This window comes from Arabidopsis lyrata, assembly GCF_000004255.2.
Source record: "Arabidopsis lyrata subsp. lyrata unplaced genomic scaffold ARALYscaffold_6, whole genome shotgun sequence".
Classification (NCBI taxonomy): domain Eukaryota; kingdom Viridiplantae; phylum Streptophyta; class Magnoliopsida; order Brassicales; family Brassicaceae; genus Arabidopsis; species Arabidopsis lyrata.
The window spans coordinates 1585423-1716197 of NW_003302550.1; the positions used below are offsets into that span (position 1 = coordinate 1585423).

General features: G+C 36.7%; 28 protein-coding genes, 2 long non-coding RNA genes and 1 pseudogene across 36 annotated transcripts in view; 17 read left to right on the top strand and 14 right to left on the bottom strand.

Annotated features, from left to right (window-relative positions):
- Nucleotides 1–3901: 3901 nt before the first annotated feature.
- On the bottom strand, nucleotides 3902–6742 carry LOC9309230. The gene is made up of 11 exons (XM_021023521.1): nucleotides 6554–6742; nucleotides 6158–6452; nucleotides 5962–6045; nucleotides 5722–5826; nucleotides 5507–5632; nucleotides 5318–5392; nucleotides 5117–5221; nucleotides 4927–5028; nucleotides 4699–4791; nucleotides 4553–4594; nucleotides 3902–4452 (listed from the first exon to the last, which is right to left on the bottom strand). The coding sequence occupies exons 2-11, from the start codon at nucleotides 6261–6263 to the stop codon at nucleotides 4091–4093; spliced, it is 1200 nt and encodes a 399-aa protein (XP_020879180.1). The 5' UTR covers nucleotides 6264–6452; nucleotides 6554–6742; the 3' UTR covers nucleotides 3902–4090.
- Nucleotides 6743–11621: 4879 nt separating this feature from the next.
- LOC110227165 lies at nucleotides 11622–12360 on the bottom strand. Its single transcript, XR_002330942.1, has 2 exons — nucleotides 12088–12360; nucleotides 11622–11991 (listed from the first exon to the last, which is right to left on the bottom strand). It is a non-coding gene; the product is annotated as an uncharacterized LOC110227165 (long non-coding RNA).
- Nucleotides 12361–14137: 1777 nt separating this feature from the next.
- On the top strand, nucleotides 14138–18255 carry LOC9309231 (annotated as a pseudogene).
- Nucleotides 18256–18425: 170 nt separating this feature from the next.
- On the bottom strand, nucleotides 18426–21550 carry LOC9307180. Its single transcript, XM_021020637.1, has 7 exons — nucleotides 20957–21550; nucleotides 20388–20879; nucleotides 20135–20290; nucleotides 19971–20030; nucleotides 19817–19861; nucleotides 19299–19729; nucleotides 18426–19146 (listed from the first exon to the last, which is right to left on the bottom strand). Exons 2-7 carry the CDS (start codon nucleotides 20848–20850, stop codon nucleotides 18541–18543), a joined length of 1761 nt encoding a protein of 586 aa, XP_020876296.1. The 5' UTR covers nucleotides 20851–20879; nucleotides 20957–21550; the 3' UTR covers nucleotides 18426–18540.
- Nucleotides 21551–23547: 1997 nt separating this feature from the next.
- LOC9309232 lies at nucleotides 23548–26299 on the bottom strand. The gene is made up of 7 exons (XM_002873118.2): nucleotides 26067–26299; nucleotides 25452–25943; nucleotides 25213–25365; nucleotides 25060–25119; nucleotides 24906–24950; nucleotides 24410–24840; nucleotides 23548–24333 (listed from the first exon to the last, which is right to left on the bottom strand). The coding sequence occupies exons 1-7, from the start codon at nucleotides 26278–26280 to the stop codon at nucleotides 23719–23721; spliced, it is 2010 nt and encodes a 669-aa protein (XP_002873164.1). The 5' UTR covers nucleotides 26281–26299; the 3' UTR covers nucleotides 23548–23718.
- A 218-nt stretch (nucleotides 26300–26517) lies between these two features.
- LOC9309233 (probable aspartyl aminopeptidase) lies at nucleotides 26518–29770 on the bottom strand. Its single transcript, XM_021023015.1, has 9 exons — nucleotides 29438–29770; nucleotides 29219–29354; nucleotides 28773–29045; nucleotides 28516–28657; nucleotides 28001–28240; nucleotides 27675–27807; nucleotides 27348–27529; nucleotides 27022–27134; nucleotides 26518–26918 (listed from the first exon to the last, which is right to left on the bottom strand). Exons 1-9 carry the CDS (start codon nucleotides 29685–29687, stop codon nucleotides 26810–26812), a joined length of 1578 nt encoding a protein of 525 aa, XP_020878674.1. The 5' UTR covers nucleotides 29688–29770; the 3' UTR covers nucleotides 26518–26809.
- A 1051-nt stretch (nucleotides 29771–30821) lies between these two features.
- Nucleotides 30822–34092, top strand: LOC9309234 (probable disease resistance protein At5g04720). Its single transcript, XM_021022345.1, has 5 exons — nucleotides 30822–31650; nucleotides 31889–32262; nucleotides 32344–32699; nucleotides 32788–32993; nucleotides 33089–34092. Exons 1-5 carry the CDS (start codon nucleotides 30969–30971, stop codon nucleotides 33916–33918), a joined length of 2448 nt encoding a protein of 815 aa, XP_020878004.1. The 5' UTR covers nucleotides 30822–30968; the 3' UTR covers nucleotides 33919–34092.
- A 231-nt stretch (nucleotides 34093–34323) lies between these two features.
- On the bottom strand, nucleotides 34324–37424 carry LOC9307181. Its single transcript, XM_021023656.1, has 5 exons — nucleotides 36860–37424; nucleotides 36079–36240; nucleotides 35923–35967; nucleotides 35788–35829; nucleotides 34324–35369 (listed from the first exon to the last, which is right to left on the bottom strand). The coding sequence occupies exons 1-5, from the start codon at nucleotides 37422–37424 to the stop codon at nucleotides 34324–34326; spliced, it is 1860 nt and encodes a 619-aa protein (XP_020879315.1).
- A 1875-nt stretch (nucleotides 37425–39299) lies between these two features.
- On the bottom strand, nucleotides 39300–42300 carry LOC9309235 (ACT domain-containing protein ACR12). Its single transcript, XM_002873121.2, has 10 exons — nucleotides 42031–42300; nucleotides 41512–41575; nucleotides 41117–41239; nucleotides 40836–40930; nucleotides 40365–40449; nucleotides 40197–40256; nucleotides 39978–40033; nucleotides 39769–39874; nucleotides 39617–39685; nucleotides 39300–39528 (listed from the first exon to the last, which is right to left on the bottom strand). The coding sequence occupies exons 1-10, from the start codon at nucleotides 42213–42215 to the stop codon at nucleotides 39466–39468; spliced, it is 906 nt and encodes a 301-aa protein (XP_002873167.1). The 5' UTR covers nucleotides 42216–42300; the 3' UTR covers nucleotides 39300–39465.
- A 726-nt stretch (nucleotides 42301–43026) lies between these two features.
- LOC9309236 lies at nucleotides 43027–44333 on the top strand. Its single transcript, XM_021022894.1, has 3 exons — nucleotides 43027–43281; nucleotides 43889–43969; nucleotides 44145–44333. Exons 1-3 carry the CDS (start codon nucleotides 43102–43104, stop codon nucleotides 44166–44168), a joined length of 285 nt encoding a protein of 94 aa, XP_020878553.1. The 5' UTR covers nucleotides 43027–43101; the 3' UTR covers nucleotides 44169–44333.
- Nucleotides 44314–45554, bottom strand: LOC9307182 (transcription factor DIVARICATA). Its single transcript, XM_002873122.2, has 2 exons — nucleotides 44988–45554; nucleotides 44314–44861 (listed from the first exon to the last, which is right to left on the bottom strand). The coding sequence occupies exons 1-2, from the start codon at nucleotides 45296–45298 to the stop codon at nucleotides 44531–44533; spliced, it is 642 nt and encodes a 213-aa protein (XP_002873168.1). The 5' UTR covers nucleotides 45299–45554; the 3' UTR covers nucleotides 44314–44530.
- A 4586-nt stretch (nucleotides 45555–50140) lies between these two features.
- LOC9309237 (cationic amino acid transporter 6, chloroplastic) lies at nucleotides 50141–53688 on the top strand. Of its 2 annotated transcripts, XM_021020281.1 has the most exons (5): nucleotides 50141–50361; nucleotides 50392–50653; nucleotides 50765–51333; nucleotides 51450–51681; nucleotides 52958–53563. In XM_021020281.1, exons 1-5 carry the CDS (start codon nucleotides 50221–50223, stop codon nucleotides 53503–53505), a joined length of 1752 nt encoding a protein of 583 aa, XP_020875940.1. In that variant the 5' UTR covers nucleotides 50141–50220; the 3' UTR covers nucleotides 53506–53563. The 2 variants fall into 2 exon arrangements, with proteins under 2 accessions (XP_020875940.1, XP_020875939.1); XM_021020280.1 differs by having other exon boundaries at nucleotides 50141–50653; nucleotides 52958–53688.
- A 127-nt stretch (nucleotides 53689–53815) lies between these two features.
- LOC9307183 (pentatricopeptide repeat-containing protein At5g04780) lies at nucleotides 53816–57836 on the top strand. The gene has a single exon (XM_002871067.2). The coding sequence runs from the start codon at nucleotides 55873–55875 to the stop codon at nucleotides 57784–57786; it is 1914 nt and encodes a 637-aa protein (XP_002871113.1). The 5' UTR covers nucleotides 53816–55872; the 3' UTR covers nucleotides 57787–57836.
- A 137-nt stretch (nucleotides 57837–57973) lies between these two features.
- Nucleotides 57974–59174, top strand: LOC9307184 (40S ribosomal protein S17-4). Of its 2 annotated transcripts, none has more exons than XM_021020392.1 (2): nucleotides 57974–58057; nucleotides 58554–59174. In XM_021020392.1, exon 2 carries the CDS (start codon nucleotides 58580–58582, stop codon nucleotides 58994–58996), a length of 417 nt encoding a protein of 138 aa, XP_020876051.1. In that variant the 5' UTR covers nucleotides 57974–58057; nucleotides 58554–58579; the 3' UTR covers nucleotides 58997–59174. The 2 variants fall into 2 exon arrangements, with proteins under 2 accessions (XP_020876051.1, XP_020876052.1); XM_021020393.1 differs by having other exon boundaries at nucleotides 58046–58119.
- Nucleotides 59175–59372: 198 nt separating this feature from the next.
- On the top strand, nucleotides 59373–63298 carry LOC9307185 (pentatricopeptide repeat-containing protein At5g04810, chloroplastic). The gene is made up of 10 exons (XM_021020262.1): nucleotides 59373–60344; nucleotides 60452–60579; nucleotides 60769–60909; nucleotides 61004–61090; nucleotides 61166–61319; nucleotides 61406–61465; nucleotides 61545–61973; nucleotides 62058–62353; nucleotides 62430–62559; nucleotides 62648–63298. The coding sequence occupies exons 1-10, from the start codon at nucleotides 59424–59426 to the stop codon at nucleotides 63152–63154; spliced, it is 2853 nt and encodes a 950-aa protein (XP_020875921.1). The 5' UTR covers nucleotides 59373–59423; the 3' UTR covers nucleotides 63155–63298.
- A 7121-nt stretch (nucleotides 63299–70419) lies between these two features.
- On the top strand, nucleotides 70420–71700 carry LOC9309238 (transcription repressor OFP13). The gene has a single exon (XM_002871070.2). The coding sequence runs from the start codon at nucleotides 70749–70751 to the stop codon at nucleotides 71517–71519; it is 771 nt and encodes a 256-aa protein (XP_002871116.1). The 5' UTR covers nucleotides 70420–70748; the 3' UTR covers nucleotides 71520–71700.
- Nucleotides 71701–73070: 1370 nt separating this feature from the next.
- On the bottom strand, nucleotides 73071–74909 carry LOC9307187. Its single transcript, XM_021020381.1, has 7 exons — nucleotides 74756–74909; nucleotides 74525–74621; nucleotides 74006–74089; nucleotides 73875–73914; nucleotides 73710–73778; nucleotides 73516–73625; nucleotides 73071–73412 (listed from the first exon to the last, which is right to left on the bottom strand). The coding sequence occupies exons 1-7, from the start codon at nucleotides 74784–74786 to the stop codon at nucleotides 73274–73276; spliced, it is 570 nt and encodes a 189-aa protein (XP_020876040.1). The 5' UTR covers nucleotides 74787–74909; the 3' UTR covers nucleotides 73071–73273.
- A 1914-nt stretch (nucleotides 74910–76823) lies between these two features.
- Nucleotides 76824–79537, top strand: LOC9309239 (basic leucine zipper 2). Its single transcript, XM_021020356.1, has 5 exons — nucleotides 76824–77231; nucleotides 77674–78231; nucleotides 78603–78678; nucleotides 78904–79030; nucleotides 79126–79537. Exons 2-5 carry the CDS (start codon nucleotides 77708–77710, stop codon nucleotides 79308–79310), a joined length of 912 nt encoding a protein of 303 aa, XP_020876015.1. The 5' UTR covers nucleotides 76824–77231; nucleotides 77674–77707; the 3' UTR covers nucleotides 79311–79537.
- A 119-nt stretch (nucleotides 79538–79656) lies between these two features.
- Nucleotides 79657–81030, top strand: LOC9307188 (protein transport Sec1b). 2 transcript variants are annotated; one of them, XM_021020400.1, is made up of 3 exons: nucleotides 79657–80122; nucleotides 80543–80639; nucleotides 80758–81030. In XM_021020400.1, the coding sequence occupies exons 1-3, from the start codon at nucleotides 80076–80078 to the stop codon at nucleotides 80905–80907; spliced, it is 294 nt and encodes a 97-aa protein (XP_020876059.1). In that variant the 5' UTR covers nucleotides 79657–80075; the 3' UTR covers nucleotides 80908–81030. The 2 variants fall into 2 exon arrangements, with proteins under 2 accessions (XP_020876059.1, XP_020876058.1); XM_021020399.1 differs by lacking the exon at nucleotides 79657–80122 and adding an exon at nucleotides 80332–80458.
- Nucleotides 81031–84085: 3055 nt separating this feature from the next.
- Nucleotides 84086–85997, bottom strand: LOC9307189 (charged multivesicular body protein 5). 2 transcript variants are annotated; one of them, XM_021020373.1, is made up of 7 exons: nucleotides 85812–85997; nucleotides 85494–85645; nucleotides 85332–85425; nucleotides 85154–85225; nucleotides 85013–85073; nucleotides 84727–84881; nucleotides 84086–84391 (listed from the first exon to the last, which is right to left on the bottom strand). In XM_021020373.1, the coding sequence occupies exons 1-7, from the start codon at nucleotides 85878–85880 to the stop codon at nucleotides 84338–84340; spliced, it is 657 nt and encodes a 218-aa protein (XP_020876032.1). In that variant the 5' UTR covers nucleotides 85881–85997; the 3' UTR covers nucleotides 84086–84337. The 2 variants fall into 2 exon arrangements, with proteins under 2 accessions (XP_020876032.1, XP_002873171.1); XM_002873125.2 differs by having other exon boundaries at nucleotides 84962–85073; nucleotides 85812–85932.
- Nucleotides 85998–86469: 472 nt separating this feature from the next.
- LOC9309240 lies at nucleotides 86470–89593 on the bottom strand. The gene is made up of 4 exons (XM_021020272.1): nucleotides 88961–89593; nucleotides 88629–88784; nucleotides 87852–88538; nucleotides 86470–87769 (listed from the first exon to the last, which is right to left on the bottom strand). Exons 1-4 carry the CDS (start codon nucleotides 89327–89329, stop codon nucleotides 86657–86659), a joined length of 2325 nt encoding a protein of 774 aa, XP_020875931.1. The 5' UTR covers nucleotides 89330–89593; the 3' UTR covers nucleotides 86470–86656.
- A 2751-nt stretch (nucleotides 89594–92344) lies between these two features.
- On the top strand, nucleotides 92345–92968 carry LOC110227113. The gene is made up of 3 exons (XR_002330916.1): nucleotides 92345–92462; nucleotides 92553–92729; nucleotides 92855–92968. It is a non-coding gene; the product is annotated as an uncharacterized LOC110227113 (long non-coding RNA).
- Nucleotides 92969–94420: 1452 nt separating this feature from the next.
- On the bottom strand, nucleotides 94421–98299 carry LOC9309241 (calcium-dependent protein kinase 1). Its single transcript, XM_002873127.2, has 7 exons — nucleotides 96762–98299; nucleotides 96501–96644; nucleotides 96253–96405; nucleotides 95973–96088; nucleotides 95650–95817; nucleotides 95213–95437; nucleotides 94421–94787 (listed from the first exon to the last, which is right to left on the bottom strand). The coding sequence occupies exons 1-7, from the start codon at nucleotides 97672–97674 to the stop codon at nucleotides 94674–94676; spliced, it is 1833 nt and encodes a 610-aa protein (XP_002873173.1). The 5' UTR covers nucleotides 97675–98299; the 3' UTR covers nucleotides 94421–94673.
- Nucleotides 98300–99758: 1459 nt separating this feature from the next.
- Nucleotides 99759–104288, top strand: LOC9309243 (beta-glucosidase BoGH3B). Of its 3 annotated transcripts, none has more exons than XM_021020276.1 (13): nucleotides 99759–99884; nucleotides 99989–100197; nucleotides 100612–100857; nucleotides 101303–101507; nucleotides 101608–101698; nucleotides 101789–101934; nucleotides 102015–102258; nucleotides 102465–102569; nucleotides 102657–102839; nucleotides 102919–103120; nucleotides 103273–103765; nucleotides 103860–103946; nucleotides 104054–104288. In XM_021020276.1, exons 3-13 carry the CDS (start codon nucleotides 100632–100634, stop codon nucleotides 104076–104078), a joined length of 2007 nt encoding a protein of 668 aa, XP_020875935.1. In that variant the 5' UTR covers nucleotides 99759–99884; nucleotides 99989–100197; nucleotides 100612–100631; the 3' UTR covers nucleotides 104079–104288. The 3 variants fall into 3 exon arrangements, with proteins under 3 accessions (XP_020875935.1, XP_020875936.1, XP_020875937.1); XM_021020277.1 differs by having other exon boundaries at nucleotides 100147–100197; XM_021020278.1 differs by lacking the exons at nucleotides 99759–99884; nucleotides 99989–100197 and adding an exon at nucleotides 100318–100509.
- Nucleotides 104289–104370: 82 nt separating this feature from the next.
- LOC9307190 (protein RESTRICTED TEV MOVEMENT 2) lies at nucleotides 104371–106012 on the top strand. Its single transcript, XM_021020339.1, has 2 exons — nucleotides 104371–104824; nucleotides 104895–106012. The coding sequence occupies exons 1-2, from the start codon at nucleotides 104707–104709 to the stop codon at nucleotides 105926–105928; spliced, it is 1152 nt and encodes a 383-aa protein (XP_020875998.1). The 5' UTR covers nucleotides 104371–104706; the 3' UTR covers nucleotides 105929–106012.
- A 121-nt stretch (nucleotides 106013–106133) lies between these two features.
- LOC9307191 (DExH-box ATP-dependent RNA helicase DExH3) lies at nucleotides 106134–112298 on the top strand. The gene is made up of 19 exons (XM_021020252.1): nucleotides 106134–106666; nucleotides 106846–107000; nucleotides 107090–107177; nucleotides 107269–107502; nucleotides 107590–107685; nucleotides 107768–107956; nucleotides 108089–108248; nucleotides 108335–108465; nucleotides 108573–108743; nucleotides 108900–109172; nucleotides 109314–109508; nucleotides 109733–109936; nucleotides 110086–110155; nucleotides 110262–110410; nucleotides 110609–110917; nucleotides 111002–111061; nucleotides 111157–111309; nucleotides 111403–111513; nucleotides 111595–112298. Exons 1-19 carry the CDS (start codon nucleotides 106406–106408, stop codon nucleotides 112060–112062), a joined length of 3477 nt encoding a protein of 1158 aa, XP_020875911.1. The 5' UTR covers nucleotides 106134–106405; the 3' UTR covers nucleotides 112063–112298.
- A 35-nt stretch (nucleotides 112299–112333) lies between these two features.
- Nucleotides 112334–114917, top strand: LOC9307192 (chlorophyll(ide) b reductase NOL, chloroplastic). Its single transcript, XM_021020346.1, has 13 exons — nucleotides 112334–112651; nucleotides 112769–112837; nucleotides 112943–113001; nucleotides 113104–113190; nucleotides 113325–113392; nucleotides 113481–113529; nucleotides 113606–113691; nucleotides 113793–113850; nucleotides 113939–113989; nucleotides 114186–114236; nucleotides 114312–114353; nucleotides 114453–114563; nucleotides 114674–114917. Exons 1-13 carry the CDS (start codon nucleotides 112384–112386, stop codon nucleotides 114719–114721), a joined length of 1047 nt encoding a protein of 348 aa, XP_020876005.1. The 5' UTR covers nucleotides 112334–112383; the 3' UTR covers nucleotides 114722–114917.
- Nucleotides 114918–115006: 89 nt separating this feature from the next.
- Nucleotides 115007–116489, top strand: LOC9307193. The gene is made up of 4 exons (XM_002871077.2): nucleotides 115007–115398; nucleotides 115648–115741; nucleotides 115834–115938; nucleotides 116019–116489. Exons 1-4 carry the CDS (start codon nucleotides 115199–115201, stop codon nucleotides 116286–116288), a joined length of 669 nt encoding a protein of 222 aa, XP_002871123.1. The 5' UTR covers nucleotides 115007–115198; the 3' UTR covers nucleotides 116289–116489.
- A 1498-nt stretch (nucleotides 116490–117987) lies between these two features.
- LOC9307194 (vacuolar protein sorting-associated protein 36) lies at nucleotides 117988–120663 on the bottom strand. Its single transcript, XM_021020326.1, has 8 exons — nucleotides 119837–120663; nucleotides 119406–119609; nucleotides 119066–119159; nucleotides 118914–118971; nucleotides 118744–118813; nucleotides 118484–118619; nucleotides 118307–118391; nucleotides 117988–118215 (listed from the first exon to the last, which is right to left on the bottom strand). Exons 1-8 carry the CDS (start codon nucleotides 120449–120451, stop codon nucleotides 118167–118169), a joined length of 1311 nt encoding a protein of 436 aa, XP_020875985.1. The 5' UTR covers nucleotides 120452–120663; the 3' UTR covers nucleotides 117988–118166.
- A 3621-nt stretch (nucleotides 120664–124284) lies between these two features.
- LOC9309244 (phospholipid-transporting ATPase 1) lies at nucleotides 124285–129532 on the top strand. Its single transcript, XM_002871078.2, has 7 exons — nucleotides 124285–126714; nucleotides 126810–127116; nucleotides 127226–127886; nucleotides 127974–128097; nucleotides 128206–128425; nucleotides 128506–128964; nucleotides 129063–129532. The coding sequence occupies exons 1-7, from the start codon at nucleotides 125220–125222 to the stop codon at nucleotides 129280–129282; spliced, it is 3486 nt and encodes a 1161-aa protein (XP_002871124.1). The 5' UTR covers nucleotides 124285–125219; the 3' UTR covers nucleotides 129283–129532.
- A 78-nt stretch (nucleotides 129533–129610) lies between these two features.
- Nucleotides 129611–130775, bottom strand: part of LOC9307195 (histone-lysine N-methyltransferase, H3 lysine-9 specific SUVH1) — a 2784-nt gene continuing 1619 nt past the window's right edge. Inside the window, exons 1-2 of the mRNA XM_021020279.1 lie at nucleotides 129964–130775; nucleotides 129611–129888 (exon numbers count right to left, since the gene is read on the bottom strand). The exon at nucleotides 129964–130775 is cut by the window's right edge and continues 1619 nt beyond it. Coding sequence (XP_020875938.1) covers nucleotides 130025–130775 — 751 coding nt within the window. The 3' untranslated portion in view covers nucleotides 129611–129888; nucleotides 129964–130024. The remainder of the gene's footprint in view (nucleotides 129889–129963) is intronic.

Consider the following 130775-nt stretch of genomic DNA (forward strand, 5'->3'; position numbering starts at 1 on the left):
CCGCCATGAATTCAGCTTCACATGAAGAGAGTGCCACAACTTGTTGTTTTTGAGAGCACCATGTAATTGGGCATTCATTAAGATAAAACACATGACCTGCGGTGCTTTTTCCGTCATCAACATCCACATTATGGCTACTATCACTATAGCCAATCAATCCCGACTCTGCTCCTCGCTTGAAATAAAGACCATGAGACAGGGTTCCTTTAATGTACTTCAAGATCTGCTTTAATGCCGTTCCATGCGACTCCTTTGGCTCTTGCAAATAACGACTTAAAATGCCAACAGGAAATGAGAGGTCAGGCCGTGTGTGAATTAAGTACCTAAGGCACCCAATGTTTCTTCTGTAATCTTGTTCATTGACCTGTTTCTCTCTTTGTGCTTTAGAAAGTTCCAAACCTGCAGCCATTGGTGTTTGACTAGCGTTACACTCACTCATCCCGGCTTCTTCGAGAATCTTCTTAGCGTATCTCTCTTGTTTTAACACGATCCCATCTTCTCCCTGGATCACCTCAATGCCAAGGTAATACGTGAGCTTTCCTAAGTCACTCATCTCAAATTTTCCCGCCATTTCTCTTTTGAAAGCAAATATCAACTCCAAGTTAGAACCCGTGACCAACAAGTCATCGACATAAACTGCTACTACAAGAAGACTCTTCTTCTCTTGTTTTCTGTAAAGAGAGGGTTCTTTGGAACACTTTTCAAAGTTTAACTCCTTGAGGATTTTGTTTAGCTTGGTGTTCCAAGCCCTAGGTGCTTGCCTTAATCCATAAAGAGCCTTATGTAGCTTATAGACCTTTCTCTCACTTCCTTTGGTTTCAAAGCCTTCGGGTTGAGTAACATACACATTTTCTTTCAATTCTCCGTGGAGGAATGCGGTTTTGACGTCTAAGTGGTGTACTTCCCATCCGTTTGAGGCAGCTAACGCAATGATGAAACGTATTGTTTCGATTCGTGCTACTGGGGCAAACACTTCCTCAAAATCAATTCCATGTTTTTGCACGTATCCTTTAGCCACTAGTCTCGCCTTGTGTTTGTTTATGCTTCCGTCAGCGTTACGTTTTAGTTTAAAAACCCACTTCAAACCAATGGGTTTGCTTCCAAGAGGAAGGTCAACAAGACTCCAAGTGTTATTCTTTGTTATTGACATGATCTCTTCTTCACATGCATTCTTCCACTCTTGTGACTTGTTTGCTTCTTTGAAGTCCCACGGTTCTCCATTGATCGTAAGCAGCAGTTGATCTCCTTCTAGTTCCGCTAATAACACGTAATCACTTAGATAAGCTGGCTTTGTGATTTGCCTTTCTGATCTCCTCAACAATGGCGCCGGAGGTGCTTGCTCTGTTTCAATATACTCGGGTTCAACAGTCCTTTCTTCATCTTCCTCTTCATCGGAGTGATTCTCACTTCCTCCGTTCTCCTCTATTTCTTTATCATCTCCAATATCATCAATCCCATGATTACCAAAATCTCCTAGAGTGAGAGTAAAGGATTCTTGACTCGATATCTCCGAGTTGCTCCACTTCCAACCTTTATTTTCGTCAAAGATGACATCTCGACTTACTATGATTCTTCGAGCTGTCGGATCAAGAAGGCGGTATGCTTTTGAACCGGGTTCTGTCCCGAGGTGAACAAGTGCTCTAGACCTATCATCAAGCTTCCTTAAGTGTGGTCCATCGATTTTGGCATATCCTACACATCCAAATACTCTTAGATGCTCTAGGTTTGGCTTCTTCTTTTTAAACGCTTCATATGGAGTTTGATCAACCAAAGCTCTTGTCCCTACTCTGTTTATGAGATAAGTTGAGTGTCTCACAGCTTCTCCCCATAGATAATTAGGCATGTTCATGTGTTTCAAGATGCTTCTAGTCATTTCTAACAAGGTCCTGTTTCTTCTTTCAACCACTCCGTTTTGTTGAGGGCTGTATGGTGCGGTTAGATGCCTATTTATGCCTTCTTTCTCACAAAAATCTTGGAATTCATGGGACAAGAATTCTCCTCCTCTGTCTGTTCTAAGCGTTTTGAGCTTGCCACCACTCTCTTGTTCAACTAACTTCTTAAAGGCCTTGAATTTCTCAAATGTCTCACTTTTCTCTTTTAACAATATAGTCCACATGTAACGGGAGTGGTCATCGATTAAGACAAATACATACCTCTTCTTGGCAGCCGTTGGAGGTGATATAGGTCCACATAGGTCAGCGTGTACTAGCTCAAGACTTTGTGATGCCCGATACAGAGCAGTCTTTGGAAATGTTTTCCTTGTTTGCTTTCCAAGCAAACATGATGAGCAAATTCCTTTTTCCTTCGGAGCTGCTGGTATTCCCAAGACCAGTTCCTTTTCCACCATTGTTTTAAGAGTTTCAAGGTTAACATGTCCAAGACGAGCATGCCATTTATTTGAATCACTCGACTCTATAAGCTGTAGACAATTTGTTTCTTCTACTTCCAAGTTCACTTTGTACAGCCTGTTTCTTGATCGTGTCGCCTTTACTAACAGTTTCCCATCGCGGTCAAGCAAAGTTAGGTAATCTCTTTTCATTCTTACATCACATCCAGCTTCAGTGGCTTGTCCTAAGCTTATGATATTACTTTTTAGGTCAGGTATATAGTATACATCAGCTAGAACTTTTCTTTCTCCGGTTTTACTCATGAACAAAATGGATCCCTTTCCTTTTATATCAATACGCGAGTCATCCCCGAACCTTACCTTTCCTGTGATCTTCTCATCTAACTTGTAGAACCATTCACGATTTCCCGTCATATGATTACTAGCTCCATTGTCAAGATACCAAGCCTTTTCAGAACATGTCTCAAAATCTTTGGGCATCATATTCTTCTCATTTAAGAAAACTACTTCATGCATCATAAGAGTTTCTGCTTCTTGAGTATCGTCTTCTTCTGTCTCTTGAATCTTGATCAATTTTAAAAGTCGATCCGGACAATTTGAGGCATAATGCCCTGTTTTGTCACATCTATAACAAGTTACCTTGGACTTGTCTCTTTGTTGATAGGCAAAATCTCTGTTTTGGTAACCAAATCTCCCTCTGCCTCTTCCGAATCGACCACGGCCTCTTCCTCTACCTCCATCTTGTGAATCCGAGCTAGCATACAGGAGCTTGCTTTGGTCTTCTTGCGAATCTTCTTCATCACACACACGATCTTCATACGTTTTAAGCCTTCCTACAATGTCTTCAAAGGTTGTGTTTTTGAGATCAAGAACTTGCTCTAGGGCTGCAACTATGTGAATATATTTCCTCCTAGGTAAGCTCTTGAGAAACTTCTTGACAACCTTAGTTTCTTCGATGTTTTCACCTAAGGATGCTGCTTTTGTAGATATCTCGGAGATTCTTCCTGCAAAATCATCAATGGTATCACTCTCATTCATCTTTAATCTATCAAATTCGTTCATAAGTGTTTGTAGTCTTGCTTCTTTGACTCGCTCAGCCCCAAGATTCCTAGCTTTTATTCCGTCCCAGACACCTTTTGCGGTTTCATGTTCTCCAACTTGTAGAATCATTGACTCCGGTATAGACTGGAACAACAAGGCACGGGCCATATCGTTCTTTTCTATGTCACTGGAACCAGGATCAATTGTTTCCCACGCCTTATGCACTCGGAGAGTAGCCTTCATCCTCATACACCAAACCGTGTAGTTAGAGGTGTTTAACATTGGACATTGTATTGATGTAGTGCCTCCTTCTTTAGGTTTGTTAATCGTCGTGGCTAACTCACTCATGTCTTGGTCTCGGATAATCTTCGTTTGTCTAGGGTTTGAGAAACAAAGCAAACCTGCTCTGCTACCAAATCTAGTTTAAAAAGAGTTAAGAACACAAAGATTTAAGAATAACTTTCTTATTGATATGCTTTAGAAAACTAACTCAAAAAACTAAAGCTCACAAGAATCTCTCAAACTCAAATCTCTCTCTCAACTCATAAGCTATACCACAAGCTCGGTATATGCTTATATAGACTCGAGACTTAGACCTAATCCTAACTCGATTATGACTCTCGTGAATCTTCTAGATAACTCCTAAAAGATCTTAACTTTATCTTATTAAACCGATATCTTGCGGTTCAAGTAAATTCCGGTTTAGCCTTCAAGCTTAAACCAACAGGGCAACATCCCATCTTTATTCATGGGGGTTTCGGAATAGGCAGGTTTCTTCTCAAGCAGCGCCTTCGTTATTTCCAGGTTCCCGTTTGCAATAACCATGTATAGGAGTTTCCAGTCGAGCTTAACTTTGTCAGTATCATCCATTCTATCTAACATCGCCTTCACAATCTCTTCGTGCCCACAGCTACAAGCTCTGTGAATTAGCGTTTCTGTCGCACTAATCCTTTCAGTAATCAAAAATTGGCCGTTGCTTAAAAAGTTACGCACGGCGTCGGCCTCACCGCCGCTTATGGCTTTACTAAAATGCTCGAACTTAGAGAAGGCGTCATTGTTTCTCGCTGCAATGAGAAAAATAAGGAAAATGAAAGTGTTAAGTACTCAGATTCCTTACCTTTTTTTCTTCAAATTTTGACAATGAACTTGGGAGCAAGAGTCTACCTTGTAGGCGAGCGGAGTTAGCGATCATGTGTTTCACCTCATCTACATCCGGACAAAAGAACGAAAAGCAGAGCGATTAGAAATTCATTTAATTCTTCAGTATTCAACAAACAAATATATATATATATATGAGATCAAGAATTTACCTTCGGGTTCAAGCACGGGGTCCGTTGCGTGTAATATCTCTTTCAGCATTTGATCCAAGTGGGAGGCCTCGAAGCATGGGATATTCAGTTGATCTACATCCAGAAAAAGAGCGATAAATTAAGTCCTTTCTCAAAAATGTAAGATCAGGCTGACCTAAGAAGAAATCTATTTGTTTCTTGTTTTCCCTGCAGCGACTAATACTCTTAATTTTGTTTTTCAACATTTACCTTCTAGTTTTTTGAACTCCAAGAGGACGGCCTCAATCCTTGGTTTTACTGGTAAGATTTCTTCTTCGATCCCTTGGTTGGCGAGTCGGCCTTTAATTTCATCTACATCCGGAAAAAAAAGAAGGGAAGAGCCATAAGTAACTCATTCATTTCTCAAAATTTAACTATGAAAATGGGATCAAGAACTTACCTACTAGAGATTTGTACTTAGGAAAGAGATTAAGGATGCTCCTTCGGTTTGCTGCTATTAATTGTTGGTGTTCCTTTATCTCGGAGAATTTGTCAAGCAGGGCATCTACGTCCAGTAAACACAAAAAGGTTATAAGTAGTACACAGAAAATTTCATTTTTCAAAATTTTAATGAATAATGAAAATTGGATCAAGAATGTACTTTGGCTTTTCTCCATAACCTTGAAGTAACCCTCCTTCATATCCGTTTTTTTTTCTTCGCTCTCATGGGAGGCATCTACACACACGGAAAAGAAACCAAAGAAAAAAGAAGAGCGATTAGTACTCATTTCGTTGCCAAAATAAACAAAAAAGAATATGTTTTTTTTTTTTTTTTTCTTCAAGATTTTACCTTCTGGAAGATTTTTGAATTCATCACCCATCACCTTCTCAATTTCATGTTGTCTTACTAAGCATTTTTGAAGCTCTTGTTGATCGCTCAGATGGGGGGCAAGTGCGAATCGGCGAACCAATTGATCTACATCCCGAAAAGAAGGGAAGAGCGATAAGTAACTCATTTCATTCGTCAAAATTTAACTATATTTGAAAATGGCATCAAGAACTTACCTAGTTTACGTCTGTTACCAACAGATGTATCTTTCATAAGGCATTTTCTTTCCCAGTCAAGTTCTTCATGTTGTTTCACCTGGGACTTTTTGCGAAACAGTTTGCCTACAGCCGGGGAAAAAAAAGTGATAAGTAGTACTCCATTTTTTTTTTCCCCCAAAATTAACAATGAAAATGGGATCAAGAATGTACCTTGTATAGGGTGTTCAAAAAAAAAAAAAAAAAAAAAAAAGAATGTACCTTGTATAGATTCAGTTTTACTGACGAGAATCTCGACAGTCATCTTTTCTGGCCAGACCTCTTCAGTCTCTTCATTCACGTCATCTACAACCGAGGAAACAAAACAAAAATACACACACAGAAAAAAGAAGATCCTTAAGTACTCTTTCGTTTTCAAACTGTAACAATGAACAAATTAAAGGGGTCAAGAATTTACCTTGAGAGGCTACTGATGAGGCCGTGTCTTCTGATGAGTCCTCTTCAGTCTCTTCATTCAGTGCATTTACACCCGGAAAAGAAACAAGAAAAAGAAGAAGATCCATAAGCACTCGTTTCGTTTTCACAAGTTAACAATGAACAAATTAAAGGGGTCAAGAATTTACCTTGAGAAGCTACGGCTTCGTCGTCATTGTTGTTAATCTCTGACGCTGATGAGACCGTGTCTTCGTTCGAGAGCTCCTTAAGAGACATATCTTCTGATGAGTCCTCTTCAGTCTCTTGATTCCGTGCACCTACACCCGGGAAAATAAACAAGAAAAAGAAGAAGATCCATAAAGCACTCGTTTCGTTTCAGAAGTTAACAATGAACAAACTAAAGGGGTCAAGAATTTACCTTGAGAAGCTACGGCTTCGTCGTCATTGTTGTTAATCTCTGACGCTGATGAGACCGTGGCTTCGTTCGAGAGCTCCTTAAGAGACATATCTTCTGATGTGTAATGATTCTCTATCACTTTTGATGTGTTATGGTTCTGTATCTCTTCAGATGTGTATACTGCATCTCTTTTATAGTCGATTTCCTACTCTCTCCCTTTTCATTTGCTTCTCCATCAATTAATCCACGGGCTTTAAGTTATCCACTTCGGGTCTATTTTGTTGTTGTCATGTCATTTTCTTCCTGTACGAATATTCTCCTCGATTCAGTAACGAGAACTCATGTCAATGTGGAGTCGATTGAAAATATGTGTTTTGAAAATGTAAGTTTCTTAATTTAAAAATTTATAACTCTTTTATTTCGTCACTTTTTAATTATCACGGTGCAAGATTTTTTGAATTATATTTTTACTTTTTTCTTTTTGTTGCGTGTCTGAATTTCTTTCATAGTTACTACTGAGAGAGTACGTGATATATTTCTTATGTTCCTTTTAAAAATATATTTTGGTTTAATAATAATTAAATTCGCATTCAGTGGAACACACGTGATCTCACACACAACAGCTTAATTCTTCATATACTAATATTGTGAATAGAAAAAGAAAAAGAAAAAAAAGAAGAAGAAGGAGAACGGGATTAAAATGAGTGACTTTGACCTGTTTTCCAAATTCCCTGACCTAAAACGCTTGAACACGACCTAAGCTGTAAACCCTAATGCAGGATTCTTTATGACTCTCTTGCATCATCATCATCTCTTGTCTAATGTTTCTGCGTACTCAATGCAGTACAAGTTTTTAGAAACTAAAATTTGCTAAGAAAGTAATTCTATGCGTATCCGAGTTTTTTTTCACAAATGCTACTTAACGTACATGGAGTCAGGGAGAAGAACAGTAATTTCTTAAGTTCTTTGTCAAAGAAAAAAAGAGTTTCTTAATAATAATTAAATTGTTAATTCGCGTTCAGTGGAAACACACATTAAGTCACAAACAACAACATATCCTAGTATTCTTTATTATGACTTCACATGTGTAATGTCTCTTGACTTTCGTGAGACCCTTTCTATTTATAGCCGATTATCTGCTCACCCTTTCCCATACGCTTAAGTTATTCCCTTTTTGTCATTTTGCTGTTTCATGTCATTTTCAAACTCCACTAATATCCATTAGCATTCAGTGGAAACACATTATTTCACACACAAACAACTTATTAATTCTTCATACTGACATTGTGAATTAGAAAAAAAAAAGTGATTGTAAGAATATCTATAACAAAGAAAAGAAAGTGGTTGTGACTTGTGAGTGTTTACAAATTGAGAATTAGACTTAATTGAAAATAAAATGCTTGACTTTTCCAAATACATGAAAACCCCAAACATAAAAAGTTAAAAACGCCTGAAAGTCCAATTGCATCATTTTTTCTCATGTGCAATGTTTCTGCTCTCCCACTTCCCATACGCTTCATGTAATTAATTTTTTCATCTATTTTGCTGTTTCATGTCATTTTCTAATTACACCACTAATATCCTCCTCGATTGGACTTGTGGTCCTTACAATTAATTTTCATCTTGACTATATTTTCCAATCTTACTTGCTATGAATAGCAAAACCTTTGATCAAACTTATCACGAATTAAATTCCTCATTAGTAATATTACATTGCACTGATTTATTCGATTGGTTTGGTATAATTAAAATTGATGTGCACAACAACATCCTGGTTTAACCTAGCTACCTTCGTTGTTAAGAAACGAAATGGAATAACCTAGAGTTGATTAAGAAACCATCAAATATAAATGTCAAGATCACATCACAACAACATCCCTCTTTCTAGTCTTTTTCGATGAATGCCCCCTATAACGAAAAAAAAAGAGTGAAACTGTCAAGAATCTCCATGACATAAGAAGAGCAACGGGACCTACAAAAGCTATAATTCTGAAAGGTTTGTAGCTACTAGCTAGTAACAAATCTGACATCCTTAATTAGTTTCATCCAAAGGGACCCTCACTTTTTTTTTCTTTTAAATTATAAAACATTCATATTCGATCTTTTTCATATGTTTTGCCAGGAGGAAAAAAAAAAAGGTTACTCAATTTAATAATTATTTTATTGAGTCAAATTAATTTATTAATCAAGTACACGTTTCTTAAAGTTAAAACCTTGCTAAGAGAGTAGCTTTTGATGTGTAATGATTATGCATCTTGTGTGATGAAAAAGAAAAGAAAAGATTATGCATCTTGTGAGTTGCGTGACTCTACACGAATATTCTCCTCAATACACTAATGATGACTCGTGTCAATGTGCAAAAATGTGAAGATAATACGTGTCTTGAATTAAGTTATTCAATTTAATACTCCTGTTTTCTTTCGTCACTTTTTAATTATCACAGAATACGTTCTTTCCGAAATTCAAATTTGCTACGAATTTTTTTTTTGGGGTCGTATCTGAGTTTCTTTTCATAAATGCTACATGGTCTAGAATACATGGAGAAGAACTACAATTACCTACCTACTTAAGTTCTTTTGAAAAATCTGAAAGAAGAATTCACAACGGGTTTCAAAATGATTGCGAAAGTGTTTACAAATTGAGTATTAGAAGAAAACATTAAAGAAAAGAAAATGCTTGACTTTGACCTGTTTTACAAAAACATGAGAAGACCTAATCCTAAAACGCTTGAACCGAACCGACATAAGCTAGTAGAAACCCAAATGCCAGACCTAATTAAACCAGTCAGGATGTTGCATCTACTCAGAGAAATAATCTTTAATATGCCAAATGCATTGGGACAAAACAGTATGCATGCTTTAATGCATCATTGTTTCGAAGATTTCAGTAAATATTATCTTCTTTTCCTTTTTTCTTAATATAAATTTCAGTAACTATTCGTTGTATCATTCCTATTCGTAATTTCGTTGTACATCAAAGATAATTGATTGGTTTGTGGCGTTGGGTTAACTTAAGTACGGTTTTTTTTGTTTAACCATGCTGTTCAAATTAGACTAAGTAGTACGCAATTATTACTTCCTCTCCCTGTTCTAAAAATCCCCGCCTAGCCCCGATTACTCCCCGCTTAATCGCTAGGCCCACCCTATCCGCCTCGATTAATGACTAATCCCCTAAAAAATCAGTAACCCGATTATTCTCCGCCTAATCCGATTACTTTCCGCCTAATCTTATATACCCCGATTATTTTTTAGATTGCAAGTATAAAAAAACTTTTTATTTTTGTTATTCAATCATTTGAATGGAGAGTTTGTGATGTTTTACAATAACTTGTGTTCAAATTTTAATAAAAATCATAAATTTGTAATAAAAATCATAAATTTTTACAAAATTGGATTAATATATTTTAAAAATATTAAAATAACTCTAAAACTAATCTCCGATTAATCCTCGATTTTAATCCGATTTTCCGATTAATCGCTAGGCCCATGCCGAGCGCCCGACTAGCGCCTAGCGATTTTTCAAACAAGGCTTCCTCTGTTCCTGAAAGTTTGATGTTTTGGTTTTTCTCCTTGTCCTGAAAGTTTGATTTTGTAGAATTTATTTAATGTTTTATTTTATTTAAATTAATTAATGATAAAAAGTGGAGTTGAGTAACTCCTACTTTGCATGTGTTAGTAACACAACACACTATCCGACATTTCAATAATGAGATGTTTTAATTAAATAATACATAATTTTTTTTCTTAATTTATATGCAAATCTTAAAACATCAAATTTTCAAGTATAGAGAAAGTATTATTTTGACCACATTTTATTAAGATAGTACTATATTATTTGACCCATTTGCCATCTGGAATACAAAACCCTACCTGATAGTTAAAACAACAAGTTTCCTCGTGATTGCGACGGACGGTTCAAAACAAAACAAAAATGATTGAGACGGATCTCTTACTAACCCCACCCACCCCCAAAATACCACTTTAGTCCCTCATCTTTGTAGACAATCGTACTTTAAACCAATGTGAAAGGATATCTGATCCAATAGTTTCTTGTCTGTTGCTCCTTGTATTTTTCTAAGGGTGAGTTACCCTTTGCCACACTTTCTTCAAGTTTACTAACAAAACACACACTTTTTGTGTTTTCCAATCTTTTTACACTGTTGATTTTAAATCAATACGAAAATGACCCTGAAACTAGATGTTAGGTGTAAAAGAAAACGTTTACATACAAACATATTTACATGATTCTTTTTTTTTCTCCTTCATCGTAACTTCTCTTTCTCCCTCTCTCTCTCTCTTTTTTTTTTCTCTCATTATCTCTTTATTAGCATTTTAATTACTTAAAATCACATATCTTATCATTTTTTTATACAATAAATTAAGATTTAGTTTTTCATACATTTTAAGATCCATTTTACTATATTTTAAGTGAATAATTATATTACATATTATCCATTTCTGATTGAACATTTGTTAGTTATTAAATGGATATCCATAGATACTTTGAACAAACATACTACACCAATATTTTTAACTATCGATCATCCAAGCATATCCGCTATACTCTGACCACATAGATGACTAAGGATTCGGTTTTTCGATAGACTATACATCTGCCAAACTCTGAACAAGTATGTTGTTCATATTTTACTATTAGATATGTTTTTATTTGTTTATCTGACCATCCGACACTGAACACATGGTAAAAGTTAATATATACAAGTATTTATATACAATGTCTACGGACATTTGAACATATGAACTCATTTTTTGCAAAAAAGCCACACATGCAAACCATAAACTCAAAACCCAAAATTATTAAACTTAAATTCACACCATTTTAACAAAATTTGTGTAATTATCCATTTTTGATTGAACATTTGTTAGTTATTAAATGGATATCAATAGATAAGTACAAATAGATCGATTAAAAATAGTTATTTGAGTCAATGGTCGATTTTAACTATATTATGCAAAGGTTGTGACCATTTTACATGAGTTTCTTTGTTACCATCATCTATTGTTAATTCTTTCATTGTTATTTATTTGTCATCCATATCAACAAATCCATATGTTCATATACATGGTAATTTGCATTAATCTTAGGGTTCACCTTGTGCCATATCGATAACATCAAAGTAGTAAACTTCAAACAAATGAGGCAAATAAGTGATGAACATTATCACAGAACTATGACCAAGATCTCCAAGCACATAATAGTTTTATGTAAACAAAACCATTAATCTATAGTTTAATCTGAGAAAATGACATAGAAATAAGGGGATGCACTTCAGTCTCTTCTTTGAACGATGCACTCTTCTCCACACCCTTACGATTGCTCTCATCTTCTTCAACAGCTTTGACTTCTTCTTCTTCCACAACAGATTTCACAGTAGTCCCCTAACACTAATTAACTTTCTTTTAGTTGAGATCTAAAAGAAACAAGCTTACTTCTTCTTCCTGATTGATTCATAGAGATCTATAAATCAAAAACGTAATTCTTGCTAAACCCTAACGATTAAACGAACTCAAACAACAAAACAAAAGGAATCTTACTCAATTTCTTGTCTCAACTAACCAAACTAATTCCATCATCGAGAAGAGGAATTGATCCAATAAGCTATGGAGAGATGGAGAGAGGAAGGCGGTACAAATCATGGAAGGAGAGAGAGAGAGAGAGAGAGATCCTTTATTTTGCTATGGATCGTCAGAATCAAGGAGGAAGAAGAAGAAAGAGAAGTAGATGAAAGTAACGAAGAAGAGGAGGATTGGGTTTAGATAGTATGCTTAGTTAGAGGGTATAAATGACTTAACACACATAAAAAAGATGTGAAAACTTAAAAGTGTGTCTAAGTGAAAGAGAACTTGAAAAAGTGGGTCTAAGGGTAAATATCTCTTTTTCTAATTAAAGATTTTATTTGACTCCCAAATATTTAGATTTGCTCACAAGTCAAATAAGTAGTCAGTCACAAGCCACGAGTTACGAATCTTTATTTTTTGGAAATTATTATGAGATTCTCGCTCTGTTTTAAAATTATATCCGTGGGAAGAAAATTAATATAAATATAATATGTTTCGTAGTCAACATTGTAATTTGTAAATAATGAGATGCGTTGTTTTTTTACCCATGAAAAGAAATATAGCTAATCGAGTCCGAAAAATTACTCTTTGTAAACAAATTAATAGTACTACTTGAACGGAAATACATTTGACGTAAAAACATTTTTATAGGTAATCATGCAGTTACATATCTTTTGAGATTGTAACATTTTGTTTGACATAGATAGAAATTGTTCATATACCAAAACAAAGAATTTTTTGTTAAGACTTTTCTTATCATCATTAATTACTTTGATAGAAATTAGATGTACAATTGGTCAGCGTTTGTATTATTATATAGGTTTTTTTTTTAATTTTAAATACTTTCTATTTCACGACAAAAAAAAAACTTTCTATTTCACGACAAAAAAAAAACTTTCTATTTCTTGCGGCATATATATGGTGCAATAGTAGTAGAGGAGGTTTTTCAAAGGAAAAGTACACGTCTGAGAATCAAGAGTTAAGATGTCAGTTCTGAAAACAAATGACTAAATTCATTTGTTGTATCCAATGTTCAAGAAAGCGCTAAGCGCTAAGTGGGCGGTGACCCAGCGCCTATCACCTAGAACGCCTAATCGGGGCCTAGGCGATTTTTAGGCGGTTTAGACGTTTATAACATAAAACATTATAAGTATGATATTATATATAAAAGTTATAGAAAAAATCTAGAAAAAAACTAGAAATACGAAATCATAAACAAAAATTAGATAAATCATTTATTTATATTCATACTAAATAATATATGAATATTTATAACTATTTATATATAAATAAATTTATTCAAAAATCAATAAAATACATTAAACAAGGTCTATGTAATTTTAGGCGGTCAAGGCGGTTATCTAGGCATCGCATAAGAGCCTAGCGCCTAGTCAGGGCCTAGGCGACCGCCTAGACCGCTTTTTAGAACACTGGTTGTATCTAGCTCTTACTCGTAAACATTACTTTTTGCTTTAACAAATAAAAGAGAAAAAAAAAACATTATGGAAAAAAATTGGAACGTTTTTTTTTTTTTTTTTTTTTATCGTAGAAAAGCAACATATAATTCGAGTGGCAGGAGGAAGCCTCTCGTAAATTCAAAAGAAAAAAAAAAAAGTACGGCGTATGAGCATGTAAATTTTGGTTTTAACTTTATAGTAACTATTAATTTAGTAAAGCCGAAAAAGTAATAATGAAGCTCACCCAAAAAAATGATAACACAAAAGATTTCGTTTTTTCTAAAGGCCCAAATCACTATTCCCTCCAAATCTCCATTCTCTAGAGAGAGACCTCTACTCCAATTGTTAAATCCAGCAGGTGGGATCTCTACTAATTGACCACCAGATCTGAAGCACACTATATTAGAGTATGGTTTTATATGGTTTAGTAAAATTGATTTCTGTTATCGTAAACCGGAGTAAACCGAATCTTATATAAAATTGATTTCTGTTATTGTAAACCGGAGTAAACCGAATCTTATATAAATTTGTTCTTCGTCTCTGTAACAAACTTTTTGTTCTCTAACACACTAGACTAAATAAATTTTGTGGCTTTCCTTTGTTCGTTGGTATTAATTGAGTCGCCATTGAAGAACACGATGATGTTTCTGGAGGGTTTTCTTCGATTCCCAGAGTTTGTTGAATTGATTCGGTCCGTTTGCTTATACCTTTTCGATTTCTGGGGTTTTAGATCGGAGGCGATGAATTGGATGAAAGAGAGGAGTTGAGAGTAAAATTCAACCTGTTACCTAAATTCAGGTAATTTACTGTTACTTCATTCCATTGTTTTGTTATTTTTTATTCATTCGATTTACTGTTATTAGTCGAGCCAATTTCATTCAATTGTTCATCGTTTTATGATTCCATACTCGTTCCCTTTATATAGTATGATGGTTTCAATTTAGTTTGAAGTTTAGTAAAGGCATACAATAGAACCTAAACCCTGATTCGTTTTTTACCTGTGTTAATTTTAGGATATATAAAACCCTTGAAATGTAATTTTGTACATTTCTTGCTACATCTATAACACTGGTCATGCTTCTAAAAAGCCAATGTAATGCCTCAGGTTGGTGAAGTTCCAGGGAGTTCGGTTAAAGAATGGAGTGATAGTAAGAGTCAACTGTTGGCTGAAGAGGTCTTCTTCTTCCAGTAATAATCCAGCTTTGCTTAAGATATGCGTAGCACATAAAGGACCTGAATGCGGATGCCGTTTTCCAGCTGCTTGAACGCTGATGATATCATCGGTTTTCTCCTCCAGAAGACGCCATAAATCTAGTTCGATGGGTGTACATCCAGAGTCTGGGAGTTCCAATGTTCCTGTTGTAGAAAGAGATCCAATGAAGCTCTGGAAAGAAATGAAACAGAACGGGTTTCTCTCTAATCCGCACGGTGGGGTTTCACCGGCATCAAGCAGCTGTCTCGTCTCATCTTCTCTTCGAGGGATATGGACGCAAAAGCTAGAATAATGATGGCGCTCGAAGAAGACAATGATAGAGATTGCAATGGCGAGCAAAGTTGACAGGTTCACTAGCCTAGCTGCTCATTGTAGACTGCTTAATGAAATTGAACCCTGGAGTTATTAACCATGTGAGAAACGAAAAGCTGCTAGACTAGCTGCTCCTAGTAGACTGCTTAATGGAATTGAACCCTGGAGTTATTAGCCATATGAGAAACGAAAAGCAAGTACTTCCATTATCGAAAAAACATTGTCAACTCTGGACGAGATTCTGGAAACTTCTATCACCTCCCCATGAGGCATAGTAATACTGCAGTTGGGGGGGTTCCAAGAGGAACTTGGATGCTGTGAACACCGATGCCTCCAGATCTGATTCTTACCCAAGGATTTTCAAGTATTCCATGCCAGACTGTAACTACTCTATGCACTACTACGATGAGAACAATAGAGTTTGCTCGGATGGTGAGTTCAGTGATGAAAACAATACATTTGTGTCGAGGTTTCAGGCGGCAGATTACTTCTCAGAAAATGCCAGTTCCTCGTCGAGGAGGATGCATCAGATCTTTACAGTGCTAGTCTTCTCACTGTTAAAGGTATGTCTACTTGAACTCAGTGCTCAGTCTGCATGGTTTTATCATACGTGGCTTAGATGGATCTTCTTCTTTTGTTTGCAGCCGCTACCATAGCTTCTCAATGGTTGGAATTGCAGGACATAAAAGGCCGTGTTTCCGGTAACCAAAACTCATGATTGTCTACATGACCAGATGGATGGCTCTGTTTAACCAACTCGAACACAATTCTATTACAAGAAGAGTCACAACTGGTAATATAGATAAGATATCTTTACCACACACCTTGCCTTTTTTTTATTGGCGTATCATATGGAGTTTGTAAACTCTGAAAATGCAGGAAAGCTGGTTAAACCAAGTGAGAGATCTGCAATCACACTGTGATAAAAGACTAGATTTTTCTCATTACTAAGAGAACCTTGCAACATTTTGAATGATAGTGCAAGTTAAACAACTACATTTTCTGGATAATCCGTTTAACAAAAACAATCTAATCACACATATAGCGTGCCTTACTTTCATTATCTAGGCCTGTCACTGAGATGCTAAAGTCTCACTCCCCTTGTATCAGCCATTTTCTAAATGCTTGGGTCTTATGCATATTTCAGAATAGCGTGGGTACTGCTGATGAATTCTTTTTGGCTGCAAATCTTGAATCTTCTGGCTCACCTCCAAAAAGGTCCCCGCCATTTCTCACCCTCTCCCATTGTAACAAATCCAGAGTGGTGCTAGTCACCAACTGAGCCACCATTAATGCGATCAGAATCTATTGATTCACCACAAGCTAAAGAGTTGACTGTTGATGACATTGAAGATTTTGAGGACGATGATGATCTTGAGGAAGTTGGTAATTTCAGGATCTCAAGGCGAACTGCCGATGATGCGGCTGATCTTGTGCCAAAGCTGCCCCTCCTTTGCGACTGGTAAAAAGATTGGAAAATGCATATCTTTAAGAAGTAAATTTGATAAATAAATACTGTTGTTATTGTTATTCCATTGGATAATCTCATAGACTTGTTCAGATCACACGTGCATTTGTAGACTTGGTGATTTATCATATATGGACAGGGCACTTTAGCTCGAGAAACAAAGGAGTACTTCTAAAATTATCATTACTTATACCATCCAGTATCCAGAGCTTACTACGACTGGACCATAAGTAGTACACCCATATGAAAAATCAAGAATCTGCTGATTTATTAAGAAAGTTGCAATGTATTTCTGTTTCAGGTATTACAGATGATGATCTCTGTGAAACTGCATTTGAAATCCTGTTGGGTGGCGCTGGAGCTTCAGGGTATACAGAATATTGACTTGCTTACTTTTTACTTTCTTTGTTCAGTTGAGGTGTGCTTTTAATTTCAGTCAGAGTACTGATAGCATTCTCATATGTTTTCAACATGTATTATGTCATCGTATAAAGGTCTCATAGCACCATCAAAAGAGAAAAAAAAAAGGAGAAGAGCAGGTCTAGGCTGAAGAGGAAGCTTGGTCGCAAAAGTGAGAGTGTTTCTCAGTCTCGGAGTTCATCAGGATTGGTTGCCCTTTTAGAAATGATGAGGGGCCGAATGGAGGTCACTCCCTCTCTCTATCTCTCTCGCTGTTACTTTCTTATCTCTATTGGTTGAGGCATATATGGTTTGTTCAGGCCATGGATTTTACATATTTATTACTCTATTGTGGAGTTGTTCTTATATAAGTATCATGTCAAGATGCCCTCAATTTTGTATGCCAACTGTCTCTGCTCATTGATTTTTTAGCATTCGTTCGGACATTTTTCGCTGGGTTCCTCAGTTTACTCTTTCCATATGTCAATGCATTGTATTATGTTTTTGGTGTTGTTGTCTACACTACCATATGAATCACAGTTAACCCACTTCATGTAATTTTTGTGTAAATGACAATCAATAATTTGGGCGCATACAGATTTCTGAGGCCATGGACATCAGAACAAGACAGGGGTTGCTTGATGCCCTAGCGGGGAAAGTTGGCAAAAGAATGGACAGCCTCCTGGTGCCTTAAGAATTGCTACGTTGCGTGTCTCGTACCGAGTTCTCTGACAAGAAAGTGTACTTACGATGGAAGAAAAGGCAGGTAAAGACCACTTTTCACATCTGGGTGTAATATTGACCGCTTTTTTCATTTAGTATTTTGGTCCTATCATCTATAAACGTTTGGTATCTCAGTCAAACATGTTAGCAGAGAGGCTCATTAACAATCCAGTTGTTGGGTGTGGAGAATCAGGTCGTAGGGCAACTGACCTGAAGAGTCTTCTGCTAAGGATTGAAGGATCAGTGGTATTGTTTCTACTTTATTATGTTTATGTGATTTATTGATGGTGTAGACGTCAGATACTGAGAGTGGTATTTTATAGGTTTTTTCTTTAAGGGTGTGGCATTATAATATTCAAAGGCTCGTGGAGATTTGAAGTCTGCCAGTGGGCTTATGGCTATCATTTGAATGTATGAAAAATTGCAGTGGGCTCAGTCTCGGAGTTCATCAGGATTGGTTGTCAAAATATTATTGAATACATGTTCCTTAAAAACCTTGCAGCGTAGCCTATTAGTAACATTTTGTCCGAATTACATAAAATGAAATTCCATGCTGAATCATTTTTTTGAAACGTTTTCTTAATCAGCTAAATCTCTAACCAAAATAATTAACGTTCATAAAATAATCACTGTTTGCATCAGAATACCTAAATATGCACCCATATATATTCCTGAAATTAAGTTCTCCGGTAAAAAAATTGGAATTTTTGTTTTCCACAAATGATATGGGGAATTCAATATAAATGATCAAAACCAAGTTCGGCAAATATTAATTAAAATAATTATTTTTCTTCACGAAAGTATAAAACTAGTTTTTTTAAGGTATGTTAATTATAGTCTATTTTGTTTAATGCCTTTCAACCAACCCAACATTTCATGTTTCTGCCGAAGATTCCTTTGCCGTAAGTCGAAAAGATCATTTCTTTGAGGAGAGGATACTGAAGCAGAACAAACAGCAGCGCCGGTAAACAAGCGAGAAGGATCGTCGGAGCAACGATCCATTTCTCTTTATCCATCATCGTGAATAGGGCCGACGAGAAGGCAATAAGCATTGCCCCGATTGAAACGAACAGTATGGAGAGTCCGGCGATCATCTTTGCCGGTAGCGAGAACAAGAAATCATCGAAGGAGTACCTTGCGGTGTGTATCCCGAGGAAAATGAGGACGGAGGTGCAAGCTGCGAAGCAGGAGATCAGATCGGAGACGACGAATGTGGTGAAAGCACGATCACGTAGGTGAAAGGGTTTGCCGTGTGAGTTGTAGTTGGGGACGGTGAAGACGGCCGCGAAGGTGACCGTGAATATGAGAGTCGCGACTAAGCTGCACGACATCGCCGTGTATTTCATACATTTCTCAGCTTCTTGCCGCAATGTTTGGTGCTCCTTTGTGAATATCTCGATTGGTGTTTGTCCACTTGTGTTTACTCTCTGCTTCTCCATCTCTGGTACAATTTTCTCCACTTCCTGTGTAATCAAAGCCACATTTTTATACGCACCTATGTTTTACCATGCATTAAGTTTCTTATTGTGTCTGGATTATGCATATTATAAGGTGTTTAGTTAATTTGGCATGTTCCATTAAATGCATGGTTGAGACTGAGAGAAACAGAACGAACCTTGAACCATTGTAACTCACGTTGCATCTTCAAAGCTGCGCCAGTAACGGTAGAGAGCTTGCAAGGAGGAGAAAGATAGCCGGCGAGATGAAGCATACCATTGCCATCACAGTCCCTTTCCGCAAGCAACAAGTACTTCCTATCGTCCAGACCGTAGAGTAGACTAAACACTTTTTCTTGTCTCAACTCGACGGCCAAGAGAAACAGAGTTCTACTCAAGCTCGTTTTCGTGGACCATAGAAGCTCGGAGTTGTTCTTGATCATCTCCACCAAGAAATCCACATTCCCATACCTCACTGCAAAGAGTAAGGCCTCACCCACTGTCTCGGAACGTTCCTTTAATCCCATGGCCCGTGTTTCTTCTGATATTACCAATAAAAGCTTCTTGGCTTGTAGATGCATAACCTTCAGTTGGTACACTTCATCTATTCCTGAAACATACCTCAATTCAGATTTCTTATAAGAAATAATAACATGTAAATATCAAACAACCTTTGCAGACGAAAATCTATACTTACCAGTCCATTTGGAGAGACACTTAAGCAGCTTCCTCATCAGGGTAGCTGGACAGAGAGAGAGAGAACAAAAAACAAAAACAAATCTAAACGTTTCTCACTTTCTTTAGAGGAATATGGAGACTTTTTATCAAGTTATTCATATCTAAGAACTTACTTTGCTGATCTTTTTTCGGATAAAACCAACCTGGATTAGCCTGAAGCTTTACTTGTATACCTAGCAATTGAGAACAGCACGTTAATAAGTTTTTCTGAATCAAACTAAAAGGCATAAAAGTTGGAGTCATCTTTGTAATAAAGAGGTCTTGGATTAGTACGGACAATCGTATATAATGCGTTCCAATGGTCCGAGACGGCAGCCGCTGGGAAAAAGGTCCGGTTTTGAAGCTAAAACGATGATGGGAGTCGACTCTATCTGCAAGTGTTTTGTGACGGCAAGGTAGCGTGTCTTTGCGCAAAGAAAACACAACGCAATGTCTATTTTATGAACAAGCAGATTCAGAATAGATCAATGATTCCGTTTTTAGTTATCCAGCTAAAACATGTTTTGCTTGAAATTCAAGAAACCACTTACCGATCATTTTGTAGTAGATGGCGTTGATAATGAGCAAGGTACCGTGGTACCCATCCTCATCAAGTAACAGAGAACGCATAGTTTTCATGTAAAAGTACCGAGCCATCTCTTTATGCCCGTTCTCAATTGCAACCACGGCTGGAAGCTGTCCATTCATGCCCGGCATCTTTAGCAGCCCAAAGTTCTTGCCAAGCAAGTATTTGGCAATCTCCATGTTTCCGGTGACTGCTACAACAGTGAGAGGTGTGTGGTATGAAGTGTTATGGCTCATCTTGGGAAGCATTTGTTCAGGTTTCATGCGACGAAGAAGCACTTTAACAATCTCGGGTCTTCCATATGCGCAAGCTTTCAACAGTGGTGTCTCGTAAGGGTTTATCCATTCGTCCACTGCGCCTGGACTTCGGTTCAAGAAATCTTTCACATCCTCTACATTCCCTTGGCTTATTCCTTTACTTAATTGCATATAATCATAGTATACATCTGTAACCTTCTCTGCATCCATAACAAGAACTTTATTATATCATGTGAAAAACTAAATTTTCTTCATAAGTCGTATTAATGGATCTTACCGTGAAGTTTGATGGACGGAATCTGGGAATTGATGAGATCATTCGTAACTTCTTTTACATGTGAATAACTGTCGCCTAGGCCGCCACGAGGAACCTTAATTGTGTTGATGAAATTGAAAGGGTTCTTCCAAACTGTTTTCCTGAAAGCTGCATCTAAGTGATGATTAGAACTCAAAGCCGTTATCAAACTTTTAGGGCCAATCCTGATAACATTTGTAAAGTTTCCGAACCGTTCTATTTCCGGTCTTTTGGTTGCGTTAGGTGGTCTTATTCTTTAGCAAATACTAGGGTTTCCCTTGCTTGTGTCTCAAGAAAGCGAGCTAGCCTAGAACGACTTGGTTGTGTTTTTACCGTGATAAGTCTAACATGCTTTATTCTAGAAAGTTACAACTAAATTTTAAATCTAAACATGGATAAACAAGTTATAAAATACATCCCAAAAATATTCAAATTCTTTTTTTGATCTTATGCTAATATAATCTCTAGTTATACAACCAAAAGCATGATGGAAATCAAATCGTCGTACCTGAAGAATCCATAATACAACAAAAATATGGATTTTGGGATATGATGTTTTAAATCAAATTCTAAAAAAATTTGATCTGTAGTGATGCAAATGAGAAAAAAAAAGTTTTAAGCTAAAGTTGATTTATGACCCTAATCTTCTATTTATATATAATTCAATCCCTCATTTTTTCTTCTATTATTGTTTGTTCTCATCTCTAAAATCTTTAATGTTATGACACATGTAACGTTTCCGATTTATGCCTCTCTCATTGTGATTTACACAGCCTTATTAATCTCTCACTTTATAAGTATTTATTTCCATAAAATCTAATACACATGGAAACGAATATTCGAAAATTAATTACAAATCTTTTCTAAAAATCATCAACTTGACACATGTAACGTTTTCCTAATTATGCCCCTCTCATTGTGACTTAGCCTTATGACGACTCTCTCAATTTACTTATATTAAATTAATGGTTTATTTTTATTGAATGCAGAAATTGATTTACTATCTAAATTTACAATTGGTTACCCTTTCCATATAATCTGATTCACAATTTAATATGTTTTAAATTAAATATAAAATAGGCCATTATCCAACCAAAACATATCATAATAATTTATAGCTTTATATAAGTTTAAACATATTAACAAAAAAAGAAGAAGATAAATTAATAAAAAATAAAACAAAATCTGCTAACTTTGAAATATAATACATAATACATAACTTATGATATCATACATGTATAATTATAAAATAAGGTGAAATGTGTAACACGAAATTATATATACATGATATCAAAAGAAACCTTATCCAACTACAATGCCATATCATCAACATTTTCTCTTCCAAAAGAAAAAAAAAATCATAGTAAATAATCATCATATCTATCCTACCAAAATAAGCACTCTCCAACTAGAGTGGCACATCATCAACTAGAGAAATAGTAGTTTAAACTATATTTACTAGTTATATATTTATAAAAAAATCCACAAATAAAAGTAATATAAATAAAATCACATTAAACCTTTATAACGTTTCCAAATTCCAGAAACATTTGAAAAAAAACACAAAAAAAGCTAAGCATTGCACTTTTGTTTGCGAGATCATTCATCAAACTCACTTGTTGTAACAAGTAAAAAAAATATGAACACACAAGTAGCTAAAACTACAAATTTGATATTGTGAAACAATTACCAAATTGAGGAACTAAAGAAAACAAAGAAAAAAAATTCAAATTGGTGTACACATATCAATAGTATAAACTATGAATTAAACTTACAAAGATCATGCTTTGACAATTTTCTTCATACAATTACAAATCAAAGCCAAAACATAAGAATTAATGAAAATGCTTTTTTACAACAAATTAAAATTATTTTAAGCACAAGAGAGTTTATGATGTCAAAAAATTAAAGATAATAATTAGTTTGTCAAAGGATATTCTAATTACTTTTGATATAATTATATTGATTTTACATAATTAATGTCGTTAGATTGGAAAAAGAAAATTGATTCTTTGCTGAAGATCATCGCGGTGCTCAAGTCTAACGCCACAACTCTGCATCTTTGAACCCGCTGCACCTCTCTTCTCCCTCGCTGGCAAAGCTCTCAACTTACATCATAGACTCATAGAGTCATAGTTGCTTCTTTCACTAATCTTATTGCCCCTTTGTCCTTTTCTCTTCTATCCTTCTATCTCTTTGCCTCGTACGTCTAGTAGTATGGTACGGTAGTGGTTGGGACTTAATTTATTTAAATCCCATCTTTCTAACAATGTTCATCTCACCTTCTTTTTGTTATATATGGTGCTTACAAACTGGTTCATAATTAGTTTCTTACTTGCTCCATCAGTGATGATATCTTCTACACATATCTAAACACTGTTGGCTTGGAAGCGTAGAGTCTGGTGACATGGCATCACCTTTATAGGGTTTTCAGTTACCAGCCAAAACCAAAACCATTATTCAGAAGAAAGAATTATGCTCACTTAAAGAGAGATTTTTAGAAAGGCTGATATGGACTCATTGAAAGGGTTTTTTTTTTTTTTTTTAATATATAATTTGCATCAAAAAGCTCCTTTTATTAGTAGTAGATGTAATATATTGTAGGTATATGGTAGATAGATGTTTCATATGTGATGATATTTGGTGGACCGGTCCAAGAGTTTGTTTGTACATTCAGAAAAACATCATTATTTTTATTCTATTAAAGAGTTTCCGAGTTAGGCCCAAAAGATCAATGTCTCAAGTTAAGCCCAACATTTCATATTTCTGTTGAAGATTCCTTTGCCGTAAGTTGAAAAGATCATTTCCTTGAGGAGAGGATACTGAAGTAGAACAAACAACAGCGCCGGTAAACAAGCAAAAAGGATCGTCGGAGCAACGATCCATTTCCCTTCTTTACCCATCATCGTGAATAGCGCCGACGAGAATGCTATAAGCATCGCCGCAATTGAAACGAACAGTATCGAAAGTCCGGCAATCATCTTTGTCGGCAGAAAGACCAAGAAATCGTCGAAGGAGTATCTTGCGGTTAGTATCCCGAGGAAGATGAGGACGGAGGTGCAAGAGGCGAAGCAAGAGATCAAATCTGAGACGATGAATATGATGAATCGCCGATCATCTAGGTGAAAGGGTTTACCTTTTGAATTGTCGTCAGTGCCACCAGGGACGGTGAAGACCGCCGCAAAGGTGACCGTAACAATGAGAGCTGCGACTAAGCTGCAAGACATAGCCGTGTCTTTCATCCATTTCTCGGCTTCTTGTCGCAGTCCTTGGTGTTCCTTTGTGAATATCTCGATCGGTGTTTGCTCTTCTGTGTTTACTCTCTCCTTCTCAATCTCCGGTGCGATTCTCTCCACTTCCTTCATTAATCAAGGCCAAAAAATTAACACCTCTGTTTCCTCTGTTTTAGCTATGCATGAGAGAAACAGAGCAAACCTTGAACCATTGTAACTCGCGTTGCAACTGCAAAGGTGCGCCAACGACACTAGAGAGCTTGGAAGGAGGAGAAGGAAAGCCGGCGAGATGAAGCACACCATTGCCGTCACAGTCCTTGTCGGCGAGTAACAAGTACTTCCTGTCGTCCAGACCGTAGAGGAGACTAAACACCTTCTCTTGTCTGAACTCGACCGCCAAGAGAAACAGAGTACTGCTCGAGCTTGTTCTCGTGGACCATAGAAGCTCAGAGTTGTTCTTGATCATCTCCACCAAGAAATCCACATTCCCATATCTCACTGCAAAGAGTAAAGCCTCATCCACTGTCTCGGAACGTTCCTTCAAGCCCAAGGCCAGTGTTTCTTCTGATATTCCTCGTAGAAGCTTCTTGGCTTGTAGATGCATGACCTTAAGTCGGTACACTTCATCTATTCCTGAAAACATCACTCGATTCAGATTAAAAGTGCATGTGAATCCTATTGAATAGCCTAATACTTACCGGTCCATTTGGAGAGGCCTTTCAACAGTCTCCCCATCAGAGTATCTGGAAAAAATCGAAACTTTCTCACTTTCTTCAGAGGAATATATATATATATATATATATATATATATATAGACTTCTTATGAACTTTTATGTATACGGAAGAACTTACTCTGATGATCTCTGTTTAAACGAGAAGGCTGTGGAAGAGTTGGCAGCTTTACTTGTATCCCTAGCAAGTGAGAGAAGGACAAATTATTTAATTCAAAAGAGAATGAAAAAATGATTGATCTTTGTAATGAAGAGGTCTTAGATTAGTACGGACAAGAGTAGATGAAACGTGTCAATGGTCCGTGATAGCAGCCACCAGGAAAAAGATCTGGCTTTGAAGCCAAGACAATGATGGGAATCGACTCGATTTGCAAGTGTTTTGTGACGGCTAAGCGTCTGCTCATGTTGAACAGATCCAACGCGATGTCTAGTTATATAAAAAAAACAAATCAAGAAATAATCATCAAAACCGCCAAAAAATATGGTTTGCTTGATATCCAAGAAACCGCTTACCAAGCATTTTATAGAAGATGGCATTGAGAAAGAGCAAAGAACCGTGATACCCATCTTGGTCAAGTAACACTTGAACCGGAGTTCTGGAGTAAAGATAGCGAGCCATCTCCATCTGTGTATTCTCAACCGCAACCACAACCGGAATTTGTCCATTGATTCCAGGAATCTCTAGCAGCTTAGGGTTCTTGGCGACTAAGGCTTCAGCAATCTCCATGTTTCCACTAACCGCAACAACAGTGAGAGGCGTGTGGTAGGAAGCGTTTTGGCTCATCTTGGGAAGCATTTGTTCAGGTGTCATACGCCGCAGAAGCTCTTTAACAATCTCGGGTTTCCCACACGCGCAAGCCTTTAACAATGGCGTCTCATAAAGGTTTATCCATTCGTCCACTGAGTCCGGATGATGGTTCAAGAAGTCCTTCACGACTTCTAAACGACCTTGGCTTATTCCTTGACTTAATTGTATATACTCATAATATACGTTCGTATTCTTTCCTACATCAACAACAAGATACATTTATATACCCTAGTACCCTTACTTTCGAAATTGAGACTTTGATCTATCTCCTTGTAACTTATAGGCGATTGATTAGTTGAGAATGAAATAAGAACTCTTACCGCGGAGCCGAGATGCGGAAAGAGCTGATTCGATGAACGGAATCTGGATATTGACGGGATCATTTGGAACTTCTTCTTCTTCAGGAACTTCTTTTATAGGAGAAATACTGTCGCCTAGGCCAGCATGAGGAACCTTTGTATTAGCGAATTTGAAAGGGCTCCTCCGAAATGTTTCCTTCAAAGTTGCGCATAAGTAATTAGAACTCATTGCCATATCAAATTTTCTTGGACCAAACCTAACAAAATATGAAAAAAGACATAACGGTAATCGGATATATATAAAAAGCTCATGTGTATATGTTGTTGTCCGTAAGTATATGCAAGGCATAACGGTAACATACAATTACAATCTTTGGTGTTTTTCTATCCTATTCTTTGATTGGTCTTACATAAGAATATATCCTTTGCTTGGTTACTCATTATTTTATTTGGATTGCTTTTCTGTTGGAAATAAAATTAAAGGCTCTTCTGTATATGAAAAAATATAAAAATTCGACAAATTAAAAAGAATCGTATTTGTCAAGATAACAATAGGCAGTGTTACAAACCGGAACCTTAACCTTGAAGATTATATTCCAATTTTCCTAAACAAGAGAATCAAATTTTAGGTTCTGTTCTTGTTGTGAGACTGAGGACCAGCCACGAACAGAAGTAACTAGCTGAACATTCTCACCATGTCTTAAGATCTTTGAGCATGGACGAAGCGCGGGATTTTGTTGCCTCGAGATTAATATCCAGGGGAGTTAATCATCCACAACGAGCTTCTTGTCTACGCTTGAGAAAGATCGATAAAACGCCTTGAAATGTCTGTACGCGATGTCTATATCGTCTGTTCCACAAATCTCTCTCACACTGTCTCACAGGTAACAAGTTCCAAAAACCAGAAGCTGAGTCTAAGTATTTTGATTTGGAAACATGAGAAAGAGTTGTTAAAAAATGGCAGTAGTTAACATACCTATGCATAGAAAGCTGAGCTATGCCACAATCAACGGTTCGGATCCCCACTCCTGAAGCCAATATAGGTCCTATTGTTGAGCCACATCCCATATCATTTCTCACCACAAACTCCTGCACAGGTAGCAAAAATCTAATTGTCTGTATACCATTCTCAAATATGGGTTGATTAGTGTGGAGCAGCTAGATGATCTATTGTGTGTAAATCCTAAGAACCACAGACAAACCGCTTTCAACATCTCAACAGAAGGCTGCTGAAGACAGCGATGTAAACTTTTCCCTAAATGTTGTTTACTATTGGACTTAACACTAAGAAGAACACCCAACCTGAATTGGAAGATCATGGAGCTTTGCTACTTCTTTGAAAAGAAAAGAAGTGATTCCACTGGTTGCATAGCGTTGGTTTGCGTTATGTTTGATAACCAGACCCTTGTGTAGTTGAGGACGGTGGTTCTCTTCATGCTTGTCTGCAAAGTTTGGGTGCACTCCATGAGCCATGTCTGCAGACACTGCAACCACAAGAACCCATACACAAATTTCAGTAGAAACTAGAAACTAAGAGATAGAAAAACATCCAAATTTTGTAACCACTGTCTTACAAAATTTCCAGAGACTACATTAGCATAAATAACTGGAAAAGTAGAATATGTGTACCAAGAAAAGATTTCCGGATAGCACGGTCAAATGTACACTCAGTGACCTGCTTATTGCCTAGGGAACTTACAATCCGTCTCATTGCTTGAAACATAGTGGGCGCCCCTGCACCTTGACATGAATCTGAACCAACCTATTGAAACAAAACATTTTTAAGAAGAATTTATTGAAACAAAACGTTTCAAGCACATCATCACCTTAAAGCAAAAAGGTTATGGAAGGTTAAATGCAAGTCCTCTTTATTCAACAATTTTCAGGACTCTAATACTGCTAATAAGTTCCTCGATTTGAAGCAGCCTAACAAATATCTTATAGGAAAAGGGTACCTCCTCGTTGTCAAATAAAGCTATCATCCGGATATCATGTTCAGTCGACAGGCTTTCCGATGATTCACATGAATCAATGAGAGCTCTCAAAGCACAGAAACTTGATGCAAGATTATCTAGTCTTCCAGAGAATATGAATTCATTGTTTGCTCCTCCTAGGCAGCTAGGTTGGGTGTCACAGATATTTAACTCAAGACTCACTATATCCTCGACCTTACAGTCCAGGTCATCTGACAAAATCTGCAACACGATCAGGAAGCTTTGAGATAATTTGCGGATTTTACAGTTATACTACACACATCAGAAATTCCGAGAAACTAAATGAGATAAACATTTAGCAACACTAATGGATGATGATGATAGGAACTAAAAATACTGGTACTGATATAAAAAAAATTTAGCATCACAAACTCCAAATTTCTCATTTCGATTCTCATGATCTAATATCTTAGAAACTTGGTGCATGTTAACGATGCATAGGAATGACTCTAGTGACTAACCTAATTTTGTCATACCTGCATGAGTAATGGATGATGGGCATCTTTGGAGGATACATTTTTGTCCTTGGACTCTGCTGAGGATTCATCTGGCTTCGTTGCCAGTAGCGGAACAAGTTGGGTCTCCAAATTCGGTTTAAATCCATCACTGTTCACTGTGCTAAACAATACAAGAAGAACAAAACAGCATGAATGAGCTTCAAAACACACCTCCACCTGATAGCAAATGAATTAGTCTAAAACTCAACTAGAAAAACCTCATAAAAGAAATTTACCTATCAAGATGAATGGCCAAAGTGGGCACTCTTAGTAATGGCCTCTTCACTTTGACAAGCCTGTGAACAAACGAGCCATCGCTGGCTCTCACAATTGCTCGCCCCGCAACACTCAAGTCTCGATCAAACCATGTGTGCCACAAACCACCTCCATAAGTCTGAACATTCACCATGAGATAGCCAAACTTAGATGAAGCAGACTTGGGCTTAAGTTTAAGACACGGGCTATCGGTGTGAGCAGCTATGGCATGAAAACCATTACCAGGAACATACCTACAAAATGAGGAACAAATGTAGGTTCCCTGAACCCAAAAATTAAGGAATAAAAAAAAAAGCCCTTCAGTTATCAAAGCATGACCTAGTTCCAGGATTCATTAATCTACTAATGAAGATCATAGCAAAACCGATCTTATACCATGGAGACATAATTGAATCGGAAAACTCACTTTTCGCCGACAGCAAAAGCAACCAAACAGGACATGTTTCGTGTAAAGAAGTAACGGCCACCAGGTTTCAGCTTCCAGTCCTCGTTTTCACTGAGGAGATCAAACCCAGCAGCCAAAAGCTGTCTCTTCGCCTCAGCTGCAAGCAAAAACAAAAAAAAAGATCAATGAGAGTCGTCACTTCACTTGAATACCGAAAAAGAAAACAACTTTTCAATTTACCAGTGGCGTGAAACTGGGTCCAGGATTCATTAAGATAATCCAGAAGATCCCCGACAATCGACGCATTAGAATCACTCCCCAGCGATCTCGAATCACCCAGAGAGGAGGAGGAGCAGAGGATTGGAGAGAAGGAGCGAAAGGGAGAGCGAAGGAGATAAGTAGGAAAAGAAATAGATTGAGAGAGGAATAATGAAGGATTGAATTTGGAGGGAAGAGAATGGGTTAGTGGAAGACGAGCTATGGCCGCCATTAAACTGTCTCCGGGATTGTGAAGATGATGAGAAAGGTCCTGTTAGCTAAACTCTGATTTCGACTATTACCGTCCGCCGCAGTTATTTTTCTTTATTTCCTTTTCTTTACCTTTCACCGTTTCACCTTTTTCACAAAAGTTTTTTTTTTTTTTTTTCTCGTTGGCTTTTGTTTTGATATGTAATTATTTATTAATGTAAATATAATTCTTATGTTACACTTTGATATTTTTTTACAATTTAATTTTCTCTGTTTTTCTTCAGGGTTGGCTGATTTTATAGCCATAAACTAGTTGCATTCTCAGCTTTTCCCCCAACCTTTTTGCCCCTGAAAATTCCACCATAAACTTAGATAATTCTCACAATTGCAACATGTACTTTTAGATTCATCCTTAAAACTACGCATTCAATTGAACCGGCCAATAAACCGGTACCACATAACCCGGTTTGATTTAATTCAAATTTAACCAAATTTAAACCCGATTTTGACCCGAATCTTCTTCTTCTTCACCCGATTTATTTTTTCTTCTTCTCTCCGGCAAGCAGCACCAATCGACGACATCGCCAATTGAGTAACCTAATGACCGCCACTCAGGCTGCTTATGGAACAGGTTACTCAATTGGCGTTGTCGTCGATTGGTGCTGCTCGCCGGAGAGAAGAAGAAAAAAAATTCTGATCAAAATTGGGTGAAGAGGAAGAAGATTCGAGTCAAAATCAGGTTTAAATTTGGTTAAATTTGAATTAAATCAAACCGGGTTATGTGGTACCGGTTTATTGGCCGGTTCAATTGGAGGCGTAGTTTTAAAGATGAATCCGAAAGTACATGTTGCAATTGTGAGAATTATCTAAGTTTATGGTGGAATTTTCAGAAGCAAAAAGGTTTGGGAGAAAAACTGAGAATGCAACTAGTTTATGGTTATAAAATCAGCCAACCCTTTTCTTCATCAAAAATTTTCATTAACTTTATCACAAAAAAAAAATCATCGGATAATCCATTTTCTTTTTTTTGACAGCTGGATAATCCATTTTCGCAAAATACCACAAATAATAGAACATGATAGGCCTCGATTTGCCCAAAGGCCCAAAACCAAAAGTCTTTCTTTATTTGGGTCTTCGTAGACTTTAAAGACCAACAGGTAACTGCAACGAAGCTTCGTTAATGGGTTCCACATCGTCTCCTACTTGTTTTGTTTTCTTTCTTTATTAATAAGTAGCTTGTTACTTCACTCCTCCTTGCTTTTTCTTCTCTCCACTCATCTCTCTCTTTCTCATCGGCGTTCCGATGGCAGATATCATCGGCGGCGAAGTTGTGACGGAGCTCGTAAAGCAGCTCTATGCGGTATCTCAAAAAGCCCTCAGATGCAGAGGCATCGCCAAAAATCTCGCCACCATGATCGAGGGTCTTCAACCTACGATCAAGGAGATTCAATATAGCGGCGTCGAGCTCAGCCCTCATCGCCAGGCTCAATTGCGTATGTTCTCAGAAACCTTAGACAAGTGTAGGAAGCTCACCGAGAAAGTTCTCAAATCCAGCCGTTGGAACATGGTTCGACAGGTCATCCATGTTAGGAAAATGGAGAGTCTCCAGAGTAAAGTCTCTAGCTTTCTTAACGGTCAATTGTTAGTCCATGTTCTTGCTGATGTCCATCATGTTCGAGTCGATACGGAAGTTGGGTTCGATCGGATTGATAGGAAGTTTGATTGCTTGAGTGAGAAGCTTGGTTCTATGAAAATCAGGGGAAGTGAATCCATGCGGGAGGCCTTGAAGATGGAGGAGGCTACCATGGAGATGGTGATGACTGATGGTGCTGATTTGGGAGGAAATTTGGATTTGGGAAAGAGCAAGGTGAAGGAGATGTTGTTTAAATCCAATGATGATGAAAGACTTATTGGTATCTCAGGGATGAGTGGTTCAGGGAAAACCACTCTTGCCAAAGAGCTTGCGCGGGACGAAGAAGTTCGAGGTAATAAATTATGGCTCTGATTCAATATCGTTTGTTAATTTGGTTGGTACATCTTTGTGGATCTATTGCAGTAGGTTGTGGTGTTTCTTAATGGTGTGTTTTGTTAGTTTATTTGATGATCATGCTTCTATGTATGTATGTTTGTTTGATTATGTCTTGTTCATCAAAGGTGAACTATTGTTGTGTTATGTAGTTGAGTTCTTGATGCTGAAATTGCTTTCATTTACTGCTTTTACAGGGCACTTTGGTAACAAGGTTTTGTTTCTGACTGTGTCACAATCTCCCAATCTTGAGGAGCTTAGAGCCCATATATGGGGATCTCTTACTAGTTATGAGGCTGGGGCTGGTGCCACTCTTCCGGAATCTATTGGTGAAACCCGGAAGCTAGTGATCCTTGATGATGTTTGGACAAGGGAATCTCTAGACCAGCTCATGTTCGATAATATTCCTGGAACCACAACTCTTGTGGTCTCACGGTCTAAACTCGCAGATTCTAGAGCCACTTATGATGTAGAGTTACTCAATGAACATGAAGCAACGTCTCTGTTCTGTGTCTCTGCTTTCAACCAGAAATCAGTGCCTTCAGGATTCAGCAAAAGTTTGGTCAAGCAGGTAATGGGTCTGCTACAAGTTATACATGCATAGTAGTAATGTTCTTTTGCTTTCAGTACTCATATTGACTTTATTTGGTAGGTTGTTGGGGAGTGTAAAGGTCTACCTTTGGCTCTGAAAGTCATCGGTGCTTCATTGAAAGAACGACCTGAAAAATATTGGGAAGGTGCAGTGGAGAGGCTATCAAGAGGTGAACCTGCTGATGAAACTCATGAAAGTAGAGTTTTTGCTCAAATCGAAGCAACTCTAGAAAATCTTGACCCTAAAACCAGAGAGTGTTTCTTGATTCTGGGTGCTTTCCCTGAAGACAGGAAGATCCCTCTTGATGTTCTCATCAACGTGTTAGTCGAGTTGCATGATCTCGAGGATGCAACTTCTTTTGCTGTTATTGTTGATTTAGCAAGCAGAAATCTCCTTACTCTCGTGAAAGATCCAAGGTACGGTTGGTTCTTTATGATCTCATCTCTTGTAGACACTTCTACGGTTTTAAACGTTCTTAGCTAATTTACCATCGATAATTTTCAGGTTTGGCCATATGTACACTAGCTACTATGATATATTTGTGACGCAGCACGATGTTCTAAGAGATGTGGCACTTCGTCTTAGCAACCGTGGGAAAGTAAATAACAGAGAGCGGTTATTGATGCCAAAAAGAGAGTCAATACTTCCAAGAGAATGGGAGAGAAACAATGATGAGGCATACAAAGCCAGAGTAGTTTCCATTCACACAGGTAAGAATTTGTTACCCAACCATCTTCTAATGAATTAATTCGGTTTGTCACTAGAACATAAAGTTTTGATATGGATTTCTGTTTAAATTTTACAGGAGAAATGACTGAGATGGATTGGTTTGACATGGAACTCCCTAAGGCTGAAGTTTTGATACTACACTTTTCTTCTGAAAAGTATGTGTTGCCTCCTTTCATTGCTAAGATGGGCAAGCTTAGGGCGCTCGTGATCATCAACAATGGTATGTCTCCAGCACGTCTACATGACTTCTCCATCTTTACCAATTTGGCCAAACTCAAGAGTCTCTGGCTTGAGAGGGTTCATGTCCCTGAACTCTCTAGCAGTACAGTGCCATTGCAAAACCTCCACAAGCTGTCTCTCATCTTCTGCAAGATCAACACTAGTCTTGATCAGACAGAAGTAGACATTGCCCAAATCTTCCCAAAATTGTCTGATCTCACAATAGATCATTGCGATGATCTTGTGGAACTACCTTCGACCATCTGTGGCATCACCTCTCTCAACTCCATCAGCATAACAAATTGTCCCCGCATCAAAGAATTGCCTAAGTATCTCAGTAAGCTAAAATTCCTTCAGCTTCTGAGGCTATACGCTTGCCCTGAGCTGCAATCTCTGCCAGTAGAACTCTGTGAGCTGCCAAGATTAAAGTACCTTGACATCTCTCAATGTGCCAGCCTGAGTTCTCTTCCGGAAAAGATAGGAAAGGTTAAGACACTTGAGAAAATCGACATGAGGGAATGCAGCTTATCAAGCATACCAAGCTCTGCGGTTTCATTGACTTCTCTACGCCATGTAATATGCGATAGAGAGGCTTTGTGGATGTGGGAAAAGGTCGAGAAGGCCGTTACAGGACTTCGCGTTGAAGCTGCGGAAAAATCTTTCAGCGTGGATTGGCTCGACGAGTAGGTTCTTGATTCTCCCTCCCATAGAAGTGTGTTTATATAAGTAATTAATTGCTAATCTGTAGCAAGTGTTGTATAACATTATATTTTATCAGCACACTCAAGAGTTCTTCTACAGAAATTTATCTATCGATTCAGAGAACTATAAAATTTCTATAAAAGAATCAGTTTTATGTTAGTATCATTCCAGGGTTAAATCTCTTGAGCCCACGTCCATAATTGATTAATGATTTTATTTCAAGAAAATGAAAGCGTGGGTGCCAAGACACCTTTGCCATTTATTGTGTACAACTCCACACAAACATGGGACAAATAATAACAAAGAAGTATCCGTTGAGACACAAACATTACATTGTCTATAGGCGACCACGGCTTACTGATTTTGGCCAGATCCTTGTGTAATATCTACTCATGGTAGCCAATTCTTTGTATCGCGGTAGAAGAGTCGTTTGCCATAGGTGGAAGAAATCATCTCCTTGAGAAGAGGATATTGCAACATCAAGAAGAGAATCGAAGGGAAGCTGGCGAGTGGCTTGAGTGGGACTACAAGCGTTGGCCTGTGCCGCATTGACGCGGAAAGGGACGTGATAAATGAAACAAGCATTGAGGCAATAGAGATAAACAGAATTGATTGACCCAATATCATCTTTCTAGGAAGTGATACAATGAAGTCATCAAAAGAGTACCTTGAGGTCAGAATGTTGAGGAATATGAGCACAGAGATGCAGGAGGCGAAGAAGGCGAGAGTGTTTGTGAAGATGAACCCCGTGAAATGTAAGTCATGAAGAAGGATAGGTGCACCCGAAGTTTGATCAGTACCTCCAGGAACAGTGAATATGGCTTGAAAAGTGACAGTTGCAATGAGAGCTGCCACGAAGCTACAAGCAGTGGCAGTGTATTTCATCCATTCTTCTCCTTCTTTTCGTAAAGTTTCGTGAGAATCTTCGAATATTTGTCGCGGGGTCTTCTTCTTGTTGTTTTTTTGCACTACTTCACGTTCTGATACCAAGCTTTTTACTTCCTTAAACCATTGAGTCTCTCTTTGCATCTTGAGAGCAGCTCCAGAAATCTTAGAAAGTTGGTCGGGAGTAGAGAGATGAGCGGCGATATGGAGAATGTTGTTGTTTTTATTGTCGTAAGATCTAAGCAGCGTGACCTTTCTATCATCTAAACCATGTATGAGGTTAAAGATCTTATCTTTCTTGAATTCAACGGCCAGCTGAAAGAGGTTTCGGCCAGAGTCAGCTTTCCAGATCCAAAGAAGTTGAGGGTTACATTTGATTATCTCAATGAAAAATTCCTTGTTCCCATTCTTCACCGCTTCAAGTAGTGCTCCATAGACCATCTCTTTCCAACTATTGTCCTTGACCATGCCTGGTAGTTCTGTGCACATTTTTTTTAGCAAGTTTTGAGCTTGAGAATGTCTTTCTTTTAGATCATATGTTTGCATGATACCTATGCCAAATAAAAAATAGGAGATGTTACAAGATCGACACTAGAAGTAATATTAGAGGGTTGGGGAATATATCTGAAGTGTACACCATCGTAGAGAAATTTTTCATTCTTTTTCCTTAGTAGTTGAGAATTTATGTCCCAATCCATACTAATAATTAGAGTTCATATATTGTTATGAATTCCACACTAAAAATTAGAAGAAAAAAAAACTAAGAAAGACGTTGTATTATCATCCAAAATAGACCTGATGAAGGAAAGACATTTCAGTTACTAAAAAAACATAGGTCCACCTATTCATTGATACTGGTTTTGAATTGAAATAAACCTGTGAATTAAATTATAAGTGTGCGAACTCTATTGTAGCATAAAATTCTCAACTTTGGATAAAAACTGAAAAAAGTTCGACCTACATACGTACCAAACCATTTGGGACGACGTTGTATTATCATCGAAAATAGACCTGATGAAGGAATTCATTTCAGTGACTATATATATACATCAAAACAAATAAAAATTTTGGGATAAAATCCAGAAATTGATGTGCATGGCGTACGTTGGCATCGGTTTGGTTTCGAGTCCTCAAAATCCAACTCTATACCTACCAATGGAATATGTATATGAACAATAAAGTTCAAGAAGGTTGAAAACTGAAAAAAAAAGAAAAACAAGAATAGCTAGTAATGGATTGCAAAGATATATAAATACATACAAGAGTAGATGAAGCGTCGCCAAAATCCAAGATTGGAGTGGGCCGAGTGGCTATGAAACAAGTCAGGTTTCAAAGCTAAGAACTTAAGTGGAGTTGATCTTTGACTTGCGTGTTTAGTCACGGCCACAGACGGTACATTTATGATGATGTCCAACGCAATGTCTAACAGCCCATGAAACCAAGCTATTATGTCCACTTATGTATACTAATCAACTATATTTATTTTAGCATAAAGCATGGCCGAAAATTTTGTAATCTAACAACTATACAACATATGACCACAACTACCACGAAACAAAATCATGAGTTTTGGTCACATAAGCAACTGAAAGTTAGTGGAGTAGCCTATCTCGCCCAACAAATGTTCATGGATATTCATTTAAAAACCCAATTTTTCAGTAAAAAGAGTCATTCTTTTTTTTTATAGATATAAAAATGAGGCATTATATTCATCCATTTACGTTCCTTACATATCAGATTAGATTCCTAACATTTCCGGTTCACATTTCAGTTGTCCTACAGCACCAGTTGAGATTCTTAGGTGAAAACTACTAATAAAAAAAACACATGAGAGAAAATGAGAAAGGGTTCTCCAATGAGATACCGTAAGAAACCCATATGCCCATTTGTCTCTCATAGATTGGTCTAATTTATCATTTTGAATTAAAGTTAAGTATAAAATTCAGTTGTATTTAAATATTAGTATTTTTTTTGTTAAGAAACTCAATCCCTTTTTTATGGATGGAAATGCTCTTACATATCAAGTACTCAAAAGACTTACCTAGAAATCCATAAAATATGGCATCCAGAAGGAGACAGGTAGCCCAATATCCTTGTTTATCCTTCAAAATAGGAAGAAGTATATTCTGATTGTTGAAATAAAGGTTGCCAGTGACCTTTCCATGGCCTGCATTAGATGCCCGCACAACCGGTATTGCTAGCCCATAGGAAACTGAATTATCTTGAGCAAGCAGCTGGTTGGGATAGAGTTCACACAGGTCCCTAACCATCTTCAAATTGCCACTCCCAGCAGCAATATCGAGCGCTAAACTTTGACAATAAATGTCATTTGCCATTTGGCCACGACTCGTCATTTCGTGCAATAGTAGCTTCTTGACGATCTCGGCCAACTGACGGCGACTACATGCGTTTTGCAATGGTGTCTCAAATGGGTCGATCCAGGCAGTAGTTGTGTCTCTCTGCAGGTTCGAGAACTTTACTTTAACGTGTTCCAAATCATCGTCGCTAATGTTTTGTGATAATGATAAATATTCACAAATTTCACCTAAATCTGCAACCCCACATGAAGAAAGAAAATAAGATAACCAATTAGATATAAATTGCATCTATAAACAAATTACATCTAAATCTTTTGTGCCGTATCTGGATGCATCTACGTTAAGCAGCCGGATATATACAAATATAAACAAACCGAACCTAACTTAGAAAACAAGTTATATGAACTACGTACAATATGTAGACCGTTGGCAGTTACCAAAATCAAGTCAGATCCGGAAGCGAAGTAACTTAATGTGGACAAACATGCGATGTGTTTACACACAGAATTGCCCCTAGTGATAAGTAGTAACGAAACGATAAAAAGAAAAGCTGTTATTACTAAAAGAGAACCTGACACTCCTTGTGAAGAACCTGGCACATTTCCTGAAGACCCGGCCACTCCTTGTGAAGAACTTAGCACATTTCCTGAAGAACTTGCCATTTCTTATGAATCTGATGGGAAAATTGGAGTTGTACTGTCAATTTTCTTCTCAAAATAAATCTTTTTGTAATTTGCGATTATATGAAATGTTGGCACAGTGAGATTGGTTTCAAATAGACTTTTTTCGTTTAAAGTTAATTATATACGCAATTAACTTTCACATCATCACATTCACTTACTCTTTCATACGTCATCGCATTATATTTAACAGTTTTTTTTATTTTTGTTTTGAGTTCTCCCCAACTAGGTCATGACTCATGTTCATATCAGTATGATCCTTTTGCAAGTTTAATTTGTTTGACTCTATTTATTTTCTTCTTTTGTTTTAATTCCCTAAAAGGTCAACGATAATGTGGTACTCTCTCTGTTTATAAAAGATTGATTTTCTAGAGATTTCACATATCTTAAGAAACAATCATTGTACAATTATTTATTTTTATTAAACATTTTCTAATAACCTATGAACCAATAGTAATATAAAATAGTTAATCATTACGTTTTGAAATCTACGATTTATTAATATTAATTAATTAAAATTTAAAAAAAATTATAAAATCAATCTTTGTGGAACAAACTCAAAAACTAAAACATCAAACTTGAAGGAATAGAGGGAGTATATGTTTAACGATTTTTTTTACGTAACATAATATAAAGTCTGTAATTAGAAATATCGCATGTTGTACATTTTTTTAGTTTAAGAAGTTATTATATATTTTATATGTGACGTTTGTGTTTAGTTCCTTTTGGAGAATCCATCAAACTAGTTGACATTTTTTATTCCTTGTGAAATTTAAATAATTTTCCGAGATACATATTGAAATTTCTTTTTTCCTTTATTGAAGCAGTCACAAAGAAAATAGAATTAGTCATCAAAACAATAAAAATACTTAAGCGAAGTTTTTTTTTTTGTTTAATATATTATCACTTTTGGGACGACAAAAGTAAAGTGACCTTTGGGAAAACAAAACTAGAATCAGTCATCAAAACAATTATATATATATATATATATATATATATATAAAGGAGTTTTGCCGAATAATTATGATGGATCCCACGTCGAAATGTTAACGACACATAAGGTAATTACTAATTATACATGAATCAGTTCACTCGTTAATTAGTCTAATTGAAAGTTCATAATTTTAAAATGATCATAAAAGATAGTCCAAGTAGGATTCATTGTTGGTTCGAGAGTAAGATTCGCTTGAAATAGAGCGATAATTAAGAGTCGTTATTTCGAAAAAGCATGTTGAATCCCACATTTAAAATTTATATGAGATTAATAGTCATATACTCATATATTAAGAAGAACCAATTTAAGAAAAATTCACTATTGTGGTCAGTGAGGGCCCCTTATCCTAGATCTAGGCTTACTCAGTCCCCAATTCGGAAAGAGAGGTTATTTTTATTAAAATACCAAACTAGAGCTTGTTGTTAAGGGAGGTTTCAGATTTGTAAAAATTGAGTCTTTTACGAACTTTCTTAACGGACCCAAATCAAAAGTGTCAAGAACCCATTTATTTTTTAGCCACAGTGGTTCAATTATAGTATCACGAATTTCCCACATAATCTTCCAAACAAAAGACTTGAAAGTTTCGTAGCACAGATACATGATTTTGCTTTAAAGGATAAAGAGCAGTTTTGTTTTAGAGCAAACAAAAGCTCATTTAGTAGCTGTCAATGTCAGTTTCAGGCCTTCTCAGGAAGTAACGCAGACAGTTCACCAAAACCTGCAGGAGATAAGTTGATTCTTTTTATACCTCTCTCTCTCTCTCTTTTAAGGTTCAAAGGACAAAGTAACTGAAACAAAAAACTCACCTGTGACAAAGATCTGTTTAGTGCTTGCCCTTGGTAGCTTACGTGAAACTTGTCTTTCGCAACCAGTCCCTGAGAGCGACGATGGAAACGTTATTATTATAATGCATAATAATGGAATCACACTCTCTGTAGGTTTTGGGAGTTTTGATTACTTCTGTGTCTATCTCTGCGGATTCCACGTCTATGTTGATATCAGCCATCACTTTGATCATCTCTACGACAAGACCTGGCCTGTCCGCTGTCTCTATGACAAGCAGGCTAGAGAAAACAGGAAACCAGCGAGAATTATGTAAACTATTTCAACAGGGCTATTCTTTAAATATGACATTGTGGTGTCATTATTCTAATAAATGGTGAATACCTCCTCTTTGGTCCATCTTCTTTCACAAGTATATGAGTTGCGATATCGACATCAATCTGTACCAAATGAATCCAAAGCAGAATTAAGACATCAGTAATGTAAAGCTAGCCTTTAACAACTGCAAGCTTCTTTAGAAAACTCGATTAAGCCATTAGAAAAGACTTTGCATAAAACACAGGACACAAAAGTAAATCATCCAACAAGCAGAGTAAACATTACCTTATTTTCTGGAGCCTTTATTCCAAAAGTCTCACCCATTGCAAGTTGCTCACTGCATTCCTGCAAAACAACCAAAGGCAATGTTCAAAAAAACACAACAGCTGCAAGCAGGCCTCTTTGAATGTGAATGTGATTAAGGGAAAGAGATAAAGAAAACTGTAAGCAGACCGGATGGTATTTCAAGAGATTGTTGATGATTGTTAAGCGGATTTGTTCCAGCAAGTCAGGATCTTCCACTTTCCGACCAGTGTCACTGGTGTGAAAAAGAGAATTTAATTCAGGCATCTGTGACAACTGACAATGCAGGTAGCTGAAGATGATATTTGCACACAACACCAATAATTCTCGAAACCAGAAAGTATTTTTTGATCAGATTCACTTGTCTCAAGCTAATTATCTAGTTTAGAAAGAATTCTCCAGAGAAATGTTATAGCCCAATGCCAATCATGAACTTCATAGGGCAACTGCAGAATTCTATAATAGCATAATTTGAGATAAGGCCATAAGGGAAGATCATAACTATCAGCACTAAGTAGATTGAGACAAAATTGTGCATCCTATTGAACAAGTGAGAAGTCAATAAGTGATAGAAAATCATCTAAAGCAAAGAGAGACCACGGAAAGAACGGCATTTCTTACCGTTTTGTTATAGAAAATTTGGTCTGCTTAACATCTCCTTCAGTTGAGACAGTTCCTTTTATTACATCCAATCCCAAATCTTTCAGCGACCTCATCTGCCAAACACAATTAATAATTCATAAGCCGAAGACAAGGCAAGTTTCCATGATATAACAAAAATGAGGTGATAATCTGATAGTAAAAATGCTACAAATCTAGCTCCAGTAGATCAAGAAGAGCTAAAGTTTTTTCACATCGATAAGATAGAACATAAAACCAAGACAGGAAATAGAACCCCTTACTGTGTCAATGAGAGCCCCAAGACGATTTCCAAAACTGAGTTGTACAATAGTAGCTTCAGGGTCAGCATCCTGGTCTATCATAACCATTGGCATTGGAACAACATCGTCATCGTCTTCCGATTTCTGCGATCAAATTTTCCAGCAAATGTCATCTCAAAGCACACGTGAACACAAAACTCATACGCAGACCGTTTCCCTATTAGACATGAGAAAATCAAATCACATATCAAATAGTTTACACATGAACACATAACCATATACTCCCTACATTTTTACTTGCTGAGCTTCTGAGAGCGCACATATATGCAAGTCCATGGTAGTCAAATCAATAGATCCGAGAAACATCAATAGTTTAAATGCGACGAAACAAAAAAAGACTGAAACAAGTTACTGACCGGATAAGATGGAGTAGCGGCCGAATCAATGCTGTTAATTGAAGCATATACACGGTTTTTTATACTGCATACCAAAACAAACAAGCACATAAAGATATATCAGCAACCTCAGATAAATCATCGATTCAAGATTTTACAATCGGTCCAAAGAGAAACCAAATTACCAAGCGACTTATTGCAATTATCTCAAGAAACTGTTAAGAACTTCAATCTGTAATTCGAAATTTAATCTCCCTTTGCTTTGTCAAATCTCCTAAGTTCAAGATTCATAACGACAAACTCAACAACTCCAAACGAGAATCTAGTATAAGTTTCGTTTGCCAAATCGTTCGAGCACATACAGAGCAAAGATTATAGTCGAATCAAGCTAATAGTAGCTGAACATAAAAGACGAAGCAAAGATTACTCAAATCGAGTAATCAGAAGGAGCAAGAAGACTATAAATCTCCAGCTAAAAACGAATCAACGGAAAGATCTAAGAGCGAGACACGACGTATACGAAATAGGCAAGAGCTTAACCTCTTCGTCAAGAGAGACATTACACCTCCGACGAACTTCCGGCGATCATCGAACAAAGCAGGCGATAGATCTGGAGAAGCAATTTGAGCGGGAAAACGAGTCTGCCTACTGATCGCAGAAGAAGGACGCGAAGTAATCGAAGAAGAAAACTGAGTAACAGAGAAGATAGAACTCGAGAACGCCATTGAAGTTTGAAACAAGACTATTTTTTTCTTCTTTCTTTCTCCTTCGAAGTCAGAGAGAACACCGATATCTATAAAATGGCGAAAAAATTGGCGTTTAGTGATAACAAAAAGATGATGGAGTGCTGAATCTGCTGATGTGATGTCTGACGTCACTATCGAGATGCTCCACCTATACATCTACTAAGCTTTTTTTTAATTTTTTCTTATATGTTTTCTACATGTAATTAATTGAATATTTGCAAATTGTTATAGATTAATGTGATAGTGAGACGAATTTAGACGCAGTTATTTGGTTGCTGACGTTCACTTCTACGCTGCAATTTACTTAATATCTTCTCTTTTGTATTCTTTTCTCCTCCAAGCCAATCGGACTTGTTTGCAGATTCTTATAATACATATATTTAAAGCAATTAAACCTGCTAATGAATTTAAAAGAGTATTTTGTTTTGTCTCTAATAAAAAGTTTGAAGTAAAAGAAAATCTCTTATACCAATTATTGGCGTGAGATTGTTATAAACAAAAACTATTAGTCGTTGACCAAAGAAAAGAAAAAGGAAATTCTAAAAAAGTGTTAAGAAAAAGGAAATTCTAAAAATAGCACAATCTCGAAGATGAGGCTGGGCAAGGCTCTCTCCTTATTGGGCTGTATAGCCCACTGGGCCATTCAACAAAATAATAAGTCTTTGCTAACAGATTTACGCGGGTGCAATGTTCTAGCGGGTTCTTTTAAGAATCGATAACCCGAACCCGAACCCGAACCCAAAGCTGTTACTGAATCTGGAGCTGCTCCGAACCTGCCTAACTGCCTCGTTCACAATCACTCCAAATACATTTTCTACCCAAAAAAAAAAAACGAATTCGAGAAATCTCACTGATTAGAGCAAAGATGTCGTTGGCTCGTTCTGCGATCACAAAGCTAAGGCTGGCTCGATCCCTGTGGGAGACTCAGATTGGAGCATCGCGTTCGGTGGAATCGACTCGAGGATCGGCGATTCGGTGTTTCAGCGACGACAAAGGTCGTGTGCTCAGCGAAGAGGAACGCGCGAAAGAGAGCATGTACATCAAGGTTCTTCTTCACCTTCGACTTTTTATGTCCCTTGACTTCTCTTTGGATGCTACAAGAGTTCATTTATGCGCTGTTGCTTATTTGATCTCAGGAGATCAATCAAATTATATGAAATATCGTTTGGGAATTGGCGTTAGAATTGATTTTAAAGATTATTAGATACAATGAAAAGATCCAATGCCTATCCTCATCATAACAGTTGGATCCAATTGATGTCTATCATAACAAATGGTCAAATAGTGTGTGGATGAGTTTTTCAAGGCGTATTAGTTCATACAGAGGGAAAGAATTGAAAAAATGTTGTCTGTGTGAATCTGTGATCCAGCTTACGCTTTACCAAAAGTATTTGTTGAAGAAAGGGGAAGAACTTTGTGTTGTTAAGCAATCTCTATAGCTTGTTGTGTTCCTTTCTGATTTGAGGTTGAGCTCGTAGTAACAGTTGCAGACAATTCTATAGCTGGTTGCGTCTCACTTGCATTACTTAGGCTCAGAAGAATTGGCTGTGACTATTAAAATTGATGTATTTTGGGACACAATTCTAGTTTATGAAGCTATTTGTCTTCTAGTACAAAACTCACTTTTAAGAAGCCGATCTATTTTGTTGTAGAAAATGGAGAAGGAGATACTGGAGAAGAAGAAGAAACTAGAGAAACATAAGCCAGATAATGAGAAAGGAAGTGCCGACAAGGTAAACTTTCATCATACCATCAACTTCTTCCACTCGTCTTTTTAATTCAAGTGTTCAGTTTTACAACATGTCTTGTAGTCAGAAGGGCATTTCTAGACCTGAATTTGGCTTTAATTTCAATACAAATGAAGATCTAGCTACTTCATTGATTGTTTGCTTTCACTCTCTTGTGCAGAAACCTGATGCAAGCAAGCCATGAGTTCATGGCTCACAGATCGGGTCATAAGGCAAGAAGTAGTGAAAAATAATAATGCCTTTTGACCTTTGTCACTCTCTTGGTATGAGATTTTGTACTTTCTGATGTGTGTTTGTGTGTTGTAACTTGTAAGAAATCAAGTTTAAAATAATCGAAAAAAACCCTCCATATGCATTGATTCAAAATACCAAAATGGTTACCAAACATATTTGTGTTTACAAAAAGCTTTCCTATACATTATTTTTATTCTTTCATCACCATCATCATCTGTATAAGAAAATACCCAATCCTATTTTTTTCGTATTCACATAAAATGAGTAAAACCCCTATTAAACTAAAACCATCCCAATATTTCTTCCATTTCTTCACATCCGAAACCCGAAATCCTCAAAATGACCAGGAGTAGTCAATTGCTGACCAAACTCAGACAGAATCTGTTGCTGCGGTTGTGCCTGAACAGGACTCTCATGCTGTCCAGTCCAGTCCATGGTAGACCCAGGCATAGCTAAAGTAGTATCAACCGTAGTGATATCATGGATGCTCGACCTTTTCCTCTCCTTCTTCACCGAGTTCTGTCTCAGAAAATACTTCTGTGCGTGACTAGCGACCTGCGTCGGCGTCCTCGTCACAACCACGTTCCTCGAGATACTCCTCCAATCTCCCTTACCATATCTCTTCAACCCAATCAGAAACAATCTGCATCAATAAGATTCATATCAAACAATGTAATTAATCACCTAAATTTAGCAAAATTGTATTTGATTTCCTAAATTCTCTAACCAACCAAAACCCTAATTTGGAATGATTGATAAAGAAACGTACTTGTGTTCGTTCTCTGTCCAAGGAGTTCCTCTTTTGCGTTCACTCTCACCATGTTTAGACCCAAACGAGATCTGACCAGCCGAGTCCCAACCCGCCGCCGAGTCATCCATGTAATCGGGGACATCAACTCGACCAGAATCAATCTCGAAAACATCATGAACCAAGGCCTCGTAATGCTCCCTAACTTCACCAGCAGATTTATGAAGCTGATCAGCGATTCTCTCCCACCGATTAGGAGATCCTTCAGGAAAAAGAACCAAAGCTTGCTCAAACATCTTATCCTCCGACCTCGTCCACTGACTTGACGCCATAATCCAAGGATTTTAGTTGTTGTTGATGGTTAAGAAGACTCGAGTATAAAACAAAAAAAAATCTGAAATTTGTTGGATGGTGGAAGAAACTGTTAGGATAATTTATACGGATTCTTTGGTTTTTATTCTTGGGAAAGTTTTTTATATATGGGAAATAAAGAGCTGGAAATATAAAAATAAAAGGAAGGAAGAAGCAGCTCAGAGACCAACTTCAACACGGTTTCTCTGCAATTGGGATGTATTTTGTTTCTCTCTTTCTCTATTTTTTTTTCTTAAATTTAATTTTAGCGTTACACCTGACCTGACTTACTGAAATTTTGCTTCCAGTTTGTTACAGTTTCTCCTTTTTTATTTTTTTTTATTTTATAATAAGTAAATGCCACTTTATTTTCCTAATCAAATGGGAACACGTAGCTATTTTAAAAAAACAACCGCCTAAAAATACGAAAAGCAATCTAGAAAGACTTCTTTTTAGGTTTCACATTCTCGAATCAATCACAACGCAACACTGTCTACGTCTCCTTGTCACTATTTTTGTCCAAATCTCTCACTTCACTTTCTTAATTATGGTTATCTGTGATTTTCCATCTGTTTTTAATTTTCATTTTAATAACCTTATTTGTTGTTATTTTTTCAGATATTTTTTGGCCAAGGACAATTCTCGTGATGAACAAATAAAATTTTCTAGTGATGGTCCAACATTTGACCTGTTAAATTATCTACCGCAAAGTTTGACTAATTTTTGACAGTTGGGTCATTAATGTTAAGTCAAAATTTAATCCTCAACTGTTTTAATTGTAAGTGTATACTACTATTGACCATTAAAAGCTCCAATACTCACGACTATAATCAATTGAGTATATATACTATTCATAGCACTTCCATGCCTTGGTTAAACGAGTTTACTTAGGTTTCGATTTAGAGAAAACATAGCATATGCATAGTAAAATAATAATACTAGTCATGGTATCGTTACATTACTACTTGTGTTAGCATTTCTTTGTTTCTCAGCCAAAACGGTGGAAAGTGGAATATGTGAGTGTTTGATTTTCGAACGTGTTAAAGCGTTATAAGATGGTCCGATTTATAATAGTAGTAATTTATTAAATACTCCTGTAGAAAAAGATAACACTTAAATTTTGTCTCATCTTATCGGAATTGTATTTTATTAAACTATGTTCTCAACGACCTTCAACAAATTTAACTATAAGAAAACAAAGGAACTTCAACTAATTTTTTTAGTACTTTTTACTCGCTACTTGTTTCTTTCTTCACACGTAGTTTAGTTTACTTGTTTTTTAAAATGGTTTACACACTTTTACTAAATTAATTGGATTGCACAAATAAAGTGGATACGTTACCAAGTCGACGAAGACGCCTACACCGACTCTTCACCAGTATTGAGCCACGTGTCTTCTGCCAATTGTTTCCCATGGATACTTTTTGGCATCTGACTGGTGCATCTAGATGACGTGGCCTCTTGCTTAATCTTCACGTGGCTTTCCAAGTAAAATCTACTAAGTTCTTGCTATTTTAAGCTTTTTGTCTGCTACCATATGTTTTAAGTTTTGATATTATCTTCAAAGTACGGGAAAATAATAGATATAAAAATAAAAAATAAACGAATGGTGAGTTTTAAAAAAAATGGGGTGGTATATATTGAAGACAAAAGGTAGGTATGAAATTCTTGGATAGGGAAAAATACATAGAAACGAAAGTAGGAGGAGGATAAAATTGGTGAGGTAAATTACTAAATTTTTCAAGCAATAGCTTTGACAAAAAAGGTACAGTAAAATAGGAAGAAAAGGATTTTTAATACTGGAAATTTTACTAATTTAAATGGGCTTATGAATGGGCTGACCAAATAGTTAATGGGAGTTTTAGATTATGTAAAAGATAATGGGCTTTTTAGGACTCTAGATGGAATTTGATAATGGTCTCATGATCCAACTAGAAGCAGCTCACGTAACTATAAATTATCGTAATTTAGTAGGGTGTCTCACTCATAAACATTTTATAACATATTTATTAAGGGTTCTAAAAAGTAAAAATACTACATTTCTTGAATACACAATGTTTTTTGGTGAGGAAGGGGTAATTATAAGGTATCTTCAAAAAATTATGTATGAAATCGGATCCTAATATCTTGCTTGAAAATCAATATATTTGAAACAAAAAAAAAAAACATTTTACGGAACAGATCTATATCGGATCGGCTCTCGAATCCCGGATATTTTGCCACAGATTTTATATAACTTCAAGTATATGGAGGAGGGGATTATAAATTAAATGCATGTACAATATGACAAGGAATTTTGTTTTTTCAATTTAAAAAAAAAAACAAATACAATAGGAAAACAGAGATGGGCAGGTCTGGTACAGGGCGTGTGAGACGTGGTCGGATTGAGGCAACCTGAATTTTGCATCTTATCTAAAAGTCAGATTTGACCATCCCACTCACTGTTTAAACCACTCCACATTATCTTATTGTTGTTATTTCATTATTCACCCAAAAATGTAGACGTATTGGTGACCATACAAGTCCTAATTTATTCTTGTCGAATTTAATTTACATATATGTGTGTTGTTGATACGAATATGTGTCAAGGTTGGTTGACAATCATCTAAATACCTTTATTTGTGAACAAAAGAGAGGCTTAAAGAGTGTTCTATTGAAGTAGATATTTAATATTATTTGTTTGGATAAGGTAATGTTAATTTAATGCAATGCGCGTCCAACCGAAAAAAAGAAGATCAATGCACCGTGTATCCAGTTATGGGTGTGATTGGGAGCGATATAAATTTTTCATTACGTCTACAAATCATTCTACAACATTTTTACCTAATCAAGTTTTAAGGTTGTAGATGAGTCATGTTAGAATTAAGCTTACACTGAGTGCTAGTGTAAAAATAGTGTTGATTATGGACTATATACATTATTTTAGTTGGTGGTATTGTGGATCTTGATTTCAGTAAACAGCTTCGAAGGCTCCAAGTTCTATCCATGGAAATAAAATCAGTCAGTCCATTGATGCTTCTTCATCTAAAAGCGTCGAGTCATTGTTTTAAAATGCCAATTTGTATATATATGGAGAACACTCAGGATCATGAGACAAACATGTTGCATTGCCCTTATCACAAAGAAAAGATCACTCGTCTTTTTTTTCAACAACTCACTCATGCATATTACCACTAACACACACTTTCATATAACACGGCATTAACACTAAAACAAATGACTATAAGTTACAAATTCTACAAATTAAATATACTCGTTTACAATCTTATATATACCTAAGACCATTGTCGTAAAACATTTGCGTTTGTACTATTCTCTAACTACTAAAATGTTCCAGTCCTAATTTCAAAATGATTAAATGCAGAGACAAAATCATTTTAATATGACCTTAATTACATGCAAATATGCGAGGATATTTTCCTAGTAATGCCAAGTTGCCAACTAAAAAGGATAAAAATTGTCGAAAAGAACCAACTAATTACGAAAACTCATTTCCTCAAATTCTGGTCACGCTTCGCTTTAAAAATTAAAACCCGTGTGCTTATCCATTGAAAACAAAACAACATCCCACGTGTCACCTTCTTTGCCACACGTGTGAATCATAGCCGTTAGAGGTAACGTCGTTACCGTGCCTTACGATATACGAAAGTTAACGCCGTTTGTTTAGTTTTTCTCTTTTTAACGTCCGTGACGGTTTCATAACCTCGGGAACAAAGGAAGAGCTTTCGAAGCAGAGAGTCGTTACGTTTCAAACAACCGTTCGTACTTCGTAGTCATAGTCACAAGTTACTTTTTTTGGTGAGCGTCATAGTCACAAGTTATTTAATTTGTACTACTAATTCCCTATCATCAACTAGAAGGAAGGCAATTACAGAATTTAGCCTATAAATAACATCGATTTTAGACCCTCATTTTAAGGAATTTTTTTTAAAAAATGAGGGAATCGTTATCCTCCAACACAAAAATGAACCTTTTTATTTACAAAATGACCTCTACACTTTTATATGTTTTTATTTTACATCTAAACAAAAATATTTTTCTTAATAAAAGACTTAATAAAAAATTACGTACAAAAATATTTGTTAGTTAATTAAAATTCTAAAAATACAATAATGACATTAATAAAATAGAAAATAAAATGACAGGACCAACAGTCAAATTTAAAATTGGTGAATTTTATTTTGGGTCTTAATGATGCTTAAAAAACTATTTTCTTGTAATGTTTATGTGGTGTTATGTAACTTTACTTATACCATCAACGTTTAATTTAGATAAAATCGATTTTTTAGTTAAAATCTGTAAATTTAGAAAATAAAGTGTGTTATTAAAAATAAATGATAATCAGTAAAAAATATATATATACTCTTAAAAAATCGTAATTCATTTAATATTTTAGAAAAAAAAATGAAGATAACCATTGGAGATGCCACTCTGTTACGACTCAGCGATATAATGACATTTATTAAGTACCACTTTTAGTGGTTATATGGTCAACAAAAAGGGTTTACAAGCTTAGCTAGATGTGAATACATACTAAATACTACCAAACTAGTTTATGATTTGTATATGAATCAATAAAAGCGTTAGCATAATTAGTATATATAATTATAAATGTAATTGGACCAAAGAGATAAAAGCATCTTGGGTTTAGTAAGCTTTTCAGCTGATGATGCTTATGTGATTAATGCGATTATAAGAATTGGAGAACAATCTTGTTGTTAAAAACAATATTTATAACATTTAAATGCCCTTAAGTATCGTCATAATTACATCTTTGTCCCTATTCTTCTCTTTTTCACTTTTCCTAATCTCTATTATAAAACCAACTCTTGTCAAATCCACAAAAATTCTCAGTCCTCCACCGACCCTGACCCGAACCGACCCGAATCTTGCCGGTGAGAACATGGAGGTCCAAAGCAGCAGCAACAATGGCGGTCACTCTTCATTCTCCAGTCTCCGCGTCTACCTCAACTCTCTTTCCGCGACGCCTTCTCGCTTATCACGCCGCGCTATTTCCGTCTCCACTTCTTCCGACGAGATGAGTCACGTCCGCGCCGTCTCCGGCGAACAGATGCACGTCCGCGCCGTCTCCGGCGAACAGATGCGCCGTACTCTCCGATGGTACGATCTCATTGGACTCGGAATCGGCGGAATGGTCGGCGCCGGTGTTTTTGTCACCACCGGCCGTGCCAGTCGTCTCGACGCCGGTCCTTCAATCGTCGTCTCTTACGCCATCGCTGGACTCTGCGCTCTCCTCTCCGCTTTCTGTTACACTGAATTCGCCGTACATCTCCCCGTCGCCGGCGGCGCCTTCAGCTACATCCGTATCACATTCGGTTAGTCTCCCGCCAAATCATGACTCTCCTCCGATCTGTAACGATTTCTGAAAATTCAAATTTCAAATCTGAAACCGTAACTGATTTCTTTTCTGTTACATTTCCGTTCAGGTGAGTTTCCTGCATTCTTCACCGGAGCGAATCTTATAATGGACTACGTAATGTCAAACGCCGCCGTTTCGAGAAGCTTCACCGCTTATTTAGGAACAGCTTTCGGGATCTCAACATCCAAGTGGCGATTCGTCGTCTCCGGTCTACCAAAAGGATTCAACGAGATCGATCCAGTCGCCGTTCTCGTAGTCCTCGTAATCACAGTCATCATCTGTTGCAGTACAAGAGAGAGCTCGAAGGTGAACATGATAATGACTGCATTTCACATCGCATTCATATTCTTCGTGATCGTGATGGGGTTCATAAAAGGAGATTCAAAGAATCTTTCCTCACCGGCGAATCCAGAGCATCCGTCGGGGTTTTTTCCGTTCGGCGCGGCCGGAGTTTTCAACGGAGCTGCCATGGTTTACTTAAGCTACATAGGATACGACGCCGTTTCAACCATGGCGGAGGAAGTAGAAAATCCCGTTAAAGATATACCCGTCGGTGTCTCCGGCTCCGTCGCAATCGTCACCGTCCTCTACTGTCTCATGGCCGTCTCCATGTCAATGCTTCTCCCATACGATATGGTCCGTACTTAAATTTATTAATTTTTTTGATTAATTTTCGTTTGACAAAGACGGCACGTAGTCTGAGTTTAAAGCTGAAAAACGGCGGGGCATGTGTGTGTGTGTGTGTAACGCAGATAGATCCGGAGGCGCCGTTTTCTGCGGCGTTCAGAGGATCGAACGGCTGGGAATGGGTGACGAAAGTGGTGGGGATAGGAGCAAGCTTTGGGATATTAACATCACTTTTGGTGGCAATGTTAGGTCAGGCTCGCTACATGTGTGTCATCGGACGGTCCAGAGTGGTCCCCTTTTGGTTCGCCAAGATTCATCCCAAAACATCTACGCCAGTCAACGCCTCCACTTTTCTTGGTACGTTTCTTTGTCTCATTCATTCATTCATTTATTTTATTACTGTCAAACAATGATGAAATATAATCAAATCATATAGTTAAACAAAAAAAGTTTGGTCCAAAAAGTGTGATAGAAGTAAGCAGTTAGGTTAAAAGGGGACCCCAATGAGAACCGTTTCGGTTGTTTCCATGATCTTTTTATTGATTTGAACTTTTAACGTTTTCTCTAGATCATACGATCCACGTGATTTCATTATCTATACGTGTCCATTTCAATATATATTTTAAGATCAAAAACTTTTGGACGTTACCATTTTAAAAATCTTCCGCTATCGATTTCGATCGTGACAAGGGCTATGTGCGTTATGTAAGTATCTCTCAACGTAGGGACATGGTTCAATGTGATTTTTATGGTGTTTAAGACATAGTCACACAGAGAGCATCTGAGTCTGATTGCTAGATGTCGTTTGTTCAGTGTTCACCACTGGTTTTCTTTTAATTTTTTGCTCTGTGAAAAGTTTGGTGTTTTTCTTTTTTGTTCAAAGATTCAATCTTTTCAACGGTCTTGATTGTGATGGATTTGGTGGGTCTCTTTGGTTCTTTTTGTGTCCCCTTAGTGTTAAAAATACATATTCCACCTTTTTTATAAAAATACGATAGTTGGATTATTAGTCATCCATTGGACGACTATTAGTTAAATCAATCATTTTTTCTAATTTCAATTTTTGGTGAAGATACTGCTAAGCCTAGTCGGCTGATATTTTGACAACTCCAACTTTTTCGTAATTTCCGGAAAATCTGGCTGAGCTATGCAAGTCTTGATACTAATTAGGTACCATAGTTTTGAACAATAATGACCATCTTTGAAAATACACTGAAGAAATAAATCGCAATTTATTGGCAGATTGGAAAACATATACTAATGCTTAGTATACATACTTATTGAAATAAATCGCAATTTCTTTTGTAACAAGCATTGTTTTCTCATTTAAGTTATTCTCATGCCTTTGTCACAAAATGGATCATTATTAAGGGTCATCATCATTCAACCGGGACCTTATCCTTACTAATTTTAGCAACCACTAACTCACATTTGCTATATCCATCAATAGCATTAACATCTCTCTTCTTTTTTTTCCTCTCCGTATCTGCTTTGACAAAAAGACATAATAAACGAACAAATCCTCCCACCACCATTCATTTCAAATTTGGACTTTTTCATCCGTCGAATCATCTATAGTATAGAGAATATGACCAATCTTATTAATGTTCGTATTGTTTATATCCCTTACCAGGCATTTTCACGGCGGCTCTTGCGCTTTTCACCGACCTAAACGTCCTCCTAAACCTCGTATCCATTGGAACACTATTTGTCTTCTACATGGTCGCAAACGCTCTCATCTTCAGACGTTACGTCCCCGTCGGACCCACCAAGCCATGGCCCACACTCTGCTTCCTCACACTATTCTCCATAACCTCTCTTGTCTTCACCCTCATCTGGAAACTTGTGCCGGAAGGCAAGCCTAAAGCTTTCATGCTCGGTGCCAGCGCGGTGGTGGCTATAGCCATCGTGCTGATCTTCCAGTGCGTGGTTCCCCAGGCTAGGAAACCCGAGTTATGGGGAGTCCCATTCATGCCGTGGACCCCGTGCGTGTCGATTTTCTTGAACATTTTTTTGCTTGGTTCGTTGGACGCACCCTCTTACGTCCGTTTTGGCTTCTTCTCCGGTTTGATTGTGCTCGTGTATTTGCTTTATGGCGTTCATGCGAGTTCTGATGCTGAAGCCAATGGGTCTTTTGGTGTTAAAGATGGACAAGTCATGAAAGAGCTAACCGAAGTGTGAAAAGTATTTATTTAGTTTAGTTTTCTAAAACAACTAGCTTATGTAATTAAACTCTCTAGTTTCTTTTTCCAAATGAGGGGGTTTTAAAATATTACTGAAAAAATATTAAATTCAACTTTAGGGAAAAAAAAGATCATGTATTTTTTTTTAACGACTAAAATGAAATCGATCGTATGCTAGTCATTCTGTTGAGAGAATAGAGAAACTGATGATATTTTTTTTTACCGTTGTGTACAATTCACAACGCACAATATTTAAGTCTAGTACAAACTATTAGGTTACAAGTTTCTGTAAACAGAAGATTTTTGAGATTGAAAGATCAATCTTTGTCAATCCTTTAAGGCAAGATCACGTATGAAATATTTATGGGATAGATAACATTAATAAAAGGAAACGGTAGATAGACATAGGTCGCTCATAAATACGACGAGATGGCGTACAATTGAAAACGATGGGTCCACATCTTTCTCACGGGACACACATACGTGACTTTATCTGCAACTTCATATCCAACAAGATCACCTTTTCTTTTTCATTTTTTTCACAATCACTTGTTTCAAATTCCTTGAGGATATATACACATTCTTTTATTATTTGCATTTATATATTCTATATATCATGATTAATAGTTTGATAACAATATACGAAATTTCCATGTTTTGAACTCCTGAAAAAAAAATTCATACAAAGTTTAGGCACTAAAAGTTTCAGTTTATTGAAGATGTCTGCATTATTTTAGTTTTATTTCTTATTATGTTTGATTTTTAGTTTCTCTAATGTTTTCATAAAGAGGGATGTGTAAGCTAGGATCGAATATGTGATTTCAAATAGTATAATCAGTCCAATTATTCTTTTAGTGAACACTCCCAATAGGCAATAATTATGTGAGCAATTTGGTTAGGATAATATACATAATTACATTTTTATATATTTTGAAGTGGATGATATATATCTCGAATCTAAGTTAACTGTGTTTAAGTGGGAGACGACACTTGCTTGTATTCTCTCTCTTTTGGGTAACTATATTCTTAAGGATGGGGTCCAAATCAAGAAAAGCCCATTATTTTCAAGATCGTCACATTGTTGGAAGCTTTTTTTTTTTTACATTATTTTATTTTTTATTAGAAAATATTCTGCCAATAAGAAGATGTGATTCTATTGGCAATACAAAGATTTGATGTCTTTCTAGAAACCCCACTTTAGTGAAAGTAATGAGTTCCCTCTGCAAAAGGGTTCAAAGCTAAGCGTGATCAGTGCTTCTTTAATCTTTTTTTCCTTTATTCTAATTACAAACCTTAATGTTAGATTCTACATTGGATTAACTAGTAAATACCAATATTTTGATATTGAGTTTTACAAAGACAACTAGTATTTTGTTTTTCAACGGCCATGAAAAGAGTCTAAACTAACAAAATATTTTGGATTTTAGGATCATTGCAATTTTCGGCTAATTTTTTCTCTCTAAAATGCACTAAAGTAGTTGAAGAAGTATAGCTTAATCCTTGATTAAATAAATTATAAAGAACATGGGACCACGAAAATGTCAACCTCTTTTAAACCATTCAAAGCACAAATGCACAATCTAAGGCAAGTTGTGTAGAAGATAGAGTGAGTCCATTAATCCATAGCTAGATTAGATAGGTCTAATCAATGATTTCACTTTTTTGTTGACATATTCATAACGAAAATTTTCCGACTTCTCATGAGCTTTGACATTCGCTTAAAGAAAAAGATCTTTATATATAAAATAGTGTTTTCCAAAAGAGAAATCATAAGAGGAAAGATAGGAAGAAGGATAAGACTTTGATTCTCACCAAACAGCGAAGTTTTTGGCAACTTGCAAGTTGCAATACCTTCCACATTTTAATTATCCAAAAAAAGTTTAATAATGTTAAACTTAAACACTCTATTCCATGATGTGAAAATCTTGTCGTCAAGTTGGTCTTACTCATATTTCAACATTATTAATCATACAATACGGAATCGCAAATCTTATATATATCTGCTTTCTTTGACCAATTGTAATAGATTAGTATATTTTAATCAACCACATAAATTACTTTTCAATTAAACAAATATCAGACAGAAAAAAGTAGTAAATTTTTTGAAAAGTCATAGGTTATTAACAATTTCCGCCAATTTTCCGAGTACAATCATTCATTTGTAGCGCTATTATCTTGTACTCTTGTAGTAGTATATCATTGAATCAAAGACTAACAATTTATTTGCACAAAAAAAAAAAGACTTTAACAATTAAAAAATAATATTGTATTAGAAAAAAAAAAGGAGCAGACTTGAGAAAAAGCCCATCAATATTCAAATGTGATAGTACACTTCAGGCATTTAGGCCTGTGGCCCAAACTAAGTATGTTGTCGCTTTCGCTGCCAAGTAAGAACATTCTTGGTTTCACGGCGAACTTCTTGATCCGATGCAAGATCTTACCCAGAAGAAGCAATACGAGTTCTCTCTCCCGAAACATCTCCGTATTCGCCAGTTATGAGCAGGAGGAATTATCACCGGGACGATATAGCGATGAGTTTAATGTGGTTCAAGCTTCTGACTTTATCGAAATTTTGCAGCTTTGTGCTAGAAACGGAGCTGTTATGGAAGCAAAAGCTTGCCATGGGAAAACTATGCGTATGGAGTTGCAGGGAGATGTCACTCTGTCAAATGTTCTTATTAATGCTTATTCCAAGTGTGGTTTTGTGGAGCTTGCTCGCCAAGTGTTTGATGGAATGCTTGAAAGAAGCTTGGTTTCTTGGAACACCATGATTGGTTTGTATACACGGAACAGAATGGAGTCAGAAGCATTGGATATTTTTTGGGAGATGAGAAACGAAGGGTTTAAGTTTAGCGAATTCACGATATCGAGTGTTCTTTCTGCTTGTGGGGCAAATTGTGATGCCTTGGAATGCAAAAAATTGCATTGTTTGTCAATGAAGACCTCTCTTGACTTGAACTTGTATGTTGGTACTGCTTTGCTTGATCTTTACGCAAAATGTGGCATGATCAACGATGCAGTGCAGGTTTTCGAGTCTATGCAGGACAAGAGTTCAGTTACATGGAGTTCTATGGTAGCAGGTTATGTTCAGAGCAAAAACTATGAAGAGGCTCTCCTTCTTTACCGTCGAGCTCAAAGAATGAGTTTAGAGCAGAATCAGTTTACATTATCTTCAGTAATTTGCGCTTGTTCAAATCTGGCAGCTTTAATAGAAGGGAAACAGATGCATGCTGTTATACGTAAGTCCGGGTTTGGTTCTAATGTCTTTGTGGCATCCTCTGCAGTTGATATGTATGCTAAATGTGGAAGCTTGAGAGAGTCTTATATTATCTTCTCGGAAGTGCAAGAGAAGAATATTGAGCTTTGGAATACGATCATCTCGGGGTTTGCAAAGCATGCTCGTCCTAAGGAAGTGATGATCTTGTTTGAGAAAATGCAGCAAGATGGAATGCACCCAAATGAGGTTACTTTTAGTTCCTTGTTATCGGTTTGTGGTCACACGGGTTTGGTCGAGGAAGGAAGGAGATTTTTCAAACTCATGAGAACCACATACGGTCTGTCACCAAATGTGGTTCATTACTCCTGTATGGTTGATATTCTTGGTCGTGCTGGCCTATTGTCTGAAGCGTACGAGTTGATAAAGTCTATTCCTTTCGAGCCTACAGCTTCCATTTGGGGTTCTCTTCTTGCTTCATGTCGAGTCTGCAAAAACCTCGAGCTGGCTGAAGTTGCAGCCAAAAAATTATTCGAATTAGAACCAGAAAATGCCGGTAATCACGTCTTACTATCCAATATATATGCGGCAAACAAACAGTGGGAGGAAATCGCCAAATCAAGGAAGCTTCTAAGGGACTGCGACGTGAAAAAAGTAAGAGGACAAAGTTGGATTGACATTAAGGACAAGGTCCACATTTTCCGTGTTGGAGAAAGCAGTCATCCGAGAATCCGTGAGATCTGTACGATGCTAGACAATCTAGTTATCGAATTGAGAAAGTTTGGATATAAACCAAGCGTAGAACACGAGCTGCACGATGTGGAGATAGGAAAGAAAGAGGAGCTTTTGATGCAACATAGTGAGAAACTGGCTTTGGTTTTTGGTCTAATGTGTTTACCAGAGGGTTCTACAGTGAGGATCATGAAGAATCTGAGGATTTGTGTTGATTGCCATGAGTTTATGAAGGCTGCTTCAATGGCTACAAGAAGATTTATCATTGTTAGAGATGCTAATAGGTTTCACCATTTCAGTGATGGTCATTGTTCTTGTGGCGAATTTTGGTGACAAAACTCTGTTTTAGGATCACAAATAAATAAATTATTTTTTCCCACCAATATTTTAAATTATGCTTGCGTCAATTTATTGGGCTTATCGGGTCTCAACTATGCGTTATTGAATTGGACTTAGGCCCACTAATAATGCGACGAATGCTAGGGCCCATGGCTGGATTAAAATTAAACCCTAACGAGAACCTTTATTTATATAGAAAAGCAATTTTATCAGCTCCGTCTTAGCTTCTTCGAGTTTTGTCGCCGCCGCTTCTTCTTCCTCGCAGGTACGTTCTGCTTAACCTAGGAATTGCGTCACTGTCAGAAACTGCAGAAGCTTGTGCTCTAGGTTTCGATCTGCTTCTTCACTTTTGTTGTGGTTTTTGTCTCTGTAGCTAGTAAATCTTAGGTTTGGTTAGATTCGTGAAATGGGTTGATTTATTACCTGATGCTGTTTCAAGTTCAGTGTTATGTTGATGTATGTCTTGATTCATCTGCAATTCTCTGGACTTAATTTGACATTGCATTTTTCATGTGTTTCCTGTGTTTTTCTAGTGTTACACCTGAATGTTGAAGTTTAAGACACAAATCAACTATACTCAGTTGTTTCTTGATTTGTCATATGCTTATGGATCTCTCTTGTTCCACCTAAATATTGAAATGGCATTTCTTGACACCAAAATGTTTTCATTTTCATCATGTAATTGAATGTTGATCACGGAATTTGTATCCTTAGATATTCTTTCTCAAAGACATGAATTTTTTTGGTTTTTCTCCTCTCAGCAGGTAAGTCACAAGGTAACTGAAAGATGGGGCGTGTAAGAACCAAGACCGTGAAGAAATCTTCTCGTCAAGTCATTGAGAAGTACTACTCTCGCATGACTCTTGACTTTCACACTAACAAGAAGATCCTTGAAGAGGTTGCCATCATCCCTTCAAAGAGACTCCGCAACAAGATTGCTGGATTCTCCACCCACTTGATGAAACGTATTCAGAAGGGACCAGTCCGTGGAATCTCACTCAAGCTTCAAGAAGAAGAGCGTGAACGCCGCATGGACTTTGTTCCCGATGAGTCTGCTATCAGAACCGATGAGATCAAGGTCGACAAAGAGACTCTTGAGATGCTTGCTTCTCTAGGAATGTCTGACACTCCCGGCATCTCTGCAGTCGAGCCACAAACTATGGCACCAATCCCTGCTTTCGGCAGAGCACCCAGAAGATACTAAGATGGGTTTTTTATCATTTAGCCAATCAAGACAAACGATTGGCTCTCTTTTTTCACAGTTAGGGACAACAAAGACTTGTGGTTCTTGGAATGTTTATTGTTTCTTTTGATTCAAGATTTATGTCTTAAAACTCAAAGCGAGACTTTTCTTTTTAATGGTTTTTCAGTTGTGGAACCAAGATTGGCGTTAACACTTTTGATAGTAGCAACGTTTTACATATCGGATCCTAGTTGATTCTTGATATAAAAATATCCAAATTCACCTGAAACATTCTCAAATGACAAATATTAGGATTTTGAGAAGGGGCGAATTGGTAATTTTAGATTAGCAAGGATTTTTTTTTTTTTTTTTTTTTTTGTTCACCTATTAGCAAGGATTATGTTTCGTTATAACCAGAGAGAAGAGAAGAGACGAGAGAAAAGGAGATATGGATAATGGAGGGAGCGTGTTGTCCCTCTCTGCTCCACACTTTCCTTACTCCGCCACCATTCTCCGCCGTCACTCTCCGATGGCTTCCATATCTTTCTCCCTCAAACCACCGCCGCAACCACCACAACCTCCGCCAGAACCTCCTGAGAGTCCTCCTGACCTCCGTCGCCCGGAGAAATCTCTTGGTTCTTCTTCTTCTTCTTCCTCACCTTCCCCTATCCCTTCTCCTAAAACCCCTCTAAAGATTAATCCACTCAAGGATTTAACGAATCGTTCTTCTGTGTCTCCTCTTGTTCAATCAGAGGTTTCGAGTAAAGTTTCTTCCTTTGGCTCTTCTCTAGCATCCAAACTACGTTTGTCCAGCAAGCTTTCTCCTCCTCCTCCTCCACCTCCGCCTCTTGTGGAGGAAACCCAATTCCGAGATGACATGCGTAATGACACGAAACCTCCGGAAGAAGAAACTCCGAAGCCGCAACCGGAATTCCGACAAGAAGGGAAGATATTCGTCGGTAATTTACCGACATGGATAAAGAAACCGGAGTTTGAGGAGTTTTTCCGACAGTTCGGACCGATAGAGAATGTGATTCTAATCAAAGGGCATCACGAGGTCGAGAAAAACGCGGGATTTGGGTTCATTATTTACGCGGCAGAGAAGTCTGCAATGAAAGCTGTGGAGTTCGACGGCGTTGAGTTTCACGGCAGGATATTGACGGTGAAGCTAGACGATGGAAAGAGGCTGAAAACAAAGGCTGAGCAGAGAGTGAGGTGGGTGCAGGAAGGAGAAGAAGACGCGAAAATGTCGAATAAGTCGTCGTGGCATCAGGAGAGAGAAGGGTCACGAAAGTCACTTCAGAGGATTCTAGATACTAATGGAGATAACTGGCAAGCTGTTATTTCAGCTTTCGAGAAGATCAACAAGGTTTGTCATTGTTAACATCAATCAGTTTTGCTCTGTTTTTGGACTTATCATTTGGTTTGTGTATGAATAATGTAAAAAAGTCTCACTGATTCAATGTTTATTCTCAGCCTTCTAGGACAGAGTTTGGTTTGATGGTGAAGTTCTATGGAAGAAGAGGAGATATGCATCGTGCACGTGAGACTTTTGAGAGGATGCGCGCGAGGGGTATCACACCAACATCACGTATATACACAAGGTATCTCCTTTTGTTACAAAATGTGTTACATCTCTTGTTCAGATTCTGCTTAGTCAAAACATGTCATGGATAAGTCTTTGTTCTGAATTGCCTCACTCTCTTGTCTCATTTCCAAAGTAAAAGATTAGTATCTTTTGTGTAGTTAGTTTTGGATTCCTCAAAGGTTAAAAGAGGATTTGTTTCATGCAGCCTTATTCACGCTTATGCAGTTGGTAGAGATATGGAAGAAGCACTGTCTTGTGTTCGTAAAATGAAGGAAGAAGGAATTGAGATGAGTTTGGTGACTTATAGCGTAATCGTTGGAGGATTCTCCAAAGCGGGAAATGCCGAGTAAGTATAATATTGTGTCTGCCTGCATCGATGAGCGTTGTTAAATGCTTGTTGTATATGCTAATTCGATCTGATAATTTGTTGTCTCTGGAAGAGCTGCAGATCACTGGTTTGACGAGGCCAAACGGATACACAAAACCCTCAATGCCAGTATTTATGGAAAAATCATATATGCACACTGGTAAGCATTGATATGATTTCTGACTCTGTTAGTGCTGTTTGTCTATAGTCTAAAAGATTCTGAACATTTTCTCAGTCAGACGTGCAATATGGAGCGGGCAGAGGCATTGGTGAGAGAGATGGAAGAAGAAGGTATTGATGCTCCTATTGCTATCTACCACACCATGATGGATGGCTATACAATGGTCGCCGATGAGAAGAAAGGCTTAATTGTTTTCAAAAGACTTAAGGTATTAATTGGCTTTAGATTTGGATTCTCTCTTACTTCCTTTTTAGAATCTGAACAAGTGAAGATGATCTATTTGTTTTGCTATAGGAATGTGGATTTACTCCGACAGTTGTTACTTATGGGTGCCTCATTAATCTTTATACTAAGGTAAGGAACAATAGTGTTGTATATAAAGCGAAAATGTTTATCTTGCTATTGTGTCTTGATGCTTCCCTCCTCCTGTTAGGTTGGAAAGATTTCAAAAGCCTTGGAAGTTAGCAGAGTGATGAAGGAAGAGGGCGTAAAGCATAATTTAAAGACTTATTCGATGATGATCAACGGATTTGTAAAACTAAAAGATTGGGCCAATGCGTTTGCTGTATTTGAAGATATGGTAAAAGAAGGCATGAAACCGGATGTTATACTATATAACAACATCATCGCAGCATTCTGCGGAATGGGTAACATGGATCGAGCGATCCAGACTGTTAAGGAGATGCAAAAGCTGAGGCATAGACCAACCACACGGACATTTATGCCTATCATAAATGGATTTGCGAAATCCGGGGACATGAGGAGATCCCTAGAAGTTTTCGATATGATGAGGCGATGTGGGTGTGTTCCAACCGTTCACACTTTCAATGCTTTGATTAATGGTTTAGTTGAGAAACGTCAGGTATGTTTCATGAATCTATGTCTCGATTGTTCTCCTATGGAGATTATCTGATTGAACTAATCTCTTGTTAAATTATTTTTGTAGATGGAAAAGGCGGTTGAGATATTAGACGAGATGACATTGGCGGGTGTTAGTGCAAACGAACACACTTACACAAAGATCATGCAAGGCTATGCATCAGTTGGTGATACTGGAAAAGCCTTTGAGTATTTTACAAGACTTCAAAACGAAGGTTTGGAGGTTGATATTTTCACTTATGAGGCGTTACTTAAAGCTTGCTGCAAATCAGGACGAATGCAGAGTGCATTAGCTGTCACGAAAGAAATGAGCGCACGGAATATCCCGCGCAATTCCTTCGTCTATAACATATTAATTGACGGGTAAAGTATCTGGTTTTGTAGCCACTTTTTGGCCTGCTTCTAGAATTCTCATTCGTTTTCCTTATGTTTATTCTAGATGGGCACGAAGAGGCGATGTATGGGAAGCCGCGGATTTGATACAGCAGATGAAGAAAGAAGGTGTTAAACCCGACATTCATACTTATACATCCTTCATTAGCGCTTGTTCTAAGGCCGGCGACATGAATGTAAGTTTTCATCCAAGAAGCAGATTCTTGTCTATATTCATTTCACGGGTTTGTAACCAGAAATACAACATTTGAAAATGTTTGGCAGAGAGCTACACAAACAATCGAAGAAATGGAAGCATTAGGGGTGAAACCTAACATCAAGACATACACGACCTTGATAAAAGGATGGGCGCGAGCATCTCTTCCAGAGAAAGCCTTAAGTTGCTACGAGGAAATGAAGGCGGTGGGGCTAAAGCCCGACAAAGCTGTGTATCATTGCCTTCTGACTTCGCTTCTGTCGCGTGCTTCAATCGCAGAAGCTTACATTTACTCAGGAGTTATGACTATCTGCAAGGAAATGGTGGAAGCAGGCTTGATCGTTGATATGGGAACTGCAGTTCACTGGTCTAGATGTCTGTGTAAGATCGAAGGTTCTGGTGGTGAGCTCACTGAGACGTTGCAGAAGACATTCCCACCTGATTGGAGCTCGCATCATCATCACCATGGCTTCTTGGATCAAGTTTCTGATGTTGACTCCGATGAAGATGATGTTGATGGTGAGGATGATGATGATGATGTTAACTCGGTTTCTGGTTTCTTATCTTACAAGTAAGAGAAAACTGATATTGTAACAACTTTAGTATAGAGCAATATCAGCATATTTTTGTTTTGTTTTATGCTTCTGTAAAACAAATCTTATTGAAAGTACGATTTCTTCATAAAAGCGAAAATAATAAAAAAGACATTAGAAAATAAATCCAAGAATTGACGAAAGCAACTTTATAACATTTTGATCCATCAATACATGTGGTTTTGCAGATTAGTTTGCAATTAACCGCCAAAAAAGGATTGAAGGATTTGACAGATTTGGTAGACTGTCCTAATCTTGACATAATTGATCTTATTCTTATATGATTAGGTTAGGAGCATAACTGACCTTGATTTGAAAAAGAAAAAACGAAAGAAAATTGGCTCTTAAGAAAATTAAGACTTGCGGTAATTTTTGGTTCACCATAATTATAATTTTCTTCATCATGTGTATGTAACTTGATCCGGAAATTTAAAAAACAGAAACAAAACATGTAGTTTAAAGATTTACTAGTGGACTAGTGTACTTCCAAAAATGGTTATTTCTGTCAGTAAATAAAACCAATCTAACCTAAGATATCGATCATGTGCATATCCAAACACTAACCTAAAATGTATCTGTAAAATTCATTTCTAATGATATGATACTAGGAAAATGTAGTTTATACATTTATTCAAACAAAACTGTATATCTCACTGAATGTTAACACCTAATAGAACAAACTAAATTATCTTAACAACACATGTTTTGACAGTTTGTTTACATTAATTTATTTAAATGGTATTATTGTGTATAGGAAATAACGAAAATTAACCTTTATAAAGTTTGTTTTATATATAGTTTTGAAGATATGCAAATCTGATTTAGAAAACAGAAAAAATAATTGAGTGTCGATCCTTAATAAAACAGTAGTCAGAACTCTCCAACCTCATGAACCCATGCCTTTATACATATTTAAGTTCATCAATATAAAATTTGGCCAATACGTTGCATGATAGGTTAAATAAGTCATATTAAATATAAACATGTGGTTCGTAAACGTACGTCTCACAAGCTAAGTCACATGTTAGAATGGTTGTATAACAAATAAACATTCATACACCAAATTAATCATAATGTCGAAAGACGTATAATTGTTATTCATCATTGTGAAGGTAGGATAAGAACAAAAAAAAATGCATTTAATAATGATTCAATCATCTAATTATGTTGTTTGATGTTAAAATGTTCATGACTATAATAACATTATAAAGAAAAATGTTTGTGACTAGGAAGGCCATAGACAAAAGGAACAATATGATATGGAACAAGATTCAATGGATCTCCCACTTTCGTACCTTCTTCTCTCTTCCACTTTAAGTTTCACCTAACTATCAACGAGATGAAATTGGTTAACCTAAAATTTAGATACATACTAATTAGTATGATACATACTATATAGTGTGCTTTCTAGTTTCTATATGTAGACTCATTCCACTATGAGTTTTTGGAAGCTGTCGGCTAAACCACTTTTTCATCGCATTGGTGAACGCAAAATCTATCGACATTTAATTTTTGGATGAAGAGATTAATGAAGTGCGGGGTCAAGAGAGGAAAGAAATTGTTTTGTTTTCTTATTCATCAAATCGTTGAAAAATTGAAATGGAAAAGTAACAAGTCAAAAATCTAGTTGAGACAAAGAGAAGTCGAGAGGCGGTGCCCATGTGGCCTCCTAAAATTTAAGTCCTAGGTACACATACATGACCTTAAACGTTCCATTATTATTCCCATTACATTTATTAAAAACTTCTCTAACCTTCATTCATAAATATGAACCCTTTTTAGACGAGATTTTTCAAACCTATATTTACTGTTGACAACAAAACTAGCCTTTATTGTTATTGTAAAATAGGAACATCATAAAAAGGACATTTCTTTACTTTTGGCATTTGTCCCATGCAATATGTTCATACTACTGCATTCTAGAGATGAACCTATTTATCAGTAGGTTTCCACTTTGCGCTCATGCATGTAACTTGTTGAACGTGTACGAATGTGTAAATGTGTATATGTATATATAAAATACAAATTAAATTTTGGACCAAACAAAAGGGACCCAAGAGGTATGAGTTATGTGTGACATGGTAATTTTATATCAGTTCTAGCTAGTTTTAAAATTCATGATTAATAATATATATAGGTAATAATAAAACACGCATATAACATAATGTTAAGTAGGGTAGTATTATCGAAGACTAGTTGCTAATTACTACAAAATTAAATAACTAATCATGAGGGATTGAGGGTCAACGGGGTACATGTTGTTCCATGCATTGCTGGCTTTGCCTGTTGCTCGATGATTTCAAGTAATGCTCTTTTCATGCAATCTTGATAATCATTTTTTAAAATCAACTAACACTTAATTGTACTTTTCCTTGTTCTTTTTTCAAATATTCCTATATTTTTTAATAGTAAGCTCGATGAATTATTCATCAAGATGTTAGTTTTTAATTAATAAACTCCGTAGAATCATGAGTTCTATGATAATAGGTCTAATTAAGAGATCTTTCATTCGACTATAGAAAATTAGTATCCGAACTGTCAAATAATGAAAACTTTTAACCAACCAAACTATTAGAACATTTTTTTTGTACCAAGCCACACTAACGATTCTATTAACTGGTTTAGTTCAATCCTTTTTCTGTGCCTGATGTAGAAGATAGTAGTAAGTAGAAGAAAGATTATATTTGGTTAAGTAAAAAAAGACTTATGTCTAAGAAAAAATAAATCTATACTAATATTTTTGCAATATTTTGGTGACGGATGGGTAAAAATGCTTTCGGGTATATCGGATACCAGACCCGTTTTTAAAATTCCTTCACAAAAAATTTGTTGGGTCGGGTTATATTTAACCCAACTCATACACCGGATATTCCATATTTAATAATTTAGATATTTAGAAGATTTGATTAAGATTTATAATTATGATTCTCCTATCATCTTTGTTTGATTTGTTTTTAACTGTTTTGAATCATCATATAATACATAAAGTAAAAAAAAAAAAATCAATTTTTTTTTCTGCATATACTGTGATTCAAAAATTTTAAAACGGATATATATTATCAAATTGAGAAAAATGTGTGTTCAACGTTCTACATCGATTAAAATATTTAGACAATGATTCAGAATCAAATCATAAATAAGAACATTAATAAAATAAATGAGTTTTTTTGCTGGATGGATTTGGCGGGACGGGTTTTTGAATCAACAATAATAAAAAGATTAAAATATCATTAATCTGCCGCTTCAATAGGGATTAAATCTTTTTTTTAATACCACAAATATTAGACATATTAAATCAGTCTCATTTAGAAAAAATTGTATAAAACCAAAAATTGTCCCGTGGTATAATGTCTCGTGGTCATAGAGGATGATATGATTTGTAAACTTTTATATATAATAAATAATCAGTAAATTTTAAAATAAAAACAAATCACGGGACGGGTTAAGAAATTACGGAACAAGTTATATTTCGGAAATGATTTATATGGCGGACGAATTTGAATCAATATTTATATACCGCTTTAATACGGGTTAAATCCTCCGTTTATTAATAATTGTCTCGTAGACTCGTGGTATACCGTTACTTAATAATAATTATAAATTATAATATAAATAAATATGTTATAAGGAGATACAATTTACAAAATATTTTTATACTAACTTTAAAAATTAAATCATCTCGCGGTACACCGCGGGTTAAAATCTAGTAGTTTAGTATGTCTCTATGATTAGTGCCAAATGGTACAAACTCCGACATACGTATCACTCGGTCGTACGAACACAATATTCGTATCTCTTATGTAGGTTTTATGTTACCACAGTGCTGAGATTTGTTAAGCAGCCAAACTAAAATCACAAAACCAAATAAGTTACATCAAGGTACGTAATAACTTGTTACTTTGGATCATTGTTGTTTAATATGCAATTAGACAAATTATCGTTGGAAACCTTGGATTCACTCTACAAAAACATGGATATTCCAGTGAACCGAGATAATTATGTCCAAAGTTTAGTGAGTATGGACAGCTTGGGTCCATTCTACGAACAAGTGAGTAGCTTAGACCCTACCCGAATAGCTTTAGGTCACTTACTATGTGTTGAAAGATAAATAAAGATCAATACAATCTCATGTTCCAAGCTTGGAAAAGGTAGCATTTCTTTCCTGAACACTTCGGACACTTCCACGAAGCAAAAGTGCATTAATCTTTAGTTCTACTAGCTAGTAGGGGATGCAAATAAATACTGAAGATAAACAAAATGTAAACAAATACTCAGCACAATATTGACCATTTATCAAATCTACGTACTTATGAGTTAGTAAATATCAACATCAAAAATATTTGAGGTAAATTTCTTAAAATGCTTTATTTAGTGATGGATAAAAAACAAAGATAGATAGTTTAAATCACCGTGGAAGTTGTTGAGAAGTTACTTCTAAGACTTCTTCAACTGTGCTTGGCATTTATTATATTTTACACTGTTAAATATCAAGTAAGATATTATAAAGTAGAATAATTATACTAAAGTCGGTCTTTAGCAAACGGATAAAGAGGCATGTCCAAGATCGATGTTCATGTGTTTTTTTTTTCCTTTTCGATTTTCTGCATTTCGTTGAATTATTAAAACTGTGAACATTTTCATAAATCAAGTAAAAGTATTCAAATTAATTTTTATCAACTGTATTATATGGAGCAAATTTAAAATTACAATATGGCAAAAATGTCGTATTTGAACATAAAATTAAAAGTCTTATACAAAAAGATGTAGGAACACTGTAGACTGTAGAGTATTCCAAATACTGCATGTTATAAAACTTTATTTTTAGACATCTTCATTTGAAACACGTTACAAGTTGAATAGTCTATCATGAACACTGTAGAGTATTCAAAATACTGTCCAAAACGTAAATTATAATCTAATGTAATTAAAATAAGAGAGGAATATACTGTACTTTTGTAAATTTTGGACCCCTAAAGATCTAGTAATATATAGATGGAAATCCACAGTTAATATATGCGTGATTCAACGGTGCCCTCTTTAATTCCTCACATGAGTTTTGCACTCAATCTTTCTCTCTCTTTTTTCTTCTTCTTCTTCTTTTTTTTTTTGTCTGAATAATTCATTAAATAGAACCAAAAAAGAAATACAAAGTTGGGATACATGGTGAAATACTATCGCCGGCGGGACTCTAACCCCCGGAAAACTAAGCCGGCGGGATTTTAACCCCCAGAAACTAAGCCCCAAACAACGGAGAAACAAACATAAAACTAAAACAAATCTAAAAAAGCTTAGAAATTTTACACAGAAAAACAATAATTTTTTACCCGAACAATCCGAGATCGCAAAAACTATCAGGTTGACAACAAAAGAACAGACCGCAACCTAAAAAGCTTTCGATCAACTTGCCTCACTTGATGATTAAGAGTCTTCATAAGATAAACCTTGGGATTCCAAGAGAAGCGGAACGGTGAAACCTCAGCCCAACAAGCAGAGACCGTTGAAATCGCAGTGGCCGGAGATGTCAAGTAAACGACTTGAACCGGTAAGAGGAACCCAAACCTGGGCGGATCTCGCCCTAGATCCGATCGTTGGAGCTGTGTGAGGAAACCCAAAAAATTGGGTCGCCCAAACCGATTCACCACCTCACAGACAGTGAGTGGTTTAGAGCCATCGCGGTTTGGGCCATGGAGGGTCATGTAGAAAAAGAATTGAAACCTGCAACAAAAACAAACCAAGCAAACCCTAGATCTGAAAGGAGAAAAAGAAGGAAATGAAAATTCGCATCCAAATCCGAGATCTTTCCACACACGAAACCATAGCTAGCTAAAAAAACAAAAGCTCAAAAGCCGAACCGACGCTGTGACCGTGGTGGCTCACACGCGCCGGTCGAAAACGAAGACCTAGTGCGGCGGCAAGAAAAAAGAAGAGAGAAGGGAGAGCAATTAAAAGGAAAGAGAAGAGAGAGGACGGTTTTCTCTTCCTTCTATTTTCCCATTTTTTTCTTCTTCTTCTATTTTCCCATTTTTATCCCTAAAAAGTTGATCCAATATCTTACGCAAATTAAGGCAAAACAGGAAATTTTTGCAAAAGACGAAATAATGAAGGTGTTGGTAAATAAAGTTAAAAATGTACGAAAATAATGATGCATTTATTTCACAACAATGGGTTTCAACATCAGATTGCTTCTGTTTAAATCTTTTACTACTTTCAGTTTTATATCTCTCTGAAACTCTAGAATATTGATTGATTCCTCAAGGACACTGTCTCAGAAATCAGAATCTCTCCCTTACATTCTTGTTCAACCTTGATGGATCATGTTTTTTTACTATAGTGAAAAATCGTCCAAGAAATTCATCGTTTTAAGAACGTGACATGCATTTTAAGATTTGTATACATGTTTAACTTATGTATGAATTATAATAACCAAATACTACCTTTTACATGAGTTTTGAATATTTAAATAAATTAGTTCAGATGTAAAACCGTATTAAGGTCGTAAATAGAGAGTAATTAAAAATGAGAAGAAGATTTGACAAGACGAGCCAATGGACAAGAATGTAGTACCGTCAATCAACCTTTATAAGTATATAAAATTACTATATGCTATTGGGATTTGTTTTCTGCAACATTTTCTTGTAAGCAATCGTTTTTAATGCTTTGTGTTCTGCACAGTGCTTTGTCATTGGCTCGGGACTAACATTTTTTTTTTTTTTTTTGTAGTAGTAATATTTTATTCTTTTTTTAAAAATATAATTAGTATTAAACTTTTCTTGTCTTCAACCAAATTGAATGCTACTGCTGTGTCTTACTATAACTTTAGTATATGACTTGTTCAGAAAAAAAGAGCCATTATATCGTGTTTGCATGAAATTTTTGTTAGTTCAAACTCACCTCTCCAACAACCCATCACCCATGTAGCTAAATAATATGTAAATTACATGCGGATAAGTGAAGGTTGGCATTTCAAAAATACTACAATAAATTTTACATTTATAAAAATGGTTCATTCATTCTATATGTTGTTCAATGAATAAACGAGAAAGATCACAAGGATAATTTAATTGTGCAAACACGTATAATCACATTTCTGATTATTGATTTTTAAATTTGATAGCGGAAGTGTGTGAATTATCTACGATTATTTTTTGATGATTTTAAATTATTTGAGAAAATATAAAATTGAAAATTTATTGGTCAATTATTTAGATGGAATAGTGTAAAAAAGCCAAGATTAAATTTGGATGGTAGCAAATAATATATTGGAAATTACTATTGAAATCCCGGTTGAACAGAAAACGAATCCAAAAAGTTAACCACAAAACAAAACAAACTATCAACTTCAATCATCGTAATTTTAGTCGCGACTTTAGACTAAGCAAATTTTAGCTGTTGATAACAACAACATAACCTTAAAATAATTAACCAGAAAAAAAAAAACTAACAAGAAATGTTTTTTAAAAAAATCCCAAAATTAAATACACACATGACCTGACCCACCAGCTCTCTCCTATATCACATTCCCTCCAACTCCTTCCTCTTCCATTAATTGCAAAAAAAAGAAGAAGATTTGGTTTCAATGGGGAAGAAGAAGATGAAGCTCTCTTCTCTGTTCAAAGGCGGAGCCGGAGGATTACTAGCGGTTCCTCTCTGTTACAATGCCAAAACTCTCTCCTTCCGTGTCGGCGACGACATGATCAAGACGGTGAACTCTGTTTTCTTCGACCACAACCACAACAATGGAGGAGATTTGTTGGAAGCGGAAACGCCTGAGTCATGGTTTACGAACTCGTCCGAGACAGCGAGTCACTCAACCGAGTCGGATCAAGACCTTGACGCTGAATCGTTGGAGATGGTGGTTCGTGGAGTTGTTAGATCGGAGCGGTTGTTCTTCGATCCAGGAGTTACGAGTTCGATTTTGGAAGAGATTGATGATAAATCGAAATCGAAATCGAAGGAGACGGTTGTGGTGGGAGAAGATCGGGGTACGCCGATTGAGGAGATTAGCGTCGCGGTGGCGATGGAATCGGAGGATCCGTACGGAGATTTCCGGCGATCGATGGAGGAGATGGTGATGAGTCACGGTGAGTTGGCTAAAGATTGGGAGAGCTTGGAATCGATGCTCGCTTGGTACTTGAGGATGAATGGGAGGAAGAGTCACGGCGTAATCGTGAGTGCTTTTGTTGATCTTCTCTCTGGGCTCTCTGATTCCGGCGCCGGAATAACGTCGGCTTCGGTATCGGATTCAGCTCGTTATTCAACCGCCGTTTCGTCTTTGCCGTCGTCGCCGGTATATTCGTTATCTCAAGGTCAGAGGGAGATTGAAGAGGAAGAGAGACGGAGCTGTTAGAAATAAAGCTTAAGATTCGGTTTTAATTTTTAATCTCGGTTTATTTAGATTAATTAACCTTTTTGGATTTTGTAAAAAGTAATTAGTGGTTAGAGGAAAAAAAAAACATTAAATATATATTAAAAAAATATTTTTAGAGCCATTATTGTTGATTTATGTATAAGAGTGCCTTTTGTCATAACTCGAAAGTAACACTATTTTTTTCCCGAAAATTCATGAAACTCAGCGAAGTTTATGCTAACAGATTCAGAGAGTTTTGTATAACAGCCAGCCCCCTTAAGAAAAGGAAATACAGTTCATAAGAAGAAAATTTGTAAGCTTTTTATTTAAGATCTTTATTCTGACTTCTTTTTTAGATTTTAAAAGGACATCCACACTACAATTTAAATCACAATTGGAGCTTATAACAATTTTTTCTTTCAAATATGCTTTGATATATGGATGGTTACACAAGGACTAGACTACTACACTAACATAAACTAGTTTGACTCATTATATAGTATGGTCTGATAACTCGTGTATTAACTAAGAAATTTTAATTATATGGTTTTAACATGTCATCTACATTTGAGTTGACACTTAAAAGCACCATCACGTAAGATATATAGGCATTTAGCAAATCACTTTTGTTATATCCATGCTGGAGTTATAATCTTGAAAATAAGCGTATTAGAAATACTCATAGTGTACTGATGTATAAATGTAATTGTCATGACTTATGAGATTCAACTTTTAAAATACAAAACAGGATAGTGTATTTACGAGGGTGCATTAAAAGAGAATGTTGGTCTATAGTAACGTTTGAATTGAAATGTAACAAAAGAGATTTGTAATTTGTATTTTGTGTTGTGAAGTGAATGGAGTAACATACTAACATTAGATGAGCAATGGTGGTGTGGTCAGTGGTCACACACACACACACAGACCCTGTGAATCCCAACATCATAGACCTACTCACTTCTCTCTTACCCCTTTTCATTTATTGCTCTACATTTAATTTTGGGACCAACCTAGACGACGACGTTTAATTTTTTTTTGTTTTTATTTTCCTTTCTTTTCACTATTTTAGAGCTATGCATGTTCTTCTTCCTCCTCATTTTCAAAAAAATTGCTTTTTCTATAGGAAACACATATACATAGGCCTGGTCCTCAATAATTTGGATAGTATACAATTTGGAGTTTCTCAAGAGTACAGAAAACTATAATCAAATATTTGTATTAAAAAAAACACACAACTGTCAAAACAAAATAAAATGTAGCGTCCAACAGCTACTTTTACAGAACTTTTTTTTCTTTTCTTTTTCTACGGTACTTACAAAATCACTGTCATTTTTTCTTCTAAGAGTATAACAGGGGCCCAAATACAGTACATGTACAAAATCTAACATCTAAATACATTACGTCAAGAACGAGACCAAAAAGTAAATGGATACTTAAATTTGACAGTGAAGGCCCATTTGAGGAAGGTTCTTCGATCCGGTCCCACGTCGGTTTATTTTGATTTAGGAAAATTCAAACCAAAAAGCTAACCAAAATAAGTATGGTTCAAGATGGGTTCAACTACAAGAGAACTTTTCATTCAAAATTCGTTATTGACCGTACCAGACTAAAATCCAACTGAAGATTAACATATTACAGATTTTTAAACTAAATTCGAAACCAAACGGATTTAAGGAGTTCCTCAAATTCAAGTACTGTTTTGAGAAATCTAGACACTAGAATATGCTGTGTGTTTTGTTGCGTATTTCCTTTGTTCATTGTGAGTCAGGATCTTTACCAAAACCCATCATGGCATGAGTCGCTAGCATCAAGCCTCTTCGACCCATCTCCATTACCCGCCCGACCAACGGGAAGCTAACCGTGTCTCTGTTTCTCAGAGGTTTCTTGTCCCACCTTATACACATTATTCACCAATAAGTCAGAGGCAACAAAATCATCCAAAGAAAACTGTGAAAATTAGCGGTTTTGAGAAAGGGATGATGCAGGTTATTATTACCAGTCTTCGTGTCGGACAATCTTCCCGTTCTCGACATAGAGTTTAATGAGAGAGATCATATCTATGTTCCTTCCCATGATCTTGTAGTGTTGTTTGTTGTCAATTAGTATCTGTTTTTCCACAAGTTGTTTATGTCATATTTAGATACTAAAAAGGAACCACAAGATCATGTTATAGTAAACGAGGATTCTAACCTCTTTCTTCCCAGGCGAGATTTCACTTTCTTGAATATGATATTCAACTATTTTCGACTCACTAAACACCTATAAGAAAACATGATGTGAGATTGAGTCTTTGCAAGTAGTTCCATCATCATAGTAGTTAACAATGAAGTGAGGGAACAAGAGCTTGACATAAACCTTAGCGAGTGAATAAAATGCTGATTTGATTTGCTTCACTCTGAAAAGCCAAGGGTCAAATATCGAAATTTCACAAGTGAGGTAATCTCAGCAATTGTAAGAAAGAATATATAGTAGGAAGATTGACATACCCCTGAGCATGCGTCAAAGGGTCTTCAAACGAAGCATTTGGTGCATACATGTCAAAGTCGCTGGCTTTTGCACAAGACCCGTACCTAAAACAATACCACAAACTCAAATTATACTGTGCTCATGTGCGAGATGGACAAGAAACTTCTGATCTGCCATTTATAGATTATAAACCTTGGGATGCAAGGAACAACTAGGAGTAAGTAAAGCACTCAATAGACACTAATTGCATCTCTTTTGGTAGACAATTACAATCACTGAGGATGGATTCACCATAATCTAGGTTAGCCAAATAACCAAAACCAAATCGAAAGAAACCGAAATGAACAAAACATATCCCAAAAAACTGAAACAGATTGAATCTAAACCTATTTGTCCTTGAATTCATAGATTTTGTTACAGATAAAGCTGTCTCTAAACCGAACCTAAATGGAACAGAACAAACCGAGTGGATAATCAATAAGGTCAAACTACTAAATTTCACAAAGAACCTCAATGAAAAATCAAACAAAATGGCTCACAAGTTGAGAAGATGAGGCATGATTTTATCAGCAAATCGCTGATTCGATTTCAATTCACAAGCTCCTTTGCCTTCGCATTCCCGCGACGGATCCATCGCTGCTTCGTAACAGAAACCATCAATCATCACCAGAAAATCGAAGAAGAAGATGAAGAGACTCATCCAGAAACCATCAATAATCAGATCGTAAAAGAAAACGGAGAAGTAGATTCACTGGTTTCATCGAACGAACCTGGACTCGGGTTCTGGTGTTGTTTCTCCATGGATGTTGCAGATAGAAAGAGACGATCGGGATTCGAGAGATGAAACTGGAATCGAAATTGAAGCGAAGGAAGGAAGGAGACTGATATTTGCTAATACAGAGATGAAAATGGATCGTGGTGGATTAGCTTCCACGTAGCACAATCATCTCCATAGGTGCTTTGTTTTTTTGACCGTTGATTACTCCAACGGGGAAAATGTGTCCCTTTTTTTTTTTTTTTGTCTCTTGTCCCTTTTAATTATTATTCCCTTTATATATAAAATGGTAATCCACAAATAATTGATGGTTTTATGCTAAATGATCGTGTATGATTCAAACAATTGTCTATCATTTATTTTGAAGTCTTACAAATGAATTGTAAAATCGATATGATACTATCTTTCTTTATTCTTAACCAAAACATGAGCAAAATGGTTCATTTGCTATTACAATGTCAAATGTGTTATTTTCCTCTGTCATGTCTCTCTCAAGCTTTCTCTATAGAATTTTAGTTAATCCTATCTTTGTTAATTGTTATAACCATTCATATTAAGATGAATGTGAAACTTTCTAGATTTGAAGCAAAGATCAGGAATAATTTGGATTTCATATCTAGAAAAAGTTTACGTTAACTATATAGTCTATAGGTGACTTCTTTTTCCCCATCATTACTTTTCTCAAGCTTCTTTAGCTTAATTTTTTTTTGTTTGACATGTCATTACAAGATTTTCTTGCTTTTTAAATCCTCACCATAATTAATACAAAATGAGAACACAAAAAATCTCCACTTTGCGTAAATGAAACAAGTACTCGATATTATTATAATAGTACTAAAAAGTTTCCTGAACAGGAGAACAGCTGTCTTTTTGTTTTTAGTTTTGGTTTTGATCACAGCTGTTATACATTGGTCAAGTCTATTTGTTAAACTTAAACCTTTGACCCAATATTGAAAAATGCAAAAAGAGGACCTTTGATTAATTTAAAAGATACATGCTTCGTCACTTTGTTTATCAATACACAAATGACAAAACGTTACGTTTTCTTTTTTTGGCTCATTTTGTGAACCGGTGGATGAATTTGAGAAGAGTCACTCTACAATCTACATTTACAATGTATATCCAGAAATAAATTGGATTCTCAATTATGGTATATTGGTATGGTATGCAAATTAAATTCATGCTTATTTTTGGTATCCACTTTTTTTTTTTTTGGGGAGTAGCGAGTCTTTTGCTTGTTTGATTTGTTTGTTCACAAAGGAACTTGAGTAATTTATTTTTGAGCCATAAATATTCTGACTAATCCGTTTGACATTCATTAAGAATAATAACAAATGATCCACACATTCGCAACAAAACACCAAGTTGAGATCGACTACAACACCTGAATGGCTGAGCTTATACGATTTTTTGTTTGTACTTCAATGTGTTAAGAAGTAACTAAAGATTCTATTAAATACGAATATTTTATCAATGAGATATTAGAAAATATCGAATATGATACACATCTAACATATGGTAAGCGAACTTAGTTAGTCAATTACTAATTACTCCATCTGTTCCTAAAAATTTGATATTTTAAAGTTTACACATATATTAAGAAACAATCATGACTTAATCATTTAATAATTTTTTTTATTAAATATTTTTAATAATGAATGAACCAATAGTAATCTAAAATATTTAATTATTTGTAATCATTACGCCTTGAAATCTACGATTTGTTAATATCAATTAATAAAAAATAAAATAAAAAGCTAGAAAATTAATCTTTGTGAAACAAACATAAAACACTAAAACATAAAACTTTCAAGAACGGAGAGAGTACTATTCAACCATATTGATTGCACTAACCATATGATAATAGAGAAACTACAATTATCATATAAATAACACCACTTCCACCAATACAACTCACTTTTTAAGACTCTTTAATTCTTCCCGAACGTTCTAGAGTCTAGACTAATGAAAGTAAATGCTAAAAATCAGATGAAATATCGTAATCAATGTGAAAAACACACAAAAAAACAAAAATCGATAATTATATATTGTATTTAAAAAAGGTACGGATGGAGATTGGTCAGGTCACTGAAGAAGCCTTGTTGCTTGACCCAAAAATTAAAAATAAAAAAAGGGGCCCAAAAGAGGCGTCCGTACGCCTCCTTCTCCAGCCAATTGTGGTTTTTTTTGATATTTGTTGCCCTTTCTTTCTTTCTTCCCCAATTCAATTCTGCGTTATACATTTATACGCAGCTGCGTGTGAGAGAGAGAGAGAGAGAGAGATAAAGCAAACAGAATAAATTCTTCTCCTTTTTTTTTTTTTTTTTGTTTTGGCAAGTTGCAAACTAGTGAAAGAGAAAGAGAAGGATGGACTAATTTCCTTGGCGTTTTAGCTCTCTTTTTTATCCCGCATTGTTCCTCTCTGTCACTCTCTATCTTCGCCGGAGATACCTGTTTTTCTATCCCCGGAGGTAAATAAGAAATTCCCCTTGATGATTCACAAGTTATTATTACTTGGGGTCTGTTTGATTTTCAGGGTTCTCTTTCTGTTTAATGTTTCTGCTGAAATTTCCAGGTTTATTTTTCTGATTCATTGCCGTTTTCTAAATCTTGTAGTGGGTTTTGGGTAACTGTTTCATTGATTCGATGTTGTTTCTTCTTCTCGTTACGATTTTTGTTTTTCTTTCACTCTTTTGTCTTGTGGGGTTAGTACAAGAATGGCTGTCGGATTTCACTATTTTTTTTTACTAAATAAATTCGTTTTTTTTTTCTGGGATTGAGGTTTCTGTTTGATAGCTGATAAAAATCGAAGCTTACAAAGCTGTAAAATTGGATTCACTGAAAGTGTTTTCATTGCTTAGAGCTATAGCTTTACTATTCTCTAATAAAGGTTATGAATTGTTGATTTTCTAGGAAATTCTGTGGAGCAACTCTCATAGTTTGAATCATGTCAAGGCCTGCTCAGCTTCCTCCTCGTTGCCCCATCCCAAAGAAACTCTCTTTGAGTCCGGTTGCAGATACATTCTACTCTTCTTCCTCTCCCATTGAATCATACATTGGTCAATACAAGTCTTCTACTCAAGATTCCAGGCTCGAGGATCAACCTGCTTGGCTTGATGAGTTGCTCTGTGAGAAAACAGATGGGTTGCTCACTGGAGGAGGTCCTTTGCGCCGCTCAGCTAGCGACTCAGTTGTGCTTTTGGGAGACATCTCTGCTCATTTTTCTGGTTTTAATCAAAGTGAAGATGAAGAAAGTTTGAGTTCTGAAGCTTGTGGGGACTTAGAGTCAGCTTGTGTATATGGTCCCAACTCGCCAAGAGCAAAGAATAACTCTAGCTTCTCTAACAACCCTATTGCTTCTGCCTTTTCGGATTATGGTTCTCAGAACTTGGATGATACGGTGAAAGGGATCAACTGTACACCTGTTGCTGAAAATGCCTGTGGTTCAATGGGAATACCAAATGCCAAAAGGTGAGAGAACATTAATCTTCTTAAGATATTATTATCTAACATCATTACTTTATTGTGTAGAAATTGATAAGCTTTGGTCCCTTTTACGAGTAGTATTCTTTATCGCCTAATGTTGCTAATATTAATTCGGCTGCATCAAGTCTAGTCCCTAAGCTCTTATGTGGTACCTCTGTATCTAGTTCTAGATCAAGATACATCGGTTTCTGGTTTGTCAGTGAAAAGGAACAAAGGAATAGGAACTTCCATATCTCTTGTTTACACTTGGAATTTGTAGTTAATGATGGGGTTTGTCATGACTACTAATACTTGTACATTATCTTGTTCTTTCATATGTTGATTCGTTCTTGATTTCTCTATCGTTACTCTGCCAGGAACCCGGGACAGCGTTCAAGAGTTCGTAAGCTCCAGTACATTGCTGAACTTGAGAGGACGGTAGGCATGTTGCAGGTAGAGATTCCATTCAAGCTTGTGCGCTTTTGTTAAAACCCAATGGGGTCTGGTCTCCATTGTATTGGTTGATTTGTCTGTGGAACCTACAGTTATATGTACAAAATACAATGCTGTATGTTAGATCTCTGTGGTTGGATGATCTAGTTATTGGTGTTATTTCCTATTATACAAACACCTAGCTCATTGTATCTGGTAGTAACCAAAAGCAATCTCGTTTTGCAGACTGTAGAAGAGGATTTATCAGTGAGAGTGGCTTCACTTCTTCAGACACGAGCAACACTGTCCCTGGAGAATAGCCAGTTGAAGCAGCAGATGGCGATACTAAAGCAGGACAAGCTCATAAGAGAAGGTAAATAAAAACATGACATAAACCACACATTCAAGGAGTATGAATTACAGCTTGAGATCGATCCACTGATTCTTGTATCGAAATATTCTCTGTAGGTGAGTATCAGTTACTGAAGAAGGAAGCTCAGAGATTGAAATCTGGATTGGGATACTTAGGGAGCAATAACAACAATAACAGGCTGGTGAGGTCATATTCTGCTGGTTCAAATGTAGCTCCGAGGACAGCTTCGTCCCACTTGGACTGGAATTTGCTAGATCTGACCAAACTCAATCTCAACTAAAGTCTAAAGACAAAACCCTCCATAAGAATAAGTAGCTTTAGTAATTCAGGAGTTAACAATTCTATTATGTTCGAAAAAAAGAACAAATCTCACGTGTAACAAACCGCCGTCGTTTCGTGTTTTTTTTTTTTTTTGTTTCCGTAAAATATGAAAATGTTATTTTGACGATGTAACGCACCTTGGACACGTGTCAGTAAGCAGCAGTATCAGATTCCCTCGACTCTAAATCTCACGCTTGAAAAACAAAAAAAGAACTATTTTTATAACAATTCACTATATTTTTGTTAATAAATTTTACATGCAAGTGTTGGGACTTGGGAGTCCTAACTCGATATACTTAAGCATCTCCAAAGGTAGGTTCTCTCAATTTTTTTGATGAGTTCTCTTCTATAATTTGATTAAAAATAATTCTAAAGTGGTTAAACAAGAGAGAATCGCCTCTCTTAAGAGGGTTTTGAGATTGTGAGAGAGACGGACACGTGTCGCTGATTGATTGGAGGAATCATTTTAACAAAAGCAAAAAAAAAACTCATTTTTTTTGTTATTTCTCTCTCTCGACCAAATCTTCCAAACACGACTTTCTCTCTCTGTCTCTCTCGCGAATGCGATTCCAAGGAAGTGATGAACAACCGTCGGATTTCGTGATTTTCCGATGAATCGACGCCGATTTTGTGGTATGTGAGACTTACCAGCCGTCGGAATCATGAGTTGGATAGACGGTTAAGACCATCGGCGAATGGAGTCAAATCGAATCGTAGATTGGCGATGGAGAAGAAGGATTCGTTGAAGGATGGTCCAACTTCTTGTTCCAGGTATGAATCTAGCCCCTTTCCCCTGTGTATCATGACTTAATTCGTTTTATTTTGTGGTTCTTGATCCAAATTAGGGTTTTGATTTGTAAGTTAGGGTTTTTTGTTTTTAGCGACAAAATGGTGTTTAATAATCAATTTGGAGGCTTTGTGTTTGAAAATTTTCCATAATTGTTGACGAATTTGTCATAGATAGTTAGATTTAGGGTTCATAGTTTCGGGGAAAAAAATTATAGTTTGGTTTTGTCATTTGAATGGAATTGGAGGTGAAAGATTGCATGAAAAGATGACAAACTTCGTGTCGAAGAACAAAGCTGCGCAATTGAAACACAGTTCAAAGTAGTTACCAGTTTTGTCTTAATTTCATGTTTCAAGTGATCCACTAGAACTTTGCTGATTAATTTTTTTATTTCTTGTATGCAGAGACTTTGGTGACCTTTCATCAAAAGACTTGCAGAAGATGGTTCACACTTTGCCTCAGTACAGTGAGCAAATTGACAAGCTTTCTCTACATGTAGAGGTCAGTTTTAAGCTTCTAAAATAAACCATGGAAGAAAGTTTGATAAATTATTCCTATTGTGCAAGTTGATTAGTTTGACGTGATAATGTTAATAAAGTAAGTATTGATTTCACTGCAGATTGCTAGAACAATTAACAAAACTATCATGGAACAAGGTCTAAGAGATCTCGGGCAGCTCGAGCAGGACCTCACTGCAGATGTGTGTATGACTCATGTAGTTTTGTATTTTATGTGTAGACACCACGAGACTATGAATTTGTATTTGTGATTGTGAACCACATAAATTGCTATATATTATTTGTTCTCTTATTTGTGATTGTGAACCAACATTGCTATATATTACAAGACAATGCTTATTATTTCACCACCGAACAATTGTTCTTCTTATTGTTGTTCTTCTTCTTCTATTATTACAACAAAACCACAAAACACTTGCATTCTTCTTATTATTGTTCTTCTTATATTATTACAACACAAACAACATTTGAGTATGAAAATTTTCTTGCATATCTTTTTAAAAATGTTTGAAATAATGTATGTTTAATATTTTTATGAATTGTAATAGTTATTAAGTTTTATGAAATAATATTTCTAATAATTTTTTTTTTCTTAAGAAAACCTCACTAGAGAACCTACCATTGGAGTATGAAAAATTAAAAAAAAATTCAAAAGTTCTCATCTCAAATTTTCAACAAATTTATAATTAAAAAATTGAGAGAACTTCATGGAGACAACTCCCCATTGGAGTTGCTCTTAGTGAAGGTCAAAGCTCCTAAGAGACCTGTGTTCAAACTCGTGGATCAGACGCTGAGCTATAGAGTATGGTTTGTACTGAGGAAGAAAAACAGAGGAGGGGAGCGAGTTGACTTGGGTCAACTCTCAGAATCTGATGCAGCGAGTTAGAAGTCCAATCTCTGTAAACTAACTGAGCCAATGAAGGGAAACGTTTCATTCTGTTTCAAGAGTTTGTGTTAGCTTTAATGGTAGGTTTATTAGGTTCTGTAAACCTCGTGTTGGTTACTACCAGATACAATGTTCTAGGTGTTTGTATAATGTTTTACTTGTGTGCATATAACACCAATAACTAGAATACTAGATCATCCAACCACAGAGATCTAACATACAGCATTGTGTTTTGTATATATATGTAGGATCCACAGACAAAACATGAATGGACTTGATGCAGCCGAATGAAACATGAATGCAACATTAGCCGATAAAGAATACTACTCTATAAGGGACCAAAGCTTATCAATTTCTATACAAATAAGCGAAAATACATAATTAAGCGAAAATGCATAGTTCATAGGAAATCTCTTGCCAGACGAGAAAAGGGTGAATCCTTTTCACTTATGATTAATGTCAGGTACTAACCTTATCGCAGCTTTCCTCCTGGGAAAATGACATTTCGACTAACATTCTAGTACAGGTTCAGTATATAAATAATCAATCCAGATTCTAAAGAACATTCAAAAACAATCTAAATGGCTATCCCTACTAAACCTGATTTCCCCAAGTCCTCTGACGACACTCACTCTCCCCTCTTCATATTCTTGGCTCTCTTTGCGTTTTATGTAACTACCAAGGCCGGCCTAAGGCTAAAGCCTGTAAAGCATGGGCTTTAGGCATCAAATGTCTATAAAAGAATTTAGGGGCATCATTTTACAAACATTTATTGTGGTACAGTCGTTAATACCTCCACTCTCTCATCAAAGTTGCTGAGTTTGAGTCCTTTTAGTGTACTATGTTTATAAATTTTGTTTTAATTATATATAACTATGGACCAAAAATTTTGTTTGCTTTAGGCAGCAATTTAACTTGGGCCGGGCCTGGTAACTACTATAAAAATATATAATTTTTCTTTTTGTCATAATTTTTCTTGCTTATATTTTGCTTTCTTTTTTCTTATATAAATTTTTATTTTTATCATATTTTTTCTTGCTTTTCCTTATAATTTGCTTATTTACTGTTACCAATGATTAAGAAAATGGTTTAAGAGCACCTAGTACCAATATGAAAAAACAACTATTAGACGGATTAAACGTCTAGTAAACGGGTTTAGACGCCCCAAATTTTCTCCAAAAAAAAAGACTCGATTAAATCGGACAAAAATTTGCTTATTTCGTATTTATCGATTTTCTTAAAATATTTTCTTATACGGACAAAGTTGTGCAAAAACATTTTCTTATACTAGGTGTTATTTAAACTATGTGCAAATATTATATTTTATTTATAGAAATATTCAAAAAAAATTTGTAGTTTAATACAAAAATATACTAGGTCACACAACTTTACACGTATATATATATATATATATATATATATATATAGCTATATCTCACACACATAATAACATACTAGGCCAAATTGGTAAGTTGAATGCTGGAGGCCGAGACTGGCTCAACTCGGGGTTTTGTTTCGTTCCGGCGTTCAAGACAGTAGCAAACAGCTGCTCCAACGAAAATGAGAAAAAAGATAGCGGCATGAAAATGAAAATGGGAGAGTGAGAGTCAGGATTTGGGGAAATCTGGTTTTGTAGCGTTGGTCATTTTGAATGTTTGATTGTTCTTTAGACAATGCATTTTCGCTTAATTATTTATATACAGAAGTTTCACATTCTTAATGAAAAAGTTGTAGAATGTTAGTTCGACACACTGTCATTTTCCCAAGAGAAAAATTAGAAACGTACTATTACTTTTTGTTTCGACCTTGATAAGGTAATACATATGTTAGTATGTTAAATTGGATGTTGACATTAAAAAAAGGCATAATTTTACTAAGACTAAAGATATACTTTTATAGCAATAAATATTTTTTTGTAACTTAAGCTTTGAATGGTTACTAGTTTTAAGTGATTTTTTGGTTTTTTAATTTTCACCATTCAATATTTTAAAAAATTAGATTCCCTAAAATTTAGGATAACTAGTTTTTGAGTGGTTTCTCCAAGTTTCAAAGAAAAACTAAAAACCATAATTTTGAGGTTTTTTGTAGAAAATCTTCCTTATTCGACGAGATTATGTTTGATTTTTTTTTTTTATGTTTTTTTTTATATTTATAGCAAAAAAACCAAATACTAAAAATTTTAAAACCAAAATCTAAAAACCAGAAACCACTTAAAAACTTGTAAACATTGAAGGCCTAAATATCAAATACAATTATGCCTTTTATACTCCAATAACCAATTTTCGGACCTTTTATCCTTCATAGATAATTAAAAAATGGTAAAAGATACAGTGTATCTGTTACACACCATGTTAGATTTTATATTACCTTTTTTTTTTTTTTTTTTTTGTTGATGAAAAGATGGAATGTTATGGCTTAAAAGATGGAAAGAAAGATATATTGTTCTCATATGGTGGACCTGGAGGAAATTCTTGTGGGATCTAATAATATTACTAAAATGTATGCATTTGAGTATTATAATAAATAATTTGGACTTCTCAACAAACTCAAAAACTTCACTTCTCACTAACATATCTTACACAGGCGATGCTGTAGACATGTGTAGATACCCGATTAGATTTCCTTATAAAATAATCCAATACAGGCCAAATCTGAGGATTCAAAGGTTAATGAAACTGCTATGCAAAAAACGTATTACATCTGTTATAAGGATATAAAAGCATACTAGTAGTTTTCACGAATAGAAGTCGCTGGAGATGAATGTTTATGCACACAAAGAGGTGTGTAAATGGGATTTAGCCCCGAAGTGATGCACGTGGTACCGCTGGTAATCCCCATTCATCCTCAGCCTGTTCATCATTACACCATCATAAATATCTCATCAGACATACATAAAAAGTTCGAAGTACAGAGTATAATATTCGGTAGTTACCGAGTAAGAAAAATATGCAAAAAGCCATCATCACTCATTTAGTAATCAAGCAAAATGTGGGAATAAAGACTAGACCAGCCTCGTAACTAAAGATAAGTTTGTCATAGGAGGGCATTTGTTTTTAGAGGTTTATCATCTGAATTCTCAAACTTTGCTAACTTACTTACCTCTAAAGCTCATAAATGAATTCAACATGTCTTTTATGTGGTAGAACAAATAAAACAAAAGAGAAATAAATTAGTGGAAACTCACCTGAGCTCGTCCGGGTGGAGCTCCTGTATGCCCCATTGGTGCTGGAGGCAAGTTCAGTTCATCATTAAGATCCGGTTCCTTATCGGGTTGGAGATAGGAAGGCACTCCGTCTGCTTCAGTCTCGTTTTCCATGTCAGCTTCAAGAGCATCAAGCTCTGAATGCACAAACCCATTAAAAAGTGTAAGAGGAAACACAGGGAAATATACTAGTCCTAAAGACAGAGCAAGAATTAACCGCCCAAGAGGTCATCTTCATCAATGTCATCAGGAACATTATAGCTCCTACCCAGTGTCTCATGAATTTCAGAACTCTCATCCATTAAGTCCATCATATCATCTTGCAAATTCTGGGTTATACAAGTTGATCAAAACATTATCTACAAGAGAAGCTTGAATAGGAAGAACCAAGGTAGTCAGTCTGACATACATCTATATCTTGAATCTTGACGGTTTTCATCATTCCTTTCAACTCCTTGTTAGCAGATTTTAGCGCAGTCATCTGCACATTCATTCATGTACATGAAGAATCATATGATTCATATATAAAAAAACACATCAAAATTTCTAGGAAGAAGATAAGAAACAAACTTATTATGGGTACATACAGTTTGTTGAGCATCTTTGAGGCTTTCAGCAGCAAATGAAACTTGATCAAGGTTAAAAGTCTGATTATAGAGCATGTCACGTTGTCCTTCGTACCTAAGCAAAAGTGGTAAGAGTTGGTATTAAACCCATATGATCCAATGTCCATTGAAAGAAAGTCTCACATCTTCTTTTGCTTGAGAACTCTGATAGCACGAGCTTTGATAGCTTCTTGAGCAGGACCAGGTCTAGTCCTTTTGATCTGATCTTTGTATTTGCAGAGCTCAGCATCAAGCCTCTTAACTTTATCTTCCACTGAATCTCCTCTTTTATTGATCTGAGAACACCAAAAGCTAGAATCAATCAATCAATCAAAGTTCATCATCTATGATCAATCTCACCCATCTAAACTCCAAACACAGAAAACAACGGCTCTCGAAGAACCCTATACCAATCCTTCTCTACAATGAAACTGAAAGAAACGAGAGAGAAAGAGGAGGAACCCGATCAGAGGCATCCTGAATAGAAGGTGGAGGCTCTTTGTTATTCTTCGCACCAAAGATTCTCTTCATCTTTCTCCTTCAAACGCTATAATCAGATGATGATGCTAAGCTACAGACACAAGCCGAAGAAGAAGAAGAAGTCGATTAAACTTTTTTCGAAAAAAAGAGATCTATTTGCATGAGAAGTATGCTTATCACGCCAGATAAAACCCATTCTTTGACCTCGGTCTATATGTCTATGAAAAGGAAGTTAAATACTTATTTCTCCACGAAATGGAAGTTCAATAGCTTAATCTCCCCGAATCTGAAAGTTCGAGATCTGTCCCACTCTGTCCCTCTCTTCCTACAAAATTACCCTTTTTGTAAAATTTTCAAAACTCGGCCCATTATCATGTGAATTATATGGCTAGGTTTTAATTACTATATACATTCCTATAATATAATACATCATCTATTTTTCACATGACCTTTGATAACTTTTCAATGACAGACAAGGAACATTGTAGCTGTGATACCAGCTACAAATAAATATAAATTTGTATTGAATGATTATTTTATATAAATTAAAATTTATAATTTTATTTAGATGGATGTCTAGGTAGATTTATGGCTTTGGAGCCAATATCTTTTGAAAAATACAATTACCGATTTTATTAAATACTTATAATAACTCTGGTAAATTTCCTAAATACAAATTATTGGTGTCTAGGAGAGGAGGAAAAGTCTCTCTCCACAGAAGAAGACATTATGAGCATCAAATTAGCCAGAAAAACAGCAAGACGGTTATCATGTTATAAACATCAAAATTCACACAAAGGGAAACTCCTTTTCTCTATACAATTCTCTTAAACTTTTACCCCCAAAAGCTCAGCCATTTCGCAACCAAACCCACCACTATTGCTGAATTGGCTCGCCAATGACCAAGCCACTGTCACAGACACTGCAGCTTCAGACACAGTTTCTTTGGTTGCACAGGATTCAAGCAGATTGGCTTGGTGGTCATCAAGGTGTTTTGTGTAGTGAAGCTCTATTTGAAGACGGTGATGCAAAGACGAAACTAGTCCTTTCTTCATATCAGCTTTAACTTGCTGTATCGGAATCGCGGCCAGAAAGCTCTTTATATACTCTCTACATGATTCTTTACCTCTACACACTACTACTTCTTGTTCATCTGACTCTTTTGATCTTTCCGGTTGCTCAGACTTGGTCTTACCACCTTGTTTCTGGTTTCCCATGTCGGCTTTGTTGTCTTTGACGACAGATGGTAATCTTTGGATCTCTGCATCTTTGTCAAATTTCAAGACATACGCTTGGTTGCAACACTCATAGAGCCTCTCTCCAAGCGTGTCTATGATGTAATAAGCATCATGGTTCACGAGGAGTACGAAGAAATGGTCATTCCAGCTTACAATGTAGATCACAGGTTCACATGCCGACTCTTCTGGTTCTTGCTTCATGATCTCTTCCCAGATACTGTCAAAGGACATTACACCTTTGAGAAAATCTAGACTAGCGTCTTCTTCCTCTGATTTCTCTGGATGGAAAAACCCGATGAATGATTTCTCAGGGACTACACAGATGGGTCTGACTTTTGCCTGGAGAACCGTCTCGAGATCGAAATGTTTGTCTGGAAACCGTTCCCGGTATTCCTCGTTTTCGCACATATTTCTCCATTCGGATGATCCTTCTCTGATAAGACTGTCAAACTCTGACCTTGTTGGGATTATGTCTCGGTTGGATCCTAACCAATGTGCCATCACTGCAACTAGGGCTGTGCAGGCGCTTTCTCCAGCAGCTCTCTCGCTTCTCTGATCAATTGATGCGAGAAATACTCGAGCCGTGAGTTTCATCAGCCCATCACGGCTTATAATTTCTTTGGTTTCCCAACTACCAACAACGAAATCATCATCTCCAAACTGGGATAATGGTTTCATGATTGCATCATCAGACCTATACCACTGCAAGAGAATCAACCAAGAGTTAAAAAACAATATATTATGAAAACCGAGAACTATAAATAAACGTAGTCGATGTACTTACATCAGAGTTAGACTCATCGGATGAACTTAGTTGTCTGCGGTCAAAATCGATATCATCACCTCCTTCTTCAAGACAATCCTTTTTAAGAAGAGGTTCGCCTTTCTGTTTAGGAGATCTAAAACTGAGTTTTCTCTTCTTCCAAGATAACATTCTCTTCTTAGACATTTGTCCTTTAGCCTGCTCCAAGCTTACTACATCATTTGAAACCTCATCACCGTAATGTCCGGTCTCTGTTAATGGACTGCGGTGGCTGTAATATATCAAATCCTCGTATTCGGGGTTTGTATCAGTATGAAATGAGCCTCTAGCCCAATTAGCAGATCGAAGTGTTTTGTAATTAACTGGATCAGCTAAGCTACTTTCATTCTCTTTGTTCTCTTCTAATTCATCCGCAGCATCACCTTCATCTAGAGAATCAGTATCAAAAGGATAAGTAGAGTCAGAATCAAGATTTCTCTCCGGACTTTTGCCTTCACTTCCGCTTCCGCTGCTTCCATCTTTCTCAGTCTCCTTTTCCGATGCCTGAGTATTAGACATGCAACTGTTGAAGGTTTTCATCTTTCTCAGGCCTACTTTAACAACAGACTCAGCTTTCTCAGCCTCTGCGGAAAGAGGAGACCATAGAACAGGAAGAGCAGATCTCTGTCTTTCAGGCAATGATTCTTTAGGAGAAAACTGAAGTGATATCTGCAACACGAAACAGATATTACAAATGGTTAGAGAAATGAAACAATGATAAACACAGAGAACTATCTTATAAGGAAACAACTAACGCACATGAAGACATGGACTTCGAACAGATGATGAGCCACAATTCGTCAGAGGCACTTTGACTTGAACATCATCTTCTTTCATCAATGAAAAGTGTTCTGCAATGTTCAGTGATGCCTTTCCAAAGCTACGAACTTTCTCCTTCGATCCTTGATTCAGTCCCTATATAACAAAACCCATACACAAAATCTAAATATATGTTCCAAAAAATCCCTAATTTTACATTGGAGCTAAACTACAGAGGACCTAAGCAAAGATACAAGCTTTATACGGACCCTAATCATTCAGACATCAAAGTCAACGATTTCAAAGAAGATGAGAGAGGGAGAGAGACTAACACTCAAGACGGTTAAAGAAACGATCCATGGAAGAAACGATCCTTCCTTGTAAACAGAGAATTCGCAAACCCTCTTGAACTCTTCGTTCCATTCAACGACGCCATCGCCGCGAAATCCACCTTCTTCGGTGAAATTCCGTACGACGGAGCGTTTGAGAGTAACCGATTTAGGTCCTTTCCACTTGATCTCAACAACAGGTCTCTTCCTTATAGTCCCTCCTCGCTGACTCTGATCAGTACTATCATCGCCATCACAATCGGAATCCAACAAACCATCCATCTTGTGAACAACGACGATCACGTCGAATTTGACGGCGAAGAGCGGAGGCCACGGTGGCCAACGCATGATCTGTTTCATTTTGACCACCATACAATTCACAAGTGGCTAACAAAGCCTAAAGATTTGGGATAAGGACGAATCTTAGAGAAAAGGGTATTGGAGTAATCGAGATTTGCGGAGGAAAGAATCGGATTTTAAGAGATGGGCATGGAGGATTTGGTGGACGCGGTGTGATTCAGACGCAAAATATTTGAAATTTGAAGAAAGAAAGTGAGAAAAGAGAGAGAAGAGTAGAGAGAAGGAGAATCTCTGGGTTTGGTTTCTTTAAGAGTCAACCCTTATAGAGAGAGAATGAGAAAGCCGGTAATATAGAATTGTTGATTAAAATAATTAAATAATACAATTAATATTTTAAGATTATGTTTGACAAATTGTTTTTATTATTTATTTAATAATACTACAGAAAAATGAATTTTGAGAGCAGGTGAAACAGAGGATGTAGCATACGTCTTTGTATGCTATAAAGTCTTATTTGGTTATTTAGTTTTTAATTACATATGATATCGTTTTATATAATTCCTATTCTTGAGAAATATAATTAACTCAAAACCAAAATTAGCTGATTTCTTGTGTGATGAGTCGATGACCTTCTTTTTTGGTATCTATGTGAAAACTACAATTTTCAAGTAGTTTACTTTTATTAATTGTCTTTATTATTGTTGAGATTTATAAGATTATCCGGTTTAATATATCGTATTTTGAGGAATAAGTCAATATTTATGGCATTTATGGATAAACACAATAATTTTTATAACCAGTAAAAACGGCCATTTATTTTTTGAGTAAAGTTGGATTTTTATGGCTGAATTTATTACTAGTTTGTTTTTCTTTTCTATTATAAAGTCAAAAGTAATAATTATATTATCTTTTTTTTTTTTTTGTGGGCAAAACTTTTGTCAGCTATCTTATCAATACGTTTTGACTAGATTTTCAAATAATTTTGTTTCCACAATGTTCTTTAAATTGCAGCCAGTAGCAAGGATTCATATCTATAATAGAGTCTAGAGGCTCTTTAAATCTTGATCACAAACTCACAAGTATGACTTTAATATGCATCTCGCACTAATTGTCTATACAAATAATTTCGACCAATCTTCTGTCATATGAAATTGTTCTGTACTAAGTGCGGCTCAAATAGGGGCGAATCGTACGACGGCCAAGGGTCCAATCCCGTGCTCAAATAATTAAGGGGCCCATTTTAATTTTTCTTTTTTATAAAAGTATTAAAATTTTAAATTACAACATAAAAATAAAATTTAAAAGGGCCTATAAATTTTTTTATTATTGTTTTTAGTTTTAATAATTAACTTTTTAATAAAAATATCATACAATTTTTTTATATAACACAAAGAACACAAAAAAAAAAAATTCTAAGGGCCTATAATACTGTTGAGCCGGCACTGTCTGTACTCAGAAAATTGATAAAGGTTTTATTTTTAATTAGTGCTAACTAATTAGAAATCTTATAGCTAATCTATATTATTTTGTCCAATCCATGTGAAAGATAAGGTTTTTAATGTTGTTCATGAAGGATAATACTTATAGGTGTTTAAGTAAGTGGTAAGAAGAAGAAAAGTTAGGTATGTCCTAATTCATAAAGATTTAGCTCCTAAGTCCTAACCATATGTCATTTGCCTTGAAGTTAATAGTCCCTACACTAACTCATGCTCCCATGATCCCTTTTTGCTTTTTACTTCTCTTGTAATGGAAAACAAAATTACATTTCAATCCAGCGTGAAAAATTATAAATATATTCTTATGTGATGGGTATTTCTTAGATGTTTTTAAGGGTTAACTAAGTAAGTAATTGTTATAACAAAAACTGATAAGTAATAACACGTACATTCTATATTTCGATTGTGTTTTAGGTTGCATATATGTTTATTTATATTGATGTGTTCATTTTTGTAGAAATATATTGAAAATCCGGAAAAACTCACTTTACACGTACAAATGTTAATGATTCATTTTCAATAAAAATTAGAAAAAGTAAACTATTGTACTTGGAGTTTTTCAAACAATACTTTAAACACGAACCAGCATATTTGCTTTAGAACAATTGGACCCCTACACAAATAAAACTTTATGATACAGTTTAATGATGATCACGTTTTGTGGACTGAAATTAGGAAATTTTAAAGGGGTAGAGACGAAGCTTTGAAATAGACAATTTACTCAGTTAATTTAAATAAAAACAATTTAATAATATTATAAATTAAGAAGTCGTACCCAGAGATGAACACTTTTTGATGTCAACAACAAACGCACGCTTTAAATTATTTATTTTTAGAGAAATAAGTTGATTGTGAGACCCACTTCTATATTTTTCCTGCAAAGAAAAAAAAGAGAAAGAAGTAAGTTAGGTATTTATGTTAACAAAATTAATCTAAATTAGCTAAAAAACATATCAACAATAAGATAAGCTAAAAAAATGGTACATAAGTTTATGATTTTTTTGAAAGCAATTATGTAGTTATTTTAACTTTCAAATAAACCAAGTAGAAAACTCTCAAGTCACCAATGAAGCGGCTCTACCTTTGGTTTTCTTTGAAAGCGGCAATTTTCTCTTTCTTTGGTTTCTTCACAATCAAATTCCCAAAAGCAGAGGATGTATTGTCACCAATGAAGCACTCAAACCTAATCTGTTACGCACCAAATCAAATGCGAGCAAATTATCCTCCAACCAAAAACCTCCAATTGACACAGAGGTTCTCACGTTGACTCCTCTGTCAATGAAACCTAATCATTCTAATCAGATGACATCATCACCATCCTTCTAACGACGTCGTTGCTATGAATCCTCCAAACGATGTCGTTGTTATAAAACGTAATTAAAGTTTCGTAACAAACCTTTCCTTTTTTTTTCATTGAGTGATTTCCTTTTTAATTTTCTGATAACGGATATATAATAACTAAAGAAATTTCCTTTTTTCTGCTAACAAATATATTTCCTTTTTTTTTTCTTCTGAATTTCCTTTTTCAGCCTCTTTTTATAAATAAGAAGAGATGTTGAGTATTTTAGTTCTTCCTCGAGAAATCAAAATCTTATCACAGACCAAAATAAAAAGAGAGAGTGTTCTAATGGCGACGATAGCAAAAACATACATGAACAAGTCTGTGGTATCATCTTTTCTAAAGCTATGATCGATTTGATTTTTACTGAGTAAGTTAGTGTGTGATCCAAAACGAGTTTCGTTTGCTTTTTACTGGGATTTTGTCGATTGATTTCTAATCCATATCCATCTCTCGTTAGTGGCCGTGGCCGTGGTGGTGAGGCAGCAGCGTCGTCAAGTCACCGGAGAGAACAAGTCTCAATCGTCGGGGATTAGGTCACAGCCGCAGAGTCACACCGACAGTGAGCAAAGCCATTCATCAACCGTTCGACTAGTCACAATCTCTCAAAATCCTCTCTGCTTTTCTTTCTTGATCTGTAAGTAATCTCAAAATTCTCTCTGCTTTTCTTTGTTTTCTCCTATTCCTAAGTTTATTAGTATTATTATTCATCCCTCAACCATTAATTAATCCTTTCCCCTTTTTCGTCTTATTCAAATTTAGGTTATTCCAAGTTATACAACACTATCGTCAACCCATGCGCTGTAAGTTATTTCTTCCACTACTTGTTCCAATTTTTCAATTATATTTAAAATAAAACACTAAAATAACCTATTTTTTTACTACGTATATATATTATTATATTTATACATTATATTTTTATTTTATTTTATATAATAAGATACCAAAGGATTTTTTAAAAAACTAAATTTTTTCGATTTTTAACTAAATTTTTTTGATTAACCGAAATATTTTTGTTTTTTTTTAAAAACTAAGTGTTAAATTTCAATGCAATTGAAAACAAACCGTGCTAAGCATCCCGTCCCATCCGACGGGTTCGTAAGAGGTGTTATTAGTCCAACCGCTTTTCACGCAAGTAAATTTAACACTTAGACTATTTTTTAAGATTTTTTTTACAAATATTTCTATTATGTAAACTAATTTCTTTAAACTATTTTTTTACTATACAAATTATTTTTGTTTAAAAAAAAAACTAAGTGTTAAATTTCAATGCAATTGAAAACAAACCGGGCTAAGCATCCCGTCCCATCCGATGAGTCCGTAAGAGGTGTTATTCGTCCAACCGTTTTTCACGCAAGTAAATTTAACACTTAAACTATTTTTTAAGGTTTTTTTTACAAATATTTTTATTATGTAAACTAATTTCTTTAAACTATTTTTTTACTATACAAATTATTTTTGATTTTAAAAAAAAAACTAAGTGTTAAATTTCAATGCAATAGAAAACAAACCGGGCTAAGCATCCTGTCCCATCCGACGGGTCCGTAAGAGGTTTTATTAGTCCAACCGTTTTTCACACAAGTAAATTTAACACTTAGACTATTTTTAAGTTTTTTTTACAAATATTTTTATTATGTAAACTAATTTTTTAAAACTATTTTTTACTATACAAAATATTTTTGTTCTTAAGAAAAACTAAGTGTTAAATTTCAATGCAATTGAAAACAAACCGGACTAAGCATCCCGTCCAATCCGACGGGTCCGTAATGAGTGTTATTAGTCCAACCGCTTTTCACGCAAGTAAATTTAACACTTAGACTGATTTTTATGGGTTTTTTGCAAATATTTTTACTACGTAAACTAATTTCTTAAAACTATTTTTTTACTATACAAATTATTTTTGTACTAAGTGTTAAATTTAAATACGTTAAAGACAAATCAACTTAACATCCCGTTCTTTTGGTCTGAAGTTTTGTGGTGTCATAAGTTTAACATGCTTTTCACGTATTGTAAATTTAACACTTGGTTAAGTTTTAAATTTTTAATGGTTCATAATTTAGTTTTTGTTTCTTATTACAGATAAATTACATCCTTTGTTTTCTTCTTACCTTTCTAATTTTTGCCTCCAAATTACAAGGTGGATCCTTGGTTTTTTCCAGTCACAAACCAAATAAATTATGTTAATGGAAGGAAAATAAAGATCTCCAAATCAATACGTGTTTAGGATTAGGAAGTTGAGTCAAGTTCTTTTCTCCAACACTTCCATCAAGATCTTCCCCAAATCGTATTCAAGTTTTATGACTCGTTGAATTTACAGACAAGAAATAGTGGTTTGTTAACCTCTGGCAGATTCGATGGCCAAATGTTAGAAGACTATATTTGCTCAAGAAGTAACGCAATACAACAAAGTTTCCAAAACAAGTCTAAGACAAAACCTCATCCAAAAGATTGAGAGAATCCAGAAGAGGGCAAGAAGAGAAATCTTGGCTGTGTGCATATATGTCTTCAACAACAATCAATCGTATATTATCAGAAAACTCTTTGTCTTGGCTTTAGTTTTGTTCTTTTGAATAGACTGAAACTAGAGTTTAAGAGCAATGCTAAAGCTTTTCTCTAGACCCATTTTCACAGGTCCTCCTGTGATGCTTCCTTTCTGCATCATTGCCACAAATTCGTTGTAGTCTATTCGCCCGTCCTGCAAACAACAATTCAAATGTTCAACATTCCCAACATTCAACCAAATTACTAAACAAGTGTTTCAGAAGCTGTTGAAGAAATTCTCATGGGATACTAGCGGTTCCAATGTATCAATCCATAACCGATTTCAACATTGGTTACAACACATAGGTTTACTTCACCGTTTCCAGGAAAGAGAGTTTCTACTATTCCCCTAGGTTTAACAAGAATCATACTCACTCGGCCAAGTTTTTCAGAGAGAAGAGACATGAAAACTCTGCAAGGGGAGTGTAGTTTTAACAATGCAAGGAAATAAGAGGATCATATAAGTGAGATTCCTATGAGTAAAATGATATATAATCCATTGAAATTTGATCATTTTTGAGAAGTATTCAAGTCATTTTAAAATTAGGATGAGATGATAAAAGGTATAAAGGAACTTACGTTGTCTTGATCAACGTCGCGCATCAGTTCTTCTATGCGGACATCCTCAACACCAAACTCCTCACAAGCTTGTTGAAGCTCGTCCGGGGTGATATAGCCGCTCCCATCTTTGTCAAAGTATGTAAAGGCTGCAAACAAATGGTCCTCTCTCTCTATTTTGTTTAGATGCAATGTTGCAGCTATGAACTCTTTATAGTCTATTGTTCCACTGTTGTCCACATCAGCCTGAATTATATATACATGAGAGAGATACCAGATTACTTGGATATCCTAGCAAAAACGCAGAAGTAAATAACCAGAACCAGCAGAGTAATTTTGGATTATAACAAGCCCATTCCATAGTTATAGTTAGGAGAAACGCTGGATTAAATAGATTTGCAAGTATATGGGGGACTTTCATTCTCGGATAACAAACTAGCAAGCGGGTTAAAACTTACAGCTTGCATCAAGTCGAGAATTTCGGACTCTTTGAGATTCGCCCCTACTCGTTTTAGTCCTGCTTTCAGTTCTTCGAAAGTTATCTGACCACTCTTGTCCGCATCTATCATATTAAACATTTCTTTCAAGCCGGCTATTTCTTCTTCAGATAAGCTCTCAGCAATGACCTGCAAAAGGCATAAAGAGAGAAACTTAATCTGCATCGTCTCTTTCTTTCCACATACCAAGAAGAAGAGTGGGTAAATGTAGCTATCTTATGTTGATGACAGGAACTTCTTTTCATATGGTTTTAAATTTTGTTTAGCATTGAAAAGTTGCTTACTCTAAGAGCCATTTTCTTGAACTTGTTCATTGCAGAAAACTGCTTCATACGGCTCAGAACAGCAGAATCCAAAGGCTTGTCTGGAGCCACGCCGTCGACTTGAACCCACGGATGACCTGAGAAGAAGCACAACTCCATAAGAGATAGAACGATGGTACATATGCAGTCTACGTAACAACACACTTTATTCATGTAGTGAAATCTATGCTCAATGGAATTAACAGAAAGAGATCACAGCGCTCTAACTGGAAGAGAAAGGTTTTAGATCAAAATAACTTACATAATACTTGGTGGGCAGTTAACCTTTTCTTGGGATCCCTGACAAGCATTTTCCTCACTAAATCCTTTGCACTTTCAGATATGCTTGGCCATGGATCGGACGAAAAGTCAAGATCACCGTGGAGAACCTGTTCGAAAATACCTTGTTCGGTTTCTGAATGTTCAAAGAAACAAAAAAATTAAAGATGTTGTTCAGAGCCTAGTTAGGAAAAGTGACAAATCTCTTATCTGTCTATATACAATTCTTACCAGCCCAGAATGGAGGAACTCCGCTTAATAAAATGTACACAATCACTCCAGCACTCCAGACATCAGCTTCAGGGCCATAACGCTTTCGAAGAACTTCTGGAGCAACATAATATGGGCTACCAACAACATCTGTAAAAACATCGTCTGCAAGGAGGAAGGGAATCGAGTTCAGATATCATTGATCGACAAGGATCACACTATTCACGTTAAAGACCAAATCCGGAAGTGGATGTTTTAAGATGAGTAACAGTGAATGCAAACCTGGCTTAAAGAACATGGAGAGTCCAAAATCAATCGTCTTCAAGAGGGAATCTTCGTGTTTACTAACAAACAGAAAATTCTCGGGCTTGAGGTCTCGATGCATAACACCAAGAGAATGGCAAGCCTCTACAACCCCAACTATTGTTCTAGTGAGCTCAGCCGCTTTCCTCTCTGTGTAGTGACCGCGTTGAATGATCCTGTCAAAAAGCTCGCCACCTGCACAACACTCCATTACAAGGTGCACCGCCACGACATCCTCATAAGCTCCTTTAATGGATATAACATTGGGGTGACCAGCCAAGTGATGCATTATCTGAATTTCCCTTCTCACATCTTCAACGTCTTCATCAGTCAATAGCTTCCTCTTAGCAATCGACTTGCACGCAAACTCCTTTCCTGTAGTCTTCTCCACACATAGAAAAGTCGTCCCAAATTGCCCTTGTCCGAGTTTCCTTCCCAAGGAATAGAATTCCTTGAAGTTTTCAGTCTTCCTCTGCAACACTGACTCAGTCCTAAGCCCTGCACTTGACACTCTCTTCATGTGTTTAGGCTTCTTAGGTTTAGCTGGAGGATCAGGTTTTGTCTCCGGCTTGGTCTCTGACTTGGTCTCCTGCTTAGTCTCTGGTTTGGACTCAAGGTTTATCTCCTCTAGCGCTTCAGGCTTGCTTTCAGGTGGAATCTCTCTGTCCTTGGTCTCGACGTTAGTCCCTGGCTTGGGCATTGTGACCTGTTCAGGAGGTTTATTCTGGACTTCATCAGATAATGGAGATCGAAGCTCACCTGAAACAGCTTCACTTGCAATATCTCCATTACTCATGGAAGCCGAATCATCTCCATCTCTTGGCCGCCACATTGCAGCTGAAACAGATTGCAAGAAGCCATTTCTGCTTGGTCCAACACAAGTATTACCCATCTAAACTTCTATTAATCTCTTTCTCCAGAAATAGCATCAAGATCTGATCACAATAACCTCAAAACAATCCAATCTCATTCCTAATGTGATAAAAGTCAAATCCTTTCTATCTTTAAACCATCAGACATCAAACCTAGGACTTCTCAGATGATTCAATATCTTCTACACAGCTGAACTGGTAAACCCAACTTGGGTGAGGGAAAATAGCAGAGAGCTAGCTTATACAGAGGTGAGAAATAGCAAGAAAGATCAAAAGGGTATCGGAAAAATCGTGACTTTAAACGAACCCAGAAAGGAGAAAGTCGCCAATGAACGAAACCAAACACCCAGAGAGAGTAGAAATCATCCCCAGGCAACAACAAAGAGAAAGAAACAGAGAGATCTGAAGAGTAAAGAGAAAGAATGAGAAAATAAATTGGGTTGGGTGGGAAAATAAAAGGGATAGTTTAATAGCACTACACTTGCATAAACCGTAGGGACATTTGTTAATTTAATGAGAGAGTCAAGAGTCTGTAGAGAAGAAGACGATGAAGAAAGACGAAGAAGAAGATTGAACCAGTTTGAAAAACGCGTTTCTTTTGTTTTGATTATCTATCGCCGCCGAGTTTTGCGCTGAGATTTGTCTTAACTCTCTTTTAATTAACTTTGTTTTTGCAAGTCCACCCTCTTCTTCAATCTTGGCAACGAATTAGAAAAACTCTTTCCAATGGAAGGGTATTTAATTAGTATATTAAAACTTTGAGGTCAAAAGGTGATATTCCATAAAATCAATTTACTTTCTGGAGTCCTAATATCCTTTTTAAATGGTCCCATCATTTATTAATTTTGAAAGATAAAACCCGGAGGTTAAAAACTATGCAAACGAAACCCACATATTAAAGAGCAGACATTAAAATAAAACATCCACATGTTAAAGGTTTAACAAATCACATGATCTACACATTCTTGTCTTCGTCCTTATGTTTAACCCTAATTACTCCAGCCGACCACAGCTTTTATTGTAGATCAAAACCTAGACTAAGACTAATCTTGGCACCTGCAACCAAATTATGGTGGAGACGAGTTTGATGTTCAAGAAGATATGATTTGTGGCAAAGACACTCACTATGATGTGTATGAGACTTGGTTTGATGTATGTTCACCGCCTCTGCCACTTCCTGAAGAAGATCAAGTAAACATCCAACACTCGATCAATTCATCCAGTATAGCCAACTCAAGGACGTGCAAGAACAGATGATCCTTAGAACAGAGATTCGATATCAAATATATGATTGAGCATCTTTTCGCCACCACTAAATCCCACAGCTGCATGAGCACAATTCGATATCAGATATATGATTGTGCACCAAGTGAAACATAAACGGATGCACATCCACAAGTAAGAAACCGTCTAATTGACTAATGCGAGAAGACACACCTACATTGGCTCAATCATTGGCTGACCAAGCTTTCTGTTCCGAGCATCAGATGTCGTCATATTCTAGAAATCCATTTGCTAACATCAGGGATCTCAACTGGAGTTTGGAAACTCAAGAAGAGAACCGCAAGAGATCTTTCCATATCAAACAGATTCTCGGCTTTAAACACAATAATTCCTCAGTTCCTCCCGTCACTTAATAATAAGGCCTCACAATTATGAAGGGGCAAGGCTTATCATGAGGTACAAGTAGATACTCTTGAAATCATATGTTTCTATAACATGAAAATTAAGATATGAACCTTGGAAAAATGTGCTCTTTCCTGAGACATTATTCTTTCCCATCAATGAACATCAGGATGTGTTCATAAGCAAAAACACAAACCAATAATCTATGAGCCTCAACCTTTGAAGCCAGAGAAAAAGAATCAGCAGCAATGCGGATGATACACAAAATTAGAATCAGTTAAGCTCGTCAGAAACTTTATCTAATGCTCTTATTATATATAGATTCTATCCAATAGAAAAATCACAGCTAACAAACTTCACAACGTCTATGTAACCGAGGATGGAGACAAAGTCGACAGAAGAATAATCGGAGAGGAAAAAGGAAAGTTTTTTACGGCGGTGGATATACAGAGCGGCGACTGGAGTAGCTCGGAGACTGCAGAAGATGTACGCGACGGAGGCCATGGAGATAGAAGTAGCGGTGGCCGGAGGCGTAGTATCTCCGGTTTAGCGTGAGATAAGAGTCGAGGAATCTGATTCCCCCGCCTACTGACACGTGTCCAAGGTGCGTTAAAGCAAGTGCGATATTTTTTCAGTAATAAAAAAAATAAATATATCTGAAAGAAAAAAAAAAAAGGAAACGACGCCGCTTTGTTCGTCGTTATGCAGACAGATGTTTTTGTGGAAAAACGTGAGCCAACCCCACGTCCCAATAAAACAACACAAAACCGCATCAACGTCTCTCTCTCTCTCTTCCTCAATCTGCTTAAAAGCGTTTATTAACTACTCTTTTTATTTTCACTTTATTTCTTCATATAAATTCTCAGCGAAGAAGAATCAGATATTTTCTGGTCTTGCTCTGCCTAACTAACTCACCTGTAAGTTCTTCTTTCTTCCTCCATTCTCTACTGTTGGGATCTTGCGGAAATGTGAACTTCTTCTGGTTTCATGTTTTCAGCTTTTACCCTTTTTTTTGGTTAGCTTGAATCTTGTATTAGGCAGACTTTGTATATAGATTCGTTTGGGAAAAGAAAGAAAAGATAACTTACGGAATCGTGGGTTTGTTCAATCTCTGTTGAAACTGGAACAGTAAATCTCAATAAAGTTTTTACTTTTTCTTCTTCTTTCTTGTCACTGATGAATAAAGATTGCTTTATTTGTTTCTTGTTTGCCTGCTGATAAGCATCAAGGTATCTTTAAATTGGGTGCTTCTTTTGTTTTTAAAGACATTTCTAAGCTGAGAAGTGACAAGTCTTTCTTATCTTGAGTTTCTGTCTTTGTTGTTTTTCCAGAGGTTTCCCCTGTTACGAAGATGAGCAGAGATTCAGTAAGAATCGTTGGGCTTCTTCTATGGATGTGTGTGTGGGTTTCTTGTTATGGGGATGGAGAGTATGTGTTGTACAAGGACCCCAAACAGGCGGTGTCAGATCGAGTTGCCGATTTGTTTGGTAGAATGACTTTGGAAGAGAAGATTGGTCAGATGGTGCAGATTGATAGAAGTGTTGCTACTGTCAACATTATGAGAGATTACTTCATCGGTATGTAAAAGAACAATCTTTCTTGGAGATTTCTAGAAATCTGATTACTTGGTTCGCTAATTTAGTTGGTTCATTTATTTCTTATGTTCTTCAATACTTTAGCTTGTTTGCATATAGAATCACAGGCCATTTCTTTAGGTTTCTTTATGTTTATGCCTCATTCTGTCATCTTAATTTATGGTCACAACGTGGAATGATTCATGCTTAAACTACTTTTTGGTTCTCTAATTTTGGACATCTTGGATGGTTTCTTTAGAAAATTGAATTGGTATTGTTCAGAGTTTGTAGGTGAATTGAGGGTTTCATTCAGTTTTTGCTTTCATTTGACTTAAGTCTCTCATCATCTTGTTATTAAAGAACTAGATACGCTGCATAATTTGACTTGGTATTCAGTGTCTGTATTTGTGAAACTTGAAAATTGAAGATGTCTTTTTGTTCTGCACAGGCAGTGTATTGAGTGGTGGGGGGAGTGCTCCACTTCCTGAGGCAACTGCTCAGAATTGGGTTGATATGATAAATGAGTATCAAAAGGGAGCTCTAGTTAGTCGTTTGGGAATTCCTATGATATACGGCATTGATGCCGTTCACGGGCATAACAATGTCTATAACGCTACTATTTTCCCTCACAATGTTGGTCTTGGAGCCACCAGGCAAGTACTAGCTATTACGTTTATTTGATTTTGCATGTTTCCCATCTCTGTTTTTATGAATGCTGTCTATATTTCTTCTGCTGATAGATTTGAGTCACAGGGATCCTGATCTTGTTAAGAGGATTGGAGCAGCAACTGCAGTCGAAGTCAGAGCCACTGGAATTCCATACACATTTGCTCCTTGCATTGCAGTAAATTTTCTGTATTCTGGATCCTATAACTTTTCATATCTTTGGTACTCTGGACATTTGTTAAAGTTGTTTCTCACTCGCTTTTTGTAGGTTTGTAGAGATCCAAGATGGGGTAGGTGTTATGAGAGCTACAGCGAGGATCACAAAGTCGTGGAAGACATGACGGATGTCATACTTGGTTTACAAGGAGAGCCTCCTTCCAACTATAAGCACGGAGTTCCATTCGTTGGTGGCAGGTGAGGCTTTTGCTAATTTGGTTGTGTTGTATGAGCCTTACAAAAGTGTGTTCGTTCTTTCATGCGTGTTATTTTGATAGGGATAAAGTTGCAGCCTGTGCCAAGCATTACGTGGGAGATGGTGGGACAACCCGCGGAGTAAACGAGAACAACACTGTGACTGATTTACACGGTCTTCTTAGCGTTCACATGCCCGCTTATGCTGATGCAATTTACAAAGGTGTTTCCACGGTGATGGTTTCATATTCCAGCTGGAATGGTGAGAAGATGCATGCAAATACTGAGCTTATCACAGGGTATCTTAAGGGTACCCTTAAGTTTAAGGTCTGCTTACTTTTTTCCTCGATGTCAGCCACAACTTCAACACACATGCTCTGTGTTCTGGCAGTAGTCTTTCTGAATGAATATTACTCTTTCTATATGTATTTTGTAGTGTCTTGAATAGAACTTTTATAGAGCATTTGTGAATTCTTAGATCAAGAAGTTGATTTTGAATGCTAATTCCAACTTATCATCTCTATGATGTGCAGGGTTTTGTTATCTCGGATTGGCAAGGTGTTGATAAGATTTCCTCACCACCGCATACGCACTACACAGCTTCCGTCCGGGCTGCAATTCAAGCTGGAATTGATATGGTTGGTATTTCAAACTTCACAGACATTCCTGGACTGAAATAGGAAAATGTTACTTATGTCTGTGTTAGCTAATGAAATAACATGCAGGTCATGGTCCCCTTCAACTTTACCGAGTTTGTCAATGATCTTACGTCCTTGGTGAAGAATAATTCAATTCCTGTCACTCGGATTGATGATGCCGTTAGAAGAATCCTGCTTGTCAAGTTCACCATGGGTCTTTTTGAGAACCCTTTGGCTGATTACAGCTTTTCCAATGAACTGGGAAGCCAGGTCAGTGCCTAATAATCCTGAGCTAGAATCTGTTGCAAGTACTACAAAGTCTTGATGGAATGTTCTCAATTTCTATTAGGCACACAGAGACTTGGCAAGGGAGGCTGTTAGAAAATCCCTTGTGCTGCTGAAAAACGGGAACAAAACCAATCCTATGCTCCCACTTCCCAGGAAGACTTCAAAGATCCTAGTAGCTGGCACTCACGCTGATAATTTAGGTTATCAGTGTGGTGGTTGGACCATAACTTGGCAAGGATTTAGTGGTAACAAGAACACGAGAGGTACGTTGTGCAACTCTGATTGCAGATTATACAAGTTCTATCATCTTGTCTGTGACTGTCTATGCTTTGTAACAAAAATCTTGAGCAAAGATGAATGACATAGTTGACGATCATTTCCTCAATGAATATACTGTACCTTTTTTCTGATTCAGGGACTACGCTTCTTGGCGCTGTAAAATCAGCTGTTGATCAAAGCACTGAAGTTGTCTTCCGTGAAAACCCGGATGCGGAATTCATCAAATCGAACAACTTTTCTTATGCAATCATTGCTGTTGGTGAACCTCCATATGCAGAGACAGCTGGAGACAGCGACAAGCTAACTATGCTTGACCCCGGTCCAGCGATTATCAGCTCCACTTGTCAGGCTGTCAAATGTGTGGTTGTGGTCATTTCAGGGAGACCAATAGTGATGGAACCTTACGTTGCATCGATTGAGGCATTGGTTGCAGCGTGGCTACCAGGAACAGAAGGCCAAGGTATCACTGATGCTCTCTTTGGGGACCATGGCTTCAGTGGAAAACTTCCTGTTACATGGTTCAGAAACACAGAGCAGTTGCCTATGAGCTACGGAGATTCACATTATGACCCGCTATTTGCTTACGGGTCTGGTCTTGAAACTGAGTCTGTTGCGAGCATTGTTGCTAGGTAAAATGCTTCACACAGCTTCCTGTTTCATCTGTTGCAGTATACTCTGACACAAGATTAAGGTTCTTAACCCCTTATTATTGATTGCAAACAGGTCAACCTCAGCTTCTGCTACTAGCACAAAGCCCTGCTTATTCACAGTCCTTGTTTCTGCTACATTGTGTCTGTTTATCTTCCCAAGGTATCATCACCAGTTTCAACTTCCGTTTTGATTTCTCTACAGAAATTGGTGAGAATCTGACATTTCTTCTGGTAACTTTTTTTTTTTTTTTTTTTTTTTTTGTGTAGCTTAAGCCGACTTTTGAGAAGATGAAAAGTTTACAAAAGCTTGGAGTAGATAGATTCTTTCGATTATCTGATCTGATCCAGTGAGTTTTTTTTTTTGTTCTTCTTAGTTCTTAGCCTAGCAAAAGAGACCCTGAATCTGTGTCGTGTTATGTTCAGAGTTATTGCAACCTGAAACATTATTGGTTATTTACACCGGAACGTTCTTCTATTTAGGTTCTTGAAATTTTACAGACAATTATTCTCTTCTGAAATCTATCATTCTTGAAACTGAATCAAATATACTGATTCCGGTAAATTTTGGTAAAAAAGGAAATAACATACTTCTCAACTGATTAAAACTGACGTCATTTGGGGAACACAAATCACAAGGCATAATAAACTTGAGAAGAAAGCAAGAGATCATTATGCTTTCTTTGTAGGAGAAGAAACATATGAATGATGACCTGAGACAAAAGAAGAGATTTTGATGATCAAGAAGACATAGCCGCAAAACTAGGAATATCCATTGCATATCAGAAGAGAAAATGGCTAAGTATTGCAGAAATTCAAGTCTTATTTATATGCAGAGCAATAAACACCTAATAATATCATCAAAGCTCAAAGTAACCAATTCAAAAGTGTTCATAAGAAAAGAGGAAAGAAAATAATTGATAATGGCAGCGAGACAACAACAGAAAGGAACAGGCTTGGGGGTTCAGTACGAGGACTTCGTCCCCAAATCAGAATGGAAAGATCAACCTGAAGCCACCATTCTCAACATTGACCTTCCAGGTTGGTATACAAAATAGTAATTTGGACTACTTTATGGTTGTTTAATTCTAATGTGAATTGGTTTTTAAAGGTTTTGCAAAGGAGCAAATGAAAGTAACGTATGTGCACAGCTCGAAGATGATAAAAATCACGGGAGAACGTCCCTTGGCTAATCGAAAATGGAGCCGTTTCAACGAGGTGTTCACTGTTCCACAGAATTGTCTAGTGGATAAGATCCATGGAAGCTTCAAGAACAATGTCCTCACCATCACCATGCCTAAGGAGACGATCACAAAGGTGGCTTATCTTCCAGAAGCTTCTAAAACTGAAGCTGCTGCTCTGGAGAAGGCGACGAAGCTAGAGGAGAAGAGGTTGTTAGAAGAATCCAGAAGGAAAGAGATGGAAGAGGAAGAAGCTAAGCAGAAGAAGAGGCAGCTTCTGGAAGAGAAAGAGGCGCTAATTAGGAAGCTGCAAGAAGAAGCTAAAGCAAAGGAAGAGGCTGATATGAGGAAGCTTCGAGAAGGAGCTAAAGCAAAGGAGATGGCTGAGGCAAAGCTTCTAGAAGAAGCTAAAGCAGACCAGAAGGCTGAGGCAAGGAGGCTTCAGGAATCAAGAGAGAAACTTGAGGAGTGGAAGCTTAAGGAAAGGAAGCTTGAGGAGAGGAAGCTTGAGGATATGAAGCTTTCGGAAGAAGCTAAACTAAAGAAGATCCAGGAGAGAAAGTCTGTTGGTGAATCTGGAGGAAAAGAGAAGATACTAAAGCCAGAAGAAATGAAGCTTCCAGAAGTGGTCTATACAAAATCCGGGCCCGTAGCTACTCCCAAACCTGAGTCCGGGTCTGGTCTCAAGTCCGGGTTTGGAGTAGGCGAGGTGGTGAAGTCAGCGGAAGAAAAAATAGGAAACTTGGTGGAGAAGGAAAAGAAAATGGGGAAAGGGATAATAGAGAAAATAAGGAGGAAAGAGATAACAAGTGAAGAGAAGAAGTTGATGATGAATGTAGGAGTGGCTGCTCTTGTTATCTTTGCTCTTGGAGCTTATGTTTCTTATACCTTCTGCTCTTCTTCTCCTTCTTCTTCCTCTTCGTCTCCTTCTTCATCATCATCTTCTTCTACCAAACCAGAATGATATAGAAGTTGTGTAAATCGAAGAATGGATATTATATACTATGTAACAGTGATATATTCTACACAATCTAATAAAGTTTGATGATGTATAAATTCAAAAAAAAAAAAAAAGTTTGATGATGTCATATTTAAGACCTCTATATCATAGTTTTTATTGGAGACAAATATTTCTATTTTATTGAGACAAGAATTAAAAAAAAAACTCAATAAGCCTGAACATAAGAAACAAAAAATAGTCCGGTCCAAACAAATCACAAAATCCATAAACCCTAAACCCTTTTAGATTCGAAGACAAAGAGACCTGAAAGGTTTAGTTCAATCGATCTTGTCTGACCAATAATCTGTGTCTGGGAGAGAACCCAGTTGAATTGGGCACTGAGAGAAGCAGAAAGTAAATTCCTTTGCCGGAGAACGAGAAGTGAACGGTGAAGACGGCGAGGTTGAGAACCATGCCTCTTCGTCCATTTCGTTTTCTAGAATGCGTTTCACAAAACGAATAAGCCTCCTCTTGGGGCAGACGACCAAGATTCATCATAGTCGCTCTCTATTAGGAAATCCAACTTTATGCAGGTCTTATATCGTTGGTCCGGTCTCTACTAGTTCGCCGGCGTTTCTGATTTCGAGTCGTAATGGTGATGGTGTTACGGGATTGTACGACCCGATATGTCGTCGTTTCATCGGGCACACTGCGGAACAGTTCTCGGATGATGAGTACGAGTGTGAGTTCGAGGAACATAAGGTTCGTGTTTTGTTCAAGTTGGTAAATTGTTTAGATAAGTTTCTCAAAATGGGAACTTTAGGTGTTTGTTGATAGATTGTTTGGTGGAATGACGATGTAAAGGAGAGTTTTTGAACAATTTCTGTTTGATCCTTTATCCTTGGGAAATGATTTGATACAAGCGTAAATTGGTTTTATAGGCTTCATCTTCTGTGGCCAATGTTGATGAGTGGAAGTGGAAGTTAGGCATTCTGCTGGCCAATGATAGTGAACAAGAAATTGTTTCCAGAGACAAAAGGGATCGAAGAGATTATGAGCAGATCTCAAGTCTTGCTAAGAGGATGGGACTGTACAGGTATAGAAAACAGTCCTTTATTGGAATCAAATAACCTATTTGTTTGTTTGCGCTATGTGCTCACCCAATTCTTGGTTCCAATTTAACAGTGAAATTTACGGAAAAGTGGTTGTTGCAAGCAAGGTTCCTCTTCCTAACTACCGACCAGATTTGGATGATAAGCGACCACAACGGGAGGTAACAGTGCCTCCCTTGGTTTACTGAAATCGTAAGGCACAATTTTTGTTTGTAGTTTTATGCTGAAACTGTAATGCATCTCATCATGCAGGTGGTGCTTCCGTTGAGTTTGCAAAGAAGGGTAGAGGGACTCCTTCAGGAACACCTTGATAGACAGCAGCTAAGCTCAGGAAAGGCTAATGAATGTGTAGCAGATTCTCAACCTCCTAAACAGACTGAAGAACTTCCCGATGAAAATTCTGATTCGTTTCTCGATGGTTCTGTTATGGAGAAGGTACTTCAGAGGAGGAGTATGCGGATGCGCAATATGCAGAGAACCTGGCAGGTATTACGAAGTCATCTTTACTCCACCCCTCTTATCTTTTCATCAACAACTTTCTGCTAAAGCAGTAGTTGTTTGATTGAATAATAGGAATCCCCTGAGGGACGGACGATGCTGGAATTCCGGAAATCTTTGCCTTCATTCAAGGACAAAGAAAGACTTCTTCAAGCTATTGCTCGGAACCAGGTGAATTTTTAGAGCTGGATATCTTTGCATTGCAGCAATGCATGGAAATTAATTTTTTGAGCTCAACTCTCAATATTCTCAGGTGATTGTTGTATCTGGGGAGACTGGATGTGGTAAGACAACTCAGCTTCCACAATACATTTTGGAATCAGAGATAGAGTCTGGTCGGGGAGCATTCTGCAACATCATTTGTACACAACCTAGGAGAATATCTGCCATGGCAGTTTCAGAAAGAGTGTCAGCTGAGAGAGGAGAACCTCTTGGTGAAACGGTTAGCCAAGATGCTTATGCTTCAATTGAGCATCAATTCAAAAGCTGTCTGATTACTCCAATTAACACTAAAACTTTGTTTAAAGGTGCTTGTTTATTCATGATTTCATACCTAACAGAGAATTTTTGATAGGTTGGGTTTAAAGTTCGTCTAGAAGGAATGAGAGGAAAGAATACCCACCTTCTATTTTGTACAAGTGGTATCCTACTCAGACGGCTCCTTAGTGATCGCAATTTGAATGGCGTAACACATGTTTTTGTTGATGAGATTCATGAAAGGGGCATGAATGAAGGTACATATTCTATATATCTGATGTATGTTTAGGTTTCTGCAAATGAAGTCTCATAATAGTTTATGCCCCTCACTTCTTGGTTGCAGATTTCTTAATTATAGTGTTGAAGGAGCTTCTTCCACGGCGTCCAGATCTGAGATTGATTCTCATGAGTGCCACTTTGAATGCTGAACTCTTTTCTAATTACTATGGAGGGGCACCTACCATTCACATCCCTGTAAGACAATGTTCTTCCTCAATAGTCTTGACACTCTAGATATTCAGCATGCTTTCCGTGTTTCTATTTGTTTCTCTGTGAAGCCTTGAATGTATATATATTTTCAGGGCTTCACACATCCAGTGAAAGCACATTTTTTGGAGGATGTACTGGAAATAACGGGATATAAGTTGACCTCTTTTAATCAAGTTGATGATTATGGCCAAGAAAAGACGTGGAAAACGCAAAAACAGTTAATGCCTCGCAAAAGAAAAAACCTGATCACTACTCTTGTTGAGGTACTTAGCTAATCTTTTTACGTTAAGTGGAAATTCCTTATAATTAACTCTAATTTGCAAGTTTTACTAATCTGTGTTTCTGTTGGTCACGTATGTTTGCTAAGCAGACCAAATCTTCCAGTAACATTGTTCACCTATGTTTCTTTAAAATTGCAGGAAGCTCTCAGCAAGTCAAATTTTGAAAGCTATAACTCTAGGACACGTGATTCACTTTCTTCTTGGATGCCTGACTGCATAGGATTTAATCTCATTGAGGCTGTTCTCTGCCACATATGCCGAAAAGAACGTCCAGGTGCTGTGTTAGTATTTTTAACAGGATGGGATGATATCAGATCCCTGAGCGACCAAATTAAAGCCCATCCTCTCTTGGGGGATCCCAATAGGGTCTTGCTATTGATGTGCCACGGTTCAATGGCAACTGCTGAACAGGTTGACTTATCTCCTCATGTGTTACTTTGTTTCCTTTCAATTTGAGCCTTGACTCTGGAGAAGTATTACTTGTAATCTATTTAACATGTGTCCCTCTGCTTCTTGATTCCCATATTTACATATTCTTTGATGTTTCCGCAGAGACTCATTTTTGAGAGAGCACCTCCTAATATTCGCAAAATTGTTCTTGCTACAAACATGGCAGAAGCTAGTATTACAATAAACGATGTAGTTTTTGTGGTTGACTGTGGAAAGGCAAAAGAGACCACCTATGATGCTTTGAACAATACACCTTGTTTGCTACCTTCCTGGATATCTCAAGCTTCTGCTCGACAGGTGGATTCCTTATGCTAAAACCTATCGTACAGATATATCCTTCTTGTGTTTTGCACAGTTCTTATATTTGCTTTCAGAACATTGACTCCTCTAAGTGATTTGATTGCATTATTACCATTGTTGCAATTTCAGAAACATCTACTTTACTTTCTGGTGCATCTTTTGATAGCTATAAAGCTTTCTCATTTGGCATGTCCAACATTTCTCCTCTATTTGGCCTTCAGAGAAGGGGAAGAGCTGGGCGTCTGCTTCCGGGAGAATGCTATCACCTATACCCCAAATGCGTCTATGATGCTTTTGCGGAGTATCAACTTCCTGAACTTCTGAGAACTCCTTTAAACTCTCTCTGCCTGCAAATTAAAAGTCTTCAGGTTGAAAGCATTGCAGAATTCTTGTCAGCTGCACTTCAGGCTCCAGAGTCTTTGGCTGTAAGTGACTGATAAATGCCTTAATGAGGGTTTCGCCAATTGTTATGTTACTAGTAACAACTTTGATTAATCATCAGAATTTTTGTATGTGGAAGATATGATTCTAATTGTCTTGAAACTAGTCCAACTAACTCTAAGTATCATGACAGGTTCAAAATGCTATTGGATTCCTGAAAATGATCGGAGCACTGGATGAGAAGGAAAATCTAACGGATCTTGGTTTGTGTTCGAAGTCCTGTACAAAAAATAGTCCAACTTTTTCTTATACCTACATGTATCATGACTGACTTTCCTGCTTGCTTTCTTTTTGACCTGTTCCAACTAGGAAAACTCTTATCGATTCTCCCTGTTGATCCCAAGCTGGGGAAAATGCTGATAATGGGTGCCATCTTCCGCTGCTTTGATCCGATCCTGACAATTGTATCAGGGCTAAGTGTTAGAGATCCTTTCCTTCTACCTCAAGACAAAAAAGACGTAAGTATAAGAACTCATGGATGAACATTTATTTTTATCATAAACATTTCGTGTTTTGCATTTTATTTAGGACTTAGGAGTGGTTTTTAATAGTCAATTTTAAGCCAACAGATAGATGGATATAGCTTTGTATGGAGAATGCTATGGTTTAATCTCGCAAACTGAGAGAACATCTGATGATCCCTTGTTTTATTTTAGTTAGCTTTATCAGCCAAGTTGAGATTCTCAGCCAAAGACTATAGTGACCATATGGCACTGGTTCGTGCCTTTGAAGGGTGGAAAGATGCTGAAAGAGAAGGATCGGCTTATGAGTTCTGTTGGAGGAATTTCCTGTCAGCTCAGACGCTTCAGGCGATACATTCTCTAAGGAAGCAGTTCAACTATATTCTGAAAGAAGCTGGCTTAGTACATGATGATTTAACTCTCAACAACAAGCTAAGTCACAACCAGTCTCTGGTTCGTGCTGTCATTTGCTCTGGCCTATTCCCTGGAATAGCATCTGTTGTGGTAAGTCCATGTCTCTGGCTAAGTCTCCTTTGTTGTGTCAGAGAGTTTGGTGAAATAACCTTGTTGTCCTTTTTCTTTGCACAGCACAGAGAGACTTCCATGTCATTCAAGACAATGGATGATGGCCAAGTATCGCTATATGCGGTAAGCCTCTTCAATCATATTTCCCAACATCATTACTTGAGTCTCTCGATATGGCCATCTTGTATTTAAATGGTTTTACGGTTTCTTTGTTTCAGAATTCTGTTAATTCGCGGTTCCCAACAATTCCATACCCTTGGCTAGTCTTTGGAGAGAAAGTAAAGGTCAATGCAGTGCTCATACGGGACTCCACTGGTGTCCCTGATTCCAGTTTGATCCTTTTTGGTGGTGCACTGAGCACTGGAGTACAGGTGATTTCTCCCATTTTCCTCTCTTTAACCCTTACACGAGTCACATTATGGATATTTCGGAATTGAATGGGTTGAATCTTGTGTTGTTTCCAGGTGGGACATCTAAAAATGCTTGACGGGTACATTGATTTCTTCATGGATCCAAATTTGGCTGATTCCTATGTAAAGCTGAAGGAAGAACTCGATAAGCTTCTTCAAAAAAAGGCGAGTGTTTTTCAACTTTAAAAGGAAAAAAAAGTTTGTAGTGCAGCTCTTTAACACCTTTAGTATCTTTGCATTTTTCAGCTTGAAGATCCAAGCATGGACATCCACAAAGAAGGCAAGTACCTCATGCTTGCAGTTCAAGAGCTCGTGGCTGGAGACCAATGCGAAGGCAGATTTGTCTTTGGCCGTGACACAAAGAGGCCAAGCCAACAGCAAATAGGAGAGAACAAACACTCCAAAGACGGGACAAACCCGAAGAGTCTCCTTCAGACACTTTTGATGAGAGCTGGACACTCACCTCCAAAGTACAAGACAAAACATCTCAAGACCAACGAATTCAGAGCACTTGTGGAGTTTAAAGGAATGCAGTTCGTTGGGAAGCCTCAGAGGAATAAAACGCTCGCTGAGAAAGATGCAGCTGTTGAGGCCTTGGCTTGGTTGACTCATACCTCTGATAATAGTACTGGCCATGCAGATTATCGACCTGATGTTACTGATAACATGCTTAAACTCCTTGGAGGACGGCGCAGGCGGTCCAAGGGCAAGTAATTGAATCTCTCTGTAGGTTTTTTCGCAGGCGGATTTGGTTTGTATGTTGTGCTTTGGACGATCTCGAATACCAAAGCAGATAGAAAAATCATACTCAGTAGTCAGTGTCATTTATGGGGCAAAACAATAGCGTAGGGTTAGAAACATAAAAGTCCAAAAACTTTAGGGGCTTTGATGTATTTTAAACAGTAATTGGGGTTTGATCAAAAAAAAAAAAACAGTAATTGGGGTTATTATCATCTTATACGTCGCCACGTGGCATTTTACTCTCTTACTCGCTTACGCAATCTCTCTGTCTCTCTCTCTCTGACCTTCTCTGTAATGGCTACTTCGAGTGGTTTCAGTGTCTCTTCTTCTCCGTTGCTTAGGCTTCGGTCTTCCTCCGTCACAAATGTCACTCAACTTCCATTTCTCTCTCCTCTTTGCCGGCGTCGGTTACTGACAGAACGCTTCGGTCTCGCAACTATCGTTGTTACGCGCCAAAATCTCTCGGTTACTCCGCCGTCTGCGGCGATGGAAGCTCGTATCTCAGGGAAAAGAGAACCTATGACGCCTCCGTATAACGTATTGATCACTGGCTCAACCAAAGGTTTCATTCACTCTGTCTGTATCAATTGACTCGAGTTTTTAGTATATTTTTGAGTTGCCAGAAATCATTATCTCATTGTATCTCTAAATACTGGTTTTTGTTTATTGAAATTTTCAGGTATTGGATATGCATTAGCTAGAGAGTTTCTGAAAGCAGGCGACAATGTTGTGATTTGCTCTAGATCAGGTAAGAACCTGTCCCCGTTGTTGTCTTGAAGACCTTTTCTAGAGTTGGTGTGTCATTAAGGAAACATGCAAGTAAGTAATAGTTCCCACTGTTCCTGTCTTGTAGCTGAACGAGTTGAGTCTGCTGTTCAGAGTCTTAAAGAAGAATTTGGGGAGCATGTGTGGGTACCGCCTTCTTTTACTGTTCTTTTCCATTCGCGTGATCTTGCAAGGTTTTTGCTTAAAGATATCATGAAATGTAATGCTTAAACCATTTTCTCTTAGTAGGGAACTAAGTGTGATGTTAGGGAAGGGAAGGATGTGAGGGAACTCGTAGCTTATAGTCAGAAGAATCTTAAATACATTGACATTTGGGTACAGTACTCTCAACTATGACGATTATTGATTTGTTGGTGTCATCTGTGTTAATCTTTTTCAGAGTATTTTATTATGTTTCCTTTTCAATTTTGTAACCATAGATGTCTTAATACTGTCTTGAGATGATACAGATAAATAATGCGGGATCTAATGCATACAGCTTTAAACCTTTGGCAGAGGCCTCAGATGAGGATCTTATGTGAGGCTTTGTGTTAAGCTTGATCTTTCTCTTCGTTGGTTTCTCTGTGATTGGTTTCAGTCATTTACTTTTTGAAATCTTTATGCAGTGAAGTTGTGAAAACCAACACTCTTGGTCTCATGTTATGTTGCCGAGAGGTATATAAGGAGATGAATTCAGCGTGAGTTACGTTATTATCAGTTGGATTGACTGACATGTTTTCATGATTAATAGGCAATGAATATGATGTTGACCCAATCTCGAGGTGGTCATATCTTCAATATTGATGGAGCTGGTTCAGATGGGAGACCAACACCCAGGTTTCCTAGATTCATTAAAAGTTTCTTGGGAACATGCTTTAGTAAATCCTTTTCTCTTGTCTGTAATGTCTAATAGCATTTTCTTGATTAACGTTTGACAGATTTGCTGCATATGGTGCAACTAAACGGAGTGTTGTTCACCTGACAAAGTCATTACAGGTAATGCCAAATTTATAACTGTTGAACTTGTCTTCATTTTCCCTTTTCCTTATATAACAACTTCTCTAGTTATTTCTGTCTTTCATAGGCAGAGTTGCAGATGCAAGATGTCAAAAATGTCGTGGTGCACAATCTATCGGTATGTATACAAGATATATTGCTTAATTCATTTTTGGTTGTTTTTAGTGTGTTTTATCTTCCTAGATACACTGATACAGGCATGCGCATAGAGATGAATAGAATGGATGGATTATAGTTATTTGAATAATTTGAATGAATTCAAGATCTAAACATGATCATAATTCTAATGTGTTTTCTCTGGATTATTGTTGCAGCCTGGAATGGTCACAACTGATCTGCTCATGTCCGGAGCAACAACAAAACAAGTTGGATGACTTTACACTGAGACAATATTTAGATTCCATGCCAAGAGATTCCCTCTAATATCTTGTCTATTGCAGGCCAAGTTCTTCATTAATGTTTTGGCAGAGCCAGCTGAAGTGGTAAGAAACAAAAATCTCTCTACTCCTTTTTAGCATACAATTAAAAGAATGATATCTGATCTCTAGTCCCATGTTTCATGATTACACATGCTTTTGCAGGTGGCTGAGTACCTTGTCCCGAACATAAGGGCAATACCGGCTAGCGGATCTATGAAGCCGACTTACATCCGTTTCCTCACCGGAATCAAAGCCTACACCAAAATATTCTCAGTTAAGAAGATAAATAGTTGCATAGAGTTAGATCAAAGCATGTAAACTATTACTGCAAAATACTTAACCATTTTGTTTGTTTGTTTGTCAATTTTGGGGATATGTTTCAGAGAGTTGCATTGGGAGCAAGGAAGAACAGGTATGTTACTGAAGAGTAGGTGGCGTCAAAATAAGGATTAGAATTGTATTTGTTTCAGTGTTTGCTCAATGGTAAATAAAAACCTCTACATCTTGTTAGTTACACTCGAAACTATTTGTCAATTTGGATTGAAGTTCATTTGCTGCAAAAATGTTAAAAGATTTCTCAATGAATGATGTAATAGATGATTTAAAAGTTAAAATTTCTAGTTTAAAGGCACTATATTTTGAAAATCAGACCAGATTGGTCGGAATTGCGAACCAAAATGCCTGTGGTCTGGTTTACAATTAACAAGCAGCAGAAATTCAATTCGAAACCAGAAAACCGGGTAAAACCGAAGAACCGCCTCAACCGGACTCGATATCAAAGCGATGAATCAAATTACGGTTCAATTTAGTAAAATCGATTAAACCGGGTAGTTCGCAACTTTCTCTTTGCTTCTTCTTCTCTCTGTCGTGTTTGAGAAGACGGAAGAGTCGGAGAAAAGGATCGGAGGATGAGTGCCGAAGATTTCCAGAAGAAGGTCTCCATCAGAGATTCCCTCTCCGGAGAAATCGAAATCGAATGCGGCGTTTCCGGCGGCGGGTCTACTAGTTCCACGGTAGGCTCCGGCGTCGCCTCGCAAACCCTGGTTCTGCTTCGGAGTCTGCTGGAGATTCAGCAGCGTCGAGCTCAGGCTTACGCTAAGCTCAAAAGGTTCGATTGGTTATTTGAAATCTCACTCTCGGATTGTTATGCTTTTAGTTAATTTTTCTTAAGTTCCATCTCCTATGATCCATTGTCCTGGGTTTGGTGAATGTCTTTGTAAGATGTTAAATTGAGACAAATAGTATTAAAAGTAAGAAAGAGATGTTTTTTGATATTAGTAGATTTACATGTTTGGTTACTTCATATGTACACTGATTCCTCCATCAATCTGTCTTTTGTGTACAATTCGGTTATCAGTGGATTCTCAGAATATGTGGAGTCTGGTGCTGAAGCACTTTATCAGACGCTGTGCAGCGAGATTACAACGGAGTTCAGTGAATGTTCGAAACAAGTATGGATCTTGTCTGAGTGTTTTTTTTTTTTTATTGACTAATTCCACAATTTTGTTAAAGATTGAGCCTTTGATGACAATGCAAAATGCAGGTGCGCGAAATGGAATCTCAGTTTCTGAATCCAGAAGTCGGTAGAGCTGATCTTGCTCAACTTCTCAGCGACATTCAAACTCAAGAGAAGCAGAAATTGCATCTGGTTTTATTCCCATTTACTCTAATCTAGATATCTCAATGGTTGAACCAAAGTTTCTTACTTTATAGTTCCTTTTCTTGCAGACCGTCACAATACAGGTGCTGAAGAAGGCAGGGAGGCCGTCAGAACGAATGCTGACACATGAGAACTGCAAATTCAAGAAACCGATGCAGCACGAGTGTGTGCATCTTCATGAGATTACTGAAGCTGCAGGAACAGAGGAAGCAGAGGCGGATGCAGAGTTTGATAACGCTTTAAAGGAGGCCATTAGAGGAGTGCAAGACGCTGTGACTAGCATCAATGAGTATTTGGAAGACATTCGGTACGAGATTGAAGCCCTTGAAGCTCATTAATTCCAATCCATCACTTGTTTACCCTTTTACAGTAAACTTGCAGTGTTAAAGCTTTGTTAATTAGCTTAAGATATATAAGATATTTAGATATTGTGAAATGTGAAAATGGAATCTTTTTCCTCAAATATTTGTGTTTTGGTAAGCAGACATTATGGGATTATTTTTTCAATCAATCAAGTGGCTAGTGGTTACAAAAGCAAATCCCTAACTGCATCAAACCAAATTTTCTCTGCTTCTCTTGGATCTTTGTAATATAGCATTGTTTGTATTTGCCAAGATGCAGGTCCTCTTGAACAAGGTATTGCAAATGCTGTTGGTTTAGCTCTTGCTGAGAAGCATTTGGCTGCTAGAAATTTAACAAACCTGACGATGAGATTGTTGACCACTACACGTAAGATTCTTGGATCCTCATGTTGGAAACTGCTCTTTTGGATTGAGATGGTTGTCAGATGGAAGGGGATTACATCTAGGGCTTACATTGTTTTGAAATTACAGTTGATTTCGGTTCGGTTTACATTGGTTTTGAAATTACAATTAATTTCGGTTCGGTTTATATTGGCATTAATAAGGTTTTGAGGAAAAAAAAACAAAAAAAACATTAATAAGTCACGCGATGGAAATTTTGGAGAGAAGTGCGTCGATAGAAATAGGCATGATTTCTAAAGGTAAACCCCTTCAGGAATTGCTCTCACTCGCGCAACGCGCACTTTGTGCGAGTGGGTCTGAAATAGAGCATTCTGATTGGCTGAAAAATTCTAAAAAAAAGTGAAATAGTATACATGTTGCTAGCTCCTCTTTTATATATTTTTCTTCTTCTTCTCTGTTTTGAGGCAAAAACACGAAGAGCTCACCACTATTGATTCATGCTTTCAGATTTCGACTGGTGAGTCTAATCTGTATTAACCTTAATTATGGCTTATCGTCTTTGTTCTTATCGAATCTATTGTTCTGGATTTGGATTTTTTATTATTTGGAACCATGGAAGTAGAAATCTTCTTGGCTTGATTCTGAGTTTTTGGAATGTGAAAGTTTAATCTTTTTGTACAGTTCCTGTAAATAGAATTTTCAAAGATTACTGTGATTTGGATCCTTTTCTACTGTTGTTAGTTTGTGATTTTGAGTTGTGGTGTTGGGTGTTTTGTTATGTAGCAGTCTAGCAGATTAGAAAATATCAAATAAAAGACCATTGTACCTGCAAGATGACGAGATCATGGGTGCTTTTGTTTGTTCTTATGTTCATTGTGTTGACTTGTCAGTTTGAGTGGAATAAACAAGTTGAGAGTGAAACTGAGACTAGTCGTCCTCTGATTCTTTCAGATAAAGACCAACAACATACACCACAAGGCAAAGATGGAGATAGTAGACATGTTGCTCCTCCTCTCCTATATTGTTAATTGATAAATTTTTGTACTTTCTTCATTTTTTCAGTCACCGGAAGTATGAGAAGAAAGAGAAAAGAGAGAAGCCGCAGCTTCAGATCAAGAGTGAGAAAAGATGGCCGACGAGAAGATGAAGCTACCTCAATCCGATGGGCACTGGGATCACTAGAGTGAAATCATGGAGAACTTCTTCCGATCCAAGGGAATGTGGAGCCTGATTGAGATCAGTTACGAGAAAGCCAATTTCCAATTGTCGTAACTAATTTCGAGCGAGTTAATTATTTTTCAAGTGGGCTACAATAGCAAATCCAGAAACTGCATTGAACCAAAAAAAAAATCAGTTTCTTTCAATACTGTTGCATGCAATTTCACACGTCTGAACAATTACAAAAAAAAATTATTGGCATTTTTGAGTCAAAAATCCAAATTTATGTTTGTATATTTTGTATGTGTTATTATTACAAATAGTCTACAGCAAAAAGCTTTGTCATACAGACAACTAACTGGTCGCTTTGATCCATTCACCGTACGTCCCAAAGTCCTTGACTCTGTCAAATGCAAGAAGGCAAATACAAATGTTAATTAGGTTCTCTAAGATCAACACAACAGAAAATAGATCGTCTGATATATTTAACCTACATATGGATATTGGTGGGATCGATCTCGGGGAACAGATTGAAATAGAATCGAAGCCCATCTGGGCTCATGTCCCTACATAGCAAACCTGTTCAAACAAATGGGAACGTGAGTATCGTATGAATCTGATAGATACATGTTTCTCTACGAGCAGGCTTTGATTGGAGTTGGATTTGGTACCTTTGGTCTCTGCAGTTAGTAGATGTTCCTTAGCCATGGCAGGAGCGATCTTCAGCGTCAAAGCTGCATCACTAGCAGTGACTCCAACTCTAAGAGTTTCAGTTTTTGTCACAAGCATTTTAATTCTACTCATAACCTAAATGGCCAGAAAGATATTTCATCAGGTAATTGGAAACAAAAGTAAAAAGCACATCGAGAGAGAGTACTCAACGCAGTTATAGTGGAATAAATAATCTTAAGAATATGAGATTCAAGAATACCTCTTCGTCGCTGTGAGACTTGTTTTGGATGACCATCACACCGCTATCAAACTTCCGCAGCATTACTGGACTACCCAAACAAAAATACATGACAGATCACTATTTCTACATATTGGATGCACATGCTTAACATTCGAACTTATAGGAGAAAGTATTCAAAAAATACATACACATCAAATTTTTCCCAGAGGGTACAAGCTTGCCACAAATCGTCTGGAGAAATCAACTCTGTGCAAAGAAAGATTTCGAATTTACAGGCTGAAGCAAAGAAAATAGAATAAACTACTCGGAATCAAATAATTCTAGTTTGTGAAGCTCCAACCTGTCCCACGAGCTCGGTTGAAGTGGTAATACATATCAGTAAGGCTGATCATCCCCCCAGCTTGTTCTAATGGGATTCTGACAAAATCTGCCAACTGCAGGTAGCAAATAAGGATGTCAACCTCAAAATCATGTAGTTCTAAGGACTTGAAGGATGTTCCCCAGATTCTAACACAATTTCCCGGGGCATAATATCCCAAGCTAATCAATCAGTTGAACGGTTCGCTACTAGAATCATCGAACAAAAAAAATCATATTCCAAACATCTCATTCAAAGTAATCACGGACAAGATAAGCTAACAAACACAAATATCTCTGTTGCAAAATATAAGGAAGAGAACCTGGCGGGACAATTCTTGGTGGTACAATGCCCCAGCAGATTCCTTTGTAACTGGGGAGATAATACCAACGCTCAACATCCACTGTTGCATTTCTTCTTTAGACCCCATTTCTTCATCATCAGTTGAACCGTTCTGACTACTAGGAGCAGACAAAAGCTTCTGCCGCATTTTTTCTGCCAGACTCACCATCTCTTTAGCCTTACTCTGTAAACCCAATAAGAGTAATAGAGTTTAGACACAAATTGACCTCAATACAAAAACCCATAATCAAATAACAATCCCTTCATTCTACAGACTGAGAGAGTAATCTTAAGGATCACGCATCACAAAGAACAAATTAACCACCAGAAATTTAAGCATCAGCAAGACATGTTCCAGGCATATCATCTATCCATAAATTTCGAAACTTGGTATCAGAAGAAGGGGAGTACCATAAGAGCATTCAAATCCTGAAAAGCATCTTGCAAGCTCTTGTCTGTGCTCTCCCACTGTTCTTGCTCCTTCCTCAAAATCCCAGCCAATCCCACCATCCTCACCGTTCCATCGTTTCCATACAAACCTTGCGCAACAGTTCCAGATCCTGACCTTGAAGTCTCGCTCTCGCTCTTCTCCTCTTCTTCCCATGCTCTGCCTCTCCAACATTCCCACAATTTCGTCAAAAATTCATCAAAATCCCCTTTCCCCCTAAAGACAATCGTTACAACAATCGAACCAGGGTTCGCTTGAAATCGGATTCTCGGCGAATGGAACATAGACTTGATTGATTTCTTATGGGAGAAGATATGAGTAACGGCGGCGAGAGGAACTGAAGAAGGAACAGCTCCGTTTGATTGAGAAGGAATCCATATGAGACGATGAGTTGTTAGAATTAGATTCCCAGACCTCAAAGCGGTGAATCGCGGCGGATCATCTTCGGAATCTATATCGACGGAGGATAGGAGGAAACATTCGACCTCATTGCGACGAAGCACTGGTCTTCCACTCGTAGTCACCTCCGCGTTCTCAAAAAAACCATCGATTCCGATGCTGCTGCTTCCACTAGCCATGGAGACTCAATTCGGAAGCAGATAGATCATACAGCTTTTCAGCTGCGTTCCTCTCTAGTCCAATCAATAGATCGGTTGACCAATCGAAGCTTGATTCAATTTCAATACCTCCGATGAATTTCCCGGCGACGATCGAGGTACCTAAGGTCAGAGAGATTCAACGGAAGAACCGAAAGAAGATGGTTTAGTAATTCACGTCTAGAATCAACATTGGTTTAGTCAAATTATATTTTGAGTCCTTATTAGCAAAAATATATTACGATAATAGCTCATACTTTTAAATTTTTATTTTGAGTCCAGATTTAGAAGATTTGAAGTGATGTTGTAGTGTGTGATCATTCAATCCTTCTTTCCCCATATAATGTTGTATGTTGAAGATAATATGAAACTAAATGAAGATGTGGAGAAGTTTCATACTAATTAAGAATTAATGACTTTTCAAACTAGACAAGAGTAGATATGAAGTCTGTGATCATTCAACCATATATATTCTTCTTTCACCATACAATGTTGAAGATAATATTGAACTAAATGCAGAAGTGGAGAGGTTCATACCAATAATTAACCTTTTCAAACAAGACAAGAGTATATATGGCCATCTTTGAGATGTGAGATAGATGAGAAGACTTATACTAGTTAAAGACTAAGTATGAATGATATATGAATGAGAAACTTCAATAGTGATCAAAGCGTTGGACACAGTGCATGTGATGACGAAGACATTCATTGGAATCTTGAGATAAGGAGGGATTTGTTTTTGGTTTTAATTAATAGGAGGTATTGTTATCGACCCATTTCATATGTTGTGTCAACGAAACATCAATAATATCTTTAAGATTCAATTTATAAGTATGTCGTTAATCCATGTTATGTGTGTGATAAAATCAATTTTAAAAGAAAAAAATTGTTATTATGCAAAACATGGATAAGTTATATATAGAGTCTAAATGGTAACATCAAAAAACCATTCAGCTGGATTCAGTCCGATTCAGCAATTCTGCAGTCACCATTTGCATAAAACTAAATTCGGCTGAATTCAGCCAGATTCAACAGTTTTTTTTTAATACCAACAGATATGTAGATACATTCATTTCTGGTAAAAATTTGGATAATAACGTGTACACACATCGAATTGATATATTTTGGATTATCAAAAATTACACATCAAATTTATATTTTAAAATAAATCAGATTATACAGATGCGATATATGAATAATTCAAATACATAAAACCACTAATAAAATAGGCAAGAAGCGAATTCATGTTCGGATAACTATAGATGATTTTGGATAATTTTATTAATTTTTAGATAATTTAAAATAATTTTAAAAATTTCATAAAAACAACCCACACCTATGCTAAAATATTATTTAAAATAGATTTTTTTAATAATTTTCTTAATTTTCCGGGTCATATTATTGATTAAACTACTAGATAACAATTAAAAAAACACAATTATATAATCTTATTATATTATCATGTTAATTTTTTAAATTAATCTTCCAATAATGCTTTGACAAAGCTTCTTTCATTAATTATTTACATATTTTTAAGGGAAATTGTTAAAAATACCCTTTTTGGTGTGCCCCTTTTCAAAAATGTTCCTTTTAGATGTCCATTTTAAAAAATGCCCATTTTTAAATATGAAATTTTTATAAAGTTTTATTAGGTTTATAAGGTACTTATGGATTGTAACTACTACTTGAAGACTCGATCCAAGTATTTATAAGGTTTTATAAGGTATTTTAAAAGGTTTTACAAGTTATTTTAAAAGATTTTTAAGGTTTTTCAAAGGTTTTACAAGATATTTTAAAGGTTTTTAAAGGTATTTAAAATGCATTTATAAGGTATTTATAAAGTATTTATAAGATTTTAGATACATAGAACTATAGTTTGTGTATGTTTTAATAATATTACATACATATTTGGGTAAATCTTATATTTTTTAGAGCATTTTTTATAAGGTTTTTAAAAAGGGATATTTTTGAAAAATGGCATTGAAAAAGTGGCATTTTTGCAAAAGCCCCTATTTTTAATAGTTCAAAAATTATTTATATTTGTAATAAGTTTAGATAATTTAGTATTTATTTATTAGTATAACAATTAATTAGACCATTTGATGATTTTATTTATTTTATTTAGATATCTTCTTTGGTACTCTATTAATATTCATAATTATTTGATGATATTTTTTCAGTTAAAGTCTTAATTATTTTGACAGATGGTACCAAAAATCACAAAATAATTCAGCTAGATTCAGCAGTTACCATTTAGAAATGTAAAAATTCAGCCAGATTCAGCAATTCAGCTGAATTCAGCCAGATTCAGCAATTCAGCTGAATTCAGCCAGATTCCTCAGTTACCATTTAGACCCATATAGTTACAAATTGTTAATTCGTTGCTAAAATATGTTCACGGTTGATTACTTTGTGCTGAATCGTTTTATTGTTCAAACTACATATTGCTAAAATACTAAAATAACCAACTTCTTTAATTATTTACGGCATATTTTACAACCAAATGACGTTTAGTTTTATTTGTAAATCTTGTTAGTATAATAAGGTTGTGCGAAGATTTCTTTTTCTTTCGCTAACATAGTGCGGATTAATAATGTATATTTGTTGTGATACGTACGTATACACCTTTATTATTTAAGATTAATTCAACGTGCTTAATCTTTAAACAAACTTGTACGAGAGCGATGCCGTTACGTGAATAATTAATGTATAGATTTTTTTTTTTGTTTAATCATCATACATACAACTAACTGGTTCCAATCATGTTAGTGTATGTTATTACGACGATATATGTGTTAGTGAAATATTAAAACCAATACTCGATCGGTAATGACCAATTTGCAATTCCTTAATATTTTTGTTTTGTAAAACCGTGAAAGACTAAATAATTTTAAAGTTTTAATTACTCTCTAAATTTTTTTATGTTAAAAGTAATACAATCAAGTGCGTGGAAATCGTGTTCTTCGAACTTCTTTACATTGGTGTGGTTGGCCATGTGAAGTGTGAGCCGCTTGAGTCTTCACTTGTTTGTCTTTGCTCTTTGCTTTATTAGTTACAACTAATTATTAATCTGAGTATGACAAATTAAAATCATATTAAGAAAGCAATATGAAGTTTCTAGTTAGAACGTAATTATAACGTTGAATTTACGACAGTCTAGAACTCGATTACCGTTTTCAAATGGAAACTCTCATCAGTCAAATGCGTTAAAATCCAAATACGATTCAGATTATGTTAGCGCGACCAAAGTCGATGAACTTGTATAGTTTCATATATCGTACACAGTACAGTACCCTACTATGTGTGTACAATGTATTTAGATAATGTTTCTTGTTTTATTAATTTTTTGGTCATAATCCATACACTATGATCTGGTTTTCCAATATCACCATATTCATTATTCATATATAAAGCTTTAAAAATAAATAAATATCTAGATCAGCCACTAATTAAATCAAATGAATTGCATTTCCTCATATTTGTGAATATACTTTTCTTTTCATATAAATATATACTTGGTGAAAAATCAAATATTGAATAATTCAAAGTATCAACTTCAAACTTCAATATTGAATAATGAAAGATATAGACGTGACATATTAAAATTCAAAACTTGGATTCACGGAGGGAAAAAAACAAGAATTGAGTAACTCGTAGATTTCTAATTATGTAACGAATATTTAAGGTGGTTGATAGTTTATACTTTTCTCATAAAGGTTGAAATCAGAAAATATATATTGATAACCACTACATCACTAGTTTTTTTCTTTTTTCTTTTATTAGCATGTTGCGTTTATCCCGATTGCGGATATAAGAAATACTTTCGGTTAATCAGTGAAAAAGTATTTTGTAAGAAAAATATTTTTAAAAATATACATTTTGGAAAAAAATAAAATAAAATAAAAATATATAACACGGCGACGGCGGCTCAAAATAAAAAGAAAGTTTCTAGAAGAGTAAGAAATTGAGAGTGGCTTCTTCTCTGGACGGACCAACACGACATGACTTTTCCTCGCTTTCTTCTTCTTCTTCTTCGCCATATCTATCTCTCTGTTCCTTTTATTTTCGTGCCTATAATGAAAATTAAATTAAATATTAAAATAAAAATTGAATAAAAGATTCGTCGTCGTCGCCAGCCATTGGCGACTTCTCCAAACCTTCTCTCTGTTCATTGTCTCCAGATCTCTCTCTATCATCAAGTCTTCGTTCTCATTCGTCTCCTTCTTCGTCTTCGTTTACCTTTGAATAAGAGATACGAAACTCCCAGTTATTAGCCTCTCTCTCTCTCTCTCTCTCTCTCTCTCTCTCTCTCTTCTCGTTATTCCTTTTATTCCTTCTTCGTATTGGCTTGCGTCACCTCAAATCTCTTTCTCTTCAATTCCATTTTCTGGGGATAGATTCATTTTTAGCGCCCAAAATTGAAGATCCGGATCTACGCATTTGGATTAGCGAGGTCAATTTTGCTGGATCAATTCCATTTTCGTCTCCAAGAGGTGGGTTTGTCTGGATCTGCCCATTTGCAATTGTGCTAGGTCAATTCAATTCCATTTTCGTGGGAAGGGGTTTTGTCTCCGATTTCAGATATTCAAGCTGCTGCTGATTCCAGCTTATGTGGGTTTCTGGGTAAAATCATCTTCTTCAGGAGGTGTGTGTGTGTGTGTGTTTCAATGAATTTCTGAACAAAAAAATCTCAACTTTCATTGTCCAATCAAATTCCTGTGAGTGGTCCCTCAAATCCTGGACCCGGCTAATGGATCCCAGGATATCTATTGATAAGCCGCCTCATCACGATCCAATTCTGGGTGTATCTTCAAGATGGAGCGTTTCTTCTAAAGACAACAATTCCGTCAGAGAAGTTACTTTCGGTGATTTGGGTTCAAGGCGTATCCGTCATGGATCAGCTGGAGCTGATTCTGAGATGCTAAGCATGTCTCAGAAAGAGATCAAAGACGAAGATGCTCGTTTGATTTATATTAACGATCCTGACAGAACTAACGAAAGGTTTGAGTTCACAGGGAATTCTATCAAGACTGCTAAATACTCTGTCTTCACCTTCTTGCCTAGGAACTTGTTTGAGCAGTTCCATAGAGTTGCTTACATTTACTTCCTTGTAATAGCAGTGCTTAATCAGCTTCCTCAGCTTGCAGTTTTTGGCAGAGGTGCATCAATCATGCCCCTTGCCTTTGTTCTCTTGGTCTCAGCTATCAAAGATGCTTACGAGGATTTCCGGAGACATAGATCAGATAGAGTTGAGAACAATAGGTTGGCTTTAGTGTTTGAGGATAATCAGTTTCGAGAAAAGAAATGGAAGCATATTCGGGTTGGGGAAGTCGTTAAAGTCCAATCGAATCAGACTCTTCCTTGTGACATGGTGCTGTTGGCTACAAGTGATCCTACTGGGGTTGTCTATGTGCAGACGACTAATTTGGATGGTGAGTCGAATTTGAAGACGAGGTATGCCAAGCAGGAAACTCTTCTGAAAGCTGCTGATATGGAGTCGTTTAATGGATTTATCAAGTGTGAGAAACCTAACAGGAACATTTATGGGTTTCAAGCCAACATGGAAATTGATGGTAGAAGGCTCTCCCTTGGACCTTCTAATATTATTCTTAGAGGGTGTGAGCTTAAGAACACTGCTTGGGCTTTAGGGGTTGTTGTGTATGCTGGTGGTGAGACGAAAGCTATGCTGAACAACTCTGGAGCTCCATCAAAGAGGAGTAGGCTAGAGACTCGGATGAATTTGGAGATCATTCTACTCTCTTTGTTTCTGATCGTCTTGTGTACAATTGCAGCCGCGACCGCTGCTGTGTGGTTGAGAACCCACAGGGATGACTTGGACACTATTCTCTTTTATAGGAGAAAGGACTACTCTGAGAGGCCAGGAGGAAAGAACTATAAATACTATGGTTGGGGGTGGGAGATATTTTTCACCTTCTTTATGGCAGTCATTGTGTACCAGATCATGATTCCCATTTCTCTCTACATATCGATGGAGCTTGTCCGTATTGGTCAAGCATACTTCATGACCAATGATGATCAGATGTACGACGAGTCTTCAGATTCAAGTTTTCAATGCAGGGCTTTGAACATAAATGAAGATTTGGGGCAGATTAAGTATTTATTCTCCGATAAGACGGGTACTCTCACGGACAACAAGATGGAGTTTCAATGTGCCTGCATAGGAGGTGTAGATTACTCTGCTAGGGAACCTACTGAGAGCGAGCATGCGGGATACTCCATTGAAGGTAAAGGAAACTAGTTACTTCTGTTGTTAAGAGTAGTATGTTTTTCTGTTTACTGACTGTCACCTTTTATGATGCCTGAATTTGTCATGATACAGTTGATGGGAATATTTTGAAGCCAAAGATGAGGGTGAGAGTTGATCCTGTGCTTCTTCAGTTAACGAAAACAGGCAAGGCAACAGAAGAAGCAAAACGTGCAAATGAGTTTTTCCTCTCGCTGGCAGCTTGCAATACAATTGTGCCAATTGTTACCAATACATCTGATCCCAATGTGAAGCTGGTAGATTATCAAGGGGAGTCCCCTGATGAACAAGCATTGGTCTATGCAGCAGCTGCATATGGTTTCTTGCTCATAGAGAGAACCTCTGGTCATATAGTTATTAACGTGCGAGGAGAAACGCAAAGGTAACTTAGACATATGATGGCTACTTTTTGCCATTAATTTATATTGTCATTGTATCTCATTGTAGGTTGTGGCCTTTAGTATTTATTCCCTTTCCTTTGCCCAGTGCAGGTTTAATGTTTTGGGATTGCATGAGTTCGATAGTGACCGAAAAAGAATGTCAGTGATACTGGGATGCCCCGACATGTCAGTGAAACTCTTTGTAAAAGGTGCAGACTCATCCATGTTTAGTGTCATGGATGAATCCTACGGTGGCGTCATACAGGAGACCAAAATACAACTTCATGCTTACTCATCTGATGGTTTGAGAACTCTTGTTGTTGGGATGAGAGAGCTGAACGATTCAGAGTTTGAGCAATGGCATTCTTCATTTGAGGCGGCAAGCACCGCCCTGATTGGTAGGGCTGGATTGCTAAGAAAAGTTGCTGGAAACATCGAGACTAACCTTAGGATAGTAGGAGCCACTGCAATTGAAGACAAATTGCAGCGTGGTGTCCCGGAAGCAATAGAATCTCTCAGGATTGCAGGGATAAAAGTATGGGTCTTAACTGGTGACAAGCAAGAAACTGCCATATCCATTGGCTTCTCTTCAAGGCTTCTGACAAGAAACATGAGGCAAATTGTAATAAATAGTAATTCATTGGATTCATGTCGGAGGAGTTTAGAAGAAGCAAATGCCAGTATTGCAAGTAATGACGAAAGTGATAACGTGGCCTTGATTATTGACGGTACAAGTCTCATATATGTACTCGACAATGATCTTGAAGATGTGGTAAGTGAAATGTTGATTAAAATCTCTTGCGTACTCTGCTTATGACTGTCTTTGATGGTGATGTAATTGCTCATTTTTGCAATGCAGCTGTTCCAGGTGGCATGTAAATGCGCTGCGATACTCTGCTGCCGAGTTGCTCCTTTCCAGAAAGCTGGAATCGTTGCACTTGTAAAGAACAGGACTTCCGACATGACTCTTGCCATTGGTGATGGTAATGACTTCACTCTTCTTTCCAAAAAGTAGTCTGCCTGATCCTGTCTAAACAGACCCAATTCTTTGGGTTTTTTTTCATCTTCTCATATGCTTTGTGTTTTGACAGGTGCCAATGATGTCTCCATGATTCAAATGGCTGATGTTGGGGTAGGGATAAGCGGCCAAGAAGGTCGCCAAGCTGTGATGGCATCTGATTTCGCAATGGGACAGTTCAGATTCTTAGTTCCGCTATTGCTCGTCCATGGACACTGGAATTACCAAAGGATGGGTTACATGATACTATATAATTTCTATAGAAATGCAGTTTTTGTTCTAATATTATTTTGGTGAGTACCATCTTACTGCGTTTTGTACTAATCCGTCTTAAAACAATGACGACAGACTAACACTCACCAATTTCACGCAGGTACGTTTTGTTTACTTGCTACACCTTGACAACCGCCATCACAGAATGGAGCAGTGTTTTGTACTCAGTCATATACACAGCAGTCCCTACAATAATTATCGGTATTCTTGACAAAGACCTTGGAAGGAGGACTCTTCTAGATCATCCTCAGCTCTACGGTGTTGGCCAGAGGGCAGAGGGATATTCCACTACGCTCTTTTGGTATACAATGATTGACACAATCTGGCAAAGTGCAGCAATCTTCTTCATTCCTATGTTTGCTTATTGGGGCAGTACAATTGACACGTCGAGCCTAGGAGACCTATGGACCATTGCTGCAGTTGTGGTGGTTAATCTTCACTTGGCCATGGATGTAATTAGATGGAACTGGATCACACACGCCGCCATATGGGGATCCATTGTTGCAGCTTGTATATGTGTCATTGTGATCGATGTTATACCCACACTCCCTGGTTACTGGTAAAGCTCTTTCTCTCTACATATCATTCTGTCAAAAGCAAATTCAAAATCTCTTCTGGATACTGAAAGTCTCAACTTTTTTTTAATGGCTGTAACAGGGCAATTTTCCAAGTGGCCAAGACGTGGATGTTCTGGTTCTGCTTGCTTGCCATTGTTGTGACAGCATTGCTTCCTAGATTCGCCATCAAGTTTCTTGTCGAGTATTACAGACCTTCCGATGTTCGGATTGCTAGGGAGGCTGAAAAGCTTGGAACTTTCAGAGAATCCCAACCCCTGGGAGTTGAAATGAACCTGATTCAGGATCCTCCAAGGAGATGATATGAAACAACAACACATTCTCAAATCAAAATTCTTTATACCCTTCAGCCAAAAGTAAATATAATTTATATATTCCATTTTTCCCACTTGGTTGCTTACTATCTTCACGAATAGAGAGTTTGTTGGGTTGTAGTGTAAGAATATTTACGTAATCTCTCTCGGCTGTATTTTTTCTCATTTTGTTGTAACATACGCACAAGTTTCCCTTTGTAAAGAGAACGTCGAAATTTGATTTAAATTTCCTGGTTAATCAATTTCCACTTTAGTTTCTTTTTTTTTTCTTCTGATAAAAACTAATATAAACTGTTAAAATTGGCTTGTACTCACATTCACATAAAAATAATCTTTATAATCAAAAGAGGCTAGAGTTTCCAGAGATTTGTCCTAAAACCGATCCGAACACTGACTAATATGATTACATATCCAAAAGGAGAAAAACATGAGGACATCTTCCACAATCCGAGAAATAGATAAGTTTTTTGCTGGAGAAGCAGTAAAAATCCTTCACAGCTTCGCGTCTTATGCTGTTGAAGAGAAGATCAAAGAGACTTACTTTAGTTGCTACCAAAAGTACTCGATTCCACAGATCAGGACTCAACACTCCACCTGCCAGATAAACAAATTTAGAGATTCCATATGTTAAATCATATTCAGTAGACCAAATGGGACAGAGATACAAACCTTTTGCTACCAAAATCATCAGACTCCAGTTGTTCAGCAGAGATCACTTTTCTCCCCATCATCATCCAAATGAGCCACGGCAATACGCTGATCCACAAAAGCATTTCTTTTTGCCATATAAAGGATTGTCATTTTCAGTCCGACTTGGTCTAGATACTCCATAGTCGTAAGTTAACTCAGTCATTGGAGGGATGTGAGCAATGGCAAAGAAGGCGACATGCACGAAGAGTTGACTGTTATTTTCATAAGTAACCGGCTGCCAGAAAACATTAGGTGAGCAACTATGATTCATGAATCGGGCAATGTTCCCAACATTCTTAGCACTGATTATCAGTGGCAGCGGGATTTCAGATTCTTCAGACATCTCTTCAGAAGCATCTTCGTCTGCTAAGCCAGGCTCATAGTTCCACTTGAAAGGGTTATAGACATGGGTTGTATCAAAAGTATAATCATCATCAGCCATAGTTTGCTGCACCTTCGATTTGTCTGTGGCCTCACCTGCATATATGCATATAAACGAACCAGCACGAATAGCATCCCATGAGCGCAAGCCCCATCCTCTATTCGCTGTCTTGAAAACTTCCAGCCTCACTTTTACTCCCATTTGAGTCACCTTGTTTTTGCAAGTCGAGCACGGGCAAGATGGACTGCATTCATATATCATAGGCTTGCGGCTAACTAGAACTCCATTACCGGTGAAGGGGAAATCACCTCCATTTTTCCTTATGCAGTGACAGTCCAAGTTCCCTGGTTTGCATGAATTGGCACAATCACATCCAAAAGAAGGCTGTGTCAGCTTAAACGACTCTGAG

Excerpts from the sequence above, each read along its gene's own strand:
- LOC9307182 (XM_002873122.2), bottom strand. The coding sequence starts at position 45,298 with ATGGCGTCAAGTCAGTGGACGAGGTCGGAGGATAAGATGTTTGAGCAA. Across the intron at positions 44,862-44,987 it reads TGGACAGAGAACGAACACAA|ATTGTTTCTGATTGGGTTGA; the intron begins GTACGTTTCTTT and ends TTATTGATGCAG.
- LOC9309230 (XM_021023521.1), bottom strand. The coding sequence starts at position 6,263 with ATGGATCTTCTTCTTTTTCTTGTTTCTTTTCCGGGTGTAAATGCACTG. Across the intron at positions 6,046-6,157 it reads CTCATCAGTAGCCTCTCAAG|ATGACGTGAATGAAGAGACT; the intron begins GTAAATTCTTGA and ends CCTCGGTTGTAG. Across the intron at positions 4,453-4,552 it reads TAACTCCGCTCGCCTACAAG|CGAGAAACAATGACGCCTTC; the intron begins GTAGACTCTTGC and ends TTCTCATTGCAG.
- LOC9307194 (XM_021020326.1), bottom strand. The coding sequence starts at position 120,451 with ATGGCTAGTGGAAGCAGCAGCATCGGAATCGATGGTTTTTTTGAGAAC. Across the intron at positions 118,620-118,743 it reads AGTCTCACAGCGACGAAGAG|GTTATGAGTAGAATTAAAAT; the intron begins GTATTCTTGAAT and ends CTGGCCATTTAG. Across the intron at positions 118,216-118,306 it reads GATCCCACCAATATCCATAT|AGTCAAGGACTTTGGGACGT; the intron begins GTAGGTTAAATA and ends TGCATTTGACAG.
- LOC9309232 (XM_002873118.2), bottom strand. The coding sequence starts at position 26,280 with ATGGCAATGAGTTCTAATTACTTATGCGCAACTTTGAAGGAAACATTT. Across the intron at positions 25,944-26,066 it reads TTCCGCATCTCGGCTCCGCG|GAAAGAATACGAACGTATAT; the intron begins GTAAGAGTTCTT and ends TTGTTGATGTAG. Across the intron at positions 24,841-24,905 it reads AGGCCTCTCCAAATGGACCG|GAATAGATGAAGTGTACCGA; the intron begins GTAAGTATTAGG and ends TGATGTTTTCAG.
- LOC9307190 (XM_021020339.1), top strand. The coding sequence starts at position 104,707 with ATGGCAGCGAGACAACAACAGAAAGGAACAGGCTTGGGGGTTCAGTAC. Across the intron at positions 104,825-104,894 it reads TCTCAACATTGACCTTCCAG|GTTTTGCAAAGGAGCAAATG; the intron begins GTTGGTATACAA and ends TGGTTTTTAAAG.
- LOC9307181 (XM_021023656.1), bottom strand. The coding sequence starts at position 37,424 with ATGCAATTTATATCTAATTGGTTATCTTATTTTCTTTCTTCATGTGGG. Across the intron at positions 35,968-36,078 it reads GCGACGCTTCATCTACTCTT|GTATAGAGTTGGATTTTGAG; the intron begins GTATGTATTTAT and ends TTCCATTGGTAG. Across the intron at positions 35,370-35,787 it reads ACGTCGTCCCAAATGGTTTG|GTATCATGCAAACATATGAT; the intron begins GTACGTATGTAG and ends TATTTGGCATAG.
- LOC9309235 (XM_002873121.2), bottom strand. The coding sequence starts at position 42,215 with ATGGCGTTCTCGAGTTCTATCTTCTCTGTTACTCAGTTTTCTTCTTCG. Across the intron at positions 41,576-42,030 it reads ATGTCTCTCTTGACGAAGAG|TATAAAAAACCGTGTATATG; the intron begins GTTAAGCTCTTG and ends TTTGGTATGCAG. Across the intron at positions 39,875-39,977 it reads GAAGATGGACCAAAGAGGAG|CCTGCTTGTCATAGAGACAG; the intron begins GTATTCACCATT and ends TGTTTTCTCTAG.
- LOC9307192 (XM_021020346.1), top strand. The coding sequence starts at position 112,384 with ATGGCTACTTCGAGTGGTTTCAGTGTCTCTTCTTCTCCGTTGCTTAGG. Across the intron at positions 113,002-113,103 it reads AATTTGGGGAGCATGTGTGG|GGAACTAAGTGTGATGTTAG; the intron begins GTACCGCCTTCT and ends TTCTCTTAGTAG. Across the intron at positions 113,393-113,480 it reads GCCTCAGATGAGGATCTTAT|TGAAGTTGTGAAAACCAACA; the intron begins GTGAGGCTTTGT and ends ATCTTTATGCAG.
- LOC9307185 (XM_021020262.1), top strand. The coding sequence starts at position 59,424 with ATGGATAATGGAGGGAGCGTGTTGTCCCTCTCTGCTCCACACTTTCCT. Across the intron at positions 60,580-60,768 it reads ACATCACGTATATACACAAG|CCTTATTCACGCTTATGCAG; the intron begins GTATCTCCTTTT and ends TGTTTCATGCAG. Across the intron at positions 61,974-62,057 it reads GTTTAGTTGAGAAACGTCAG|ATGGAAAAGGCGGTTGAGAT; the intron begins GTATGTTTCATG and ends TTATTTTTGTAG.
- LOC9309240 (XM_021020272.1), bottom strand. The coding sequence starts at position 89,329 with ATGGTGGTCAAAATGAAACAGATCATGCGTTGGCCACCGTGGCCTCCG. Across the intron at positions 88,539-88,628 it reads TTCGAAGTCCATGTCTTCAT|ATATCACTTCAGTTTTCTCC; the intron begins GTGCGTTAGTTG and ends TTCGTGTTGCAG. Across the intron at positions 87,770-87,851 it reads CCGATGAGTCTAACTCTGAT|TGGTATAGGTCTGATGATGC; the intron begins GTAAGTACATCG and ends ATTCTCTTGCAG.
- LOC9309234 (XM_021022345.1), top strand. The coding sequence starts at position 30,969 with ATGGCAGATATCATCGGCGGCGAAGTTGTGACGGAGCTCGTAAAGCAG. Across the intron at positions 32,700-32,787 it reads ACTCTCGTGAAAGATCCAAG|GTTTGGCCATATGTACACTA; the intron begins GTACGGTTGGTT and ends GATAATTTTCAG. Across the intron at positions 32,994-33,088 it reads AGTAGTTTCCATTCACACAG|GAGAAATGACTGAGATGGAT; the intron begins GTAAGAATTTGT and ends TAAATTTTACAG.
- LOC9307189 (XM_002873125.2), bottom strand. The coding sequence starts at position 85,880 with ATGAAGAGAATCTTTGGTGCGAAGAATAACAAAGAGCCTCCACCTTCT. Across the intron at positions 85,646-85,811 it reads TTCAGGATGCCTCTGATCGG|ATCAATAAAAGAGGAGATTC; the intron begins GTTCCTCCTCTT and ends TGGTGTTCTCAG. Across the intron at positions 85,426-85,493 it reads GTTCTCAAGCAAAAGAAGAT|GTACGAAGGACAACGTGACA; the intron begins GTGAGACTTTCT and ends ACTTTTGCTTAG.
- LOC9309244 (XM_002871078.2), top strand. The coding sequence starts at position 125,220 with ATGGATCCCAGGATATCTATTGATAAGCCGCCTCATCACGATCCAATT. Across the intron at positions 126,715-126,809 it reads TGCGGGATACTCCATTGAAG|TTGATGGGAATATTTTGAAG; the intron begins GTAAAGGAAACT and ends GTCATGATACAG. Across the intron at positions 127,887-127,973 it reads ACAATGATCTTGAAGATGTG|CTGTTCCAGGTGGCATGTAA; the intron begins GTAAGTGAAATG and ends TTTGCAATGCAG.
- LOC9307188 (XM_021020399.1), top strand. The coding sequence starts at position 80,406 with ATGACAAACTTCGTGTCGAAGAACAAAGCTGCGCAATTGAAACACAGT. Across the intron at positions 80,459-80,542 it reads CAATTGAAACACAGTTCAAA|AGACTTTGGTGACCTTTCAT; the intron begins GTAGTTACCAGT and ends TCTTGTATGCAG. Across the intron at positions 80,640-80,757 it reads AGCTTTCTCTACATGTAGAG|ATTGCTAGAACAATTAACAA; the intron begins GTCAGTTTTAAG and ends ATTTCACTGCAG.
- LOC9307193 (XM_002871077.2), top strand. The coding sequence starts at position 115,199 with ATGAGTGCCGAAGATTTCCAGAAGAAGGTCTCCATCAGAGATTCCCTC. Across the intron at positions 115,742-115,833 it reads TCAGTGAATGTTCGAAACAA|GTGCGCGAAATGGAATCTCA; the intron begins GTATGGATCTTG and ends TGCAAAATGCAG. Across the intron at positions 115,939-116,018 it reads AGAAGCAGAAATTGCATCTG|ACCGTCACAATACAGGTGCT; the intron begins GTTTTATTCCCA and ends CTTTTCTTGCAG.
- LOC9307184 (XM_021020392.1), top strand. The coding sequence starts at position 58,580 with ATGGGGCGTGTAAGAACCAAGACCGTGAAGAAATCTTCTCGTCAAGTC.
- LOC9309239 (XM_021020356.1), top strand. The coding sequence starts at position 77,708 with ATGTCAAGGCCTGCTCAGCTTCCTCCTCGTTGCCCCATCCCAAAGAAA. Across the intron at positions 78,679-78,903 it reads GGACGGTAGGCATGTTGCAG|ACTGTAGAAGAGGATTTATC; the intron begins GTAGAGATTCCA and ends CTCGTTTTGCAG. Across the intron at positions 79,031-79,125 it reads GGACAAGCTCATAAGAGAAG|GTGAGTATCAGTTACTGAAG; the intron begins GTAAATAAAAAC and ends TATTCTCTGTAG.
- LOC9307191 (XM_021020252.1), top strand. The coding sequence starts at position 106,406 with ATGCGTTTCACAAAACGAATAAGCCTCCTCTTGGGGCAGACGACCAAG. Across the intron at positions 107,686-107,767 it reads AAGCTATTGCTCGGAACCAG|GTGATTGTTGTATCTGGGGA; the intron begins GTGAATTTTTAG and ends CAATATTCTCAG. Across the intron at positions 109,509-109,732 it reads CTCAAGCTTCTGCTCGACAG|AGAAGGGGAAGAGCTGGGCG; the intron begins GTGGATTCCTTA and ends TTTGGCCTTCAG.
- LOC9307183 (XM_002871067.2), top strand. The coding sequence starts at position 55,873 with ATGTTGTCGCTTTCGCTGCCAAGTAAGAACATTCTTGGTTTCACGGCG.
- LOC9309237 (XM_021020280.1), top strand. The coding sequence starts at position 50,221 with ATGGAGGTCCAAAGCAGCAGCAACAATGGCGGTCACTCTTCATTCTCC. Across the intron at positions 50,654-50,764 it reads CTACATCCGTATCACATTCG|GTGAGTTTCCTGCATTCTTC; the intron begins GTTAGTCTCCCG and ends ATTTCCGTTCAG. Across the intron at positions 51,682-52,957 it reads CAACGCCTCCACTTTTCTTG|GCATTTTCACGGCGGCTCTT; the intron begins GTACGTTTCTTT and ends ATCCCTTACCAG.
- LOC9309238 (XM_002871070.2), top strand. The coding sequence starts at position 70,749 with ATGGGGAAGAAGAAGATGAAGCTCTCTTCTCTGTTCAAAGGCGGAGCC.
- LOC9307180 (XM_021020637.1), bottom strand. The coding sequence starts at position 20,850 with ATGCAATTAAGTAAAGGAATAAGCCAAGGGAATGTAGAGGATGTGAAA. Across the intron at positions 20,291-20,387 it reads CATCTACTACAAAATGATCG|ACATTGCGTTGTGTTTTCTT; the intron begins GTAAGTGGTTTC and ends TTCATAAAATAG. Across the intron at positions 20,031-20,134 it reads GGAACGCATTATATACGATT|GTATACAAGTAAAGCTTCAG; the intron begins GTCCGTACTAAT and ends CTCAATTGCTAG.
- LOC9309241 (XM_002873127.2), bottom strand. The coding sequence starts at position 97,674 with ATGGGTAATACTTGTGTTGGACCAAGCAGAAATGGCTTCTTGCAATCT. Across the intron at positions 96,406-96,500 it reads AGTTCCTCCATTCTGGGCTG|AAACCGAACAAGGTATTTTC; the intron begins GTAAGAATTGTA and ends TTGAACATTCAG. Across the intron at positions 95,818-95,972 it reads TCAAGAAAATGGCTCTTAGA|GTCATTGCTGAGAGCTTATC; the intron begins GTAAGCAACTTT and ends TGCCTTTTGCAG.
- LOC9309233 (XM_021023015.1), bottom strand. The coding sequence starts at position 29,687 with ATGGCGGCCATAGCTCGTCTTCCACTAACCCATTCTCTTCCCTCCAAA. Across the intron at positions 29,355-29,437 it reads GACCCAGTTTCACGCCACTG|CTGAGGCGAAGAGACAGCTT; the intron begins GTAAATTGAAAA and ends TTTTGCTTGCAG. Across the intron at positions 28,658-28,772 it reads TTGGCCATTCATCTTGATAG|CACAGTGAACAGTGATGGAT; the intron begins GTAAATTTCTTT and ends TGTATTGTTTAG.
- LOC9309236 (XM_021022894.1), top strand. The coding sequence starts at position 43,102 with ATGTCGTTGGCTCGTTCTGCGATCACAAAGCTAAGGCTGGCTCGATCC. Across the intron at positions 43,282-43,888 it reads AAGAGAGCATGTACATCAAG|AAAATGGAGAAGGAGATACT; the intron begins GTTCTTCTTCAC and ends ATTTTGTTGTAG. Across the intron at positions 43,970-44,144 it reads AGAAAGGAAGTGCCGACAAG|AAACCTGATGCAAGCAAGCC; the intron begins GTAAACTTTCAT and ends TCTCTTGTGCAG.
- LOC9307187 (XM_021020381.1), bottom strand. The coding sequence starts at position 74,786 with ATGGAGAAACAACACCAGAACCCGAGTCCAG. Across the intron at positions 74,090-74,524 it reads ATGCCTCATCTTCTCAACTT|GTACGGGTCTTGTGCAAAAG; the intron begins GTGAGCCATTTT and ends GTATTGTTTTAG. Across the intron at positions 73,413-73,515 it reads ATTGTCCGACACGAAGACTG|GTGGGACAAGAAACCTCTGA; the intron begins GTAATAATAACC and ends AATGTGTATAAG.
- LOC9309243 (XM_021020276.1), top strand. The coding sequence starts at position 100,632 with ATGAGCAGAGATTCAGTAAGAATCGTTGGGCTTCTTCTATGGATGTGT. Across the intron at positions 102,259-102,464 it reads AGGGTACCCTTAAGTTTAAG|GGTTTTGTTATCTCGGATTG; the intron begins GTCTGCTTACTT and ends TATGATGTGCAG. Across the intron at positions 103,947-104,053 it reads TGTCTGTTTATCTTCCCAAG|CTTAAGCCGACTTTTGAGAA; the intron begins GTATCATCACCA and ends TTTTTTGTGTAG.